This window comes from Labeo rohita, chromosome 7 (assembly GCF_022985175.1).
Source record: "Labeo rohita strain BAU-BD-2019 chromosome 7, IGBB_LRoh.1.0, whole genome shotgun sequence".
NCBI lineage: Eukaryota > Metazoa > Chordata > Actinopteri > Cypriniformes > Cyprinidae > Labeo > Labeo rohita.
In genome coordinates, this window is record NC_066875.1 from 21620096 (window position 1) to 21732048 (window position 111953).

At 36.1% G+C, this 111953-nt stretch overlaps 3 protein-coding genes across 6 annotated transcripts; all 3 read left to right on the plus strand.

The window, feature by feature from the left end:
* The first annotated feature begins 26843 nt into the window (after nt 1-26843).
* On the plus strand, nt 26844-30449 carry ciao2b (cytosolic iron-sulfur assembly component 2B). 2 transcript variants are annotated; one of them, XM_051113754.1, is made up of 5 exons: nt 26844-27080; nt 27229-27308; nt 27390-27515; nt 27631-27676; nt 29926-30449. In XM_051113754.1, the coding sequence occupies exons 1-5, from the start codon at nt 26954-26956 to the stop codon at nt 30024-30026; spliced, it is 480 nt and encodes a 159-aa protein (XP_050969711.1). In that variant the 5' UTR covers nt 26844-26953; the 3' UTR covers nt 30027-30449. The 2 variants fall into 2 exon arrangements, with proteins under 2 accessions (XP_050969711.1, XP_050969710.1); XM_051113753.1 differs by having other exon boundaries at nt 27229-27515.
* A 1053-nt stretch (nt 30450-31502) lies between these two features.
* Nucleotides 31503-37156, plus strand: rrad (Ras-related associated with diabetes). 2 transcript variants are annotated; one of them, XM_051115551.1, is made up of 5 exons: nt 31503-34740; nt 34871-35235; nt 35360-35433; nt 35734-35938; nt 36155-37156. In XM_051115551.1, coding segments are annotated over exons 1-5 (924 nt in total). In that variant the 5' UTR covers nt 31503-34738; the 3' UTR covers nt 36433-37156. The 2 variants fall into 2 exon arrangements, with proteins under 2 accessions (XP_050971508.1, XP_050971509.1); XM_051115552.1 differs by having other exon boundaries at nt 31504-34740; nt 34867-35235.
* Nucleotides 37157-37314: 158 nt separating this feature from the next.
* On the plus strand, nt 37315-87439 carry cdh16 (cadherin 16, KSP-cadherin). Of its 2 annotated transcripts, none has more exons than XM_051115549.1 (18): nt 37315-37434; nt 39146-39203; nt 39298-39393; nt 44614-44748; nt 46213-46342; nt 48814-48972; nt 53064-53260; nt 59219-59344; nt 62319-62469; nt 62558-62770; nt 63232-63308; nt 67568-67759; nt 74160-74401; nt 75661-75791; nt 80059-80298; nt 84134-84250; nt 86797-86913; nt 87019-87439. In XM_051115549.1, exons 2-18 carry the CDS (start codon nt 39147-39149, stop codon nt 87117-87119), a joined length of 2481 nt encoding a protein of 826 aa, XP_050971506.1. In that variant the 5' UTR covers nt 37315-37434; nt 39146; the 3' UTR covers nt 87120-87439. The 2 variants fall into 2 exon arrangements, with proteins under 2 accessions (XP_050971506.1, XP_050971507.1); XM_051115550.1 differs by lacking the exon at nt 37315-37434 and adding an exon at nt 37820-37900.
* The last annotated feature ends 24514 nt before the right edge of the window (nt 87440-111953 follow it).

Consider the following 111953-nt stretch of genomic DNA (forward strand, 5'->3'; position numbering starts at 1 on the left):
TAACACATCTTCCATCTCATGAGAGATGACAGCTGCACATCTGTTTGCACCTCCTTCACTTTCAAGGAACGGATCAGTCAACAGTCTCAGAACACCACCAGCTGCGCTTTGTAAAACATGGACTGAAAGCGAACAGCTTCCTGACTTGGACTCATGATTGAATTAGTTATCGTTCTACTTATGGTATTGTCAAATTGTTAGCAGATGTTTGAGAACAGCTGGAGTGGAGACTGTTGATCAGTCCGTGAGCATGTGAGCCAATTGTTTATGACTTAAACTGGCTGATCTGCATACTAACCGGGCTCAGTTCTGTATCTGACAAGATGAGTTACTGAAGAGTTGACTGGAACCCTGTTACTATAAACATCACTCCATCAAATATGAATATATTACTCTAGAGAAAACTTTTCAAAGCATTTTTTTTTTTCCTCTTTTCCCCAGAAGTGGCTTGCACTAAACCTAATCATTATATAACAACGTCATAAAAGCTTCATGCAGGCAATATGAGTTTATGAGCTTAGTTGTCAAGCTGTCAGAGGTATTTGGTCTTTTTTTAGATTCTTAAAAGAGAATATATTGCACACGCCATTGACAGAGCAATTTGATCTTCCAGTGGCAGGTTAATGCTGATATGATACTTTAGAATTTATTACCGATCCAGTCGTCCTCTCTTGCTTCCTTCTTTCCTCCACCCTGTCTGGTTTCTCAGCAACTGTCTCTAGTCGCAAATTGTCAGGGGAGCTGTACACCACCCACCTAAGCATTTAATGAGATATTATATTAAGAGGGTATTAATTTGTTTCCATTTTCACATGCTTATTAAAATCCCAGGCTGGCCGCAGGCGCTTAAAAACGGCCTTTTTAATTTCATTTAGACACAGTATACATGTTTTCTGTCTCCATAAAACAGAATTAGGGCTTAGTCTTTAAATGATGAACTGTCGTGCAGGATTTGTGTATGTGTGCACGGGTGTTGTTTTTTCTAAAATTGTAGCAATCAAACATCCCCACCTGAAGTCACTTACATTGTGGAAATCATCCAACTGGGCCCATGAGGAAAACAGCTTAATATAAATAGAGATACGACAGAAACAAAACCATTTTGGGAAAGGACATAAATAACCAAAAAATGAAAAAGAAAAATTGATTAGAGTGATATTTTTATCTAACATATGTGAAATTACAAAACGGTGAGTCTATTATGCTAATATGTGACCTTGGACCACAAAACCATAAGGTCATAAGGGTCAATTTTTTGACATTGAGATTTATACATCATCTGAAAGCTGAATAAATAAGCTTTCCATTAAGGTATGGAAGGATAGGACAATATTTGGCCAAGATACAACTATTTGAAATCTGGAATCTGAGGGTGGAAAAAAAAAAAAAACTAAATATTGAGAAAATCTCTTTTAAAGTAGCCCAAATCAAGTTCTTAGCAATGCATATTACTAATCAAAAATCAAGTTTTGATATATTTACAGTAGGAAATTTACAAAACTGATCTTCATCGATCTTCATCATCCTAATGATTTTTAGCATAAAAGAAAAATCAATCATTTTGACCCATACAATGTATTTTTGGCTATTGCCACAAATATACCCGTGCTACTTAAGATTGGTTTTGTGGTCCAGGGTCACATATGACTTTGAATTTAATTAATAAAAATGTAGTGTGATTCCAAGTTCAAATCAGATAAACTCGGAACAAACAGGGTTCTTAACTTCTTTCTTAAAGGGGTCATTGTATGCCCATTTTCTACAAGTTGATATGATTCTTTAGGGTCTTAATGAAAAGTCTATAATATACTTTGGTTAAAAATTCTCAATGGTTGTGTAAAACAACACCCTTTTTACCTTGCCAAAATCAGCTCTGCAAAAATCATCTCATTCTAGTCGAGGAAGTGATCGCAAAGATCATAAATAACCCTTATACTCACTTCTGCTGTAAGTGAAGCTGGATCACGAAGAATTCGCACAAACATAGATGGATATATGTAGATCAGGAGGCGCATTCCGTTCACAAACAGACGTAATCTACTGCATCTTCAGCGACTCAGATGTCGGGAGTAAATGACGACCACTATGTTCATTATTACATCCAGCAACACAACACCTCAATCGCTCAATCGGAGATATACTTGTCTAACTTACATCCCTGCTCCGGCAACGAAACAAAAGAGGGCGGACTGTTACAGCTGATCTGAGGTAAGACGCTCATGTCAATCAACTGTCTCTGTGGGTGTGACGCCACAACGACAGGCATCTGAGAATGCCTCGATTTGAAAAAGGCAATAATATTTTTACAGATTAATTAAAAACCACTGCATGGATTTTTATCATTATAGGGTAGATTTGTACATACACTGCCAACACACATTAACATGTAAAACCAACATGTAAAAGTGAACTTAGCATCCGATGACCCCTTTAAAATCGTATCTCCACTAGGACCCCAAGCATTCTCATTGGCTCAAAAAACTTTGGTCCCACTTTATATTAGGTGGCCTTAACTACTATGTACTTACATTCACATTAATCATTTGATACAATGCACTTATTGTGTACATATATTTTAATACAGATGTACCACCCTTAAACCTACCTATGCCACCAAACCTGTCCCTGACCTTACACATCCCACCTCAATAGCAGCAAAAGTGTTTTACAATACAATATGAACACAAGTACATTGTACTTTTTTTAGTACACAGTAGTTAAGCCCGCTTCTGCCATTGAGTAAAAACATTTAAAAAAAAAAGGTTATTGCAACTTATCTCAAAATTCTGACTTTTTTCCTCAGAATTGCATGATACAAACTTGCAATTCAGACTTTTTTCTCAGAATTGTGAGATATAAACTCGCAATTCTGAAAATAAAGTCAGAATTGTGAGATATAAACTCACAATATAAGATATAAACTGAGAAATAAAGTCACAATTACATATTATAAACTCACAACCATGAGTTATAAAATCAGAATTCCAAGATTCTTGAAGTTCCAGTTCTGATATAAACTTGCAAGTGTGAGTTAAGTCAGAATTGTGAGATATAAACTTAGAATTCTGTGAAAATATCATTTTTTTTTTTTTTTTTTTTCTCCTCAGAACTGGACTTTATGACTCGCGATCGTGAGTTTGTATCTCACAGTTCTGCGGAAAAAAGTCAAAATTGCAAGTTTATATCTTGCAATTCTGACTTTATAACTCGCAATTGTGTGTTTATATCTCACAATTCTGAGAAAAAAAGTCAAAAAAAGTAGCAATTACTTTTTTTATCTTTTATTCAGTGGCAGAAACAGGCTTCCATAGTTATGTCCATCTAACGAAAAGTGGGACCATAACTTTTAATGGATATTCACTTGGCATGTAATTCCTACAAAATCATGTTGTATTTCATTTAAATTATGTTATAAACACTTAATATAAAGCTTAAATACCCGATTAGCCTAAAAAGCTTTGCATTTGCACTTACCCCCAAATACATTCATAACAATCTTCAAGTAATTATGTGTTAAATTAAGAGTTAATTCAGTTAAACAACAATGTAATGAGTTTCACTTGTTGTTGGCGTTGTGCCAATTGAAAGAAATCATATTACATTTAATTAGCAATTATTACTTTGTATAAGTATTAACTGATATAGCATTGAGCGCTGTGTCACATTCAAAATTAATGGACTGCTGCAGTTCCTCCATTCCTCATCAACGCATCTCATGTTTTTTTTTTGTTTTGTGTGAATGGCCCATATGTGGAGAGGGAGAAGTGAGATATTTCTTTCTCAAGAAAGCACGTAAAATCTATTCATATGCTGTATGAATCACCATTCTGTTTTTATGCTAGCTAAAAAGCAGTATAAAATAAAGGTAAAATATTTGAAAAAACAAAGCACGAAGACATGTTGCTTTGCACCCCATAAACACAATCAAGCCTTCGAAAAGATCCATTAGACCACACCTTTAAGTTCTGCCATGAAACTCTAGATGCCGCAGGTTGATGGGTATGTTGATATTCACAGCGTTAAACTACTTGGCACAAACTCATTGGTTTATGTTGCATACGCAACCACTGAGCTTGCTGCTTTACATTTAAATGGCTGGTTAGCATTCACTAGAGCATTTTGCAGCGTGCTTTCAGACCCTCCACCTCTCCATCTCCACCTGTGTAGATCTGCTGCGGGTTATTATATAGCAGTATGTCTTAAATACTCACATATTGGCGTATGTATTGGCAGTAGCAAGTTCCTGTACTTGCTTTGCAGCAGCAGCAGCCATAGTCTACAACAGCAATAAACAGCAGCAGCAGCAATTCAGCAGCGTATCAGATCTGTTCCACCAAGACCAAACACATTAACATTGTCATATCTATTACCATGCTAAAATCTTCAGAGAGTTGTAATGATAGAACTGCATTTTAAATCGAGTGTTGTAATAAAATATAAAAATGCAGAAAGGTTTGTGTAATTATTAGGTTTTGAGAACATTAAATCATTAGCTTAGTGTGAAAACAAAGGAATTTAACCTTCATGATAGAATTATGCGTGTATGCCCTATATGTATTAAGTCTTCTATAAAATAAACATAATATTGGAGGACTTTGAAATATTAATATAAAAGACTCTGACTAAAAGTGTGCCTGCCAGAATATAACTTTTCCTCTCCAATTACTTGAGCATCTTGAAAAGTGCTTTCCGGTAGCAGTAAACAAATGTCATTCATCACAAAAGGATGGATCAAAGAGTCACGCGTGATAAAACAGAATATGTTAGTATAAACAAAGGCACAGCTTAACCAAGTTTATTCAGTCTCAGATGTAGGCTATTACACAACAACCTGTATTAAAACTATCATCTCTGCAGAGGCAAACCAATGTGCCATTTAGTAGTCGCAAGGATCTTCTCTCCCATCTGGCCATTGTAAACTTATCAAACACCACTTCTTCTGCCTACACTTCTCAAGCTGGCTCGTGCCATTTGCTGCTCTATTTAATTGGGAAAATCACCCCAGAGCGCTGGTCCTCTGACAGCCAATCAAAGCTCATCTTTCACTAATACGCTAATAGACACTGAAGTCATGCTAAGCGACGGATTTCTTCAGCAGACTGTGCATGAGGGATGGAGTGTGCTCTGTCTGCTGCATGCACAGTGCACTAATGATAGAACTGCTTTAATTTAAGACTGCTGTCTCAGGCTGCTCTGGGTAAGTGATATTTCAGTGGGTTATTTCTCATCATTAGGGCACAGTGTGTGCAGCTGCACAGGCACGAAGAGCATGAGGTGCACAGCCTTTGATGGCATCTTATCTGGTCTCTGTGCTGTAACAGGGATTGAGGCGGCATTAGTGCGACTGTAGCTATCGTATATTGCACATTCCCAAGTCCATAATTGGTCTGTCAGTCCTGCAAGGAAAAGCCCTCCAAGGACTTCACAGCAGTCATTGATTTTACGATGGCAGAAATTTCCGGTCGTTAAAAAGCCTTTTCTTTCCCAAGTCTTGCATCAGGCACAAGAGCTTAATTCTCATTTCAGCTGTTCTGTCTGGCTGAAAATAAAAGCCAGAGAAGTGTTGCATATAACAACATATACATTTTCACAAACCTGCAATGGGACACATAAAGTTTTTACCAACAAGCAAGCAATAAAAAAAATATAACATCGTAAGGTATATTTTACAGCTATGGACAAGTCTAATATGCAACATTGAATTAGAGTGCAGCAGAGCCACAGGCAACTTTCAACAAATATGCAAAATGCGAACAGGAGAACGTCCCCGATGGACATGTTCCGTTGCAAAGGTTCAGGAGGTCTTGTGCCAGTCATTTCGAGTGAAATTGCTGTCTACTTTAAATCATATCCTGCCCCCAGGACTGCTCAATGAGACGAAATGAGGAAAATGGCCTTACCTCAACCCCAGATCAACAAAGACAATGGCTGTCGCCGAACGGATGGTAAATTCTTGCCTTCATTACAAACGGAGCACTGAGATACATATCTATATGTGCGATTTCCCAGCAAAGCAATGATTTAAAAAATAAAGGGACTTATTAATACAGCTTATTCTATTTTCAGTCATACTAGACCACTTCAAGTATCAAAGTAGTGTATTTGTTTCTAGAGTTAGGGTAATCCGACTCAGACTTGGACTTCGGGCTGCAATTGACCCTTTGCAAAAACCCGCCCCCCCTTCGTTACTGTTGCAATGTCCTTCTCACAACACACATCCCTGCTGGGGAAAAAAAAAAAAAAGAAACCATCACAGAAATTCTAATGCTTTCCACTACAAATACCATTACAAATATTACAAACCATCAACTTTTACCTATTAAAAGTTTTAAAAATGGTTTCCTATAGTGTATTTTGGGCCACATTCCAAGGACTTAGCTGTTGTAAAGAGGTCATCAGATGCCCAAGTTAATTTAATTATTCAGGGTCTTAATGAAAAGTCTATAACATACTTTGGTTAAAATTTCTCAATGGTAGTGTAAAACAACATAATTTTTAACAGCTCTGTTCACAGCGTCCCGTTTCGGTGCATGTCTCTTTAAACGCTAATGAGCTATGCTCATCTCGCCCCTCTCTTTCATGGGGTGACGAGCAGTTTTTTGAGACTGTACATTTTAGCTGCATTTAGCCATGGAACTTGCTAACTTGCACATTATTAGAAAAGGCAATTTGCAAAGATTCATTAAAAAACATATACTCACTTTGTAATGCCACGCCAGCAGAGGGTGGACTGACTGTTACTGCTCCCTCTGCTGCTTCATTGGTTACTTCCTGATAGGTCCCGCGAAGTATTGTTTTGCTGTGCGGACTCTACTAAGCGTTTTCTCTTGTTTCATTGCCTTGTTTTTGTCACGGTTTTGTTTCATGTCATAGTTTTGCCTTGTTTTGCCATTGTTTAGTTCTGTTTCTGTGCCATAGTTTTGCCTAGTTTCATTGCCTTGTTTTGCTACTTTGGACTGCTCACCCAGTATTTGGATTCTGCCTGTTTATTTGGATTTTGCCATTGTTTTGCCCTGGATATTACTGTTTGCTGGTGTCTGACCCTGCCTGTCTTAACTACGATCTGTGTAATAAAGCTTGCACTTGGATCTATCACGCTTCCCTGGAGTCTCCGTTACACACTTCTTCTATAAGTAAAGCTGGATCATGAATGATTCGCACAAACATAAACGTATTTAGGCAGATCTGGGGGGGCGCATTCCCTTCAAAAAAAAAAAAAAAAAAAGCAATCCAACGCGACTTAGGCAGCTCAGACGTTGGGAGTAAATGATGACCGCTATGTTTAATATTACATGCAACAACAGAACACTTTAATCAGGAAACATTCTTGCCTACTCCTGATTTATAAGGACGAAAAAAAAAAACACTGGATTTTTATTATTATAGGGTGGTTGTGTACACACTGCCAACACACATTTATGCTCAAACAACATGTAAAAGTGAATTTTGCATCCAAAAAGACACCAATAGAAGGACATCAATTACCAGTAGAGACCAACAGTGTCCATTACATTAAAACCAATACAATTCCTATTATATCCAGGAAAACCATTACAAATTATGTGATGGTTTCTATGTTTTTTTTGTTTTTTTTCAGCCGAGATGTTCTCACGCAATGAAAAATAGCCTACATCGTGGAGTAAAGAGGACAATCACAACATGCCAACAGACAAGACAGAACAGGTTACTTTTGCTATAAAACACAGTCTCAGCTTTCAAATTTGATCTTTTTTTAAGAAATTCAAACAATAAATTAAATGTCATGACAGATCGATGTAGCGTCTGCGTTCAAGCGGCATGTGAACAGATGATATTACATGAATGAACATCAGAGGGCATCTTGTTTCAACCGTGGAAAGCCTTCAGTACACAACATTTTTCAAGTTCAAGTTCACCAACGTTATTCTGTCTGGTTTGTTTGTCAGACAAAAATGGCAGATTCTGCGTTATGATTGGTCAGATCGCCTGTCAATCAAATTTCCTGCAAAGGGTCAATTATGAATGAACACAGACTCGTATCTATGCGGGTGGATCTGTACTCAGGCTTAACACAAACTCAGACATTATGGACTGCTTTGAGTACAGTCAAATCCATGTCATGTGTAAAAATTAAAATAAAATAAAATAAAATAACAAGACATTAATAACTGCCTCAAACTCAACTGGTTAAAGGGATGGTTAAGATATTAAGATATTTTTGATGAAATCCGAGAGGACTCTGATCCTCCATAGACAGCAAGGGTCCTACCACATCTTCTCGGATTTCATCAAAAATATCTTAATTCATGTTCTGAAGACAAACTAAGGTTCTGTGGGTTTGGAATGACATGAGGGTGAGTAATTAATGACAGAATTGTCATTTTTGGGTGAACTATCCCTTTAAGGACTTGGACTTGACCCGTACTGATCACGAATACACCTCTTATTTAGTGGAACACATTGCTATGTTTCACAGACACGAAACAAGTTGTAAACTAATTAAAAAACACATTTACTATCCAATTTGACATCGTTCTGTGGTAGGTGTGTGAACAGAAGTGCTTCATTATTTAAGATCCCCTCTGGTTGTTACATATCCTTTCTGCTGAATACTTTTATGCATTGTGATTTTAAAACTGATCTAAAATGAATCTAAAATATCTAATACAATAAAATATAAAAGATCAAAACATTTTATCTTATTTAGAATTCCCTTTTTTCTCATGTGAATAACTTTTTTTCACTGAAGTACGTAAACCACCCAGCATGCACAGAGACCACAGTGAAAAGAGCAGTAATCCTATTTTTCCCTCTGTCTCCACTCCTTAGCAGTCTGAAGTCCTAATCCTTTTACATCCTTTTATCAACCTGATCTGTTCTCCAAGGCTAGGAAGCACCCTGATGAACAGCCATCAGCTGGCTAATAGATTCACTCGGAAAGAGCTCAAAGTCTCTGCCAGGACAACTGGTAGACGAAATAAAGTATTGCAGCAGTTTATGATTATACTTAAAACAATAAAATCGACCCTGAACCTGCCAAAACACTGTAATGTTTAAAGTATTTATAAATAAAAAGTATTTTAATGTGATGTAATTAATAATTGAATAATGTATTGTAATAAAATATTTATCACATTGATCACATTAAATAAAAATGTTCCAGAAACTGAGATATGCTTGATTTTGAAAATTAATAAATTTTTTAAGGCTCAAATGATACAGGGACTTGTTGAAAAAAAAAAAAAAAAAGTATTATTAAACAAATAATGAACAGAAAAATTGCATGTGTACACAATAACAATGAACAGGAGTGATGTTAACATTAAAATTTACAAGAAGTAAGGGATGCTTGAGGCACTTTTACATAAACACATAAATACACACATTCATACATAAATTCCTATGTACATAAATACATGCATAAAACCAGGCAGGAATTAATGGAAAGATGAGAACCTTATCTTGTGAATTTATTGTATCCACCTTTTTTATTTTTTTTTTAATGCGTAAGCTGTTAGACTCCCTGTTCATTAGCTGCTGTAACTAGAGGAATAAAAAAATGGGTAACGCTTTAGATTACAACCCGCAAAGAACTACGTAAGTAAACTGAATTTACGGTGTATGTTTCTGTAATTATAGTGTACCTATAAAGAACGTACATGTAGGTATAAGGGAACAAAATGTTATATTTGGGTAATAAGGGGATAACAAACCAGATATTCAACCTGCAAAGAACTACATAAGTATACTGAATTTGCGGTGTACGTTTCTGTAATTATAGTGCACCTATTAAAGAACGTACATGTAGGTATAAGAGAACAATATGTTACGTTTTGGTAATAGAGAGTAACAACCAGATATACAACCTGCAAAGAACTGCGTAAGTAAACTAAAGTTACGGTGAATTTTTCGTATTTATATTGTACCTACGTGTAAGTATAAGGGAACAATAGGTTATGTTTGGGTAATAAGGGGGTAGCAAACAGATATGCAAATAATTTATAATGGATTAATTTAAAAAACTTAACAGGTACCTTTTCTATTAAATCGTAAGTTTGGTGTATCTATACGTAAGCTTTTTAAAATTACTGGGAAATTATACTCTTGTTCCATGTAGTTACAGGGTAAGTGTGCCCTCTGCGGGCTGTAAATTAAAGTGGCGACTGTTCCCCTCTTGTTCAACGAAGTTACAGGGTACAATACATATAACAACGCGACGTAAAATGTGGTTCTACAAAATGTACATTTATTTACATTTTTACAAACATTAAATGTACAATACTGACATATTTACATCATCTAAACATTTAACGTTTACTTAATATGAAATTATAACATTTAACTCTGTTCTGTGTGATTTCTGTTGCCAGCTCGTTTCCAAGAATAGGTCTACATAATGTTATCATGACTACACGGTAAACCCTTAAAATAAATAATATTTCTGCAATCGTTTAATCATTCATGTAATATTAACTTCGTTTGCCGTGGTGGAACACAAAGGCGTTTTCTCTAACATGCTGTGACTAACAATAGAACCATAAAATACACCGAACACGCATCATAATTACAAATTAAACCATTTTATTTGTGTGCTGTAACCCAGATCTTCAGAATCCATACGATTTGCGAGGACCAGAACCAAATTCAAGGCTTTGTCCGGCGATCTTCATCTCCATCTCTAGCAGCGAGTCCAGCAGCAACAGCCATAAACCCGTGCTAAAGTGCATTTTGCGACAGGAAAATCGGACGTTCATTGGCTCTCGCCTGCATTCGTCACAGATTACGACATGCCGTGTTTCTGGTGAGATGTGTTGGAATGACGCGCGGGCGCCTTCGAGGAGTGGATCAAGACAATAATCTGGATAATATTTTCAGCGATTAACAATTTAAATTCTGCTCTCATCCTACTGCACCTCAAACCTACTGTATTCCGCCAGAGAGGACTGCGGCTGCAAACGCATCGTTATTTGGATTACTTTTTGTATGGCTGTTGACATTTTTGCAATAAATAAATGATTGTGATTGCACTTTCCTGTTTTTTTATATTTTTATAACTGTTCAGTCATAGTTAACTTTAGGTTTAGAGGTAGAAGTGGGATTAGCGACTATAAAAAATATTTTTAGATATATTTTCAGATTGTGTGTTTATGTATTGAACCTACCCTGTAACTTCCTTGAACAAGAGGGGAACAATCGCCACTTTAATTTACAACCCGCAGAGGGCACAATTACCCTGTAACTACATGGAACAAGAGTATAATTTCCCAGTAATTTTAAAAAGCTTACGTATAGATACACCAAACTTACGATTTAATAGAACAGGTACATGTTAAGTTTTTTTAAATTAATCCATTATAAATTATTTGTATATCTGTTTTCTACCCCGTTATTACCCAAACGTAACATATTGTTCCCTTATACTTACACGTAGGTACAATATAAATACGAAACATACACTGTAACTTCAGTTTACTAGCGCAGTTCTTTGCAGGTTGTATATCTGGTTGTTACCCCCGAATTACCAAAACGTAACATAGCCTATTGTTCTCTTATACCTACACATACGTACTAATAGGTACACTATAGTTACAGAAACGTACACCGCAAATTCAGTATACTTATGTAGTTCTTTGCAGGTTAAATATCTGGTTTGTTATCCCCTTATTACCCAAATATAACATATTGGTCCCTTATACCTACATGTACGTTCTTTATAGGTACACTATAATTACAGAAACATACACCGTAAATTCAGTTTACTTACGTAGTTCTTTGCGGGTTGTAATCTAAAGCGTTACCAAAAAATGCAGTAGCATGTTTATGATTACAATAATAAATTAAAACATTATGATAACAAATATCAGTTTGGAACATCAAACACCATAATTAACTTTTTTTTAACTATTAAAATAACTGGTAGCAACTGACATTGGAAACCTTGCATATTAAAATAAAAAAATGACCATATTCACTATTGCATTAAAAGATGGATATGCATACTGAATCAACATTCTTGTTGCAATATCATTTTAAAATGTATTTAATATACATTATTGCTTGCAGGTATTTTACACTCAAAGACTTAAAGAGATAGGCCACAGCACAGCACATGAATAGTGATAATGAAACACTCATCTGCCAGACAGGGATTGATGGCTTCATAAGGGATGAAGTGTAAAAAAAGTGTAAATGATAGCAGAAGCAATACTTCCAATAAACAGCATTGTTACCTCACCACTCAAGGATAATACTGTACTTTGTAAATGACGCTCTTATTTATTTTTTATTTTTTCAGTGCATCCATATTCATTCTCATGCCTTTGACACGTTCATTAGATGATTTTGTACTCAATGTTCCTTCATTATAATTCCATGAAAGACGGTGTAAGAGTTATCCATCTCATCAATATTGCAAATATTAATAACCATTTCAAATATGCATAATCATATAGAGTTGAATAGATTTTGGAGGGCACTAGTTGAACTACAGCATATCAGAAAAGCATTACGCATCTTTCATTCTTGCATGCAGTGAAATAAGAACTTACAGGGCATTGCATCAAGGAGAAGAAGAAAGAAGGACAGCAAAGATGGCAAAATACTTTTAATTTGATCTCAGTGAAAAGACACGCCTCCACTTTCTTTCCCACCTGACTTTGGAGCTGAATCATTTCCATCGCCTCCCTAAAGTGGCCCTCTGAAAATTCATTTAGCCTTCACTATTAGATTGATCTAATCAGCTCGCTCCAATTTTCGTCATGCATTTAACAGCGGCAGAGGGAAATCAGGCCCGTAGTCTGGGGGGTTTGAAAGCCCTTTGCTACTAATGATGGCTTTGTTCCATAAAAAGTGATTTCCTGGCTGAAGAAACATTGTGTTTTGTCCCCTGTTGTGCGGTATGCAGTTTTCTCCATATGCTTCTCATACCAACTAATATACCCTTGATGCACCCGATGGTCCACCCAACAATTACTCACTCTCATACTTTCATTGCTTGGGACCAACTGGCCCATTTTCATTTTATTTTTTCTTATTATCTTATTCGTGACTAGATCAGATGTGTAGATGCTTAGCTGGAATTTCAGTTGTCAGTGTTTGGTTAAGGGAATGTGGCGGGTTGCTTGCCGCCCTGTGTAATTTAATCAACATTACCTGAGCCGTACACAGTGCACAGGTTCTCAGAGAGCTGCAGGACAGATGGTCTGCACATGAGCAAATAATGGCAAGCATAGAGTAGCACATTAGTTCATGTTGGTTGTTGCATTCTGCACACGCACCAGTGCTGTAATCTCTGCTGTTGTCTGAGATACATTTCAATTGCCAGCAAGTTGCAACACTTTGCAAGAAGAGGACCTGTTATTGCTATTTCTCAAAGCAACATCAAAAGAGAAAATGAACACAAACGCACTTAAGGTGAACATTTTCCGATGAGAGAAAATTGATTCAGATGTTTGAAAAGAATAGTTAATGTGTGATTTTTTTCTCCTTTCAACCATTTTGAAAGCGATGGCAAAAAGACACTGAAGTTTTATTACCTTCCCATGTGAATCTAGGTTTGTCATTAGCTGAACCACCCTTTCATTATTCATCATTAACATCAGAAACTTTTTTCTATTTGTTTCATTTTTTTTGTAGCACAGTGGTTTCACTCTGAGTTGACAACTGCCCTTGTGTAATTTTTCTGCTAATGAGGTCACCGCTCGTTTTTCCTTTGAAAGGTGAAATTCAATTAAATAAATGAGAACTGTAGGACATTCTTTGATAGGCCAGTTTCTGCACTTTTCAAGGTTACTAACCTTTTTCTGCTTGTGTATAAAATTGAGGCTGTAAAGCCATTTCGGTAAGTGCACTGAAATTAAATGCTTAAAGGAAACCTTTTGTCGTGTCTAATGATGTTTTCATTTTCCATCAATATTATCACTATGATTTTACTTACAATTATCACCACTGTCAGTATCATCTTCCTCACAATCAGTCGTGCACAGCCCAAAAGCATGATGACCAACACTGCATATGGGGTGAATTAAGGGTGATTGGGACATAAGGTAAAATGGGACAGTATAACTATACAGAATTTATTTTCTCACATAATGAGGGAAAATTAAAATCTTTTTTTGCTGATCCCTAGGTGTAAGACCACATAATTAAAATGGGATGCCCTCATTGGTGTGACATCTTGTAGGTGGGTGGGGCATCCATCAAACAGGAAGTTGACCATGAAAAGCATGAATGGAGGAAAATGACATAGGCTTTTGCTAGTTTTCATAATAAGGCCCTAAAATTGTCATAGCTGCTATATTATACACAATTTTGATGGAAACATAAATATGATGCACTGCTTCTATAAAATCAGTAAAAAATTGTTAATATCATATTTTATTTTCTGAATTACATTGTTTTTATTTTGTCCCAACCACCCAAACACAATTTGGATGGATGGGACAGCATAATTTGGGGTGATTGGGACAGTGTTTAAAGGCATTGCTAATTAAGAAAATGGTTGACCTTGTAATAGAGAACCACTGTATATGCTATTTATGCCCTAAATCAGTGGTTTCCATCCTTTTTCTTTGTGCAAGCCCTAATCAACCACAAAAATATTAATGAACTAGCTAGATTTAGTTAGTAATAGTTTGTAATATGCATCTGTACTTTTACTCAAGTACTTGATTTGTGTACTGTGTCCACCACTGCTATGAAAAAACATAATTTGAAGTAAGGCAATAATGGAGTGACCAAAAATGTTTACCAAATCAAAACTTCTTCGTAGTATCCACCAGTGTTAGGGAAAGTTACTTTTTTTGCGTTCATTTTGCGTTACTTCCTGAAAAAGTAACTAATTCCGTTACTTAGTTACTTTTTATGAAAAATTAATGTGTTACGTTAGTTTTGTGTTACTTTAAATCTGGGCAGGGCTTGCTTCTTTGTTTTTAATATAAAGCAATTCTAAAAGCCATTTTACACCATAAGTGAAATGAATTCACCTCAGGCTGAAAGAAAAGTACATTTATGCAGGAGATCACTGTTCAGCTATATAAAAAAAATGAAGCACAAATGTTAGTTTATCTAAAGTCATTTTTGGTTATTAGTATGGTTGAATTGCATCATCGAAGGTCAGCAGCAAAGACACTGGTTAATAAAATGGGATTAAACACCTGAAGGGTATTTGTTTTATTTAACATGTTTATTTATTGCAGGTTGTGTCATATTTTGAGTTTGCATTTCACTGTTTTTATTCATTTTGAGGAATACTGAATCTGTTTTTTGCGAGTGAGATGAATTAATGCATGTTCACATTTATTCTAGAATACAGTGACATCATGTTTACTCCCAAGGAGACCTGTCAATCAGTAAATGGGGAAAAAGTAACTGGCGTTGCTTATTTGAAAAAATAACTCAGATATTTTCTTAGAAATTCAAATGTAATGCGTTACTTTACTAGTTACTTGAAAAAAGTAATATTATTACATACCCCCAACACTGCTATCCACTGTACATACCGAGTACCTTTTTTGTTCATCCTCATAAGGATGAACCATTTTATTCTGGGTACATCATTTCTGCACTTGAGAAGAGGAAATGTGTGCATTTATCTATAGACAATGCAAACGTAAGATGCTATTACACGCATATTCTTTAACAAATTTGTTCTAGTTTTTTAGTCAATGAATTCTAATAACGGACCATAAAAAGTACATTTGAAAAAAACAGACTTTTTTCTGTTTTTATTCTTTCTGGACTGTTATTCTGTTTAAACTATATCAATAATGTAGTTGGAGTAGCTAATGTTAGAATATTATCATGAAGACTGAGCAGTTGCATCCAAACATTTGTCTGTTAGTGTAAATAAAACACTGTTTCAGAGCTGCAATGTCCACAGATACAAATTCAGTCATCTGAGAAGTGAACATTCTGCAGAAATTACATAATCATTTTCAGTTTGTGCAAAACTGAGATTAAAACAAGCTACTCTTTACTTTTCGGCTTTCCATTTATAAAATAACATGAAATTTCAATAGGGAAAGTCATTAACTTTTCATTCTTTTTTACCTCAAAAATGTGTGTGGGTAAGTGAAAATGAAAAGTCTAGTCAGCTCAGCCAAAAGAAAAATGCCTCCTGACAGTCTGTTTATACACAAAAGCAGACTGGCACAAATGCACTGTCATCTCTGTGTGTCCATTTGACCAAATATGTCTTATAACCTATAAAGAGCAAAAGAAAAAAGACAGACTCTGGGGAAAGGCAAAGAGATTCTCTGAATCCAGCTGAGATCAAGGCAATCAATGACAGAGCGGTAAAAGAAATTTAAACAAGTCAAGAAAAATTGTTGGGGCGTATAAATAATATATTTGGGAGTTTGTGGAAAATGCTGGATCTGGGAAATGAAGAGAGTGAAGAGGCACTTAAAAGATGAACAGACTCCGAGTCTGTTTATAACCTCCTCATACCAAATGGGCAAATTTGTTTTAGATTAGTTTGACATTTGGCAACAGTTTCAAAATTCTCAATGTTTTATACACAACTCATATTTTTTGCTATTTTTCAGTCAGTTTAGGAATGAGAAACGGCAGCAGAGGATACACCTCTGACACTGGGTGACAAATATATTATGAAATGTGCTAAAATATTTGCCAGTATTTATTTATTTATGTATTTATTTATTTTCATACAACAGTTTTGAGTGAAAATATCCTGTTTACTGAACTTTTGCAGTGTTGTTTAATACAGTATCAGTATTACACTCATTGCATGTTAATAATAACAGTGTGAACATAATGACATATTAAATAGATATCTTACTTGCTCATGTAAGCTATGAAGTCCAATTAAGATAGTAGAAATGCATTATTTTAATTACATTCATAATTATATGTATACTTATCAGTTTAGTATTTATTCTGATAAACCTCTTAGTTAAATTTCATGCACATAAGACCAAATTCCATGTGTTGCACAAATCATGTCCCTCTGCAGTGTATTGTATTTACTGCAATTAAATTTTATTTTATAACTATATAAATTACCTCTTTCAGCACTGAGAAGAATAAATAGCCTAGGTTGGTCCCTGGTGCTGTGCTGGTTTTGTGTTAATGTTGTGATTACTGTAAAAAGTTTCTAGCAGGGCACATGAGGGCAGTTCTCACTCAATATGCTCAAGCGGCGGAGCTTTCTGAGTCTTTCTAATTAAAACTGTGCATAATAGTCCACACATCTGCATGCATACAAAGCATAATGTGCTTACAATCATTTTGAAGTTATGAAAATGTTTTCCATGTTTGTGTTTATCCAGCATGATTCCCTAAGGTAGAATAACCTTCATTCAGCAGAAAACATCTTAAAAGGAATGCACCTAACATACTTCTAGTGTTTCACGATATTTATGGAAGTTAATGCAAAAAAAAAAAAAATCCCACTTTATATTAAGTGGCCTTAACTACTATGTACTTACTTTGAAATTAATCATTTAATACAATGTACTTATTGTGTACACACATGTATTTACATTGTACTTAGATTTTAAAAATACCTGCATGTAGTTACACTGTTGACCCATCCCTTGCACCTTAACCAACCTGTAAACCTATCCATACCACCAAACCTCTCCCTAACCTTACCCATATTCCACCTCAATAGCAGCAAAAGTGTTTTGCAATGCAATATGAACACATTAAGTACAATGTACTTATTTTTTGATGCAAGTACATAGTAGTTAAGGCCACTTAATATAAAGTGGGACCCCTACGGCCAAAAAAAGGCTTTTAAAAAGCATTTAAATATTCAAATCATAGATGTTTACGAAGTTCCTTCTATTATCTGTTGAAACTCATAATAATATTTAAAATATTAGTAAGCTTAATATATATAAAAGCATCGTTTAGTGGGTACTTTCAATTGGGAGGTGGCTGTCCCAAACCCTAACCCCTAAATTTCAACTTATGTATTTTTACAATGTTGTTTTCCATTTTCTTTGTAAATTAGGAAACTTTATGTAAAAAAAAGTGTCCCACATTTTTCATGTCACTACTGAAACACTGTATGGTTTAGTCCATTGGCTGAAACCTTTCAATTTTAACTACACCCCTGCATTTAAAATCAGGAAATATTCCTGTGTTCCTCTCTCTTATAGCTACAAGGTGTGAGTAGATGGGTCCCATCATTTTGAGGTAAATGTGTTCAAACGTATGAAAAAAATTTTTTTGGAAGTTTTTGCCAAACACCTTTTTTTCTGCAATGAAGCACACTTTTTTGGGAGTTATTCCATAACATTTAGGTTTTATATGTGTACCACTGTTCAAAACTGTGCTAGCTCACTATGTTCTGATTAGCATCTTTAAACTAGGTTTAAAAGTATCTACAACAGTCACTAGCGAAACATTTGGTGGAGTTTTGGTAGTGACATCTTTGTTTTTTGGGGGGTGATATCCCATTAAATTTTCACTGCCGTAACAGTCACAACCAAATTGTTCCGGTAGTGACAAAAGGGAACACATAATCCTCATATTTGGGGGAAATTAAAAAAATTTTAGTACAGTTATGCAGATGTTTTTGTATTTTAGTATTTTTTTGTAGTATTTTAATTTATAGGTTAAAATGCTGTAATGTGATGTGGTCAAAGCATTACTGTCACTACTGAAAATGTGTAGTCACTACTGAAACATGGGATGTTTTGTCCAAAATAAAATATAGTGAATTATCAGATAAGATGTTCTAATATTTTTTGGTTCAATGTATATTTAATCTAATGAATCATTAACACTGAAATCAGTATGATCAACTTTTTGCCTTTTACAAAGAAAAATTGGATTCAAAATCCAATAAAATAGCTAGCTTTTTATATATATATATATATATATATATATTATATATGTAGACACGCAATGTAGATGTAAGCAAAATCATAATAGGTTAATATAATTCTTCAAATGAAATTATTATTACTGTGTTTCAGTACTGACAAATTTGGGGAGAGGACAAATGTGACCCTGGACCACAAAACCAGTCATAAGGGTATTTTTTTTTTTTTTTTTTTTTATATTGAGTTTTATACATTATCTGAAAGCTGAATAAACAAGTTTTCCATTGATGTATGGTTTGTTAGGATAGGACCATATTTGGCCGGGATATGACTATTTGAATATATGAAATGTGAGAGTGCAAAAAAAAAAAACAAAATATTGAAAAAATCACCTTTAAAGTTGTCCAAATGAAGTTCTTACTCATGCATATTACTAATCAAAAATTAAGTTTTGCTATATTTACAGTGGGATTTTTACAAAATATCTTCATGAAACAAATCATTTCCTAATGATTTTTGGCATAAAAGAATCAATCAATCAATAATTTTGACCCATACAGTGTATTTTTGGCAAATATACCCCAGCGACTTAAAGACTGGTTTTGTGGTCCAGGGTCACAAATATTCCAAAACTTTCTGAAAATACAATATGAGAATTAACTGCACAATTACCTTGGACATTAATTTTTTGGGGGAAATACACATTTTATTTAAGATGTTTCCAACTCTGACTTTGGACCAATTCTGTAGAATGGCCCATATATCATTATTCCTACCACTATTTATTACGGCTATATCTACCTCTTCCATATGTAGAACTACAGAAGACCACAATACATAATTTCCTACCTTTAAATTTTTGCCCATTAAACATTAAATGTGTTACATATATTCATCATAAGGTACGTGCAAGAAATTCACCTTTTTATGCCACTTTCAGTGGTTATGATAACATAGCAAATAAATCAGTAGCAGTGACAGCGAATATTTCAGTTTGGTCTGACTCTGAAAATTCGAAAAACAAGACAAAATGAAAGCAGCGACTCGCTCTCCTTACCCCTCTGTGCCCAGTCAGCTGAACTGCTGAAGAAACTGGCTGCAGCTGCTTCAACCCAGTGATTCAGGCTGTCAACCCCGCAAGAGAAAGAACCAAAAACACAGTGACATCCCCAATGCCAACACCCTCAGCATTTTCCCTGTCCCTGAGAACCCGCACATCAAACACCTCTCAGTCCAAAGTCTGCAAGGCAGTCAGCATATTTTGCACGTAATTGTTAAAAAGTGCACAATTCAAGTTTTAAGTATACAAGTATTTATAGCTATATATAAGTATATATGTATATAAATGGCTTATCTCTCATATCACTCCACAGAATCATTCTCCCTTGTTTAAAACAAACATAAATGAAACATAAAAAAAATAAATTAAAAAAAAAGACCAGCTTATAAAAAAAGATCTGTGACCAGCTCAGAACCAGCTTAAACCAGCTGCAATGCTTCAAAACATTCCTAACCATTATATGCTGTTTTTTTTTTTCAACGGAAAATCCCCTGGAATTTTTATTTTATGTGTTTATTTTTTGATAATGACCAGCCACATTATCTGGTACTTAAACAGTTTATTTGTAGTTATTATTGTGTTCTTTTTTCAGCGTCATTACCTCTTCAAGTAGAATAGATATAAATGTATCAGATAGGCCTAGTGTGCTCCAAAGAGTGTGTATGGAGTTGGCACTCCACCAGCCATCTGAGTCTTTAATCAGCAGTATGGCTGAAATCCAGAGTAAACAAATGAATCTACTGCAAGACTGAATATCTGTAATACCCTCTGCAAAAACCTGTGGTTAACCCTGGCACTCTGAGATAGCATGGCCCGCCAAATATTGTCTAAAATCTCTGTCAAAGTCATTTGCAAAAACATACACCAGACAAAACTGTGAACTTGTCAACAGCTGTGACTTGGGTTAAGAGGTATTTGACTTTCTGACTAAATGTGAAGGGATGCAGAGAAGAGTCGTGATGTTCGTAGTTACGGCAGCGTTCAGCTAAATAGGTCAGTACTGTTGGGTTAGTATCTGTGTGGCACACATTTCTCCACTAATATACCTCCCCCTCATGCTCACCAACCCTGACAATGATATTGTAATCCATGACTTGATTCCTACCTAGTTATGCCCTCATTTTAAAATTGTATGTGTCCCCCACTTACTCTGTGTCAGCTATTGTGCCTCATACCTGTTATATCTCGCTTGTTCATTCTTTATTTATCACAACCAAAAAAGCTTTTTGCAGGATTTTCAGCTCTCTCCCTGTAAACTTTTGAAAAACTTCTCCTATTATAACAGAATGACAGACCAACTTGCACTTAAAATGTCAAAAGCACTCAACAGGAACAAGACAGGCCCAGATTCAAGTTTTATTCCTGGCCCTCATACAAGGGTCGTGACTCTCGATGGGGCACAGTCAGATGACCTTCAAGAAGGTCCTGATGTGTCAAGTTAAGACAAGTCACCTTTATTTATAGCGCTTTATACAATACAGAGTGTCTCAAAGCAGGTTCATGGTGTTAAACAAACAAGATACAGAATTAATGATGCAAACTTCATCCAAATTCTAAAGACAACAGTGTCAGTCAGTTCCGTGTTAAGTCAGTTAGTTAATTAGTGTAGAAGTCATCAAGTTTCATTCTACAGAATGTCCACTTTTGGTATATATGGCAAGATGTCTTAAAATGTTTTTCTTTTTTTAACATTTAAACTTAGACCACACTTAGATTACCTTTTGACTTTATTAATACATATAAATGACAGCTTAATGTTTTTTGTTTTTGTTTTTATCTTTTTTGTACAATTATTTAAAGATCACATGTACAATTTTTTGTTACTGGTGTTACCTTTTTGGCAATATTAATGGCTTTTATGAAATATTATTTCTCATTTTTTTAGCACATGTCGTCAGAATTACAGAAAAATAATGAAAATGCAAGAAATAAGGAGATTATGTTTTATTTATTTAATGTGACAAAAAAAACACACACACAGTAACACCAGTGACACAATGAATCAGCAGTGACATAAGACCTGATAACACCAGTGACAATTTTCATGAAAAATGCATTTTACAAAATGGCTGATGCAAGGTACCAAACCACATATTGTCAATCATGGTATACTTACTAAATTAAGTAGTTTAATCCATTTGTATTCTAGTTTTTGCAGTTCCCTAACAATAAAGTAGGTCATACCAGTGACTTCAATTAAAAGGTTTATGAAATCATGACATAAATGAGAACATTTCTGATAACTGAAAGAGACAGTGGACTTAACATGGGCCTTTTTTCATAGATCTTTAGGAAATAAGACGAGGAAGTCAAGCGATATCATCAGTGTGATATTTATTTAAAAATAAACTTTTTTTTTTTTTTCAGGGGGCCGCTACTTTTATAATATATTAAATAATATTTATTCAGCAGTTAGTATTTTATGCCATTTACATCATATGTTTGATAGTTATGAATACATTATTATATTTTAAATGGTAGAAAAACATGTTTTCGATCTCAAAATAAAGCACCCTCTGTGGGGACGAGCGGTCTGTGGTGCTTGTAATTCTATATAATTAATTTAAAAACAAATATTGCCATTTTAGGTGTAACTGTTCAAATAACATATTGTTTCATTTTAAAACATCAAGAAAAAGTAATATTTCTGTAAAGGCTAGGGACAGAAAAATGGACATTTCCATAGAATGAGTTATATTCAGTTATATATATATTATAATTATTAAGCAATAAGAAGCTCAGCTGAAAACAGTAGTATGGTTACCCTGTTGAAAAAAACTGCATATGCTGGTTAGGTATGTTTTGAAGCATGGCAGCTGGTTATGAGCTGGTTTAAGCTGGTCATGTGCTTGTCCTACATAAACTGGTCCTAAGCAACTAGCTACTGACCAGCTCATAAACATCTTATAACAGCTCAGGACTATCTTAAACCAGCTCAAACCAGCTGCCATGCCATGCCATGCACACCTAACCAGCATATGCTGTTTTTTTAAAAGGGTATTCATTTCGATCAGCTCAGTGTTAATTCAATACATTTCAAAAACAGTGTTGATTTTGTAAAAAGCAGCTTTCCAGAAGACAGTAAAGCAGCTGTTATTTTTCAATTCAATTCAGTTCAAGCTTTGTTTTTATTTGATAGTGTTAGTCCCGTCAAATCAATAACACTGAGTGTCTTTTAAACCCCAATTTAGCAAGCTAAAGGCAACAGGAACACGTGGTCACATGTTTGTTGGTTAAATTAAGTGGTATTGAGAAGTATGTCTACATTCTGTTTAAAAGGAATATTTAGAGTCATCAGCACCTCTAGATTTCTTTAACAATACTAATCTCGATACTAAAAGAGTATGATTTTTCCAACAGTGGATCTGATTCTGGTATTGTAGGAAGAAATTGAGTCTGTTTTCACAGCACCTTAAATAATCCTCTTATTTGTGTTCAACCAATGAGGGAAGAATGAAAGAACGATGTCAGAGATTATCTGCTTTTTCCTATCAGCTGGCATTAAACTCAGTGCAGATTGCTGCAGTCCTTGTCACGATGAATAAATGGCAGCTGTTGTCATGTGGCAAGACTGTCCCCTTGTGGCGTCAGAAGCATTTCTGCTGCCGCGTTGCCCTCACATAAACCGAGACGCTAAGACACAATTTAAATCACCTCAAAAAGACTCTTTTTTTCACACCCTCACTCAGATATCTTTGAGAATCGGGACATTTCTGAGAGCGGCTGCTGGGTTAAACTGTGGAGAAAAATAGTCATTTGCTATCTGGAGACATGCCAAAGTTCTCCAAACATTGCCTACTAGTAGACCTTAAACTCTTGAACCTCTTCATGTGTATTAGCATGTAGAGCTTATTGTGCTTCATCTCACCCCTCCCCTGCTCTAGCCATCAAACCGCTTGTCACTAGTCAGAGTTTTCCACTTGACATGAGACTATCCTCTCTCTGAAAATTATACCAGGCAGAAGGTGTGTTCTCGAGAGTTACATCAAATAGCAGAGAAAGCAGAGCACTGTGGGATCATCTCAGAGAGGCATAAGTCATTATTTTTTTCAATTTCTCAACTTTTTATTTTGTAATATTTATTAAGTCAAGTCCTGAAAACCTGATCAAAGCATTTATAAATAATGATGAGAGTTTTAATTTTGATGTCAGATTTTTGAAATAGTGGTGGGAATGATGGAAATAAGTGCAGTTTTATTGAAAATAACACTAAATGTGCATATCATGCAAATATGTGGGAAAGCATATTTGCAAGCAACATTTCACCCAGCAGGCATCGCTCAATACCAGCACCTCAGTGAGTTTAGAAAGGGAAAGAGAATGGGGTTGTGGTGCATAAATAAATTCCTCTGTTAATTATCACCCTATACCGTTAACCTTTGACCTTCTCCGAAACACACAGAAGCTGTCAGTGGATTGAATGGCAATCTCTTAACAGGCCAATGCAGAGCAATGGTGCCAGATTTATAGTCTCGCTGGTTGGAAAAGAGCCTGAAATGAAAGCACTTGTCCATTAAATATAACATGTGACTCTCTTGATAATCTCTTTGTCTATAAATCATTTGTGTGGTTGATTCAGCATCTCAGTAAGAGACTCATTATGAACTGAAGCAGTGGCCAAATTTGTGCCATAGTGAGCTATAATTTAATAATGCACACACTGCATTCTCAAAATGCCAGGGCTTCTAAGAACAAGGAAAATGTTATGAAAGCTATGAAACGGAAAACTCATATCAAGAAGCTGTAACTCGTAAGAAACAGCAAATGTGCTCTCTATGGTAGCTAATGAAGTTGTTTTAATCTCAGAATGCCATAACGCTACTGTATAATAAGACACAATTCAAATGAGCACAGTACATTTAATAAGGAGTTTGTAAGCAAACAAAACAGTATTGGTTTTTCAATAGATTGCGTTGTTCTTTAATATATATACTATATATAGGCATGGTTCTTTAATATATATACTGGCGTACAAATCTTTAAATATATATAAAAAACATACTTCATATTTTATGCACAATATCTAAATGTACTTATTGTTGTGCAAGGAAATATGTGACCCTGGACCACAAAACCAGTCTTAAGACGCTGGGGTTTATTTGTAGCAATAGCCAAAAATACATTGTATGGGTCAAAATTATTGTTTTTTCTTTTATGTCAAAAATCATTAGGAAATTAAGTAAAGATCATGTTCCATTGATATTTTGTAAAATTCCTACTGTAAATGTATGAAAACTTAATTTTTGATTAGTCATATACAATGTTAAGAACTTTATTTGAAGAACTTTAAAGGCGATTTTCTCAATATTTCGATTTTTTTTTGCACCCTCAGATTCCTGATTTTTAAACAGCTGTATCTCGGCCAAATATTGTCCTACCCTAACAAAATATACATCAATGAAAAGCTTATTTATCCAGCTTTCATATGATGTATAAATCTCAATTTTGAAAAAAATGACCCTTACGACTGATTTTGTGATCCAGGGTCACATATACAAGTAAATGCTGGCTGTCTCACAAAGAAGAAAATTTATATTAAACTCTTTCACTGTAATTGTATTGGTTTAGGATTGCTAGGCCTTGTGTGCTGTTTTTTTTTTACCCGAAGATTTATGCATACATGCTGGTCTGATGCTGATTGGTAAAAGAACGAAAGCAGGTCTCTGTTGGGTTAAACAGGTTAAAAAGCTCTTTCTAACTGGAATAAGCATTGACTGGCTCACCAGTAGCCTGACCTCACTATTTAATCAAGGTGATGAACACTGCTTAAAAATGTAATATTTCCAGAATTAAAGATTGATGGTATTGCAATACATTCTTCCTCTTGTAATAATAAAAATATTAGACACATTTTTCAATCAAAACATAAAATCTCACCTAGAGGTAAATTCTTTAGGAATGCAAAAATTTCTGATATTAATTGGAAAACACCCTTGTCAAATCCTTATAAATTCTGTATTTTGAATAAAGTTAAAGAGGTGCATTTCAAAATACTTCACAAACTTTACCCATGTAAATGAGCTCTTTCTAAATTCATGGACATTGACAGTACTTGTAGTTTCTGTAATGCAAATGAGGAAGATTTGTGTCATTTGTTTTATGATTGTGATTTGTCTCTTAGATTTTGGTCTGATGTTAGTGCCTTTCTATTTCTGCAAAGAAATGTCAACTATATGCTTTCTTCAAAAGATGTGATTTGTTCTTATTCACACAAAAGTAAAATGACTGAGTATGTTGTTAACTTTTATATTTTACAAGGTAAATATTATATTCATAAACAGAAATTTGCGAAATGCATACCAAAGTGTAATTTATTTTTATCTGAAATGGAGATTTTGAAAAAGTCTCTAATGCAAATTAATAATAAAAAGAATGTCATATTGTTAGATTTCATGGAGAAATTCTTTTCTGATATAGCTCACCCGCTGCAACTATATATATATATATATATATATATATATTATTTGTTTATTTTATTTTATTTTATCTTTTATTTACTTTTTTAATAAATTTGTTTCTCTCCCTTTAGAACTCTGTTTTACTGTATAAGATTGCTTTAATATTTTGTATTTTATATCTCGATTTACTTGTTAATATTTTTGTAATGTTCATTCTTTTTTCTTGAATACAAAAAAAACTGCTTTAAAATGTAAGCGATTAACCTAAAAATGTAACAATTTTAAGAGAAGACAGAGTTTTGCTTTCTCCTGTTAGTTACGTTATGCTGTATAAATTTACTCTCAACCCTCTTAGTTAAAGACATTATTTTTTTTTTTTTTTTTATTTATACATTATTTTTTTAAATTTATTTATTTTTTATTTTTTTTGCAGATAAACTGTTAAATAAATCGTTCATATTTATATCATTAAGTATTTTGGCACCAAGGAGCTAAAACCCCTGTGTTATTATCACTATTAGTAGTAGTAGTAATATTTGTGCCGTTAAATTGAACATTGTATATGACTTTTATAAATAAAACTTTTATTTTGAAAAGAGTGTATGCTGTTTCCGGTTTTATCGTGAGTTCCGGCTAGCTTGTTTGCAACTTAGGAGAGTTGACTACGTTATCTAGCAATACAGTTAGTTGTATTATAATTTCTCGCTGAGGAGGTAATAATGTCAGGGGGAACTCGACTAGAAAACGCCAATCCTCTGATATTTCAGCGATCGGGGGAAAGACTCCTCACTGCCACTGATGAAGATGAGGATGTAGCGGATCCCATCGATGACAGGGAGATCTTCGATATCCTTTGAAAGCACGACATTTAGCTTCAGCCACACAACTGTGTTGACATGTCAGCACTGCCATGATGATAGTTACACTTAGAAACTGCGTTAAATCAGAAACCCCATTCAGTGCATTTTGAATCAGACCTTAACTCGTTTAATACATCTGATCAGATCTATCAGTGACCCTGAGCATCCACTGTCCCTCGAAGAGCTGAATGTCGTGGAACAAATGCGCGTCAATGTGAGTCTGAAATGCGAGCATCTATACAATCTATCTATCTGTTTTTCTATCTATCGTTTTACTGTTTTTCTCCCTGAGCAGGTGAAGGATGAGGAGAGCACGGTGTCTGTGGAGTTCACACCGACCATCCCACACTGCAGTATGGCCACACTCATTGGCCTGTCCATCAAAGTCAAGCTCCTGCGCTCCCTTCCTGACAGATTTAAGGTAAGTTTACTGAGCAGCCAAACACATTTACGCTTACATTAGGCTTTGCATTTCCCATCAAAGTAATTTGTGTTTTTTTGTTTGTTTGTTTGTTTGTTTTCCATTTTGTTGTTAGATTGATGTTCACATCACGCCTGGCACACATGCCTCAGAGGATGCAGGTAAGTTCCTGTACAAGGCAGAACATGTTTAAAGAGTTATTTTACCCATATGAAAATTAACCATGGTTTCATTATATTAAAAGTGTAGTTACCATGTTTTTTAGTGTATCAATTACCATTTGTATAACCACAGATTTACTACAAATACCATGGGTAAGCTATAGTTAGTGTAGCAAAGCCATTGTTGATTTGTGGTTACCATAATATAACTATAGCATGTTTTTTTTTTTTTTTTTGGTTCATTTGTAGTAAAACCATGGTTAATTTTTATAAGGGGACTCAAAAATGACAATTCTGTCATGATTAAATAAATACATACAAAGTATGCAAATTCAAGTCTGAAAATGGAATAGTTTAATGTACCTTTAGACAAAAGGTACAAAAAATAAAGATTTGCAAATGTGTTTTAGTCATGGGCGGTGTTGGGGAGTAACTAGTTACATGTAAGGGAATTACGCAATTTAATTACAAAATAAATGTAATTGTAATTAGTTACAGTTACTGAGAAAAATGTGTAATTAAATTACAGTTACTTTTGAAAATATTAATCATTACAAAGGGGGTTACTTCTTAATTTTTTCACATATACACACTTATAAATTGCATTGACTGCTCTAAAAAGAGACGCCAGTGCTTCAGGAGTTTAGGACAGAATAAACACATGCTTATTCAATATGTTTTATTTCCTATTTGGGTTTATGCATATACTTTAGTTTTTAAGATTAATTGTTTTTTTCCAAGGCATTGTTAGATGCCATTGTTTCCTGTCATAACTATCCAAACATTTGATTTTAAAACCAGTGTCATAGCTATTAAACTATTTCTTATTTCTTATGATTTTAAATCAGTACTTAACAAAGTGTTACGTCTGAATTTGTGGTGGCTTTGCTTTAAATTAAATTATTACACGTCTCTGTGGAACACTTGATTCTGATTGGTCAGTCATGACATTTCAAGGTATGTTATTCCCTGATAACAACTGGTAAAAGCTAATAACACAGACTCATCCGGGCAACTTAAGTCAGTGCTGTATGCTTGATAGTTTTTCCTTGATGGAAGCTTCGCGTTTGGTTAGCTAATACATTTTTAAATCTCAATTCAGTGTTATGTGTACAATTTCTTAATTCTGTCAATTTACCGCTTGCTGGCAACTGATTTCTTCATGGAAGTTTTGCGTTCAAATATTTCAACTCAGATCAGTGTTTTGTGTCTAATTATTTACTTTTGTGGCAAGCAGCTGTGTAATAAGTGGGATAATGTACATCCATCCAGTTGTTATCGCAAAATATAGAAGTATATTATCCCTTACTTATTGTAATCTTAATTCAAGTCATGAAGGATTTTGAAAGTCTGACAGTAATCAGTGTTGAGTGCTGCTATAAGGTTAACTCTGCCTGGTTTAAATGTTTTAAAATGATTAAGAGTTGAAAATATTAGAAATTTAGAAAAATAATTAAAAAGTAATCAAATGTAATAAGTTACATTACTTTAATAAAGCAACTGTTATTGTCATGGGCCACTTTTTATAACGCGTTAATTCGTCCCCTGCGCTTTTTTTGGGCGAGTATGTTCACATAGAGGTTTTCAAGGGCTGGTGTGAATTCATCTAGATTTAAATTTAAGAAAACAGGATAGTCTGTATGACCTGATGTTTTATTCGTATCCAGAATGCGGTGATGTGAACATCACAGAGTGCTCAACACTCTCATGCAGTGTATGTTTCATTTATACTAGGAGCCGGTGGGCTCTAGCGCAGAAAATGTCTTGGAAAAACTTAATATAGACGTATGCTCTTGGTTTTTAATGTTTTTATGATATTTGATACATCAGGCTTTTATGGCTCATGTAGTATCATTTAGTGATGAAATGGAGCTTACACGCTTTAGGAAGAAAGACAGATAAAAAAAAAAGATTTAGTGGTAAATATTTAAAATTTTCTTTCTCCATGTCACCTGCTCATAAATTTGCTGGCTTCCTCAGCACATCACTTTAAAAATGAATGTGTAAACACTTCCGTGTTTACGTCATTATGGCAGTACGTAACATGCCTTATTGTTATTGTTTTTTTGCGGGTGAGAATCAGTTCAGGATCGTTTGACTTGTTCACACTTTAGTCTGATGTTGCATAGTGATTTGATAGTGTCAAATATTATTCTGGAGGCTTTATAGGGTTGGGTTAACGTAATTATTCCTTTAGCACCCTGTTTTCATTTTAAAATAAAAATTCACTTTTGTTTTTCCTCCTCCAGTCAATAAGCAGCTTGCAGACAAAGAGAGAGTGGCAGCAGCTCTGGAGAACTCTCAGCTGCTGGAGGTGGTCAACCAGTGTCTGTCCACCAGAACCGTGTGATCCCAAGAATCCTGCCGCTGTTGTTTGGTCCTTTGACACATCAGGATTGAACTCTTACAGGCAAGCCAGAGTTGAGTGATAATAACAGCACAGCATTTTTATTTTTAACTTCTTTTTTTCTAGTGTTGTATTCAACAAACAGCACCAGTTCAGATGGACTTGTTAGTATGTAAGTGAGAAATGCATCATAATTGATTTTAAAAATGTGTCAGGAAAAGAAACAATGTTTGGCAGTACGTGGATACAGAAAGAAATGTCATTCTGAAATTGTCATATATTTGTGAATATGTAAAAAATGACTTTACTTTTAGAAATTTGTGGATTTTTCAAAGAAATTTCTTATTGGTCAGAATGTTTTAATTTGCACTGCTTTGTTTTGTACATCTTTTTTTGCCAGTAAAAATACATATATATTATGTGAAATCAGTTTTGTTTTTTTAATAAAAAAAGTTCAGTCACTTAGCCATAAAAAAACAGTATTTTTCTATGGACAGTTGTAGAGCAGAGGAGTGCATTTAAGTCACAGCTGCTTATTTAATGCCATTTTTCTTAAGTTGTGCATAAGTGAATAAAGGAGAAGTCCACTTCCAGAACAAAAATTTACAGATAATGTACTCACCCTCTTGTCATCCAAGATGTTCGTGTCTTTCTTTCTTCAGCCGTAAAGAAATTGTTTTTTGAGGGAAAACATTACAGGATTTTTCTCCATATAATGGACTGATATGGTGCCCCGATTTTGAACTTCCAAAATGCAGTTTAAATGTAGCTTCAAACCATCCCAAATGCAGTTGTAAACGATCCCAAACGAGGAAGAAGGGTCTTATCTAGCGAAACAATCTGCTATTTTCATTTAAAAAATACAATTAAAATACTTTTTATTCTCAAACGCTCGTCTTACCTTGCAGTCCTTTAACTCTGTGTACTCTGGCTCAAGACAGTTAGGGTATGTCGAAAAACTCCAATCGTTTTTTTCTCCCTCAACTTCAAAAATCATTTCAAAATTATCCTACATCACTGCAAAAGTTGTGACCTAGTCTTTGCAAAGTAAACATGCCAAAAAGATCAAACACCCTTAACAAAAAATGTAAAACAGCGATATAAGACAATTTTGAAGTTGAGGGAGAACATGAGATGGGAATTTTTTGACATACCCTAACTGTCATGAACCTGCCTGAACATATAGTCCAGGCAGAGTAAGACAAGACGAGCATTTGACATTAAAAAGTATATAAATTGTATTGTTTTTATGAAAATAACCAATCGCTTCCCTAGATAAGACCCTTCTTCCGCAGCTGGGATCATTTACAACCGCATTTGGGATCGTTTGAAGCTACATTTAAACTGCATTTTGGAAGTTCAAAATCGGGGCACCATATCAGTCCATTGTATGGAGAAAAAATCCTGAAATGTTTCCCTCAAAAAACATAGTGTCTTTACGGCTGATAAAAGAAAGACATGAACATCTTGGATGACAAGGAGTGAGTACATTATCTGTCAATTTTTGTTCTGAAAGTGGACTTCTCCTTTAAGAGGTAACAGTTTTGAAAAACTGGAAAGAACAAAAAAATACAGGCTATTTCTATGCTGTCTTATAAAATTTTAATTTCTACAGATATATCAAATACGTGGCTTTACTGGTATATGGATATATCATTATACATCATTACCTTTACACTAGATGCTTTATAATATAGACAGAGTAACTTCTGTAGAATTAGCTACACTCTAAAAAAAAAATGCTGGGTTAAATACAACACAGCTTGGAAAATTTGGTTGGGTTAAATGTTGTCTTATTTAAGTCAACTATTGTTTAAAAATAATTTTATTGCTGGCTTAAAATGGCTTAAAAAAAAGGCTGGAAATTAAAAATCACACACAATATTATAGAGGCAACAGAAATAATCAAAAAATGAACATTTGTTATTAAGCAAGAACACCCATGGACAAAAATATGAGACGTCCTTGTATGTTGCATAATTAACAGCACAGTAAAGACTTTATAAATGAAATAAAATGCATACAAACCTTTATTTCGCTGAAGAAGTGCACCCAATTGGCTGCGCAGAGAACCGCTCTCGCCTGTAGAGGACGCAAAAAGCCTGCGCTCTGACTGTAACTCAGCAGCTGGGTTGTTTCGTTGGAGACAGGCTCAACCCAGTGGCTGAGCAGAAAAAAATAACCCAATATTTAATAACCCGTTTAAAATGACCCAGCAGTTTGGTTACAAAAAAACTACCCAGCACCGAGTTAAACATATTAAAAAAATAACCCAATAAAATGACCCAACTAACTGAAATTGCATTTGGGTAAATTTTTTTTTTTTAAGAGTGCAGAAAAACTAATATTAAAAGCAACCAATAAAACGACCCAACAGGCTGAACCCTATTATTTTTTTTTTTAATAACCCAGCATTTTTTTAGAGTCTACCGTCATCACAATGTACTTTTAGTACACTCTATATTGCATTTTGAGAGACAAAAAGTGCTGATACTCATCAAACTAGGAATGACAAGATTCACATGATTTCTTTATGAAAATGGTAATCTTTAATACATGAGCTGTGTTGTAAAGTTATGATTAAAACTTGTTTGTCTTCCGAAGTCTGAAGGGTAATAGTCTGTCTAAGCTCAAGGCAGAAGACAGTGATGATACACAGATACTATATTAAGCACAGTAGTTTGCAGATTCTGTTTAAATTACACTTGCTTGGCTTTCAAGTCACAAAAGTGCTTTCACTAGCATACATTAAAAATGCATGATAGATACTATTTCACATAATAGAACTCTTTTTCAATAGTTTTGTTTTTTATAAATTACCAGACTAGCTAACGCTGCAAGTCTTTTTTGGTCCGGTCATGAAAATTAATACCAAACTTTAAATATAAATTCATTAAGTCATGATTATTTATTTGAAATTTCCGTGCAGCTGTAGAAAGTAGAAAGGACATGTCGGGAGACATCAGCACAAAAAATAAAGCACATTTTGTCTAAATAAAACGGTACATTTTGTACATGTGTGTATGCATGTTTACCATATCTTGTTTTATAGTGTAAAAAAAATGTGAGAAAAATGGACATGAATTTTAGCAGCTAGAGAAGATTATAGAAATCCCATAACTTTGGCAAATTGTCACAATACATCAACCTCCTCGACAGAAGTCTGAAATTACCTTAGCATGGATTAAATATTTATGCATGATACCTCAAAATCATTTCGAGTTGTTTCACAGAAACGATCTGTACATGTGAGTGTACAAAAAAAAAAAATCAGATCTGACAAAACACGAAGAATTTGTCATGTGCAATATGCAGTATTATACAATCAGCTGTTAAATGACTGTCAAAAATGTGGACATTTATTTCTTATCACTAGGGAATAATAAGGAAGAACTGTATTGGCCAGACACAGGTTAGTTGATACACCTGCTGGTAAGTGCCTGTACCTGACAATACCTATCAAATACCACTAGATGGCAACATTGAACTACCTACAATAATGAAAGGGAAATTTTGCCCTTGAAAATTATAGGATGGTGTTTTTAGCATGCAACGAATATAATAAATCATAATCTGACACTGAATACTAATTGTGATTCTAATCAGAAAATCTCTTCAAGTGATACCTTTTGAATACTGAGCAAAAACAGCCTTGAGTAAATTGCAGGTCCTGGATAATTCTGTCATTCAGTGAATTTTATAGAAATGCAAAATGATGATATTTCAAAAATGATGTGATGACATTTAGGTGACTTCATATAATGTTAATGTTAACCAACCTGTCTTAGCCAATAAATCATGTTACTGTACAGCACAATCAAAAGCCACATGTTTTCAAATCTGACCTTTCCAGCAGCTCAGATAAACCAATAATCACACTACAGAGCACAATTAACCACACAAACAAAGAAAAAAACACGACTGTGAAATAATGTTGTAACATACAATAAACACCCCAGTGTACAACATATTTATTAAAATCCAAACAAATGTTTGGTCAAGGAATTTTGGGAATCCCCCTCTATATATGGGGGAATTCCTGCTTTTTACTTCTAAATAAATTGACATTAAAATTATATATAATGTCCACTGAAATTCCATAATTTACCATATATGGTTAGGTATTGTATCTTACAGTTCACCAGCATTTTCACATTGTTTTGCCTTTTAAATAATAATAATAAAAAAATAGCTGAGCCCAGGCTGAAAGACCAGCTCAAACCAGTTAAAACTAGCAAGATGTCTGTTTCGGCAGGAGAGAAAAATAATAATAATAAATAAATAAATAAAAATATTTATACCCTGATTTTGTTTATCCACGAAGCCTTTGTTATGTTCGGACGATACGCCTTTGCTTTACCTACATACAATGAAAAACGCATTTCATGGCTGTAGTAAAAGCGGAACATGATTCAGCCCGTCGTCCGTGCGTTACGCGCGCAGGGGAGGGAAGACCCTCTCTGCCGGACGCCCTCGCAGAATTGTGAATCACACGCACTGGATTCTTTCCCTCCCTCAAAATGATGTTACTACTATAAGAAAGACGCGTGATTCTCCAAGGCAAGCCCTCCCTCGGCCTGACGTCACTCACTCGCATAAATAAGGGATCCGTCTCATCAGAGTTCATAAGCGAAACCCTCAGCGGACGAAAAACGGAGTAAAACGGAATAACTGGAATTTTGGCATTAAACGGAAGACGCTATAGCCGCAATCACATGTAAGTATCATGTTTTCGTATCTTTTCAACTCCTCTTGGTATTATTGTTATTATTCTAGGTATAGTTTATACTAAAGTGCCATTATACAGTAGCCCTACAGTTGTTACAATATTAGTTTTACACAGACAGGTTTGGAGTCATGACTTTGAACAAAGGAGACAAGTTGAGGAACATGGATAAGAGAAGAGGTAGCATGCCGTTTCCCCTCCACCTGCAGAACTTGCACAGAAGAAGCATGCCGGTGGACGACCGAGAGCTGCGCTCGATGCCCGAAACTCAACCCACCGAGCTGTCCAGCCTCATGCGCTTCAGTCAGGTAGAGGAGCACAGGAACAGCTGCGTGTCCGACTCCTCCGACTCGGTCATCTCGTCCGGCAGCGATTCAGACGGCCAGGTCTACAAGGTGGTCCTCCTGGGCGAGCACGGCGTTGGGAAGTCGAGTTTGGCGAGAATATTTGGAGGTGTTGAAGACAGTAACGACTGCGAGGAAACAGGTAAATGCCGTGATTTATTACAGACTAATCATTTCTGGAAGGTCTAGGTGATGTGGTGCTTTTTTGATTGTCAGGCTTGTGTAACGTTACAGATGTGTAATTATGTATTCTACCTTCGTTTCAGGAAACACATATGACAGATCTCTTGTGGTTGATGATGAGGAGACGTCAATCCTTCTCTATGACATATGGGAGCAGGTAAGCAATGGGCATTATTTTTGTTTTAAATGAACTAAGCATAAATCTATATTACAATAAAAATATTACAGTTTAAAATGTTTAAAAATATTTAAATTATTAACTTTAATATAAATGTTAAAATATTTTAACTACATTAAATAAATATTAAAATAAATAAAAGCATTAAAATGTTTAAAATAAATTAAATTAACTTGATTTTATATATATATATATATATATATATATAACAAAATGATTATGTTTAGTTATGATCAGCATTAACTTTGCAATGCATAACCGTTCATTTTATTCCTACAGGATAACAGCCAGTGGCTGAAAGATCAGTGCATGCGTATGGGAGACGCTTATATCATCGTGTACTCTGTGACAGACAAGTCTAGCTTTGAGAAAGCTTCAGAGCTGCGAATCCAGCTGCGTAGAGCTCGCCAGTCGGAAAACATCCCTATCATCCTGGTTGGAAACAAGAGTGACTTGGTGCGTTCCCGGGAAGTTTCTGTGGATGGTAAGATTTCACCCTCCTTCTGCTTTATTTTAAAAATGGCAGATAGAAACTTACTTTGCAGACTGTGTTTAGAGATGTTTTGGATAAAGTACTTCTGTCTCCTGAGCTTTGAGGAACAGCCAGGAGGCATAGCAATAATGACACGTAGCTTTCATCCCTCTGGTAATGGAGTTAATGCTCACCTGCACGTGCGTCTCTGTTTCCCCGTCTCTCTAGAGGGCAGTGCCTGTGCCGTTGTGTTTGACTGCAAGTTCATTGAGACGTCAGCCTCCCTGCATCACAATGTGCGTGACCTCTTCGAGGGCATCGTCCGGCAAATCCGCCTGCGCAAGGACAGCAAGGAAGAAAACGCCCGGCGCATGGCCAACTGCAAGCGCCGTGAGAGCATCAGCAAAAAGGCCAAACGTTTCCTGGGCCGCATGGTGGCCCGGAAAAACAAGAAAATGGCCTTCAGACAGAAGTCCAAATCCTGTCACGACCTGTCAGTGCTATGAAAAACTGGACTTATGTGCCCTCTGATACCCACGACCAGAAGCTGTGTGTTTTTCATGCTAATATAAGGACTATCTAGCTGTACAGACAAATATGAACTTGTTTTGTAAACTGAGAAGAGATTATATATATGAAACAAAACTGACTAAATCATGTTGATTATGTTGACCGGCATGAGGCTTTTTATTGTTCTGTTACTTTTTCTCTGTGTTTTGCTGCCTTAATATGTATAGTTGTCAAATTCTGCGCATGTAAATAGGAGGTAAATCCACAAATCACAATGTTCCCTTAAGGGAGCTGTGGGTGTGTTTGCACAAAGGCAAAAGAAATTGGTTCTTTTTCTTATGTGGACTTTAGCTGTATCAGATGTCTAAGGGATGAGCACAAGTCATTTTTCTTGCTGAAATAACATATGGAATCAAATGTTACTTGAAACTGAGTGCGCAGGTTCGTAACTCAGCCAAGACACTCAACTAGGAAGTTTGTGGTTTTTTGGGGGGTGGGTGGGGTATAGGGCAAGAGGCAATATAAATGGGATGTTTCAATTTAAAAAGTCTGATATGGTTATTCTGACATCTATGCTCCGTGTGCAAACGACATAGAAGCAATAAATTATGTGTTGTGAGCTGTTTTTAAAAACGTTTGATTTGCACTTAATGCCATTTAATATTATTGAGTTGTTAATTTTGTTACATGTTTACAATTTGTTTTATAATAAAATAATAAAAAAAAAAATACAATGTTAATTTGCATGGTGTTCTATTTACTTCAAACACAAAATGCACATTCAGACTTGAGACTATTATACCATGTAATTTATTCCTCCATACATATGCAAGCCAGGGACTTGCTAGTCAGTTGTGTAATTGGAGGAAACACGGTAGTTAAACGTTTTCTCAGCCTAATTAAGAAAGCTAATCATTAATCAGATACAAAGCAGATGCAATGTTCTTCTAACACTTAAAGCCATTCGCAATTTCGCTCACGGGAAGTGTGGACTGAAGGTAAGAGCTGCTTTTATTAAACGATGTGTGATAAGATCAATAGAACTATTAAGATTTTCTGTCAAAGTCCACTCATTTGTTGTCGTTTTAAATGATTTGCGTCGTTATAGCCTTATCCAGCATTAAAACAACTGCATCACTGATTGCAGTAAGGGACTTTATTGAGTTTCTTTAATAGTTAGACTAACGCTAGGCCTATTTAGTTCTGTCTAAGGCGTGTAGATAGTTTGTTCATTTATTTTTCTTTCTTTACCGACGTAATCGCAGAGAAGCCAATAGACTTTTGTTTGTTTTCTTTTATGTGATCTCTGGGTGCACAGCACGCACAGTATTTATGTCATGTTTTGTAAAACGGGTACCTGACGGATATGCTTGTTTTATGGTCACGTTTTGTACTGGAGAAGAAGAAGAAGAAAACTTTATCTGAAATCCTGTAGCTATTCCCGAAAAAGCGTAGGCTAAAAAAGTAAGTCGACACCTGACGTGATGTTACATTAATGAGGTGTACTCGAGTTTAACATTAACTGGAAGGAAAAGTTGTCTGATGGCACGCTTGATTCTTTCTCTAAGACTATTTCGTTCTCTCTTAAAGGTGCATTCAGGAATTATTTTACCAAAGTGATATATTATATATAATATACCATAAATAGTAAGAGGGATCATACAAAATGCATGTTGTTTTTTATTTAGTACTGACCTGAATGAGATATTTCACATAACAGACATTTACATATAGTCCACAAGAGAAAATATGTTGAATTTATAAAAATAACCCTGTTCAAAAGTTCACATACACTTGATTATTAATATTGTGTTGCTGTGCTGTTACCTGAATGGTATCCCTTCTTTAGAAAAATCCTTCCGGTCCCACAAATTCTTTGGATTTTCAGCATTTTTGTGCATTTGAACCCTTTCCAACAATGACTGTATGATTTTGAGATCCATTTTTTCTCAGAAGGTTCAAACGCTCACTGATGCTCCAGAAGGAAAAATGATGAATTAAGAGCCAGGGGTGGAAACTTTTGAACAATGAAGATGTGTACATTTTTCTTATTCTACCTAAATATCAAATCCTTGCATGTTTCCCAGAATACAAAATATGTTAAATTTACCCCGATCTTCAAATTCAAAAAGTTTTCACCCCCCGGCTCTTAATCCCCGTTTTTTTTGTTTGTTTGTTTGTTTTGTTTTGTTTTTTTTTTTTTTTGTGTAATAGTTGCATATGAGTCCCTCAGTTGTCCTCAGTGTGAAAAGATGAATCTCAAAATTGTTCAGTCATTGTTAGAAAGGGTTCAAATACACAAAAATGCTAAAAAGAACAAAGAATTTGTGGGACACGAAAGATTTTTCTGAAGAACAGAGGGCAGATTAACTGTTCGGGACATCATGAAAAAAAAAAAACTCAGCTGTGGGTCATTCCGGTAACAACACAGTATTAAGAATTAAATGTATGTAAATTTTTTTGTTATAAATTCAACTATTATTTTCTTTTGTGGACTATGTATAAACATGTTTTATGTGAAATATTTTATTCAGGTCTAAATAAAAAAAATAACATGCATTTTGTATGATCCCTCTTACTTTGGTAAAAAGTAAGAAAATCCCTTAGTCAGTTTTTGTCTCATATAGTAACTTAGATTTATCTATAGATTTAACTTTTCAAGCAGGGCATTTTCATGCTAAAATGATGTTGTTGTTTTTTTATGTTAAGCATGAAGGCTGCTGTTGTCTCGATGGAATCTCTGAGTGCTTGGTTTATTGCATTGAATGTAAGTTCTCTTAGTTTGCCTTTTTGTGTGGACTACATAAATGTTTATCACTCAACATGATTTGCCTTCTACAATTAATTGCTTTCCATTTTAGGTGCTGTCTCAGAACATTTTGCTTTCTGAGACTGCTCATCTTAAAATTGGTGTTCCAGAAAACTATGATGGTATTTTCCCATGGTACCTCACCAAGGTGAGTTCTTCCTGTAAGGAGGACAATATGACTTTGGAAAGTTTACAGAAGCTTTAACCTGGCTTATATTGGGTATATTTGTCCATAGTAAAAAAAAAATAATAATAATAATTTCTAATTTCAAAAATTGAAAAATAACATCAACAATAATTATTATATTATATTATATTATATTATATTATATTATATTATATTATATTATATTATATTATATTATTACAGGCTCAGTTTAAGCAGGTAATCAAGTAACTGAGGTCAGACAGATGAAAAGGGGAAGGGCTCTGAAGAGCTGTGAAGGTTAAGAGGAGTGTTTTGCACTTACTGTAATACAAGATGATATAGGCTGCCATTTTGTCTAGCATTGTTTGTGTTGACTAGACTGATGAAAAGGGCATTTCAGTAATCAAGACAGGAAATGTTGAATGTGTGTAGAATCTTTCATATTACATATAGTGTGGAAGTGTACCATTGTTCAGTCTAGACCGAAGAACTGATGTAATTTTTTAAAAGCGAACGGATGTGACACCATGGTTCTGTACATTTCAGTAGGCTAAGAATTTCAGTAAGCAGCTCTGACTATATTGTCAGCTCTGGTGGCTAAAATACCACTGAGTGCAAGAAACTGTTGTGTGTGTTATTTATACACTGAATTTAGTTGGTTAAAATGGACCGTCCTTGTGTCGTGTTGAGAATGACTAAAGAGTTCTGAGAATGTATTAATGACTGCTTCTAAGAGCAACACAGAGAAAAGACTGAAAAAGCAAAGCATTGAACATACCATTCAATAAACCCTACATCCCACTTCCCAGAGCACTCAGAACTCAAGGTGTAATTATGAGCAGGCATTCACGTACAAACCAGTCGTCACCAGACTAAATATGGAGCTCCTGTACAATGCCTTACTTCAAACCCTGTGTCAGACATCTTTAGCAGATGTCGTTTAGTAATAGCCCGGTTGCTCTCCAAAAAGCTTTTCACTTTGACACTGTAATTGGCAGCATTTCTGAAGGACTGTTTGGGTCCTAGTGCTTCTCGCTCGTCATTTTCGGTATTTGACGCCATGCTATGAAAACAGTCTCTGTGCAGTGTCCAAATCAAGTATAATGGCCTACATGTGAGTGGGTGGATAATTACCCGTGCCCTGTGTGATCACTGACAAAAACACAATGATGGCTGCGTAATATTTGTTTAGGCTTACAAAAATAAGTGACAGATGAGGTCTGATGCATTTTTTTTTAGCTCTCAGGCAGAACTGATCAATTTTCGCTACCACAGTCAATCAAAACAACCAAGCATGGGTTTAAAAGACTCTGGATATCCTGTGCAGGCGTGTAGGCAGATTGAACGAGGGGAAAGGCAAGCTACAAAGTGTCACGTGACTCATGCTGTGCGCAATTACCACTTCAATCAATCTTTACCTGTTCTAATAAACACTCACTGGCATGCTATTCTAAATATGCTAGGCAAGCATGGAAAAAAATATTCTGAGATACATTCCAGGAAGCAAACAAAGAATTAACATTCACTGGCCAGGCAGATGGGAATTTTTTTGGCATGACACTGACCGTTTAGGTTTGTGTGCTATTTAAGATGTGACTGCACGCACACTGTACCCTGCACTGGATGTGCCAGTACTGAACACAGAGAATTTAGAGCCTCATGCCCTGCTTAATTCTAAATCTCTATCTGCATTGGTGTCAACCACTGTGACACATAACTGCTGTCAACAGCAGCAGCCATGCTCATTCACAGACATCTAGAGAACAGTCAGCCAAACATCATTACCGTCTCACTGACCACTTCTACTACACAACCAGTGTTTATAGTAACAGCCATTAATGTGCTCTTCAGGTGCTTTTTTTGGAAATGGCATAATTACGAGTTCCGAGCACACAAATGACCAAGCCAAGTCATATATTTACAAGTGGGAAATTCTAGATGGTACACAAGGTGCCGAGTTGTGACACTGATCTATCCACTTTTTTTTTTTTTTTTTAGAGTGGGCGTGGCCATTTGTAAATTTTATGGTTCCGGCTTCCGGTCTCATCTGCTTCCAGCTATTTTTATCTGTACAAAACACCTCATTTTGCTACTTAATATTGCAAATTAGTGTGTCTTACCATGTTATATTAATGTATTATCTTAATTATGAACACACTGGTTTGTAGTGCAAACAGTTTTATCGTTAACTCACCCATAGGCTTACTTTCGCGTTGAAGAAAAAGGTGGATGAAATGGATTAAATATTTATAATCTATATAGATTATAATTATATGGTGTTAATTATTCATCTTTCACAGTTTGCTTTACATATAGGCCTAGTTGTGTTACCTTATATATAGTAAGTGACAGAAATGTCTATATATCATTTTGAATTTATTGTAGGTTTATTGTTCACAATATAATTCATTTGTTTTGTTTAGGGAACATCCATGTTATGTTTCCAAATTCAACATTCATAAAGAGTGCCGGTCCCACTTTATATTCAGTGGCCTTAAAGGCATAATATGTAAGGGGTCATCGGATGCCCATTTTCCACAAGTTGATATGATTCTTTAGGGTCTTAATAAAAAGTCTATAATATACTTTGGTTAAAAATGTTCAATGGTTGTGTAAAACAACACCCTTTTTACCTTGCCAAAATCAGCTCTGCAAAAATCATCTCATTCTGGTCGAGGCTGCTTTAAATGCAAATGAGCTCTGCTCGCCCCGCCCCTCTCTTCTCTCTGTGGAAAGATGAGCCTGTTTACTTTAGCTGCGTTTAGCCGCTAAACTTTTATTAGGAAAGGCGATCGCAAAGATTCATAAAAAAACCCTTATACTCACTTCTGCTGTAAGTGAAGCTGAATCATGAATGATTCGCGTGAACATAGACGGATATATGTATATATGCGGGAGGCGCATTCCCTTCACAAACAAACGTAATCTACTGCATTTTAAGATGCTCAGATGATGGGAGTAAATGACGACCACTATGTTCATTATTACATCCAGCAACAAAACACCTCAATCGCTCAATCAGAGATATACTTGGCAGACTGTTACAGCTGATCTGAGGTAAGACGCTCATGTCAGTCAAGTATTTGGGAGCGGCCTCTGTCGGTGTGACACCACAACAACAGGCATCCGAGAACGGCTCAATCTGAAAAAGGGGATATTATTTTTACAGATTAATTAAAAACCACTGCATGGATTTTTATCATTATAGGGTAGATTTGTACATACACTGCCAACACACATTAATGTTCAAACAACATGTAAAAGTGAACTTAGCATCCGATGACCTCTTTAAAGAAAACACTTTGTTATGCAAATATGTTATGCATTTTATTAGACAGGTGACGAACGTACAGAGTAGCATTACAACAAAACTTTCAACACGCTCAGATGTACCTAGTATGATAAAATAGCACTGCATTTTCCTACATACACATGGCATAATAAAGGCTACGCTGCTTTCAAGCTGTGTATCGCGCTCATCCTTCATTAGCAATCACTCCAGTATCCTCATTTTGCTTCCACGACTTTCAAGGCCACCCTGCTTCATACTACAGTGACCTTAAAAAGTCTTTAATACATTAGCTCATTCAAGGACATGATTTCTGCCCAAGTCCCGACATTTGCATCGGCTGTGGGGATAAAGACAACAACTCCCATGATTCCACACTCAATCACAGGGTCATAAAACTACACTTTTGTTTCTTTGTTTGTTTTAAATATGCACCCTGTAGCGGCGAAAACGTACATATTGTGCTTTTAACTACTATGTACTTACATTTAAATGAATCATTTGGTACAATGCACATATTTTGTACATACATGCTTTTACATTAGACTGCATGTAGTTACAATTGTATTTAATTTGTGTAGTTACATTTATAATAACACTGTTGACCCATCCCTTAGACCTGAACCCACCCTTAAACCTACCCATACCACCAAACCTGTCCTAAATCTTACCCGTATCCCATCTGAATTGCAGCTGAAGTGTTTTGCAATACAATATGAACACAATAAGTACACTGTACTATGTAAGTACGTAGTAGTTAAGGCCACCTAATATAAAATGGGGCCAGAATGCCTGACTCTGTTTCACAGTATGTGCGCTTGAAGGCAGCAAAATATGTTCACCATGATTTAATCAAGTAGCTCGTAAAATTAGCCAGTTAGTAGCTTGTTTAATTTGTCCCCATAAAGTAGCTTTTGTATCTAGATAACTAATTAAATTACGTAATTAATAAAAAAAAAATATATGATTATGATTACGGCTCTTGCAATTACATAACTGTAAAGTGTCAGATAAACCCGCATTCTGCTTAAATGTAGCACCACTGTGGCAAATGTTATTTTCAACAATGTGCTATTTTGAAGCATGAAACATTATAACCAAACACAAAGCAAAAGGACACAATGGCCAATCAGATACATTTGAATGTCACCTGCTTAGTTTTGATTAGTGGAGACACTTTTATTGTTACCAACGAAGTACAGACACAATGTAAATATATACCTTAAAGATATACCTTATGTAGTGCAGACAGCTTCATTGACTGTTAATGGGTTTTTTTGTTTTGTTTTGTTTTTTGCAAGAGTGCAGAGCTGAAGTGATTCACAGCTTCACTGATTATAAAGGGAACTTTTTTGTGTGTTCTGTGTATATTCACTGTTTGAAAAGATTTTTGAAAAGGTTTTCCATGCTGATAAAAAGGCATTGGCGACTGCAAAATGAAGAGGTTGATAACCGCAGAAAAAAGCCTTGAGCAAAAAGCCTCAATGCAAAGCAGTCATTCTTTAAAAAAATAATTTAGGTGGCTAAGCGTACCAGACCTGGTAAAGCCGGATTTTGGTGTAATAGGTAGGGTTTGTGTGATTTCTTTTTCTTTTTTTTTATGTAGATATGATGACTGTATCATTAAGTAATCAATCACAAACTGCGTCTCCAACTTTCTCAATATAACAAGCAGTTCACGAAAGCTTTTAAACTTTTGTTTTTTTCAACGTGTTTACAACATCCAGATATAGAGATTGCATTGATGCCAAGTGTAAACTGAGCCAGCGCCCACAAGAGCCATTTCTCATACATAATGCTGTCTGTTAAACAAATGAATAAAGCAATAGATGTTAGATGTTTATCTTTTGACAACTACACATAACAAGATTTCACTTTATGGATATTTATAGTTTGTGTTTTTATATACTTACCATATTTTGTTTTCACAGTTGCCAGATCTCCCCCTGACCTATTCTGATCTGAGTGTAAGTGGAGACGATGAAGGGATTTTTGGGGTGGAGTCAGGCTTCCTGTACGCCCTTAAACCTCTGGACAGAGAGAAGCAGCCGTCTTACTCTTTGCAGGTGCAGAATTGTCTTAGACCTATATTTAATGTAATATTTCAAAATACATTAAAGATACACTACCAGTCATAAGTTTTTGAACCGTAAGATTTGTAATGTTTTTTAAAGAATTCTCTTCTTCTCACCAAGCCTGCATTTATCTGATCCAACATACAGCAAGAGCAGTAAAATTGTGAAATATTTTTACTATTTAAAATATCTGCTTTCTATTTGAATATATTTTAAAATGTAATTTATTCCTGTGTTCAAAGCTAAATTTTCTGCATCATTACTCCAGCCTTCAGTGTCACGTGATCCTTCAGAAATCATTCTAATATTCTGATTTGATGTTCAAGAATGGTTTATTATTGTCAGTATTTAAAACAGTTGAGTATAGTTTTTTCAGGATCCTTTGATGAATAGAAAGATCAACATTTATCTGAAATAAAAATTACGGTAATACTTTAGAATAGGGAACACTTATTCACTAGTAACTATGATTTTTCCCTCAATAAATTCCTAATTTGCTGCTTATTAATAGTTAGTAAGGTAGTTGTTAAGTTTAGGTATTGGGTAGGATTAGGGATGTAGAATAAGGTCATGTAGAATAAGGCATTAATATGTGCTTTATTAGTACTAATAAATGGCTAATATTCTAGTAATATGCATGCTAATAAGCAACTAATTAAGAAACCGTAAAATAAACATTTTGTAACATTATACACTATATGACTGGAAAAACTTGGAGTCAGTAACTTTTGTTGTTGTTGTTTTGTGGGGTGCAAAATTATATATTATATTATTATAATTATGTTATAATTAATACTTTTGTTTAGCAAGGATGCTTTAAATTGATCAAAAGTGATGATAAAGACATTTGTAATGTTACGAAAGATTTCTATTTCAGATAAATGCTGTTCTTCTGAACTTTCTATTCATCAAAGGAACCTGAAAAAAAATCTACTCAGCTGTTTTCAACATTATAATAATAAATACATTACATTATAGGAATAAATTAATTTTTAAAATATATTCAAATATAAAAGCTATTTTAAATAGCAAAAATATTTCAAAATGTTACTGTTTTTGCTGTACTTCGGATCAAATAAATACAGTCTTGGTGAGCAGAAGAGACTTCTTTAAAATCATTAAAAATCTTGCTGTTCAAAAACTTTTGACTGGTAGTGTACACTTACATATGTACCAATTATATTTACTTTTTGTCATTCATTCTTTTAAAATACGTCTAAATTCATTCTTGACTGCTACAGCACATGGCTTCTTGAGTCTCTTTCTTTAGTTCAAATGAAACCTACGCCACTCAGTTCGTTTTTCAGCATGTAAAACTTCACGTCCAGTACATCCGGTGGCAGCCTCAAAATAACAAATGATGAAAATTGCCTGCCAATGGAACGTGAAGCAAAAATGTATGAGCTCTAATAAGACATGCTGCTTGAGTGCTTTGACCTGAGTATTTTTTCCCAGGTGTCCTTCACAAAGTCCATGCACACTCAGAGCTTTACCGTCGAGGTGTGCGTCATCGATAAGAACGACAACGTGCCGGTGTTCTTGGAAGAGAGCATGAGAGGCAGCGTGCAGCTGGGGCTTCTCAAAGGTGGGTGGGGAGGCGCTCAGCAGGCCTGCGCCAGAGAACTTCCTCTGCTTGATGCTTATCCTAATTGCCTTGACTTTTTCTTAAATTCTGCAGGCGTGCATTACTCAATGAGATAAACTGTTAGTCTGAATGTCACATATTTCTTACACCACACCATAAATTAGAGTACGATAGTGGCACGGTTAGAAATAGCTTAGTGTGGCGTAATTGAATGGATTTTTTTTCCTTTTTTCTTTCCATAATGAGACACATGAAGAGCTTTTAGATATAAGGACAAAATGTTTTACCTGTACATCATCACTGTGATGACAGATGAAATGTCCTTGAAATGCTAACACTCATGTTCTTCAGGTTCTTGAATATTTTCTCAGAAACGCTAACGGAGGCTGGAGTGAATAACAATCGAAATGAAAAATGATTTTGCTCATTAATGTTCAGATATTACTCATCACTTATTTTAAGAACATCACAATAAAAAGACTCATGTACTCTGACCTCAAAGGCTTCATACTAAGGAAGAAAATGAACATGCTTAAAAAATAATGGTTCTGATTCAACATCACTGTCAGCACAGTGTCATCCTCTTATGTTGAATACACATTGGCAATTATTTGAATATAGCACATCAATAATGACAAGTGTTGAATGTCAGGCTAGTTGTGAGATTGTAAGCTGTTTTGCAATCACTTGATTGCAATCAAACATTAAAAATGGGGCAATTAAAGAAAGTAGAATGCATTCAGGTTTGAACAAAATTAAAAGAGAAGTTCACTTCCAGAACAAATATTTACAGATAATTCACCCAAGATTTTAATGTCTTTCTTTCTTAAGTTTGAAATTATGTTTTTTGAGGGAAAAAAAATCAGGATTTCTCTCCATACAGTGGACTTCTATGGTGCCCCCGAGTTTGAACTTCCAAAATGTAGTTTAAATGCACCTTCTAAGGCCTCGATCCCAGCTGAGGGAGAAGGGTCTTATCTAGCGAAACAATCGGTTATTTTCTAAAAAAACAATGACAATTTGTATATTTTCTTGTCTAGCTCTACGTGTACTCTGTGCATTCCGGGTTAGTACCGTTAGGCTAGGTTGTAAACACTCCCATCTCTTTTTCTTCTCCAACTTTAAAATCGTCCTACATCGCTGTTTTACACTGTTTTTTTTTTTTTATCTTCACACGTTCACTTTGTGAATACTGGATCGGTACTTCTGCAGCAATGTAGTACGATTTTTGAAGTTGGAGGAGAAAATGAGATGGGAGTTTTTCGACATAACCTAACTATCTTGAACCAGAATACATAGAGTCATAGGCGTAATTTACGGGTGGGACAGGTGGGACATGTCCCCACCACTTTTTGCCATGGTCGATATGGTCTCCATCACTTTTTTGAAACATCTCGCGGCAAGGTCGAATCTATTGTTTTTTTTTAAAAATCATGAATGTTCACTGCAGTGTTTTAGTGACAGAACGTTCTCTTGTGGCTCGTGCACAGTCTCACGCAGCGCTTCAATCCATCGCTTAAATGTTGCGGAGACTATCTATTATATATATTATATTATCTATCTATCCGGTTAAATCACAAAACAAAACTGTGTCCCTGCTCTGCATATACAATTACTGATGAACATCTCTGATTTTATTAAGTGGGAAAAAGAAATTAACATGGTAGATTAGAACCCAAAACCTCCTATAGGCCTAACGCAAATTCTACCACTAGACTGTTTAGGAGCGCAAATGTTTATTGCATATCTGTGCATTTATTCATTGACGTTTATTCACAGGCCTATAATAATGAAGGCAAAAACGCATTAAAAAAAAGTGTCCCACCCACTTTTTAAAACAAAGTTACGTCACTGCACAGAGTGCACACAGAGCTAGACAGGACGAGCATTTGAGGTTAAAAAGTATATACATTTTTATTTTTATTTAGAAAATGATTGATCGTTTTACTAGACAAGACCCTTCTTCCTCAGCTGAGATTTTTTAGAGCCTTTTGAAGCTGCGTTTAAACTGCATTTTGGACGTTCAAACTCGTAGGCACCATAGAAATCCGCTATATGGAGAGAAATCCTGAAATGTTTTCCTCAAAAAAACATAATTTCTTTACGACTGAAGAAATAAAGACATAGGTGACAATCAGGTGTGTAAATTATCTGTAGATTTTTGTTCTAGAAGTGGACTTCTCCTTTAAGCTTTATAGCCAGCTGTCGACTCATGCCAGTAATTACAAATTTATTTATTGTGCAGTATAGCCAGTCTCATTCCTCCCTCTTTTTGCTGTCGTTTCCTGTCTCCTTTCACACTGTATATTAATAAAATGATATAACTGTAAGAAAAAAGCTATTTTTGAAATTCAGTTCTGTTAATATGCAAATAACCACCATTTGCTCCTCAATCTAAATGTGTCAGTTCAGTCGGTTTATGTAGAGTGTGATAAATAATTCTGATATATGTGTGTGTGTCATTGTCACAGGAATCCCGTTCATGCAGGTGGAAGCGCTGGACCGAGACGACCGAAACACCGCCCACGCGGACCTGCGTTTCAGTCTTCTCGACCAGATACCACGCATCCCTGCCAGCCACATGTTCTCCATCGATTCCATCACTGGAGAAGTGTCTCTTACAGAGGATGGTAATAAACTGCTCCTGCTTGTGTGTGACTAATATTAGGATGAATTAAATAAATACATTTGGCATAATATGATAAGCATTACATAAGTCAGTGTCTCTTAAACACCATGCCATCGATCAGTCAAATCCTGAAAAGGCATAGTATAATACCTCTTTTCTTGTGAATGAGCGCCCTCATGCTTTTAGCGTCTTGGTTTAAATTGAAAGACAGTATCCCTTTTTCGTTTCTCTTCCTTATCTGTCATTTTTCTCAGCCTAATTCCACCATGAAATCAGCTAATAACTCTCTTTCTCTCTTTCACTCAGCCAGTCCAATACGCTCTGCTTATTGCATTGTTAACTCAGCTGTTAACAACATTGCCCTTTGGTTTTTTTTAAACATGGCCGCTAAATTAAAATGATTTTGAGCCAGTGCCAAACCTTACAGAGCCAGAGAAGAAAGACGGTTAATTTGAATGAGTCATCGAGAGCCTGAGCCACCAGGTCAGCTCAGAGGATTTTGGTTCAAATATAACCAGAACAGCCTGGCATTAGCTCAGAGAGAGAGAGAGAGATAAAAACAGAGGCTTAATACGCTCAGAGAGTGTTTGTACACTGTTTTCATGTGGCAGTGCAGACAATAGATATACCTTTTGTTAAACAACCTTTTTGTTAAACAAACTTTACAGTAAGGTTCATTTGTTAACATGTGCAGTTAATGCACTGTGAACTAACATGAGCTAACAATGAGCAACTGTATTTTTTTTTAATAAATACAGTAATAAAAGTATTTTTCATTGTTTGTTCATGTTAATTAATACATTAACTAATGTAAACAAATGACACCTTATTGTAAAGTTTTTTTTTTTGTTTTGTTTTGTTTTTGAAAGAAAAAGATTTTGATCATTTTATATGCAACTTTATATCAAAATTGACAGTAAAGAAATTTGCATTGTTAAAAATCTATTTCCGTCTGCGTCAATAGCCTCGTGTGCAGCGTGATGACATATGTGACCCTGGACAACAAAACCAGTCTTAAGTTGCTGGGGTATATTTGTAGCAATAGCCAAAAATACATTGTATGGGTCAAAATTATCGATTTATCTTTTATGCCAAAAATCATTAGGAAATTAAGTAAAGATCATGTTTCATTAAGATATTTAGTAACATTCCTACTGTAAATATATCAAAACTTAGTTTTTGATTAGTAATATGCATTACTAAGAGCTTCATTTGGACAACTTTAAAGGTGATTTTCTCAATATTTTGATTTTTTTGCACCCTCAGATTCCATATATTCAAATAGTCGTATCTCGGCCAAATATTGTCCCATCCTAACAAACCATACATCAGTGGAAAGCTTGTTTATTCAACTTTCAGATGGTGTATAAAGCTCAGTTTCGAAAAATTTACCCTTATGACTGGTTTTGTGGTCCAGGGTCACATATAGCGGCGTTGCGCTTTGTCCCAAGTTCGAATCCTAGCTCACGGACCTTTCCTGATCCTGTTGTTTCGTCGGAGGAAGGGGAGGGGTGTATAGTTTCAGCAGTCAGTGAGATTGACCCAGCCACTAACCCAACAGCTGGGTTACACAAAAACTTCCCAACACTAGAAAAATAACCCAACATAATGACCCAACGGGCATAACCCAGCGGTCGGGTTAAAAAAACAAACCAGCGTTTCTTCGAGTATATGTACTTAATAATTAAATAATAAATTGTTAGGTGCAATGTACCTATCATGTTTATGTTGAATAGCAAAACACTTTTTCTGCTAATGAGGGGACATACAAGTAAGTTTATGGGCAGTTTTTGGTGGTATGGTTAGGTTTAGTGGGTAGAGGTAGGGGTCAACAGTTTAATTATAGATGTAACTACTACATCTGTAATTAACTTCTTTAATGTTTTCAAATGTAAGTACAATGTAAAAACATGTATTTACACAATCTAATCAAATTGTATTAATTGTGTCAAATGGTTAATTTAACTACATAGTACATAGTAGTTAAAGACACTGTTAGATTATGTCTTAATGCAAGAAATAACAAACTCAGCCCCAGACGCCAAATCCTGTCAGAAAATATCTGTTTTGTCTGGTACCCTAAACTGAATCAACAGTTTTCTATCAGCCAAGAAGTTGACTGAGTAAAGCCAGTGAAGTGTAGAAGCAGGAGATGAAGTGATGATGATAAAAAAGGAGCAGAGTTTATTGAATAGTTTTAGTTGTGTATGTCTCAGTGCTCAGACTTCGTCTGACTAACACAAATCTAACATGTAGTGTTAGATTACAACAGCATCCCATAAACCTTGAGTTTCCATAAACATTCTCACTTATCTCTTATTCATGAAGACATACAGCCCTTGAAACACAGCCATAAAACTAAACAACAATGGAAAATAATAATATAAACAACTATAATGGGCCCCACTTTATATTAGGTGGCCTTAACCACTATGTACTTACATTTAAATGAATCATTTGATACATTGCACTTATTGTATACATGTGTGACACAGCTAAATATGATTGATATTCAAACTATATTCATTAAGATGTGAATGATTTTATTTAAGTACATGTTTTTAAAATTATTTTGATTCTATTTACTTTCTGCATTGTTCTCTTAGGATCTCCTGCCTTCTGGTGGATCCCTGTTAATTCTCTCTATATATTTCCGTGCCCTCTCTCTTCCACTAATTTCTCTCCCTCAGTTCTGTTTTCGGTTTCAGAAACAAAGTATCATACTTATTTTCATGACAGTTTATAACAGTACAAGTTTTCTGAAAAAACATCAGAAAATGTGACACTGGATCACAAAACCAGTCATAAGGGTCAATTTTTCAATTAATAAGCTTTCCATTGTTGTATGGTTTGTTAGGATAGGACAATATTTAGTCGAGATACACCTATTTTAAAACTTGGAATCTGAGGTTGCAAATAAATCAAAATATTGAGAAAATTGCATTTAAAGTTGTCCAAATAAAGTTCTTAACAATGTATATTACTAATCAAAAATTAAGTTTTCATATATTTACAGTAGGAATTTTACAAAATATCTTCATGGAACATGATCTTTACTTAATTTCCTAATGATTTTTCATTAGGAAAATCAATAATTTTGACCCATAATGTATTTTTGGCTATTGCTACAAATATACCCGTGCTACTTAAGACTGGTTTTGTGGTCCAGGGTCACAAATAGTTTAATGTAATTATTACATTTAAGAACACTGAAAATGATCAAAAAATAATAAAAAGGAGTTAAACAAATCTTATTTAATTATTTAAAATGCTTCTTAAAGAGACCTTGTCCTATGGTGTGACAGTACAGGCATCATACTGGAGGACATTATCTGTCACACCATAGGACTTTTTGTGTCGATTAATGACCTTGCTATTCCATAGTAACCTTTTGTTACTTTTCAAATTTCTTAGCAAGTATTATTTAGAAATATAATTTAGGGGTGTCACACCAAAAGTGTGAGACAAAAATTGACCATGTGCACATGTCATGGACTTGACAGGGGTCTTCAATAACATGATCATGAATGGGGTCCTTCAAGTAATTAAAGTTTTTTTTGGAATTGGCCGATTTAAAATCAGGATATAGTGTCACACCAAACGACATGTTTTTCAGAGACCAAATGTATCAAGTTCCTACACTTTCAGAAATATATGGATGAATAAAAGTATTGCCATTTACTAAAATAAACACTTGTATAATTATGCTGGAGCTGTTTATTAACATTTTTATCCTTTTCTTTTTAATTTATAAAAGTTGGGTTAGGAAGTTGGGAATTTATTGAACCATGCTTGAGACAGTCACACCATAGGACAATTTTGACATTTGGCTCAAAAATTTAAAAAATCAAATACCACTGCAGCTTTTATAACAACAGGTCCATGTAGGACAAAGAAAAGTTTAACTGCATTTTAAATAACGACAATATTAATTGTATTCATTTTTATCTTGTGGGACAGTGAAAATGCCATGTCACGTCAACAACCCACACATATATGCATCATTACTAAATCTTTTCCCTTTTCAGCCATTTTTGGTGTATTGTTGATCTGATTGTGTCTTTTTTTTCTTTATTGTGTCTATCTGTCCAGGTGCCTCAACTCTAGATCCAGAGATGTGTGGCCGCTACAAGCTGTCTGTAATGGTGCAGGACATGGCTGGCAAAGCCAACGCATTCTTCTCCACTGGAACTGTCTTAGTGGAGGTGACTGGGAACGCATGGGCCTCACCTGACCCTGTGAGACTGCAGGAGAATCTGCCTGGACCATATCCCATCCCGATCTCACAGGTATGACAAAAGCAGAGGACTCTAGGTGCACTGACGGCATGAAATTGATATCCTGTGTGTGCGTGTGTGTGTGATATATATATATATATATATATATATATTAACATGAGTCTGTTTTATATTGCCTCCATCCTCTTCAAAGGCGAGTGTGGCAGCATCCCACAATTGCACATGGCTTTCATCATGACATGACCTTTTGCTTGATGTTCAGATTTTATATTAGTCACAACTCACTGCCATTTTAACATACAGACACTGTCTATGAAACACCTGATGTCATGATAGATGTGAGAGATCTACTTTCTAGTTTTTAGAACTTATGTTTAGTTCATCTTAAATCTACTGTATTTCCACAGCAAAAGTGAAATCTGTTGTAGAAAGAAATGCCGTGTGAAAGAAAGTGTGTATGATGTGTGTTTGCAGAATAATGTTTTATAGTCATCCGTGGGTTTGTAGCAAAAGATCCTCCTCTGTCTTTTCGTGGGTGCCTCCTACACACAATAGCGCCTTTCCACCCACTAAAATTCCTGGATCAAACACACACAAAAAAAATGTTTTCCTTTCCAAACTAGGTATATGTACTCAAGCAGGGTGGAAGATTTCAATGTTGCTTTTTAAACCTAACACATAAGATTTCAACTTTAAAATATTAGAATTAAGAAATAATCATGATGTCATCATTTTTTAGGAGTCTTTTAAAAAAAGAAAACAAAGTAATGTGTTTAATGTGTGCAAGAATGTATTTATTTTTCAATTGTTTATTTAACCATATTAATAGTTTTTTTTTTTTTGCTAATATAATAGAGTTAAAAGAAATGTCTTATTGTTGAGCCTTTGGGTGTCCGCGGGTCCTTAAAAAGTCTTAAAATATCTTAAATAAAGTTTTCCTAATAAAAGGACTTAAAAAGTCTTAAAATGTCCTAAATTCAGATTCGATGGGTCTCAAATATTTTTGTCACATTACCGCTAAAATATCTTAAGTCTGACGGACATAACGATTGTTTACAACCATTGGACAGACCGAAGTTTTTTTAGTCGAGCTAAACCAGCCTTTTAGGTAGTTTAAAATGTTTTTTATGTTTTTTACTTGCCCGACCGGACAAACTTGATTAAAACTTAAGTGAAAAAAAAAAACAGCAAGACTGATTGTTCTGAGAGGCTTCAAAACAAATAAGCGTAACAGCACAAAAAAAAAAAAACTCTGAAGAAACTCACTCAGTTTATTTATACCATGATATAGTTCAGTAACATACCAAGGGAGCTATTTTGATGAATGTTCTCACGATTGCAAATGTTACACTGATTTTAGTTCCGTAAACTAGTTAGTCAAGTAAAGTTACTTACATTTTATACATAATACTGTTTTGTTCTTTTTCACCAACGAAAATATTTCCAAACAAGTTTCACAGCAGAAGTATAGCACATTCTCCAAGCAACACTGGGCGGTGTTTTGTTACTGAATGATTCAGCGTTTTGAAGGAATCAGCTGAATCAAAGCTGAATGAATCAATGACTCACTCATTAAGAGACTTACCGCCACCTACTGGTAGTTTAGTAGGTTTAAAAGTATGCATTTTCTTCAACTGAAGAAAGAAAGACATGAACATCCTGGATGACAAGGGGGTGAGTACATTATATGTGAATCTTTGTTTTGGAAGTGGACTTCTCCTTTAATCTGACTGCTAACAGCCCTATAGAATTTGTTGATAAATTGTAATAATTTGACATGAAAGGTGATGCATACATTTCAAAAGTTTAAAAAATAGGCCTTTTTAAAGGTAAATAAAAATATGCAGATTTAGGTATGTAAAAGCTGATAGAACACTGATGAAACTATTGCTTCAGAATAAATTGTTTACACCACAAAAAAATCTCAGTGATGTGGTACTTTTGTGGGGATATTTTGTGTGGAATATTGTCTGCTAATATGAGAAGTTCACTGTATATCGTAGTAATAAATATAATTTATGACAGCGGTGGAATTTAGTTTTCTTTTTACATTAAACACAGGTCCTAAATTTCACATAAGGTGGTACTAAAAGGTCTTAAAAAGTCTGCAGAAACCCTGTGTACAGTTCTTTATTATAGTACTGGTTTTGATATATGCAACTGAATTTCAAATCAATATATAATTTGATCTTAATGTAAAAAAATAAAAATAAATAAAAAATAAATAAATAAAACCTTTAATCTTAAAATAAAATATAAGCAATATTATCCTAGAACAAAATATGCTGTAATGGAACACCAGATTGGTATTGCATTGCATTATATTTAATTTCTGTCAAAGAACTATTGATGTGAGGGAGTCAGATAAGGAACAATAATACGTGTGCTGTGTGTGTGCTCACTTTTTTTTTATGGGAAAAGCCTTTTTCCCTCCCACTCGTGTGTGCTGTGATGAGCATGTGGGTGGCTGGAGTTACACTGGTTATGAAACAGATTAGTGGTCATGAAGGACTCAGAGTCTGCGAGTCGTGCATTTCTCTCTGTCTCTCATAGCAACACTGAAGAACGGCATCGGCTACGCTCTCCTCATTTCATCCTTCTCTGTTTTTCTATTTTTAAAACAGCATAGAAATAAACCTAAAAAAGTTGATCTCAATCCTCTTAACTCTGTGTGTTCGTACAAAACACTTTTGGTATTTCAGATAAAGAGCTTTATTTGATCATAATGCTTAGTGGATGACTTGAGCTTGGGATGTCAGCTTTGTTTGTTTGCTCTCACTCAAATCCGCCAAATACAGGGGCGACACAATTCAGCAGAGCAGCTAAACTGAGCGGCTACCCATTCTTCATCCCTATTTCATCCATACTGTGTTTAGCTGATGCCACAATAGTGCAATCAAATTTTTCTCTCCATTTTTTTTCCGTTCAAATCGACCCTACTTGATGAATCAAAGCTCAAGAGACACAATTTGCTGTTTGTGACTGAGTATGTATAGGAGATAGATAGGCTGACAACAGAAGCGTTTTTGAATTGCCATGTTTAAATCAAGTCTGTGGAGGATGTCGTGAAGCTTCAGGCTAAAAAAATGGCATTGTTCCAGTAAATCTGTGATCCGTGATACTCTAGTTTATTTTGTAAGATGCTGGTGTGCTTTAAAATGTCTTGCTTAAACAGGAAACGCTCTTCAGGGAGCTTGGGTTTCACTGTGCTGCATTTTAATGAAGTTCTAAACATAAGTTCAGGAGAAGACTGATCGCTCTGTCCTTCACACAAGTGTCTTTAAGGAACCACCTAATTGTCTCCAGTTTAGGGGGGTTATTGCCAGAGTCACCACTTTAAATGCTGAAGCTATTTAAAGTTCGGTGGATTCTGACTGACTAGCTTATAAGATGGACCAAAAACAAAAATAAATAAATAATAATAATTCTGAATGTGATTCCAATTATATTGTTCCTAAGCTTGTTTCTGCCTTGAGATAAAATAAAATAACATAAAATAACATAAAATAAAAAATAAAATAAAATAAAGCTAACTCTGACTTTATATCTCACAATTCTGTCATTTTTTCTCAGGATACTGAGTGTATATCTCACAATTGCAATTTTGATATAAACTGAAATATAAACTCAAAATTGTGAGATATAAGCTTATTACTTATATTATTATAAAAAATAATAATTCTGAAAGTGATTTCAATGATATTGTTCCTATAAAAGCTTGTTTCTGCTTTTGGATTAAATTAAATAAAATTAAATTAAATTTCTGCCTTGGGATAAAATAAAATAAAATCTAAAATTAAATTAAATTAAATTAAATTAAATTAAGCTAACTCTGACTATATCTTAACATTTTGTCATTTTTTTTCCTCACAATTCTGAGTGTATATCTCACAATTGCAGTTTTAATATAAACTAAAATATAAACTCAAAATTGTGAGATATAAACTCAAAAAAAAAAAAAACTAAAAAAAACTAAAAGCGATTCCAATTGTATTGTTTATATGGAAGCTTGTTTCTGCCTTGGGATAAAATAAAAAAATAAAATAAAATAAAATATAATAATAAATAAATTTTATTATTTTATTATTTTATTTTAAAATAAATAAAATAAAATAACATACTGAGTGTATATCTCACAATTGCAATTTTAATACAAACTGAAATATGAATTTGTTTCTGCCTTGGGATAAAAAAATAAAATTAAATTAAATAAAATAACATACTGAGTGTATATCTCACAATTGCAATTTTAATACAAACTGAAATATAAATTTGATTCTGCCTTGGGATAAAATAAATAAATAAATAAATAAAATATATAAATTGCTAGATATAAACTCCAATTCTGAGTAATAAGGTTGGAACTGCAAGAAAAGATCGAGAGATAGAAAAGTTGCAAGAGAATCACAATTTTTTGTCTCGAATAGAGATCACAATTATCCCACGATTCTGAACTAGACAAAAATGTGTGACAAAATATTGATTGCATTCTATTTAAAGGGATTTAATTAATTTGAATGAATTATTAAACATTTTAATATATAATATATGTATTTTAAAACAATATATTTAATACACCATTTTTAATATTAAAATTATGAAAAAGTGGTTTGAAGGAATTCAGTGACTTACACATAAATACTTCACTTGTTTCAGGATGAATCAGCATTTTTGAACGAATCTCTTGAATCAATGATTCAATGACAAATACATTTTAACAGTTACTTGTTGCCATAACGAAACAATGCAGTTGACACAAACGTTATTTGAAACGCCAATTACATTTAAAAAATGACTTGCATAATTTTAATCACTACCATAGGCATCAGTGTTATGTTCCAGTAAGACTTTTTCAGAGGTTTAATAGATAAGAGGAATCATTGTCATATAGAAATGAGATCGCGTGGGTGTTTGAATTGATATCGTGATCTTTTAACGATTATTCGTGCAGTTCTAATCTTGTGATGCATGAGCATTTTTTACTTTTTACTTTGAACCTCCTTTGATCCTCCTATAACTCAGTGATGGAGCATTTCCAATTCAGTATTAGTAACACTTGAGGAGGAGGAGGAGCAGGAGACTACTTTGTCATGATAGACACAACAGTGACTGAGAACATGTGATTAAATAAATTGTCAGCCAGCTCAAGTGTCTGGGACACCTGCATGATTATAGAATGATATTTGGCAGATGTGATTAAATCATAAGAAAACAAAACAGAACGAAAATAACAATGGCCTCCTAGTTCTCCTCACTGTGCATGGATGGACTCCTTATCAAAAGAATATATTTTCAACATCCAACTGTTAACACTCTCTCTTGTCAGTCCACAGCACTAAACATCAAAGGCATGAACTGTCTCGTCCTAAGAGGATTCTATCACTTCTATCAAAAACAGGCCTTGGAAACTAAATAGATGACATCACCCTAGTTGGTGCTCACCATTTTTAGAACAGCAGGGGACACACATTAATCTCTTCAAAGCTCTGCTCTTGACGGTTCGAAACAGTGTGGGCAGGTCATCTTTAGAGAGGCCCGCTGATGTATACAAAGTGCTTAAGTTTGGAGAGCCATCTCCATAACAAACGGCTGGAGGGCAAGGCATTGAGGAGATACACATGCCTCCCCTCTACAGGGTCGTCTCCTTCTTCGGTGCGTTTCCACACCCTTTCCAGGGCCGTTTGCATCATTTGTCGGAGAGCAGTGGAAAATCCTTCCATCGCGAGGGCAGCTGGTTTGTTTTGGCAGGTGCCTGCCTCACCGCACTTATCAGCTAACTCTCAGCGGTGCCTAAACATGCAGGGTTTTCCTCAAACACTGTATCTCATCGTTGTTTATATCAGATGTCCAAGCCATTTGGATGGTTCCCACATTGTATAAAGAATCTGCTATCTTGATTTTAACATCAGCCTTTGGGTATACACATTCATTCAAGTTAACTACTGTTAATGTCTTCAGTGATATTGATTGGCTATGTTGTGTTTTGTGTGTGTGTGTGTGTGTTTGCAGGTGAAGTGGAGTGGCAGTCCCGTTGAGTATAGTCTTGAGGGAGAGTTTCCAGAAATGCTCTTTACTATCAACAGGGAAGGAATCATTTACCTGAATGCCCCTCTGGACAGAGAAACACAGGACCAGGTAAAACATAAAAACTTCTCTCAAACTTTACAGTAATGAATGTGCTAAACCCTATCTGAATGTTATAGGATGACTACAGAAACTCTAATGTGCAATAGTTAATCTCTAATGTGATTTAGTTGTTTTGCTTTTGAATATTTAAAGGAAAAGAGAACAAGATTGAGAGCTGTGAAACTTGAGTCTAGTGTTGCTCCAACCCCATTTTTACACTCCAGTATTATTTATTGATGCTGATTTTTTATGCAATTATATTTATTTCTCTAATCAAGTAGTCCAGCGGGGACGTTAATGCTTGAGCCGAGTCCTGCACACTAGCATGTTTTATGCAGCACACCAAATCCTGTGTCATGCTTGAGGATTATGTGAACTAGTAAATAAATACTGCGCCTAAATATACCGTTCTAAATCCCTATCGTTTGATACTAATCGCACAGTGTTGTTACATGACTTCACTCCTCCAGCTATGGAACTCCCTCTACTGCCACGTTCACCCAGCAGCAGAATAAGGTTGCCAGTCTTGTGTTTGAGTCATTAATACGGTTGCGTTCACACAAATTTCTTTTGTTTACAAGAGTGACAGCTGCATTCTACAACCGAATTGCACCAGTAAATTTTCCGGACTCATAACCAATTATCTGTCATGTTATACAGTGCGAGAGAGCCTCTCTGCAACTTGTTGTGAGTTGCGTGTTAGGTTTCGGTGATATTCAAAGATGCAGCTACGAGCTTTGTGTCATTTGAAGGTTTAGATCCAGCCCACTGTCCAGGGCTACTCTAGACAGTTTCTTTGGTCTGCACCTGACTCAAACCCTCCATACTGAGGTATAAACCTTCTGTTGATTAATTAAAAGGGATAGTTCACCCAAAAATGAAAGTTCTGTCATTAATTACTCACCCTCATGTTGTTCCAAACCCGTAAGACTTTCTTCATCTTTGGTACACAGATTAAGACATTCTGATGAAATCTGAGAGCTTTCTGACTGCTTTGACTTCAACACAACTGCCATGTGCAAGGCCCAGAAAGGTAGTAAGGACATCAATAAAATAGTCCATGTGACATCAGTGGTTCAACTGCAGTTTTATGAAGCTACAAGAATACTTTTTTGTGCACAAAGAAAACAAAAATAACAACTAGTCAACAATTTCTTTCATGTCAGCGTGTTCATGAAAGTATCATCACGTATGCGTCTGCATCCTCTGCAGCCTCAGTGCATCCGGGTTCTATGTCAGAATGCCAACTCCTGTAAGTCATTACTTTTGTTTTCTTTGCGCACAAAAAGTATTCTCGTAGCTTCATAACATTACGGTTGAACAACTGATGTCACATGGGCTATTTTAATAATGTCCTTTCTACCTTTCTGGGCCATTTGAACATTTCAGTAGCATTGCTGTATATGTAGGGTCAGAAAATATCTTAATTTGTGTTCCAAATATGAACAAAGGCCTTACAGTTTGGAACGACATGAGTAATTAATGACAGAATTTTCATTTTTGGGTGAACTAACCCTTTAACATTGTTAAGCTTTGTTCTTCTTCGGAACACAAATTAAGATATTTCTGATGAAATCTGAGAGCTTTCGGACCCTGCATAGACAACTAAAACAGTCCCAGGCCCAGAGAGGTAATAAGGACATTGTTAAAATAGTCCATGTGAAATAAGTAGTTCAACTGTAATATTAAGAAGCTTGAGTACTTTTTGTGCACAAAGAAAACAAAAATGACAACTTTACTGACTTTATTCAACAATTTCTTCTTCTCTTTTGTGTCAGTCTCTGCCGCCATTTATGAGTAGCCTACGCAATGCATACATGTGGTGCTGCTGATGCTGATGCTGACATAGAACCCGGATCCACTGCACTTTGTTTACAAGCAAAAGAAGATGCACACTCTACATAAAAAAAAAGTCTTCGTAAACATGTCTGAAGATTTCGACAGAAGATGACTTGCAATTTTTTGCCCAGCCTTTATTTGAACAAGAATACACAGATGATGAACTAAGAGATATAGACGTTCTACGTCAAAACATCAGCTCCATCAGCAGCACGTGCGTCGAAGACTGACATGGGAGAGAAGAAATTGTTGAATAAAGTCATTATTTTTGTTTTCTTTGCATGCAAAAAATATTCTAGTAGCTTACGGTTACGGTTAAACCCCTGATGGACTATTTTAACGATGTCCTTACTACCTTTCTGGGCCTTCAACGTGGTAGTTACATTGCTGTCTATACAGGGTCAGAAAGCTCTTGGTTTTCATCAAAAATATCTTAATTTGTGTTCCGAAGATGAACAAAGGTCTTACGGGTTTAGAATGACATGAGGGTGAGGAATTAATGACAGAATTTTAATTTTTGGGTGAACGTATATGAAATAACCCCCATATATAACATACAAGAAATCAACTTGTAGCAGATCTATACAGGTGGAGCTGGGGATGGTGGGTTTCTGAAGGACGCAGCAACTGCTACAGCAAGCACTAGCCAAATATTTTAATGTTGAGCAACAAGCTCATTGGCTGCTGATATACGAAAAAAACAGTCAGCTGTGCCATGTGATAATGATGTCATTATGTCAGATTGAGTTAGATCATACTGCACCATCTAGAGGTTCATGACAGAACTTTGGATTTGTCAATCCCAAACAATGACAGTGTGAATTTAGCCTAATTATCTAATGATGTTCCAGTGTAAATATGTCTGCTTATGGCCATCAGATAATTAGCCACTTTTACATCTTCAAATTTATAAGGAACCCTTTGAATTTCAACCAACAGGTGTTTTAGACACAGAGAAACAAACATATTTTCCATAGCTCTTGTTTTGTTTTTTAATCATTTTTATATTGACTATGTGGGATTTCAATGAGCACAATTTCTTTTCATCATGTACTCCAGGCCACAGATGACTATAATACATCGGCAGATGACATACCGATTTCTTTGCAAATGAGAAATCACAACAATCCCTTTTCCCTTTTAGTTCCATATTGACATAGTGGTGGAGAGGCCAGATGGCAGGGAGATTGCTAAGCCCGTGGAGCTGCGAGTGATGGTGGGGGATGCCAATGACAATAGACCCACGTTCCCACAGATGCAGTACCACACTGTGGTCAAGGAGCTTGCGACTAAAGGTTACACACACACACACTCACTATATAAATGCTATTTACATACTAAAACAAAACAGGTTTAGCTAGTGGTATGATCTTCTGCTTGCAGGTACAGAGATTCTCACAGTCCAAGCAGCCGACAACGACGATCCGAAAACTGATAACGTGCGGATATTTTATCGCCTGGTGGGACAGATGCCTGAGACTCCCCGGAATTTGTTCCGTGTCGACCGGGACTCGGGAGTGATCACGGTGCAGGCAGACAGCATGGAGGGCACCGCTCCACAGTACACACTCACCATCACGGCAGAGGACGCTAAAGGTCGACGCATCCCATACACTGATCAATGCTAAATTAGTCTAGTAGAATGGCACCACGTAATTAAACCAGTGTCATTTTGTGCAATTTTCTCTGATTGGTTTGTGTGATTAGAGACACCTTTTTCAGATTTCACGTTGTGATGTTCAGACATAATTTCATGTAACACTTGAGGTAGTCACTGTAGTTATGCAGCATGATGGAGTTGCTATAATTGATCTCTGTGATTTCATGGACCCAACTAATGGCTCTCAAAATGTCACTTCTTTCCACACACACAGCGTGACTAGTATGTCAGCTGACATAAATAATATGCCATGTAGAATCTGATATGCTGTCAGACGGCAACATGAGATTGTGCAAGATTTTATGTCACTTGAAATTAATGGCAGTCAACAGAACTAACTAATGGTGCAATACTGTTATAAATAGATAATCAATATGTTCTCTGACTTGTTTCTCAGGGCTGAACAGCTCCTGCACGGTCATAGTCAAAGTTCTGGATGAAAACAACAACCCACCCATCTTTTCTCATCATGAGGTATGAGCTGTGCATGATGGGGACTGATATGTCTCTGTTATATATTATTTTCAGTTTTGTGAATGAGACACATCTGATGTTTTTGCTGTCTTCTCAGCTTTTCTCTCTCGCTTTATTTCTCTTTTTCTCTTAGTGTGTGTGTTTTTACAAGACCTGTGTTCTAGAAAATGTGATTTACAGGGACAGATGAGATAAAGAGCTCTCAGAGGGAATCCATGCTTTAATCTCAGGCTTATTGACATGTAATAATTTAGCTGGCAGTGTTTCTTTTTTTAGTTTTGAGCACTACAAATGGACACTGTCCACAGCTATAATTGGTTACACCAATTACGCTAATTCAAATGAATTCTGCATTTTACCAGTAATGATCTTAGTTCTATGATTGCTTGCTTGCGAGTCTTTTTCATTCACTTTTATTATGCACATTTGAAAAGCAAGTATTGTTTCTTATTACAGAGTTATGGTTAAATTCAAAGTACCAGATCTAAACCCGAAAATATATTACATTTAGGAATGAATGATGCATACCATATTAATTATTAACCAACTTTATATTATATATTTTAAATTTATTGGTATCAGTTGCTATTGGATATACTTTCTTGATTTTTATATTTAGATGAAAGAGTTAATAGTTCACCCAAAAAATTACAATTCTTTCTCACCCTCATTTCAACCTGTATGCATTTCTTTCTTCTGCAGAGCACAAAAGAAGATATTTTGAAGAATGTTGGTAACAATTTTGGTTCCCATTGACTTCTAATGTTTATTTTGTATATACAAGACTCTTTGGTTACCACCTTTTTTTTTTTATCAAAGTTAAACCATAATTTTTAGCAAATCTCAAATCAATATAATTTTTTTTTATTGCACTTTTTTTTTTTTTTAAGTTTTACATTTTTAGACAAAAGGGTGTCGAATTTTAATATAAATTTTATAGAATATAGAATATAAATTATAGAATTTGAATTTTTTGGTTATCAGCCAGAACAATAAAATCATTTTCATCACATCTATATCGGCAAGAATGTTAATATCAGTACATAAATACATTGAGCAAACAAATGAAATATAATGTACTGTGCTGTGATGTGATAAAATATTTGCATTACGTATCTGATTCTCCTATTTTTGGTAAAATTTCTTACCCTGAGGTGATTTCTAAAAATGGCCACTTACTAATTTGTAGCGCTATTTATTGGTACATGAGCGCATTCACTTATGCATAAGAGCCGTAAGTGCCTTTCTTATGTCATCATCTTTGTTCACTGATGCAGCCAAGTTGAATAATAAACAGGGAGATGATCACTCACTACAGTGACGGAAAGGGATGAGCAAAAGTAGAGATGGAGAGCAGATGCAGGATGGAGGCAGGCAGTGGTCCCTGATTTCTGGAAAATACCCTGCGTGTTTACGCCTACGTGTTGTGAATAATACAGGAGATGTACGTGGGTGCAGACAGAGTGCTGGTGCGAAGATGGAGGGCAGCAGCAGTGGAAGGGTAAAAAAGCAGCGCTGGCTTGAGTTCAGCAGGTATATTTAGATCCGCTTTGAAAGAAGAGGAAGACATGCTCTGTTCTGCATTCTGGGAACATCCATAAAGCTCACCTCGCTGGCTGTGTGCCTTTCATTTTCATTATGTATCCCCTAATTTAGTTGACAGTGAATTTTAGTCACTATGATGCAGCCAAAAGATGAATGATGTTTGGGGGAACGCTGTTGTGTTTAAATTAATAAACAGTGTTGTTTGCGGAAATACACAAACACACTCATACATCTTCTGCTCTCCTGCTAGACACTTTGACATGCCACATTAAGCTATAATTTTGTTTTCGTTTCTTTCTCTGTTTAGTTATTTTTACTTCACTCTATCTAGAAGTATGAACATTTTTAGAAGGACATGTCTGTGTGTCAGGAGGTTAGTTGTGAAGTGCAGGGGGTGTGTTGACAATCCTTTGTTGGGCAGACCAGTGAACTATAGCAAGTGGTCAAGGTTGTCTACTTAGCATGGTTTTGTTAGCTCCTGCTGGTAGATGTTGTAACTGCACCATCTGAATTCAGAAAGCACCTTTCTCCATTGACAGCCATTCAGGGGAAGAGTGGGACTGACTACAGGAGGCCCAGATCTACTGGGGGGCCCACAACATTTTGTATTGTTATCAGTGTTGAAAACAGCTGTGCGGCATAATTTTTTTTTTTTTTTTTTTTTTTTTTTTTTTTTTTCAGAACTCTCTGATGAAAAGAAAGCACCAAAGAACAGAATTTATTTGAAATTGATTTTTTTTGTAACAATATAAATGTCTTTGCTGTCACTTTTGGTGGAATAGTTCAGCAAAAAATGAAAATTCTGTCATTATTTACTCACCTTCATGTTCTGTATCTCTGAAATAGAGGTCACTCAAAAATTACACATTTAATGCACACATTTGTTCATTCATGAATCACAAGCAGAACTAATTTTTGTGTAAATCGTTCGTATAGCCGTTCTGCCTTTCGAATTCATGAAAATGTTTGTATTTTCAAAATGTTAGAAAGACATGCTGCTCACACTACATATCAATGGTGCATAAAACATTCTGTATTCTTTTTGGCAAACTGATGACACTGAATTTTGATGAGCTGCCATAATATTTTACAAGTTCATTTGCCCTTGTTTTTTTTTTTTTTTTGTGGGTGACAGTTCAACCCAAACTTTGGGTAAAACGCAGCGCTCGTCACTGTCACTTTTTACCCAGCCGTCCAATCAATGGAGAAGGGGCGGGACAAATACACTATCAGTCAAAAGTTTTTGAACAGTACAAATTTTAATGCTTTTTTTTTTTTTTTCTCACCGATCCTGCTTTTATTTCATCCAAAGTACAGCAAAAACAGTACAATTTTGAAATATTTTTACTATTTACAATAACTTGTTTTCTATTTGAATATATTTTAAAATGTAATTTATTCCTGTGATTTTCAAGCTGAATTTTTATCATCATTACTCCAGTCACATGATCCTTCAGAAATCATTCTAATATTCTGATTTGCTGCTAAAAACATTTATTATTATTATTTTGAAAACAACTGAATATTTTTTTTTTTTTTTTTAGGTCATTACATTATAAATGCCTTTATTATCTCTTTTGATCAAATTAAAGCATCCTTGCTAAATAAAAGTATTAATTTCTATAATTCCCCATAATTTCACATATATATACACTGACTCCAAGCTTTTGTATGGTATAGTGTACAATGTTACAAAAGCTTTTTATTTCAGATAAATGCTGATCTTTGGATCTTTCTATTCATCATAGAATCCTCAAAATCTGCTCAACTGTTTTAAATATTATTAATAATAATAATGTTTATTGAACAGCAAATCAGCATATTAGAATGATTTCTGAAGGATCATGTGACACTAAAGACTGGAGTAATGATGTTAAAAATTTAGTTTTGGTCACAGGACTACGTTATATTTTAAAATATATTCAAAACATTTATTTTAAATAGTAAAAATATTTTTTACTATTAAAAACCGTTTTACTGTTTTTGCTGTACTTTGGATTTTCAAAGAAATACAGTCTTGGTGAGCAGAAGAGATTTCTTTTGAAAAAAACATTAAAAACCTTGCTGTCCAAAAACTTTTGACTGGTAGTGTACTACACCGACCAACCATCCTACTTGTACAACTAGCCACTGGCTGTTGTCAGAAGAGCGCCTGCCATTTTTTCAGCTGGCTAAAAACGCTTTGGTGGACTTACGTTAATTTCATATTTATTGTTAGGCATATGGCCTATTAGTCTTTTCGCATTTATGCAATACACTGGAGCCAAACCTGAGAAGGGAATCCAGAATATTCCACTGCGTTCCTGGACACATCATTTACACAACTTGTAATTCATAGGTGGGGATTATGCTAATTGTGAATGAGTGTGCACGGCGCCCTATTTACAAATGATTGGAATTCAAATCTATTGTCAAATCTAATGTTTACAAAGGGTTTGTGAATCCGGAGGCGAGTTTTCAGTAAGGTTTGTTTTACGCACTAATTGCTCTGAATTTACTCATACTTACTCATATTTATGCAGGTTGAATAAATGAGGCCCAATGTGTTTTGCCTTAGACACATAAATGTGATTTATTTAAAGTCTCTGACCATGAAGTTGTCACAAATATTGTGGTTTCCAATCACACACTTTTTAATGATTCCTTAATTGTCTATTTTGATCACAATTACATACACTATCTTAGCAATTTTTCATTTATTTCTGTCTCTCTAGTATGGACCCTTCCACCTGGCTGAGGATTCCTCAGTGGGCACCACAGTCACTGTAGTGTCAGCATGGGATGCAGACGAGTGGGGTGGAGACAGCTGGCAGGTGGACTACAGACTTGAATCTGGGAATGAGGAGGAGGTTTTTACGCTAGTCACTGACAGACAGACTAATGAAGCCGCCCTCATCCTCGATAAGGTATCATCTCTGCCTGAATAGATAAATGCCTTTTAAAACATGTTTTTAAAGCACAAACACCTTTCATTTTTTTAAAAAAGCAATAACTTTCAGTGGTCTGTTCTTTTTCACTGAATTAGGAAAAAAAATGTTAAATTATCACCCTGACATAATGTGATTGTTCTTTGTTTATACAACTTATAATCTGTGGTATGAAACTGATGTACTGTCGGAAACTTCTGAACACATCCAAGTGAGCCACATGCAGTTTTGTGAAGTGCTTACAGAATGGGACTGACACTGCAGATGCTCATCGTCAAATCGTCAAAATGTATGATCGTTCATACTCTTGAGTTACTATAATTATCTCTGTGTTTACCTTTGCTGAACAGTTTTATTTATACAAGCTGGTATTTTTATAGGTAACATTAAGTACATGATGAGGTTTAAGTGTTAAGTTGTTCACCGCTCAGCCCCCAAAACTTCAAACACTACTTTTCAAGCTAAATATTGCCCAAAAAGAAATTTTTGAGTTTTAAATAGTTTATACATTCATCAAGAATTGACGCCGGTGTGAACCAAAAATGTCTTTGCCCGGTTAGTTAAAAATGGGTCATGTAAATGACTAAAAAAATGTTTGATTTAACACAGTGAACTTTATACATATTAAGTGGGGCTTAGATTTTTAAATGCTTTTTATGGTCATTGTGTAAAAACAAAGTTAACTCATTATTTAGCAGACCATTGAACCAGGGCTCAAGGCCTAATCCACACCGTGACCTACATTCCCTTCAGGTGATGCAGTTGTTCCACTGATTAGTGTCACCGATTCCCTTGATCTTGGACTCTGTCCACCCCATATGTTATATACAACCAGTCTGCTCTATTTCTGACATCTTGTATTCATGTTTTGTCAGATTGCAAACTGGGAGTTGATGACATTTCAACAAAGGGTTTCTGAGCCAGTTGTTTTACCTTGTGTATTCTCGTCAACTCTGCCCATTCTCTCTGTTGTTGTTCTGTGGCTCAGTAATTAAGTAATTGTATTGTATACTAAATTAGCAGGCACTGATTACAGTACGTCATGTTTGCAGCATGGGCAAACGAGACCACATGTATTTTGTGTTTCTCAGTAAAAGAACTGTTTTTGGGTAAACAACAGTAATCAATGGAATTTGCTGTTGCCTTGAAGCATTTTAGACCAATGTTTTTACAGTTGACAGGAGCTAGTATGAATATGTGTGTGTGTGTGTGTGTGTGTGTGTGTGTGTGTGTGTTTGGTTTTATGCAGGGATTGGCTGAGGATTTGAGAACAGCTAATTTCTTGTCCATGGTGACAGGTGTGCTGAACACACTTGTGGAGCAAAAGGATAGAGCCTTGTGTAACATTTTTAGAAATTCTTTGTTGTAAAAAGTCAAAGGGTCAAAATAACATGACAAGAAGTGTTTGATTTTTCCTAATGTCATAAAGTAGAACCTGCAAGGTTGTCTGGTTGTGCAGAAGTGGCCAATGATGTCTTAAAATGATAGTTCACCCAAAAATGAAAATTCTGTAATTAATTATACATCCCCATGTCGTCCCAAACTCGTAAGAGCCTCGTTTATCTTCAGAACTCAAATTAAGATGAAAGATTTTTGATGAAATCCAAGAGCTTTCTGACCCTGTGTAGACAGCAACATAACTATCATGTTCAAGGCCCAGAAAGGTGAGTAAATAATGACAGAATTTTCATTTTTGGGTAAACTATCCCGTTAACTGTTCACCAAAAAAAGTACTGCCAGGATTCTGGTTGCCGTTTGATTTGTAGATCCTAGTTGTACAGCACACTGATGTTGTGATTGACTGGGATCACAACCAGTGTTGACAGATAGGATGGATGATTTCCAGCCCAAAAGCTTATAAAAACCCGCCCACTCCAACAAAAAAACGCCCAAAGATTTAACTGTCAAAATAATGTGACAGAATGTTGTTACAATGTCAATCAAGGTTAAGGACCATTTTTAACTTCTTAAAACTAATTAATGATGACAAAATGACATAAATATAGATACATTTCCCAGGTAAACAGATCAAATCAGGGCATGTACATTAGAGAGAATTACCAAATATGATTAAAATAGTCTATGCAAGCAGACACTGTCAAAACGGCAACCAGGAAATTGGTGTCACATTTTAACTTCAAACAGAACTAGAGGAAGTCTTTTCTGAAGTTGATTGAAGAACGTAATACAGAACTTTGCACAGACAAAACTAATCCAGCAGCTTTCAAGGATATAGTACCAATCTGGACCTTTTAGAAGATAAAAGATTTTGATTAAATTATTAAACTGTGCCCTGATTTTGGAGTTGCAGTGATATTATAACCTTGTTGTGTAATTCACGTTTTCAGAGTTGAGTCACTCTCACACTCTTTACAGGCACTGTGATCACTTGAATATCACGCTAAAAAATGGTCACTCATGAATCATCATGTCTGTCTGCTGATCTCTAGTGACTGGCTATAAGTGTGGCTGTCGACATCAACATCAGCACCAGTCATCTTTGCAGTGTGCGTGTGTGTTTAGTAACGTTGTAATGACTGAATGGATGCAGTGCTTGCAGTCTTGTGTTTGCTTGTTAACCAATTAGCCTATACACTTCAGATGTTTGAAAACCGCCAAACTGACCCAAAACCAGCCCAAATTTTGTTCACCCACCCAAGCCAATTTTGACCCGCACAATCAAATTCAAAATCGCCCAATTGGATGGGAACCCACCCAATCTGGTGTAGGGGATCTACAGAAGTCAATTTTGCTCAAAGGGAATCATTTAAGATTGAACAGAATCTCCGTATACAGCGGATCAATGAATCGGTCAGTGATTCATTGAGCGAGCCGTATAACATCAACACTGTACTGGATACTAATATCCAAAATATAGTGAAAACACTATTTCTTAGCACGGTAACAAGGTCGGCAGTTTAAGACATTAATTTATAAGCACAAAACACAAGATACTTCTCTTTTCAATATGAATAGGAATTTATTGGAAAAACCTAAGACATATAAACTAATCTAACACATAGACGCGCATTCACACATTCATACAAGTTGCAGAAAGAGAGAGAGATGAGGAAAGAATGAGTTTAGAAGAGTGAAAATGTGAAATCCCAAGTTTATAGCATACGTATATGCAATTGCTTAGACCTGAACAACCATCAATCATTTAATTAACCCTCGCGTTGAGTTTCTTAGTGAGGTTATTAAACGCTATATTAATGCACCAGTTCAGCTAGAATCTGGAGGTTGTACTTGCGTTGCCTTTGTGTTAAGGGGTTTCCTTTGATGACGTCGTTGCAGAAAGGGGTTCCCCAAGGTTGCTGATTGGTTGGAAGTCCGTGGTCGTTGGAGGTGATGTCTTGGGCGTTGGCTGGATGATGGAGTCGTGTACGCTGGTTGAAGTTTTGAGGCAGGCACGAAGTCTGAGACACGGCTTAGCGGCAAAACTTAACTTAGAACACGAAACTCTCAACGGAAAGAAAAGATTAAAGTAAAAGAAAGAAATGTGACGGTCTCCTCATGTTTTCGTTAGAGGAGTGGCTGGCGTGCAAGCCAGGAAGCGTTCAAAGAACGCAAAAAGCAGCGGCAAATTATGGCAAAAAGCATGGCTAAAAGAGATGGCACGAAGCACAAACTAAAAGCACAAGCTAAGAGCCTGACTAAAAGCAATGGTTAAACCAATAGCTAAAAGCTAAAGCTAAAAGCTAAAAGCATGGCTAGGAGCGATGGAAATAGCTAAAAGCAAAATTTGATGGTGTCCTGTGGTTTTAAACTCAGCTTTGGACACATCCCAAAATGGTGTCTTGACCAATTAGATGTTGTCTTAACTCAGGATATTGCTATGTTTCTCCTCCCAAAACATAAATCAGCATGTTATCTTATCAGTCACATGGTCAGAATTTTCCCGCTCTTGCAGAGTATAATTTGGCCATGATTCCTATAACATGAATACAACACATTTGACAATGAATTGATTGGTGGAAACATTCAAAGCATGAATTTTCAAACTCATACATACCAAACATGAATATAAACCCTTAAGCTATTCAATAGTTATTAAAAAGGACATACACAACGAGTGATTAGAACATAATAGACAAATGTGTGGGTGGCATACATAGCAGGGAGTTATGCAATGGTCTGATGTTCATTCATATGTCCTTTTAAGCATCGTTTTGGTGCATATTTAGGTAAAATGGACAGTCTCTGCCATTCTGTGAACTAAGGGCATGTTCCAAGGAACAAAGGAATTTAGAAGAAACTTGGTCTGGTTCTTGTCTTGGGTGGGGGAGCACCACCCAACAAAGTTTCCTCATGTGATGGTCCTGATGGGCTGCATCTTTGACCATTAATCTCGGGTTTCTCGCCCCAATATTGATAATCTCCTTCCTGAGATGGGATTATCAATAATTGTGTTCTTTTGTTTTAATGTTGCAAGTTGTTCAAAGCTGTGAAAGTTAGTTGGTTAGGCTTACTTCAGGCTGGCTGGCGCCAGGGTATCCTGGACAGATTTATGACGTGGTTCTGGGCCCCTTTGTGGAATTTGGCTCTTTGGTTTCAACCAAATGTTCTGATCGAATCTTCCATTTGTCTGATTCGCTCTGATACCCTACACTGGTAACACTGATGACAACTGGAATAAGAGCAAAGACTGACAGAACATCAGGGTCTGGTCAGAACACTGTCTGCTCTTTAAAATACAAGTGAATTAATAAATTAAATTAAGTGAAGTTTGAATGTGATATTACTAGTAGATAAAACGGTAATGCTGTTCACTTCCAGTCAGTAGCATTAGTCTTTTTCTCTCTGTCTCTTTTTTTTTTTTCATTTTCTCCTTTCTGGAAACATAAACACACTATCACTGACATCATCATTTGTTCTTAATTATAATAAGACTGATTTTAGTTGTTGTTGACTTTTCAACAAACAAGTTTTAAAGGAGAAGTTCACTTCCAGAACAAAAATTTACAGATAATGTACTCACCCTCTTGTCATCCAAGATGTTCGTGTCTTTCTTTCTTCAGTCGTAAAAAAATTATGTTTTTTGAGGAAAACATTTCAGCATTTTTCTCCATATAATGGACTGATATGGTGCCCGATTTTGAACTTCCAAAATGCAGTTTAAATGCAGCTTCAAACGTTCCCAGATGTGGTTGTAAACAATCCCAGCCAAGGAAGAAAGGTCTTACCTAGCGAAACGATCGGTTATGTTCATTAAAAAAATACAATTTAAATACTTCTAAATCTCAAATGCTAATCTTGTCTCGCTCTCCCTGAACTCTGTATTCTGGCTCAAGACAGTTAGGGTATGTTGAAAAACTCCAACCGTATTTTCTCCCTCAACTTCAAAAATCATTTCACAATCATCCTACATCACTGCAGAAGTACAGACCCAGTCTATGCAAAGTGAACATGCAAAGAAGATCAAACACCCTTAACAAAAAAGGTAAAACAGCGATATAGGATGATTTTGAAGTTGAGGGAGAACATGAGATGGGAGTTTTTCGACATACTCTAACTGTCATGAACCGAAAAAAAAGGGCAGAGTAAGACAAGTTTGACATTAAGAAGTATATAAATTGTATTTTTTTATGAAAATAACTGATCGTTATGCTAGATAAGACCCTTCTTTCTCGGCTGGGATCGTTTACAACCGCATTTGGGATCGTTTGAAGACGCGTTTAAACTGCATTTTGGAAGTTCAAAATCGGGGCACCATACCAGTCCATTATATGGAGAAAAATGCTGAAATGCTTTCCTCAAAAAATATAATTTCATCTTGAACATCCTGGATGACAAGGGGGTGAGTACATTAAATGTGAATCTTTGTTTTGGAAATGGACTTCTCCTTTAAAGGTGAAGCCCTGAGAATTAAGTTAAATGAGAAATGAAAAGATGACAATTGCAGGTGTAGACAAGCAAAAGTGTTTTGACTGTCATTACCACCCACTCTCACATCGACATTTATCTGCATTCTGTTACCTTTTGTATCACAGCCTTGTTTTCCTGGAAGACAGCCCAGCATATGCTGTACTGTCAGAGTGATGTCAGCAGGTTGTGCGCATCCACAGAAATATCTGACCTTCAATCTGATGATGACATCAGAGCATACAATGGGTCATTCAGAACCTGATTTGAACACATTTTACCTTCAGAAATGCAGTTTGACACATTGTGATGACTATTGAGACACTCTCAGATTGTGTGATTTTGTCCTAGTCTACAGTGTGCTGGTACAGATTATTAAGAGAACTGCCTGTGAAAATCATAGCACTACTTTTTTGTTCTTTTATGTTCATAATTACAGAGTGGCATTATTTTCTATTGAAGCCATCCTCCAAGCATCACAAAAAGTAATGTAGAGTGTGTTCATTGTGTGCAGGTGCTGGACTTTGAGCGGGAGAATGAATACATACTGGTACTGAGCGCTCAGAACCCAGTTGCGCTGGTCCGAGGCAGATACGGACCCGCATCCACAGCAACTGTCACCATTTTTATTGACGACATCAATGAAGGCCCCGTTTTATCTCAAAGCCATTATGAAGTCACTGTCAGAGAAGGGGAGGAGCCAGGACGTGTCATTGCCACAATCAGAGGTTATGACCCCGACTCGCATCCAATCAGGTAAGGTGGTATTTCACTTATTTAAATTAGTAAAACTGCCAATCACAATACAGATTTGTATATATACACATTGATTTCCACCCTGCAAACAACTTCAAGCTGTCCCTTTCATTTGTGAAATTTAATTTCATTCCCGAAATTAAAGGGACAGTTCACCCAAAAATGAAAATTTTGTCATTAAGTACTCACCCTCATGTCAGTTCAAACCCGTAAGACGTCTGTTCATCTTCAGAACACAGATTAAGATATTTTTGATGAAATCCAAAAGCTTTCTACCCCTGCATTGAGAGCAACGCAACTGAAATGTTCAAGGCCCAAAAAGGTAGTAAGGACACTGTTAAAAAAAGTCCATGTCAGTGGTTTAACTTAATTTTTTTGAAGTTTTTTGAAGCTACAAAGGTACTTTTTTTGTGCTTTTTAAGCAGAAAGCTACTGGATTTCATCAAAAATATCTTTGGAATTTGTGTTCCAAAGATGAACAAACGTCTTACAGGTTTGGAACAACATGAGTAATTAATGACAGATTCTCATTTTTCGGTGAACTGAGTCTTTAATAAATCTCAGTTGACATGAATATCACATTCTCGGGAATCTAAAACACCCACAGGAAATTCACTATTTGCTTAACACCTAAAAAAGGCTCTTAATCCAGAAGTGTACATCTAATTGTAGATGTGCGGAAGCATAATTTAATTTTTCGTATGTGTCTGTGTCTATAAGTATTGCCATTGTCAATTACTGTGTGTGTTCAGGTTGTGGATTGAACACGATGTACAAGCAGGTGTTATCCTGCCGTTCAGATGTTGCCATATAATTTCATGTACCTGACATGACTGATTCTGGTTCCTTGGCTAAACAGCAGAGGAAGTAGTGCAAAAAATTACAGGCATCTGGTGTGATCTAAGACTACTGCCTCAAGAATAGTTACTTGTTCATATAGATTTCAATCTTACATTTTCCATTGCAAGATGGAAAAATCTGAATTTTGATCTAACATGAAAAGCAGTAATATTAATAAAACAGTAATAACTGGTTCTTTTGTAATATATTTTAAAATGTAGTTTATTCCTGTGATGGTAAAGCTGAATTTTCAGCATCCATTATTCCAGTCTTCAGTGTTACATGATCCTTCAGAAATTCTTCTAATATGCTGAAAACATTTTCTTTGTAGATGAGCATTAACATTTCTGGAACATATCGTTCTCTTTCATTAGGAGAGAGATGATATGTGATTCAAACTCTGGCTGTTCTTTCTTCAGGTATTCGCTGAGAGGAGACACAAAGAAATATTTCTCCATTGGGAAGTACTCAGGAGAGCTCAAGACGGTCCAGGCTTTGGACAGAGAGGAGAACAGCACATACACCATGGAAGTAGTGGCTGAAGATGGCCGTAAGAGAAATTTTACCCCCTCCTTATGCTGTGCATTCACTGTGGAGGGCTGTCAATTCATGTTGTTTGTTTGAATAAACATGTCCATCAAACTGAAGTTATTATACAGAGCAAGTACAAGAAGAAGATGCTATCAATGCGAGACATCTGGGGAAAATCAACATCCCCCGGCTTTCTCTTTTTCAAAATCATCAGTGCTGCCGAGACACTTGACATTTCAAAACGCTGTGACAGGCTCTATTCACTATCAAATCTCATTGAAAATTCTAGGCCACATCCACACGCTGTGAGAGAAATCTCAGACATTGTAACTAGGAGCGAATGAGTCACCAGCTGAGATGTTGTGGCGTATGAACGATGTGTGTGTGTGGTATAGAATTCCACATCATCCCTCCTCACATGAACGTAGGGCACAAATCAAAGATTTGAGGTGTGAAGGTCACACAGTTCACCCTCCAATTACATTCTGCCCCCATCAGCGCTCTCAGATGAGAAATCAGTCCGGTCCAGAATGCTCAGTCACAAATGTTTACGGGGGAGAAAAAAAAGGAGAGAGATGAGATGAGAACAAGAGATGTGACTCACAACTGCCTGTCTTGCGTGGTCTTGAGTGTTGAAGCAGGATCGAAAGTGAGAGGGAGGGCATAAGAGAAAGAAGAAACTATAGATGATAGACAAAAATAATACACATACTTTAGTATCTGAGAGCTTCTGACCTTCACGGAATTGTATTTTACACTGGGCTGCAGAAAGAGGAGCATAAAGATTTACAGAAAGGATTACAAAGCTGTATGAAGGAAATTATGCCACATGCTTTTCAGATACTTTTTTATGTAGGAACATTTTATATATAAAACTATATATATATATATATATATATATATATATATATATAAAATTGAGGTCAAAAGTTTACATGCACTGTGCAGAATCTGCAAAATGTTAATTGTTTTGTCAAAATAAGAGGGATATAAAATGCATGCTATTTTTCTTGCTATTTAGTACTGACCTATAGTAATAAGATGCTTACCTTTAGTAATAAAATATTTTACATAAAGGATGTTTACATATAGTCCACAATAGTAAATAGCAATGAATTTATAAAAATGACCCCGTTCAAAAGTTTACGTACACTTGATTCTTAATACTGTGTTGTAACCTGAATGATCTGCAGCTATGTTTTTTTGTTTAGTGATAGTTGCTTATGAGTCCTCCTGAACAGTTAAACTGCCTGCTGTTCTTCAGAAAAATCCTTCAGGTCCCACAAATTCTTTGGTTTTTCAGCATTTTTGAATATTTGAACCCTTTCCGAAAATGACTGTATGATTTTGAGATCTGTCTTTTCATATGGATGACAACTGAGGGACTCATATGCAGCTATTACAGAAGGTTCAAACACTCACTGATGCTTCAGAAGGAAACACAATGCATTAAGAGCCAGGGGTGAAAACTTTGGAACAGAATGGAGATGTGCACATTTTTTTATGTTGTCTAAATACCACAATACTGCCCTTCAGAAGCTACAGAAAATACTTACATGTTTCCCAAAAGACAAAATAAGTTAAATTGACCCTGATCTTCAAATTCAAGATGTTTTCACACCCCAATTCTTAATGCATTGTGTTTCCTTTTGAAGCATCAGTGAGCGTTTGAACCTTCTGTAATAGTTGCATATGAGTCCCTCAGTTGTCGTCAGTGTGAAAAGATGGATCTTAAAATAATACAGTCAGTGCTGGAAAGGGTTCAAATACACAAAAAAAGCTGAAAAATTAAAGAATTTGTGGGACAAGAAAAAAAATCTGCAGGACAGCGGCCAGTTTAACTGTTCAGAACTAACAAGGGGACGCATGAATAACTATTCCTAAAAATAAACAAAAAATAAAAAAATAAAAAAACAGCTGTGTATCATTCAGGTAACAACACAGAATTAAGAATCAAGTGTATGTAAACTTCTGAACTGGGTCAACTTTATAAATTCAACAATTATTTTATCTCGTGGACTATATGTAAACATCTTTTATGTGAAATATCTTATTCACGTCAGTACTAAATCAAAAATAGGATCCCTCTTATTTTGGTAAAATAACACATTTTATTAATTGATTTAGCAGATTCTGACCTCAACTGTATATATAAAATATTCTTCAATGAAACCTAAATATTCCATTTAATTCCTACATCTTGTAAAAGCACTGCCAGTGTTAACCGTAGTTTAACCCAGATATCTATCTCTACATATTTTGGCAAATCTTCGCATTTTGACTTGCAATTCTATAACCAAATCTGAATTTTTTTTCCCATGTAATGCGTCAGCCATGGTTCCATACCGGCTAAACACCCTCTGGCTCTGCCTGCAACAATAGCTGCACCCCAATCTCTTGCTTTAGGTTTGGCTGAAAAAAGACTGACGAATCAGTCTTACGGCGAGCAGCCGTAAATGTTTTGATGGTGCCTGGAGGTTCAGTGTTTACACTTTTGATAAACCCATGAATTACATACAGCAATCAATAAACAATAAGCTGGATTAAAAGAATGAAATTTGACATAAAAAAAAACCTTAAAGAAGAAGTCCACTTCCAGAACAAAAATGTACAGATAATGTACTCACGCCCTTGTCATCCAAGATGTTCGTGTCTTTCTTTCTTCAGTCATAAAGAAATTATGTTTTTTGAGGAAAACATTTAAGGATATTTCTACATATAGTGGACTTCTATGGTGCCCCCGAGTTTGAACTTGTTTAAATGCAGCTTCAAAGGGCTAAAAACAACCCCAGCCGAGGAAGAAGGGTCTTATCTAGTGAAATGATCTGTTATTTTCTAAAATAAACTGGCAATTTATATAGTTTTTTTAACCTCAAATGCTCGTCTTGTCTAGCTCTGCGTGAACTCTGTGTATTCCCGATCAAGACATTTAGGGTAGGTCGAAAAACTCCCATCTCATTTTCTCCTCCAACTTCAAAATCGTCGTACATCGCTGCAGAAGTACCGACCCAGTGTTTACAAACTGAACATGCACAGACGATCAAACACGCTTTACAAATAAGGTAAAACAGTGATGTAGGACGATTTTGAAGTTGGAGAAGAAAATGAGACGGGAGTTTTTCCTAACTGTCATGAACCAGAATACAAGCAGAGCTAGACAAGACGAGCATTTGAGGTTAAAAAGTATATAATTTTTTTTTTTTTTAGAAAATAACCAATCATTTTGCTAGATAAAACTCTTCTTCCTCGGCTGGGATCGTTTAGAGGCCTTTGAAGCTGCATTTAAACTACGTTTTGAAAGTTCAAACTCACAGGCACCATAGAAGTCTACTATATGGAGAGAAATCCTGGAATGTTTTCCTCAAATAACAAAATTTCTTTACAACTGAAGAAAGAAAGACGTCGAGGATGACAATGGGGTGAGTACTTATCTGTACATTTTTGTTCTGGAAGTGGACTTCTCCTTTAAGTTCTCCTTTAAAGTAGTGAGTCATTTATGAGTCATTTATGAGTCATTCATTAGTGAAGGGGTCTTCAACAGGGATCCATGAGCCCTAGAATGTCCATAGTGGTACCACAGGTCTGCCAATTATTGTTTAATCTATTTTGAATGAAATATTAAAAATCTATTTAAAAAATCTTCTTATTCTAAAATTGTGTAGTCTATGGACTATGGACTTTATTTAATGTCGTTCCGGCAGTAAGAGCTGTTCTTTGCAGGAAAAATATATGATTGTGAAGTTGGATATTCATTTTCAAATCAGTTTTTATTGTTTTATAATAATAGCTCTCTCTTGGTTAAACATAGACTGATGCCATTGAGCTTTGTAGCACTAATCTCAATCCACACAACCTTTAAAGCAGCTCCTGACCAATATTTAGCATTATGTCAATGCCTGCTTTAAAACATATCCTGCAGTGAAGAAACAGCACAAGCAGCAGCAGCTTATTTATACCAACAGTTTAAATCCACTGAGTTATTGCTGTAGTTGCATCTCTCTTTATATACATTGTATTAATAATGCATGGCTTAATCCACTGTATAATAAAGCTTTTGTGGCATGGATTTTCAGTGAAGCTGCTAACTGTCATAAAAGCATACTTTACTCAGAAACTGTCATCATTTACTCACCAACATGTTATTCCAAACCTGTATGACTTACTTTCATCTCTGGAACAGAAAAGAAGATATTTCAAAAAGACTCAAGTCAATGGTTACCAATGTTTTTCAAAATATCTTCATTTTTGATTGAGCTATTGATAACCATACCTCTTCTCTCCTTCAGGTAATTCCTCTTTGTCGGCTTCCACACTGGTGACAGTGCACATTCTGGATGTAAATGACAACAGCCCAGTTCTGGTGGGCGATTACTCCTGGAAGTACTTGTGCACACCTCGCTGGGAGGATCAGGCTCTGGTTCTGGCCTCTCGGGACAGCGATGGGCCCCAGCATGGAGGAAGGCTCAACTTCTCCCTCCGCAGCGACGCCACAGTCCGCCGCAACTGGAAGCTCACTCCCATCAATGGTTTGTCTATTCCTTTACCCACTTCCAGCCGTATTGATTAATACTTGGGCTGAATGTGAAGTGACAAATCTTCCCTGTTGCCCAAGAACTACGTGACCCGTCATTAAACATCTATTTGTCTGTCAGTCAATTCAAAAATACATGTCAGACGATCTTCACTCGTCCCATTTGTGCCCAAACCTTCTATAATCACAGTAACGCTGACATGCTCGGTTACGTTGACCTCCTCTAGCAATGACGTCAATGTGGATAAAATTAGAGATTTGAAAAGAAAGAAACTGCTGTTCTGTGGCTGTAACATCCGTGCAGTCAAATTGAGACGTCATCTGAACTGGGTGAAATGCGTTCCACCTGCTGAATCACACACACACCGCAGGTCTGGGGAAAAGAGCGTACTGTCAAAGAAGGAAATTGCCCTCCATGTCTATCTAGTGTCTTCAGACGAATCTGTGTTGGATGTAATAAGCGTAATGGCTCTCTTCCTGATAGCTTTAGGCATCATTAATGTGCCAAGCTCATGCCGGTGAGCAGGTTGCGCGTCTGAGTCACAGAGCAGAATCAAATAGATTTTGATTCTGTTGTTCACTCCTTTTCTTTCACGCTCAATTTTTGCGTCTCTGTCTCAGTATTTCTCAAGGTTTTTTTCTCCTTGTTTTTAATGGATAAAAAGGCCCCCTCTAGTGACATGGGGTAATTATGTTGCCGTTAATTTATATGATCGCACAGCTGGGGCCGGTTGGTTGAGAGGCTAAAAGTGTACTTCCATTGACTTTTCATCTAATTGATCTTTAGACATCCAACAGTGAGTTGCTTTTTTTCCACACTCACCTCTCTCTCTGCCTTTTTTACTCGTCCAGCTTTACATGCTCTATCATGAAAGCGTGTCGAGAATGATGGTGAGGGATGACGTAGTCTGGCGTCTGTAGGTCTCAATTCATATTTCACCCTGAACACGTGTCTTTTCTTGTGCGACTGTGTCCACTCATGACACGAGCACATTCTCTTTAATGTCTGATGGAGTTCAGTTCCTGAATTTGAACTGAATTTAATCAGTTTCAAAATTACAAATAAGGAAATCATCTGTTTGCCTGTATTTAGTAAGCATCAACAATAAGGTGTACGTTGAATTTGATCTTTTAAAATCATAGTCTGCGTTAAGCAAGTGTTTTTCACATTGAGAGTTTTAGGATGTCCAGCTGTTTTTAGTGATTGAAATACTGGCAGGTGGTGTGTATAGATTACAAGTGCCCAAAACATTTCTTCTTTTGAGAGATCTAAAGATTCTTGGCTTGCAAGAGATGGAAAATTGACACACTTGTGCTGCAGTTTTCCTGGTCTCCATGCCAGTCACAATCTTAAAAATAAAGGTGCTTTAAAAGGTTCTTCACAGCGATGCCATAGAAGAACCATTTTTGGTTCTACAAAGAACCATTCAGTCAAAGGTTCTTTAAAGAACCATCTTTTTTTTTACCTTTTTATAATCTGAAGAACCTTCTTTCGCCACAAAGAACCTTGTGTGAAACAGATGTTAAAGGTTCTTTATGAAACCATTTAGACAAAAGAGGTTCTTCTATGGCATCGTGAAGCACCTTTATTTTTAAGAGTGCACCTGAGTGAAAACTATATAGGTCTGATAGATAGTTGTATTGTGTAGAATTAATTATACATTTCTTTAAGTGGTTCCACCAGAAAGATTTTGATGTGGACGCCATGGACAACATATTGGTCACCTCTGACAAGAGAGATACCTTAAAATAATCCTGCACTAGTTTAGTACTGGTGAGGTGACCCCTTTAGTCCCTTGTTGACTAGCACATTAAAGGACTCTAGTGTCAAAGGACACTAGTGGGGCTTCTTGGACCACTGATAAAAGTGAGCAGAGACTGATAACAGCCTCTTGTTTACTGGACTAAGTTCTTGCTTTTGCGTCACACGACCAAATCCTGATTGGGCCCAGTGAGGAGTTTTTCCATAAGATTTACTCAGCAGCAGTACTCAACTGCTTGACTTGATGTTGTGTCACGTTTTAATGTCAACGGTAAATATTACAAGTTACCCTATTAAAAATGGACAAACTTTGATGCTGGCTTGACAAAGCCATATCTAAGAGTTTAAAATAGAGTTTAAAATTTGATGGTTATATACACTGATTTTATTTTAGTAACATTACTTGAATAGAATGTTAGATTATAACATTACTAGAATGTTAAAGCACATTGTTAAGCTGTTTTAATACATTGTTAGTATTTTAACATGTTGTAACTTGTTGCTTTCATGTTTTAGCACATTATTAGCATGTGGCTAACACGTTTTAGCGCACTGCCAGTGTTGGGAAGGTTACTTTGGAAATGTAATAGGTTACAGATTACAAGTTGCCCTATTTAAAATACCATAAGTAGTGCAACTACACTACCAGTTAAAAGTTTTTGAACAGTAAGATTTTTTAATTTTTTAAAGAAGTCTCTTCTGCTCACTAAGCCTGCATTTATTTGATCCAAAGTACAGCAAAAACAGTAACATTGTGAAATATTTTTACTATTTAAAATAACTGCTTTATATTTGAATATATATAAATGTATATATAAAATATAATTTATTCCTGTGATCAAAGCTACATTTTCAACATCATTACTCGTCTTTAGTGTCACATGATCATTCATAAATCATTTTAATATGCTGATCTGCTCTTTAAGAAACATTTAAACTAGCTATTTAAAATAGTTGAGTAAATTTTTTTTTTCAGGATTCTATGATGAACAGAAAGATCCAATGATCAGCATTTGTATAAAATAAAAAGCTTTTGTAGCATTATACATTATACTAAGAAAAATTATAAATGTAAAAAAAAATATATATGTGTATAAGGAGGAGGACTGATTTCTGAAGGAATAATGATTCTAAAAATTCAGTTTTGAAATCATAGGAATAAATTTAATTTTTAAATATTTTCAGATAGAAAACAGTTATTTTAAATAGTACAAATATTTCTGAATTTTTGCTGTAATTTGGATCAAATAAATGCAGGCTTGATGAGCAGAAGAGACTTCTTTAAAAACATTCAAGAACATCTTACTGTTCAAAAACTTTTGACTGGTAGTGTATTTCAATTAAGTTATTAAAGTAATGTGACTGATTACATTTGATTACTTTTCTAAATTTCAATCGTTAAACATTTCCAAACATTTAAACCAGGCAGAGTTAACCTTACATTAGTACTCGACACTGATTTCTTTTAGAATTTCAGAATCCTTCATCACTTGAATTAAGATTATAACAATTGAATTTAAAAGCGCAGTCACCACAAATCCAGACTTTAGCACCTCTTTTTACTTTGAAATCATTCTAAGGTTAAATACTGATTTCAAGTCATAACCGGATATAGTTTAATAGCTGTGATAGTGTTTTTGAAATCAAATCTTTGCATAGCTATGACAGAAAACACTGACATCTAACAATGCTTTAGAAAAAAAAAATAATCTTAAAAAATAAAGCATAAACCCAACTAAGAATTAAAATTAATCTGTCAATTAACTAATCTCAATCAAATCTGTGTGTGAAAATATTCAGATGTGACCCCCTTTGTAATTGTTAACATTTTCATAAGTAACTGTAATTTAATTACATTTTTTCTCAGTAGCTCTAACAGATTACAGTTACATTTATTTTGAATGTAACTGTAACGGAATTACATTATATATAACTAGTTGCTCCTCAACACTGTGCATTGCTAATATTGTCAAGCTAACATTAAAACTGGCAAGAGCAATAACACTGTTCTTTCTGACCAATATTTCATAGAAATGTAAGATTGGAGGTCATTTTTTTTTCTCCACAGACACTCACACCAACCTGTCTTTGAATGTCCCGTACCTGCCTCCAGAGGTTTACATCGTGCCCTTTACCATCTCAGACAGCAGCTCTCCACCCAGAAGCACGTTCATCAATCTGCCAGGTAGCGCACATGGACTAACACAGAACTGAATGAATGAAAACAGAGCATGTTTATGTAAAGAAGGAAAGCATGTACGTCATTCGATTACATTCATACATTGCATTCACTAGCTGTCTGAACACAATGTTTAATGGGCTCGCTGTAGACTGTAATGTTCGCTGTAGGTCACGAACAACATTTTTAAATTTAGAACTCTCACAATGTTCCCCAGACACATAAAACACACAATTAAGCCACATTTCCATGATAAAACAAGCAGTCACGTCATTCACGTTATTAAAACTGTACAAATAAACTTAATGACTGCTCAGTCAGAGGATATTTGTAAAACAATTTAGCACTAATGTAGTCAGTATTTGTCTTGTTTTCTGACAAAGCTTACTGATGTGAGGTGAGTATATTTTCATATTAATTCAATGTTTATTTATATTTTGCCTTCTTTTATATATTGTCTGAAAGTGAATTCATGCAGTTGCAGGTACAAGCACATCTCAAGGGGGCACAGGAAGACTTAAAATTTATATAACAAATGTAAAACTTAATTGAAATGCTAAAATACCAAAAACAAGGTATACTGTGAAATAATTTACTGTATAATGAACCATTTTTTTATATCAACACTACTAGTTTACAGGTGCATCTCAATAAATTAGAATGTCGTGGAAAAGTTCATTTATTTCAGTAATTCAACTCAAATTGTGAAACTCGTGTATTAAATAAATTCAACGCACACAGACTGAAGTATTGAAGTCTTTGGTTCTTTTAATTGTGATGATTTTGGCTCACATTTAACAAAAACCCACCAATTCTCAACAAATTAGAATATGGTGACAAGCCAATCAGCTAATCAACTCAAAACACCTGCAAAGGTTTCCTGAGCCTTCAAAATGGTCTCTCAGGTTGGTTCACTAGGCTACACAATCATGGGGAAGACTGCTGATCTGACAGTTGTCCAGAAGACAATCATTGACACCCTTCACAAGGAGGGTAAGCCACAAACATTCATTGCCAGTGAAGCTGGCTGTTCACAGAGTGCTGTATCCAAGCATGTTAACAGAAAGTTGAGTGGAAGGAAAAAGTGTGGAAGAAAAAGATGCACAACCAACTGAGAACCGCAGCCTCGAGATGCTTGTCAAGCAAAATCGATTCAAGAATTTGGGTGAACTTTACAAGGAATGGACTGAGGCTGGGGTCAAGGCATCAAGAGCCACCACACACAGACGTGTCAAGGAATTTGACTACAGTTGTCGTATTCCTCTTGTTAAGCCACTCCTGAACCAAAGAAAACATCAGAGGCGTCTTACCTGAGCTAAGGTCCAAAGTCCTCCTTTCAGATGAGAGCGAGTTTTGTATTTCATTTGGAAACCAAGGTCCTAGAGTCTGGAGGAAGGGTGGAGAAGCTCATAGTCCAAGTTGCTTGAAGTCCAGTGTTAAGTTTCCACAGTCTGTGATGATTTGGGGTGCAGTGTCATCTGGTGTTGGTCCACTGTATTTTTTGAAAACCAAAGTCACTGCACCCGTTTACCAAGAAATTTTAGAGCACTTCATGCTTCGTTCTGCTGACCAGCTTTTTAAAGATGCTGATTTCATTTTCCAGCAGGATTTGGCAACTGCCCACACTGCCAAAAGCACCAAAAGTTGGTTAAATGACCATGGTGTTGGTGTGCTTGACTGGCCAGCAAACTCACCAGACCTGAACCCCACAGAGAATCTATGGGGTATTGTCAAAAGGAAAATGAGGAACAAGAAACCAAAAAATGCAGATGAGCTAAACGCCACTGTCAAAGAAACCTGGGCTTCCACACCACCTCAGCAGTGCCACAGACTGATCACCTCCATGCCACGCCGAATTGAGGCAGTAATTAAAGCAAAAGCAGCCCCTACCAAGTATTGAGTACATATACAGTAAATGAACATACTTTCCAGAAGGCCAACAATTCACTAAAAATGTTTTTTTTATTGGTCTTATGAAGTATTCTAATTTGTTGAGATAGTGAATTGGTGGGTTTTTGTTAAATGTGAGCCAAAATCATCACAATTAAAAGAACCAAAGACTTAAACTACTTCGTTCTGTGTGCACTGCATTTATTTAATACACGAGTTTCACAATTTGAGTTGAATTACTGAAATAAATGAACTTTTCCACGACATTCTAATTTACTGAGATGCGCCTGTATGTTAATAAAAACATTTAAAAACAAGAAGTGTCATAATATATTAGAGGAAGTATCCTCTTCGAGAACCAATGTTGTGTGTTCTTGCGTCTGCTTGGTCACGCATTCACGTCTATTGGTTTAATAGATTCTCTCTTGAAACATCCTGTTCACACAATCTCCAGTGATGCATGGCATGGCCACAGGTGCGTGGCACCTCTCTCTCTTTCCCTGTCACGGTCTCATCTTATCTGACTCTGCTAGTTTCCCACGAGACCTCACCGATGCAATCACCCTCACCTAGTGCTCTATAAATATGTCCTATTTTCCTGTGCCATCATTGCCCCTCTAATGCATTTAAAAAGAGCTCAGTGGTCATTGTCTTTCTCACAGTGACGGTTTGCCCATGCAACGTGAGGGGGAACTGCAGAACAGCACCAAAACAGCTTCAGGGCATGCCCACTATTCAGTCAACAGTGGGCATCCTGCTCGGGACTCTGGGAGTTATAGGTGAGATGTCCACAGCTCATTCAGAACATCCTGAAATGATTGGAAACGGAAGAGGATAACACAATTTGCAGTTCCTGCAATCACATTTTATGTTCTTGTTTACAGGCGTTATACTGATTGTTATATTTGTGAGACTGTCCTACCAGAATTCAACACCCCCGAACAAAGGCTGCCAGGAACGAGTGCCACTTAAAGTCTCTCTCTAACTTTGAAGCATTCTAGGTCACTACTGCTTTGAAGGATTTTTCTGTTTAAAGTCCAGTTTGCCTACTTTTGATACAATATGTTTTTGGTTTTAGTGAAAAGTAACATATTAGATGATATATAGAGATTAGTAGCACTGTGAAGAATTCAGACTTTTCTCTACATGTGATATTTCTATGTTATTTATTTGTTTTTAAGCTATGTAGTAATCTTTAATGCAATCATAGTTTATAATAATTAGTGGTGATTAAAAAATGGGATTGATAAATAAATTAGTTAATTTTCTTTCCTCTCTGAGTTGTGTGATTAATGAACTGAAATAAAGAAAACAACCCCTTTGCTTACATTGTCAGCATCAAGTTTTGTTTGTGTTCCTTTTCTTGTTTTCTCTGTTTCCTTTCAGTTCTCTTCTAATTACTAGCTGGTTTGGTTACTAAGTAATCCCACATATGCCCCAACCCTAATAGTCCTACCGTGTTCGGAAAGGGAAAATTATTGTGTACTAAGGAACTCCTAAAGGGAATAAATGTGAGATGGAAGGGGGAAATATAGGCTATTTCAAAGCTTTCTCTAGCAATTATATCGTTGGGTAATTATACTGTATATCAGGGTGCAATTTGTGAAAATAAAGCAGGGGGGGCGTGTAGGGGGTGCTTTTTAAAACTTTTTTTCTCCATAGGCGGAGGTTGACCTGACTCCAGTAAGGTTAGCACTTAGTGTAATCTGTTAACAACGCACATTATAAACCCGTCTTTTTAGGCAAGTACCCAGCAAACATGCCCGCGTGGGCCCACTGTGGGTTTACTGTGGGACAGAGCAAGCCCACACTAAACCCGCTGTGGGACCCCTATGGGCTAGCTAATTATACACTCACAATGTGATATAATACAACCAAAAAATTATAATCTTACTCTTTAACTCCATACCAAAATCCCAGATAGCCATACAATTAAGATATAAATATAAATAAATAAATATAATAATTATTTGTGTTTGGGACGCTGTGAGCAGGGAGTCTGAAGTGTACACTGTAAATTTGAAAACGTTTAACTTGACTAGTGAAATGAGTTGTGGTTTGGACCCGAAAACAGCGTTCCTTGGTGCTTTCAATGGACGCATTACCTCATCACTTAACAAGCCCATATAAGCACCTTGCTGTATATAAATTACAGATGCCAAGCTCGCATACTTCCACTTTCAAGATTCTTGATCATGTACTCTGTGTAACGTTATATTTCGGAGGGGCAGGATCTTACCACACATTTTACAAGATCAGATGTTTGTCAGTGGTGGTCAGGATCTGCAAATCATTCACCATTATCCTATCAGTCATCTCCTTATTTATGTGGCAAGTGAAATTTTTACTGTAAAGTAAGAGGTTACCGCTAGCAAGCTGCTAACCATATCTCTTTGGCTCGGTGGAACGCATTATTCGTTTTCCGGGCCTTCCGCACTACCTGTTTCTAGTTTAGTTCTCTGTGTGTAAGTGCTCCCAGTTTTGTTCATTCCTTTGTCGGTTCTCGTTGTGGTTTGACATTTTTATGATAGTTTTCTGACAGTATTCTGATAGTTGGCTATTGAAGTGTTTCTTTGTGCTCATTGCATTATGCGTCTTATATACGGCACTTGTGTCATGGTTCGGTCAGTTACCCGGATGCAAGGCCATATTGAAGATACTCGGATGTAAACAACATCACTGATTGCACGTTTAATGTACTACTGAATATGTTCTGCTAATTTATGCTGTGTAAACCATGGTAAAAATGTGTGGAAGCTGCTAAATCATATAGAGAAGGAAAGGGCGCAAATATTTTGACAAACATAAGTTAATAGGTGGTAAAGATGTGTATGAGCAGTATTAAGATAGTAGCCTAATATTTCACCTACCTAACAGGAAATGATAAGAACATGATAAGATTCTTGCCCTGGAAATCCACTGGTTCAGATTGGCCAACCACAAATGCCTTTTGTTCCTCAGACAGTTTTTTGCACTCTTCCTCTTAATTTGTAATAACTTTTGGCAGTCTATAGTACTCCAAATGTTTTTCCCAGTCCTACTGATTAGTACAGCCCAAACATGACAATAATTAACCATTTTCAGCAGCAATAATCAGCAAAAGTTGCAACTACTGTTCAGTTCAGTAGCATCTACATTCAGTGCCGCCAATATGGCAGAATGATGACGCGTTGTGAAAACACTAGTAGCACCATGATTTTCCTGACATACACTGAGAAAAGAGATTTAAGTTAATGAAATTAAAGGGATAGTTCACCCAAAAATTCTGTCATTAATTGCTCACCCTCATGTCGTTCCAAACCCGAAGTCTAAAACTAAAGTAACAACAACAACGACAAAAGTTTTCAACAATTTCCTTTCTTCTGCACCGGTGTTTATGAGAGTACAACAACGTATGTGTCGAGGTCTTGTGGAGAGACTGACACAGAAGAGAAGAAATTGTTGAATAAAGTAGTTATTTTTGTTTTCTTTGTGCACAAAAAGTATTTTTGTAGCTTCATAACATTACGGTTGAACCACTGATGTCACATGGACTGTTTTAACAATGTCCTTACTACCTTTCTGAACCATTTGAACTTTAATTTGCGTGGCTGTCTATGCAGGGTCAGAATTCTCTCAGATTTCATCAAAAATATCCTAATTTGTGTTCTGAAGATAAATGAAGGTCTTATGCATTTGGAACAACGTGAGGATGAGTAATTAATTTTCTTTATGAGGTATTTGTTATTTGTTTGAACGCAATCTACTGTAATTAGAATGTCCTGTTTGCAATCATATTTCATACATAGTGGCAATTAAAACATTTGCAACAGTAATTAAATCTGAGGCATATATTGACTTAGTTCAAATGTAATAAACAATCTGTGTTTGGTCATTCATATAAATAGAGAAGAAAATAGACTGACATTGAGAAAGCAAGAGAGAGCTTAACCTCATTTATGTTTTTTCAGGCCAAGCTGTTTTAAAGATGGAGAAAAATAATCCCATCCCCCAGGATAATAACAAGGCTGAAACAGTTTCACATTTAGTGAGACAGGAAAGATTACCCACAATCCCTTTTAGCCAGCCATCTCCTGTTTATGTTGAGATGACACTGGCGAACGTGACCCAGATGACCTTACAAGCATGCTATATATAGCCATCCAGTGTGCCAAAAATAGTCACACTGCTGAGTGACGCCAAACAGCAGCCTTCCCGCTATGACTGTAAATGAAGCCTATTTGGCATCGAATGTATAGCACACTATTGCGTTCTGCTCGTGTTCCCAGCCTCAGGTGCTCTTTTAAAATATCGGTAAGCGTGTCACATTGCCTCATGCTCTTCCTGTCAGGTTTCTGCTAAATCTTGCCATGAGGAGCTCATTCACAAGCAACAGATGAACAGTGTAATCTCCTAGGATCTCTTTCATGAGTATTATGCTGTTAAAGCATAGCATCACTATATCACATCCAGTGTTGCTCATTCTGCTGGGGTGTAAGGAAAGAATTGTAATGTCCAAAAAATACATGCTGATTATTTACCTTCAAGCAGAGTTCCCGATACAGACTTTTTCAGGATGTTCCCCAATGTAATCTTAAAATACATCATGTACGCAAATATTACAAAATATGAATTGGTTTTGGAACTGTCAACACATTATTTTGCTACGAACAACCCCATGAGGGTTATGAATGGCTACGGTTGCGTATTTTTGAAGGGCAGCAGCCCAAAAGAATGTTTACAAAAAGACCCAGTCATTCGTAGGTCAAGCCTAATAATACTGTGAAAGGCAGGGTCTATATTTAGATTCTCTGGCCTTGTTTTAGTTCTCTTAGGATCAGATTGGTACAGCTGGCTAACAGGCCAGATTAAATATCAACCAGCTGTAACTATGAGCTTTAGCTTTTAACCTTTGTCAGTAGTTATGTAAAAATATATATATATATGATCGCAGGGTAAAACAGATTAATATTTTTCGTTTGGTTCCTATAGAACAATATTTTAACAATATAGAACAATACTATGTTATGACCTGAAAACAGTTATATCATAGTGCATAATTGGTAATTGATTAAGCCAATTTATTGATCTTCTATTTAAACTGCTTCTTCTTCTGAGTCAAAATTTAAAAATGTATCTCATCCTAGAGCTTTCAAACTACAACCACCAAACTCATTAATTTGATGTTTGCAAGACATATTTTTTAGAGTGCTCATTTGCAATATGTCCAAATGTCAAAAAGACATTTGTAAAGTGTCTTTAAAGGTGACCCATTATGCCCCATTTTACATTGAGATGTAAAATAAGTCTCTGATGTCCCCAGAGTGTGTTTGTGAAGTTTTAAGCTCAAAATACCAGACAGATTTTTTTTTTTATATAGCTTGTTAAAATTGACACTTTTAGGGTTTGACCTAAAACAAGCTATTTTTGTGTTTGTCCCTTTAAATACAAATGAGTTGATGCTCCTGGCCCCCTTTTCAGAAAAGGGCAGAGCTTTAAGAGTTTATGTTTTGCATATCGGCACAAACAAAATGGGCCAATCACATGCACTTAAAATGTCAGAAACTCTTCAGCCTTGTACGCTTAAACCGGAATCAGTTTAGAAGTCAGTCGTCTGATTGTACTGTGCATAAAAATGCGTGTTTATGAATACACAGACGGGGAGCACAGCGCGATTAAAAATAACGACGTAGCTGGTCTCATGGTGCCATCGTGTGCTATCACAAAGTCCTACTTGTGATTATGAGCTTGTCAAATTCAAGTGATTGACTTTACATTGCTTTCATATGGAATTTTTAACTACCACATTCCTATTTACGATCATTCTGGTAGCATGTGAAGGCAGCATCAGTGAAAACAGGCGACAATGGTAGCTTTAGCAACATTAGCATTACAGAGTGCCAAGAAGCTTCAAAAGGCAATTTGGAAAACAAACGCAATATTGTCTTGAGCTGACTTTCACGCAGGAAACATTGGTATTGACCAATAAACATATAGGGGACTTTTTTTCTGGGACATTTCCTTCAAAATTGAATTTGAACCACAGTGTTGTCAGTGGCTCAGATGGAGAGAGTCTATGGAGACTCTTATGTTTGTGGGTGCATCTCAATACACAACAAATGTAATGCCTCTTTGGTACTGACATTGTATATCTCCATAACAGTAATGGCAGATTGCTGCTCCTTACTCAAGGCTGTGTTAATGGGGCAATAGGGCAGAGATCGTCACAAATGGGCAGGACTTTTTCCCTACAATGACGTGTTCGTAGGAAGAATCTGGAATCACGTGTTCAGAGAGATTGTTTATGATTTATTGGGATTACCATTATACACATATTTATTGGGATTTAACCATTATAGGCTGGTTGTTTTCACACACTGCGACCACACAACTGTGTTCAAACATTATTTGCATAATAGGTCCCCTTTAAGATGTTTATGATTTAGAATGTATGTAAAACATACCATAAGACATCTTGGAGACATCTATCAGAGGTTTGTACAGAGCAGATGCTTTCCAGATTAAGCGATCTTTAACAGACATGCAGACGTACGTGTCTGGGTATCTTATTTTCAACACTTATGTATCTAAATTTCAAACTTCAAGCTTTTACAACTGCTTCAAACTTTCAGACAGGGCTTTTTCAAACCAACTTCAAAGTTTGTTCATGATCTTTACTCATCTGTTGTGTAAATATACACTATATTGCCAAAAGTATTCGCTCACCCATCCAAATAATCGGAATCAGGTGTTCCAATCACTTCCATGGCCACAGGTATATAATCAAGCACCTAGGCATGCAGACTGTTTTTACAAACATTTGTGAAAGAATGGGTCGCTCTCAGGAGCTCAGTGAATTCCAACGTGGAACTGTGATAAGATGCCACCTGTGCAACAAGTCCAGTCGTGAAATTTCCTCACTCCTAAATATTCCAAGGTCAACCAACAGCTGTATTATAAGAACGTGAAAGCGTTTGGGAACAACAGCAACTCAGCCATGAAGTGGTAGGCCACGTAAACTGACGGAGCGGGGTCAGTGGATGCTGAGGCGCATAGTGTGAAGAGGTCGTCAATCGCTACAGACCTCCAAACTTCATGTGGCCTTCAGATTAGCTCAAGAACAGTGCGCAAAGAGCTTCATGGAATGGGTTTCCATGGCCGAGCAGCTGCATCCAAACCATACATCACCAAGGGCAATGCAAAGCGTCGGATGCAGTGGTGTAAAGCACGCCGCCACTGGACTCTAGAGCAGTGGAGACGCGTTCTCTGGTGTGACGAATCGCACTTCTCCATCTGGCAATCTGATGGACGAGTCTGGGTTTGGCTAGTGCCAGGAGAACAGTACTTGTCTGACTGCATTGTGCCAAGTGTAAAGTTTGGTGGAGGGGGGATTATGGTGTGGGGTTGTTTTTCAGGAGCTGGGCTTCTGCATACCAAGACATTTTGGACAATTCCATGCTCCCAACTTTGTGGGAACAGTTTGGAGCTGGCCCCTTCCTCTTCCAACATGACTGTGCACCAGTGCACAAAGCAAGGTCCATAAAGACATGGATGACAGAGTCTGGTGTGGATGAACTTGACTGGGCTGCTCAGAGTCCTGACCTCAACCCGACAGAACAACTTTGGAATGAATTAGAGCGGAGACTGAGAGCCAGGCCTTCTCGTCCAACTTCTGTGTGACCTCACAAATGCGCTTCTGGAAGAATGGTCAAAAATTCCCATAAACACACTCCTAAACCTTGTGGACAGCCTTCCCAGAAGAGTTGAAGCTGTTATAGCTGGAAAGGGTGGACCGACGTCATATTGAACCCTATGGATTAGGAATGGGATGTCACTTAAGTTCATATGCGAGTCAAGGCAGGTGAGCAAATACTTTTGGCAATATAGTGTTGTTTAGCACAGATCCATATATATGACTTTTCTAACAAGCTTGCTCAGTAGCTTACCTGGCATACCATTGCACTTGCAGTGTGTAATGCTTGGGTTTGTGTCCTATGAAACATGACATGGAACAGGACATGAAACAAGACTTTGTATAAGCAAGCTAAACTGGCATGGATGTTGCAGTAAATTTTTACAGATCTCACTATTACTTTTGTTAAGATTATCGGTTAGGTTTAGATTTGGGTTTAGTGTAGGTGGTACATTTTTTCAGACACAGAGCATTAACCTTTTAGGAGTGTTACAAACTGCTTTTAGCTCCACTCACTCGACATTTTTCACTTTAACAGTGTCACTAAACGTGCAAGAAGCAGCACATCATTTTGCAAAAATATCCACAGACGTGTTTTTCCAATGAGCCTGGGTTAAAAAAAATAATAATAATAAATTCTGTATGAGTCCTGTAGTGATTTGCCAAATGTCTCAGTCAGCTGCAAGTCCTGCTTCTATTCTTGGCCAGGAAGAGTGCAACTGTAATGTCTACGTGAGACATATAAACACGTTTCAGGGTGATGAACTACCCATGATGCTACTGGTTTGCGGAAAATGACTGTGGAAAATATTTGTAATTTCCAGAGCTGGACAGTGTCCCCTTTTCGTCCATTTCTCACCACTTTTCCAGAGAGCGTAAAGGTTCACAGCACATCGGCTGCTCTTATCATTTGCTGTTTACACATGTGGAGGCTGAGACTGGTGACCTGAAAGTGATGCCACAGTGAGCAGGCCAGCATGAAGATTGGCCATTCTTGCTCCTGCCAGTTTCAGCAACACCCTTCCACACAGGCCATGTGCTCACATTTGGGCAGGATTCAACATCAGCAGTGCTCCGCATCTTTCTATTTATAGTCCTTTTTAATCTATCCAAAATGAGCCAAGTGTTCGCCTGCCTGATTAATTTAATAGGGCCTCGACCACTTAGCCTCTCTCCACTTCTCCCTGTCGACCCATCTTGTTTACCACAGCTGAGATTGGAAAAGGCGAGTGAAGGTTAGCCGTCTAAATCGGAGAGGCCTCCTTCAAGCAGAAAAACCTGTAATTGTCTTGATCTGATGCATATTTAATCTCGCCACATTGAGTGATGCAATCTCCAGTGGAGCTTTGTGAAGAGGGACAAGCATGAAATCCAATTTAGTCAGTGATACAGATTCAGATCACCCTATTGCACCCTGCAGCACAACCTCATTCATCCACTTGTCCTCTTCAGCATTTACATTTTCATTACCCTATAATAGTGTTATTTTTTGGGGATTTTGTTTTTGGAACTAATTGGTCATAGGCCTCATTGATCTTAGGCACCTCAGTTTTTGAGTGAACACTGACAAAATTATCCACAAATAATGATTTTTTTTTTTTTTTTGGCAGAGAAATTGGTTGTTACACCATGTATGAGCAAAGAAATACGTTTTAGTCTAATGTGAAAACATGAACCTGTTTAATCCCAATTTTTTCCCCAGACATGAAAATATCAAAATTATGTGTCAGTAACCCTTTAAAATAATCAATAATTATTTTTTTTAATTATTTTTGAAAAGTGTGTGAAAAATGGTTTTATGGTCAGTCACAATTGTAACCGGTGGGATAATGTGTGTACTGAATTAACATATTTCTGCAGTCATAAAAAATATATATCTTAGCCCTGCTAATTTAAACTGTTTAATCACACTCTAGGGTTACTATTATGCATAAAAACACTTATGCAAGAGATACAAGACAAAAAAATACAACCATCAACATATTTCAAAATTGTAAATTCTACTGAGCAAAATTTTGTAAAATATAACATCAACATTGTAATTTTTTTTGTAACATTTGATTTTAATTTAGTGCAATATTTTGTCATTGCAACATTTTAGTGTAATTTTAACTATCAACTGCAGTTGCATTTATATTTATATGTATACCTAAGTTCACTGTTATCCCACCGGTCACTATTGTGACCATCAACATGTTTACTCATTCTGTGACCACATTTAACAAAATTGAATATACGTGAATTTATAAAGATAATGTGTACCAAAAATCTTTGTTATATCTTAACATACTTTTCTACCCTTTCATTTTGGAATTTTGATGCAGCCGTCATCTTCAAAAGATGCAAACAGGAAATAAACTGCTGTGGTCATGTGACAATTTGCACTAATCACATATTTAATTGAGAACTTTTTTTTTCAGCGGTCAGTAAAGTTTAAATGGGTTAACTAGCATTTTTATAAAAAACAAAATTCTCATAAAATGACCAAAACACAACATGAGGGTTAACTGCACATACATTCATACATACTGTACATTTCATTGTATGTTTTCATATTTTCACTGTAAAAGTCTAATTAGAGCTAGTTTTCCTAGGGTCACTTGAGATTTAATTTCCGTTTTCCTCATTTATGTTTTTCTAATGGTAGCCTACCTTAACATAGTCTGTGAACAGAACCACATCCTTTGTTCTGCACAGTTAGTTTTGCATCAGTCAGGCACATGAGATATTTACTCTGTGACATGCTGTGAGGCATGTACTTTGGAGTTTCCGTACTGTTAGGCTTTGCAACTACATGAATGCCAGATCTAAATATAACCACTTTACTGGCCAGCACCGATAATACAACTAGTGCTTACTGGCACTGGCACACTGCAGGGGGTTGTACTGGGTCCTAATCATAGACGCAGATCATGACAAAAACACAACATATTCTCCATTCATTTTAACCAATCAAAAAACTGATTGAGATTCAGGAACCTCTCTGATTGGAGCATCTCCTATCGGGTCCCAGCAGGTCACTGAGGAGCTAGTTAATGGAGTGCAATATTTATGATATTGACTGCCGTGATTCCTTGAGTATTCTGTGATGTTTTTAACATTAAATAAAAAGATTAAAAAGAGTGTTTAAGGAAAGGACATGACGTGTGGCCCATACTCAGAATTTGTGCTCTGCATTTAACCCATCCAAGTGCACACACACAGTAGTGAACAAACAGTGTGGCACCCAGGAGCAGTTGGGGGTTTGGTGCCTTGCTCAAGGGACTCACCTCAGTCATGGTATTGAGAGTGGAGAGAGCACTGGTTATTTACTCCCCCCTCCTTCAATCCTTGCCACACCTGGGACTCAAACCCACAACCTTTCAGTTACAAGCCTGGCTCCCTAACCATTAGGCCACGGCTGTTTAGGCAGTTTCATTGTCAGTAGCTCTAGTTTAGGCAATCACATACTGTCTGAAATCACACACTGTCTGAGTAGGTACTACTGGAGATTTGAAGTTGAACCCTTATGTTCTATAGTATGAATTAAATTTGGGCACACCGGATTGGCCATGTTGTTACTGTCACATGACCTATCAGCAACAGTTGCGTCACTTCACTGCCATTCACATTCACAAATTCTCTCCTGTGGCCTCTTGGGATAGTAAAGTGTTCATTGAAAGTACTTTGTAAGAAAATGTACAATATATTTATATTGCACTGTTACCTTGTAGAGTTTCATAGTACATTCTCATGCAAAAGTCAATTCTGTCACTTCTGAACCTGCTATGACCCCAGAACAGAACAAGTAACTTTCTTAATGAGCGAGTCGTTGAATCGTTTACTTAACCGATTCGCTCAGGAACAACACACGGCCGTGGTAATTATTTTCAAAGATTCGGTTGATTTTGTTGTCGATCTGCTTTGAACTGTTTTGTCTCAATAAAAATAGTTTCTAAATGGTAAGCTTATCGACAATAACATCTTTAAACTTTTTATTGTAGAAAACAGTCGTGCATTTGACCTATATAGTGATTGCCTGCATGATTGCTTCAGTGTTGCTATTTGCCAAAGCTCATTCCCAAACTTAAAGGGGTCATTGAATGCCCATTTCCCACAGTTGATATGAATCTTTACGGTCATTATGAAAAGTCTATAACATACTTTGGTTAAAATTTCTCAGTAGTAGTGTAAAAAAACACCCCTTTTCCACCTCAAAATCAGATCTGCAGAAATCAGCCCATTCTGTTGCATGTTCCTTTAAATGCAAATGAGCTCTGCTCACCCCACCCCTCTCTTCTGTGGAGTGAGGAGCTGTGCTCTGTTTACTTTAGCCGCATTTAGCCGCTAAACTTGCTAAGTTGCTAACTAGCACGTTATTAGAAAAGGCAATTCAAAGATTCATTAAAAAAAACATTATACTCACTTCTGCTGTAAGTGAAGCTGGATCACAAATGATTCGCACGAACATAGACGGATATATGTGGATCGGAAGGCACATTCCATTCACAAACAAACGTAATCTACTGCATCTTCAGCGGCTCAGATGTCGGGAGTAAATGACGACCACTATGTTTTTATTACATCCAACAACAGAACACCTCAATCGTTTAGAAGCCATTCTTGTCTATGTTCCTGCTCCGGCATTGAAACATTGGCGATCGGACTGTTGCAGCTCACTCAGTGTGGGGATAAATTAAATTATTTTTACAGATTAAATAAAAACCACTGGATGGATTTTTGTCATTATAGGGTAGATGTGTACACACACTGCCAACACACATTTATATTCAAACAACATGTAAAAGTGAACTTTGCATCTGATGACCCCTTTAAAGTTGTTTAAAGTGTTTTAAAAAGAGCTAGAGCATTTATTCTTGCAAACAGCAAGATATTTATGAATTAATGTGAACTTTTCTGCATAAATGTATGTCAGGCAGATTAATATTGCAGCTATGGGGTGTTGACTAATTTCTGACATGGAATAGAGGTCCTTAGCAGCAGCTATTAATGTACTACAGTTAAAAAGACTAACTTAGAGCCACTTCAACCTTTATTTGTTAGGGTACACATGCAAGTGCTTGAATAGACTGAAGGTTGGAGTGATGCTATAGGACAAGAGCCATGACTGTGAATCTGTGTATTGGTTTGTAATTTCCTTTATCCTATTTTTAAACTAAAATTACATTTTCTTGTCTTGTCGGCCTGATCTTCAGCATGTGCACCTCTATTATTATTTGTGTCATAAGGACACTGCAGACTTTAAAATGATGAGATTGTAGATGGCATTTACTGTGATTTAGGTGGCCGCGTGATTTGCTATTTTCAGAAAGAGGTCCTGTTGCTTAAAAACGCCTGCCAGCTAATAGCCCTAGTTATCTCTCAAAGAAAGCTACAGACTTGGGGCTAATAGAATAGACCTTTCTGTTATTGCATTACGATGTCGGCTAGTTGCTGCTCAGTGAAAATGGTGCCTGGCCATGCTAACTGCATTAAAGTGAGTTTACACTGTGGAGAATGCAACATGCTTTACATATCAGATGGTCTGTCTTTGTCAAGAACTCTAAATGCCAGCATGTTGAACAGAAGGGTTGACTGTACAACATTACCGCCTATGCAGTAACAGTAACTATTTCATAACGTTCATGCAATCTTTGACAGTTGCTGTTTACATTTATTACACAGCTTTTTCAAATACTTGATTTTGTTTGGTCAGTTTGGCATTGAGCAATCAGATATTTCCTGACATTCACTGTTGTCCATGGCAATGCTATATATCAGGCCGCTCATCTAATTAAGTAAAAACTGGCCCTATTTTCATCACACCACAGACTTGCTCTCTCTTGGCTATAAATGTCATTTATAGTGAAATATCATTAATAGTGAAAATGACCTCAGAGGACTTCGGTATTAAAGGGATAGTTGACCCAAAAATGAAAATTCTATCATTAATTACCCACCCTTATGTTGTTTCAAACCCGTAAGACCATTGTTCATCTTTGGAACACAAATTAAGATATTTTTGATGAAGTCTGAGAGCTGCATAGACAGTAACGCAAATGACACTGATTCTCAGTTTCATCAAAAATATCTTTATCAAAAGTAATTTGTTTTTCAAAGATGAACGAAGGACTTGAAATGAGAGTGAGTAATTAATGACAGAATTTATCATTGTTGGGTGAACTATCCCTTCAATAGTACTGTAATATTCTTGCAGTGTTTTAGTTTGTTTATTTAGTTTGAGTTTATGTATCACAATTCTAGCAATTCTTTTTTTCCCTCAGCTTACATCTTTTTTCCCTGAGAATTCTGAGCTTACATCATTTTGTTTTCTTTTAACACAAAATAAAAAAGGTAATTGTGACTTTATATCTCACAATTCTGACTTTATTTCACAAATGTGAGTTTATATTTCATAATTCAGATTTTTCTTCTAAGAATTGCTGGTTTATATCTAGCAATTGCTATAGACAGACTTCAGAGATGTAAACTTGTAGTTCTGAGAAACATCTCATAATTTTGTGTTTATATTTTGTAATTGTGAGAAAGCAAGAATTGCAAGATATAAACTCAGAATTGTGAGAAAAAAGTCAGAAGTGCAAAATGAAAAATAATTGTATTTGTTAGTTTGTTTATCCTGTGGCAGAAACAAGCAAAGTCTTCATGAAATGTTTTCAACAAACTTTGGTTATAATTCCTCACTGGTCATGTAAAACAACACCCTTTTTACCTTGTAAAACAGCGACCAGTTTTGGTGCATGTCTCTTTAAATGCTAATGAGCTATTTTTTGTGTGTGTGTATTCGGTGGCATGGTACCGTCAAAAACAAAACTAATCCACTGCGTCCTTAGTGGCTCTGATGTTGGGAGAAATTGAAGACACTTATATCTACTTTTACATCCACCTACAAAACACTTGCATTGCCTACAAGACATCGTTGTCGCTCGAACACAGAGGAAATGGCGGACAGCGTACAACTGACGCTAAGGGTGTAAATATGCTAAGTCTGTCAGTGGGGCCTGAGTAGGATTGGGAAGTCTACTTCCAAAACAAAGATTCATATATAATGTACTCACCCCCTTATCATCCAAGATGTTCATGTCTTTCTTTCTTCAGTCGTAAAGAAATTATGTTTTTTGAGGAAAATATTTCAGCATTTTTCCCCATATAATGGACTGATATGGTGCCCCGATTTTGAACTTTCAAAATGCAGTTTAAATGCGGCTTCAAACAATCCCAAATGCGGTTGTAAACAATCCCAGCCAAGGAAGAAGGGTCTTATCTAGCGTAACGATCGGTTATTTTAATAAAAATAATACAATTTATATACTTTTTAAAGCCAAACGCTCGTCTTGTCTTACTCTGCCTGCACTGTTTTTGTTCCAGTTCATGACAGTTAGGGTATGAAGTCGCATTTAAATTGCATTTTGGAAGTGCTTTCCAGATCAATAGATCTTGCAGATGTATGTGTGCTATCTTGGTCACGTTTGGTGTTGTGTCCCTTTGTGCTACCCTGCCATGTACACCTACACCAACCCTAAACCTACCCTTACTGTATTAAAAATACAGTGTTGGTAGCATAATCTGAACAACAGAAAGGAAAACATATGGAGCTGTAATCATAACTGTGTTCGAAAACGAAAAAAGTGCTCACTGTTTTACCGCCTCTACTGTTTATTTCTTTTGGAAACTGCAGTGATATGTATTTAATGGTACGTATTTCGCATCTCACGAAAACGTTCCCCCAAGTACGTTTTTGTCATGAGACCAGGTTGGCTAAGACACATTTATGTGCAAGTGAATTTCATATCCGATGTCACCTTTAATTTTACACTAGGCTGGTATGGCAAAGTACATCAGAGCTTTACTCTTTAATGCATAGTCAAAGTGAAAATCATTCACTCAACAAAACGTCTTTGAATTTGTTATTCAGTCTAACTTGTGACGTTCAGCTTTAGTTAAAAGCATACAGTTTATTCTCTTTTTATTAAGACTGATGATTTAAGCGCCAACACTGGTGGTGACATAAGTGCCAAAGCCAGTTGTGATTGGTTTGATTCTAACATAAAGGTGTGATCACACGGCTGGAGAAATAGTTTGGCGTGATTCATAGTCTGGCTGAAAGTGGCGAATCAAAGATATTTGTGAGAGCACAACACTGGCCAAACATAATAGCCTCATTACATGCTGTATTCCACATTAGGAGGCTGACATTAGTTTTGTTTAAACCTTTTTATAGGCAGTGCCACGTAGTGAATACCCCTACTCAAGAGCTGATCTTAATGTTAAAAAAAGCAAAATTATGCTATTCTCTTGTACCTTGAATAGAAGTTTGATTTTTCTGTGGGCACATCCGCTGCATTGTCTCGGTTGTCATAGAAACAGCCCAACTCTGGGGCTTTAATTCAGATTGATTCTCTTTTGAACGGCACGCTATTTTGTGTGTCATTCTCTTTTGTGTTGAAGATATCCTGCTGAGCAAAACTAGCACTTAAATAACTGCGTTTATCCACACCTTTGACAGTGCGCTCGAAAAGTGTCCTTCTGCAAAATGAAAAGCTTCATTCCAGACTGTCTGCCAGACATGAAGAGCTACAGCTCAATTATTATGTGCACCATGTGACACAGAACAGGTCTGAAGTGCTCAGGACAAATACAGCCCTGTCCTCAGATCAATATGTGTATTTTTCTCTTCATAGCTCTTTTTCATCACTCTTTCCTGAGCGAGCCAGATTGTAGAAAGCAACAGCATAGCCACCTACACACGCTGGCCGCTCTGTCTTGTCGGTGGTAGTGAAGCTCTCTGGGCTCAGTCTTACTACAGTCATATGCCCAGTCGCCCACACGAGCCGCCCACTGTCTCAGTCTTTACTAGTTGGCGTGAACGCGGGCCATCACGAGCAGACATATAGCCGCTATGTGTGGGATTACATCCACTACTCTGAACGCATGTGGGCCAAGAGCATTATCATTGTGACATTTTTCGCACTGGTTATTACGTGCCAATAACGCTCTGATTCATTCTTTATTATTCTGTGCGATTTGGCTTTCTAAATGATTCAGGATGGAGCAGCAGTACAAACCTGCCCATTTACAGTTAATTATATCATACTGCATAAATTTGAATATTTTATTGAAAGAATAATGGGATAGTTCACTCCAAAATGAAAACTGAATCATTTATTCACCCTCATGTCAACCCTGTATGTTAAAAGTCAGCGGGGTCCAAATCACCATTGGTCCTTATATTTTTATATAAAGTATTTTCGTAGCTTCATAACATTACGGTTGAACCACTGATGTCACATGGACTATTTTATCAATGTCTTTACTACCTTTCTGGGCCTTGAACGTGTTAATTTGTGTTGCGAAGACAAACAAAGGTCTTACGGGTCTGGAATGATATGAGGGTGAGTAATTAAAGACAGAATTTTCATTTTTGGGTGAACTATCTCTTTAAAAATGACTAGAAATGACTAAAATGTTAACTAAAAAGTAAAGCGAGCAGCATAAAAATAATACTAAAATAACTCTGGTCCAGAACACCATTCAACCTTTGTAATGATCATCTGTCTGTCCCCCATGAGAGGCCTTGAACCTCATGGCTCTTAAATGTGACAAGTAGAGGGCTTCAGCTCAGTTTTTCCATTTGCTCAGGCCTTCCCTTTATAAACAGTTGACCTCTGACCCTTTCATTTACTAGCAGGCAGGCTGAGAGCTCAACTCGAGAGTTTTGTTTTGTCTCCAGCTGTGAGGGAACTATCAGTGGTTTTAATCTTGCTGTGCTCTTCCAAGAACAACAGCCCCGATATGGCTGCATTAAAAGTTTAGACCAGTGGGACAGCTGCTCAGCTTAGATCTCCTGTAAAGCCTGCCTGACCCTGCCTTTCCCTTTCTTCTAAACCCTGGAGACCAGCAGACGTCCTGCTCTCATCTGTATGGTGGCTGCTCATCCACATGGACAGTGGTGAAAATGTCTATATAAGAACAACAGGGACTCTAAGTTCTGAAGCTGCTAAATGATGAATCCATTAACTTCAATTGTAAATGAGTTAATTCCATAAACAGGGTTTCCATGGCTTCTTTGAAAAGTCTTACATTTAGTTCAATCAAATTTAACTAGGCCATACAATTTTTAAATGGTACAAAAAAGTCTTAATTATGATTTCAAGAGGCTGTAAATGTAAAGTCCCCATGAAATCAGAATTGAAGTTTTTAGTATGAATATATTAGCTTTAAGGTTATCTATAAGCTGGTGTTTCAAAAAGCAATATGGATGAGATTGTGTCTGTCATACACTGTCAAATGTGGCTTTAATGAGTCCCGCCCTGTCTTTCTGTTTCAGTAAAAATTAAATCAACATATAGACAATATACAGGGGTTGGACAGTGAAACTGAAACACCTGGGTTTAGACCACAATTAGTATGCCGTTTGGCCTCCTTTTGCAGCCAATACAGCACTATTTCATCTTGGGAATGACAAATACAAGTCCTGCACAGTAGCCAGAAGGATTTTGAGCCATTCCTTTCGCAGAACATGGGCCAGGTCGCTATGTGATGTTGGTGTATGAAAACATTTCCTGACTCGCTCCTCCAAAACACCCCAAAGTGGCTCAATAATATTCAGATCTGGTGACTGTGCAGGCCATGGGAGATGTTTAACTTTACTTTCATGTTCATCAAATCACTCTTGTCACCAGTCTTGCTGTGTGTATTGGTGCATTATAATCCTAATACACGGCACCACCTTCAGGGTACAATGTTTGAGCTATTGGGTGCACAAAGTCAACCTTCACACTCTGCTCTTATTGGTGGAATGTGCGATCAGTAAAGACTGGCCACCAGGCTGCATAAATATAGCCATGAAACCTCCAACACTATATTGGCCAGTGTTTCAGTTTCATTGTCCAACCCCTGTATATATTGTCTGTATTTTATTTTATTTTTTTTTTAATATTTTATTTTTGCTTTTGAACTTTAACATAAAAAAATACAAAACACAAATCTTACACAACTTTTTGCACAAGTCTTAAAAAAAAAAGATGTGAAGCCGACAGTGCACGATAAATAAAGTTACTGTCTATCAAAAAGAAAGAGTCCGCTCACATTTGCCTGAAGGAGTCTTTAGGATTTCGAATCGTTTTCTGTTACGGCCACACGTCACGAAGTAACACATTTGCATAATGTCCGCCCACGTTCTACATCGCGAACAACTTGCCTGCCCACAAACAGTAAAATTTCCATGTGGTTTACATCACAAGCAAATTGCGAGCACTTTCCACGGCAGTCCGTGCTAACTTGTTGATCAGCCACTTCAGCCGTTTCATCGTCAGACTCTGGCTGGAATTGTTATGGTAAAATCGATGCCATCTTTTCTATGTATTGACAAGTGTCCAGGCCTGTCAATCAGTTATGGCAATGGCCGTTTTGTTCTCTGACACGCCGTACGTGGTAGACCAATCATAAAGGACTGCGCCATCTGACAAATCACAGCAGTGAGGGCTCACGGAAAGGAGGGGTTTAGAGAGACCGATTCTTCGAACTGCTTCGCACGAGTCGTTTATGAATCATTTAGTAATGGGGTAAAATTAAATCTATTTTTGGAGAAAACTGAAGTGTTTTTTGACCTTGCATCCATGTAAATCTGTTTTGGGAGTCTATTAAAACAATATTAGCAACATTTGGCATAATAGGGGGCACTTTAATGTTGTTGAACTCTTGTTGTATGGAAAAGAGCCATTTATATTCCACAGAAGGAATAACAGTATTAGAATGACATGAAGGTGATAAAATATAAAGAAAAGGAGGCTTATATTACTTTGTTTGCTAATTAACACATTTACTGGCAAATTATGTCATTATTATAAATGTAATTATTACAGCTTTTTAGTCTCAAAAACATGAATTAAAAGCATTGATTAATGAGAGCTTCTCTAAAAACTGTCCAGTGAATGACCACAGATTGAGTGCCACCTCCTGGTTCAGTAGGAAATCAATTATGAATAAACAGATAATAGAAAAATCACTCAACAAATTGAAAATTCAGGCATCAACTTCATTTTTGTCCTTCCAAATTGTATTTTTAGTGTTTGTTTATTTTTCTTAATTTATTTATTTTATTCTAATTGCAGACTGGTTGTCTTTTTATGCACATTCGTAATTTATTGTTTGACTGATTTATTGATTTCTCAATCCATTCCTTCCATTTCTTAGTTGATTTTATTAGTTTCTCGGTTTAGTTTCATCACTGAGTTGCACAAATGCATTATATTAAATGGTAAACTGCTCCTTGTCCTGCATTAAACCATAGGCTATCTGTCTTAGTTGAGATCAGCTCTTTCTCAAATAATCTTGTACTGTGCCGTTGACTGGCCATCCTGCATCCCATGCATAAGACTGGTTTCAGGTCACCTCTTTATTTCAGCCGTTACCAAGGAAACACTGGCATTGAAATACAGAATAAGAGCCAGGAGTAACCCTACTCACAGGCCTTGATTTCAGCCACGAAAATTGCCATGTGCTCCTGTATCATGTTAGCAGGTGATAAGATGCTGGCCATTTTGTTGAGCACGTTCTCTGGAAACTTAAAAAATGGATAGCATTCACTATACAGTTAAAAGCAGAGCTGGATGGAGATCAGCCAAAATCCATTTTTAGTTTGCAAACAGCTTAGTGTCACTTCGTTTTGGACTCAGGACAAAAATACATTTCATTTCATTTCATTTCATTTCATTTCTTATTTTATTTTATTTTATTTTATTTTATTTTATTTTATTTTATTTTATTTTATTTTATTTTATTTTATTTTATTTTATTATTTTGAAACCACATCAGTTACAATGGTATATCCTGTCACTATTTGTCCAAATAATAGAAAAGTACTTTTGTATTTGAATTGTATTTTTAAGTACTCAGTATTTTTCAATGGAAAGAATGTGAGCAGCTGATTTGCCTATAAGTTAAAAATGGTGCAGTTACGGTTACGACTGTTGGCAAAACACACGTGCGAAGGCTTTTCTCTCAAGGTGGTGCTTTCCAGCAACAAAGCCCTGGCAGACATGTGACCTATTGAATGGTGACTGGAAAGCATGCAAGTGCTACTGTCAACACCAGTGCATAAATAAATCTAAAGATAGGGCCACACCACCAGCACCACCAACCAGCTACGCTTTTTATAGGGATGCTTTGATTTATAAAAGGCAGAGGGGTCTATTTTTTGACTAACCGGTCCTCTGATGGAAACTTCTGATGGACGCATGACTGACCTCCGTGGCCCGAGTGTGGCTGGGGTTTTGGGAGATAGTGTCTGGTGCGGAGTGAGTGACACAGCAGCCAATGTCTTTGTGTACTGGAGGCCGTCCAGAAAGAAATGCTATTGCAGTAATGGACTCCTGTGGTGGAGTTCCTCAAGGAAAACCTCACATTCAAATAAGATGACAGAATGACAGTGACAAGCATGAGATCAATTTCTCCTTCATGGGAAGCAAAACAATGTATATTTAAAGGTACAAATCTTCAGTTGTACAGAATGGCCCTTGTAAGGCAGTGTCATAATATAATGGAAAAACTATTCTAATCCATCCATCTATCTATCTATCTATCTATCTATCTATCTATCTATCTATCTATCTGTCTATCTATCTATCATCTATCTATTTTACATTTTATGTGTACATTTTTGATTCTATTAATTTATTGTGTTTTTTTTTTTTTAATTCATTTAAATATGTCTAAAGCTGTTACTGATTTTTGTTTTCAGTTAAACTAAAAAATGCCTTGGCAATTTGCTGAAATAATTTTATTTTATTTTTTATTTTATTTTATTTTATTTTATATGTAGTGTGTAATTTTTTTGTTTGTTTGTTTGTTTGTTTTATTTATTTATTAATTTATGTATTTCTTATTATGTGTATAGCGTTTACTGATTTTTTTATTTCAGTTTTAGATAGTGTTTTATAAATAAAGGTGTTTTTTTTTTTTTTTTTTTTTTAAGATTTATTTTTGGCGTTTTTATGCCTTTATTTGGATTGGACAGTGTAAATGGACAGGAAGCAAAGTGGGAGAGAGAGAAAAGCGTGTGAATTAATTTAATTTAATTTAATTTAATTAATTTAATTTTACATTTTATGTGTAAATTTTTTATTATTTTATTTTATTTTTTGTTATTTTGTTTTATTTTTAATATATCTATAGCTGTTACAGATTTTTGTTTCAGTTTTAGTTCTAGTTTTGTACATATGGTTAAACAAAATAAAAATGCCTGGGCAATTTGCTGAATTATAATAAGATTGGGTTCATTTAATTTTTTCAGTTTTAATTCTAGTTTTGTGCATAAAGTTAAACAAAATATAAATGCCAGGGCAATTTGCTGAAATAAGATTATGTAAAATAAAATATATTATAAAATAAGATTTGGTTTAATTTAAGTTAAGTTTTGGATTTTTTTTTTTTTTTTTTAGTTTTGGATTGCTAATATGAGATGTAATGCTTATTGATAAAATTGATCAAAAATATTATTATTATTATTAATGTTGTTAATGATTATATTAAAATAATATTTTTTTAAATGTAATTTTTGGCAGATACTTGCAAAGTATGTTTTATTGTATTTGGGAGTTCTAAGATGAGGTGTGAGGCTTATAGATTGTAGACAAAATATCATTAAATATACTGAATAAGTTAAAAATTAATTATTCGATAAATTAATTATTACATTAAACCATTAAAATAAAACACAAGGTGAAACAATATCCTGTGGATTTACACTTAATACATTTATAATAAAATGATAACTATTTAATTACTTGCCATTTATGATTTTTTTTTTTTAATTCTTATTTACAGTACATTGGCAGGCAAATGTAGGTGGCTTACATTGTATTCAAGGTATATATTTTATCAGTTTTTCAGTCTTTCCTGGAAACTGAACACTCGACCTTGTTGTTGCTGTACTGTTTGATCCGGAGGAACCCATTATATATTTCACACACATAAGCTGAACCTCTTAAAGGGGTGCTATTATGCTTTTTTACTTTTTGAACTTTAGTCAGTGTGTGGTGTGTAGAGCAGTGCAGAGCAGTAACAACCTCCATGCATCCTAGGTGTATATGACTTCCTTCTTTCAGACGAATGCAATCAGAGTTATGTTAAAATTTGCCTCACACGGCTCCAGGGGATTAATAAAGGCCTCCTGTATCGAATCAATGCGTTTTTGTAAGAAAAATATCCATATTTAAAATGTAAGAATCACTTTAATCTAGCTTGCACTAAGAGTTGTACACAGAACTTGCTTCTTTGACAAGGGGCGTGGCAGTACTGAAATACAGTCTAAGCTGTTCGCCAATTGCAACACAGTGGGACAGCTAACCAATCACAACACATTTCGTTTTTCGGAAGGCGGAACCCGGAACTAATCGAGTCATTTGTGCCAGGCTGGGAGAAATGTATTGTAATAATGTAAATTATGTTAAAAATAATGCGTTTTTCGAAAAACAAAATTAAGACTCTGTTAAGGAGCATAATAGGACCCCTTTAAGCCGGGCTCACACTACAGGATTTTTAAAATCCTAACCTATAATGAAATCTGGTTGCAGCGCACACATAAGGAAAATCTTTGCAGATTATCTTCCCTGAAATCACACACTACAAGATTTGAAAATTGTGGTGCATCACACACTTCCAGATATAATTAAGATTATTATGCCGGAGGGAGCGCAACAGATCGTCATTTCAGCAACTAATGTTTACATATGTTGAAAATTGAGACCATTGTACAGACAATGTTACTACAAAAACATAAGAAGCAATTTCCTCCATCTCCACTATCCAACGAACCATACAGCAGCAGTTTTGTGGTCACGCATCAGCTGTTGTGAAAGTACTGACATGATCATAGCCGTGATCATCCCGATTTAAAATCCTGAATATCAAACAAGTTTGATATGATCAGGGCGGCCCCGATTTGTGTGAGAGCAGCAAGATTCAATCTGTGAACGTCTCACATTACCAGATAATCCATGCCGAACATCAGGACCGATCGAGGTGCTCAACAAGATTTTTGCTCCAATTCTCGGGAGGGGAAAAACAGGGGCAAAACTGGGCTAAAATCCTGTAGTGTGAGCCCAGTTTAAGTGACCTTTGGAAGATCAGAACATTTAATTAGCAAATGAGAATGTGAGCACAGCGTGTAATAGACAAGTGACCTGTGCGGTGGGAGACTGACCATTCTGACACAGCTGAGTGTTGTTCTTTGGGTGAAAGGTTAATGTGATGGCATGTTCAAGAGGCCAGCTTTTCAACTGACAGAAAGCAGACATGGTGGCCACTTTGTTCTTCCCATCCTTTGGTCGGCCTGAGTGAATTCAACAGTCACAGAAATACAGAAATAAACTATATTCTGTATCTGGGTGTATGGCATGCACACACAACCATTTTTAAATGTGTGGGGGAGAGGAAATCATATATAAATATAGTCGTGAGATGTCACTGCCTGTCGAATGAGATGGGCGGATGGTGAGAAGGCTTTGAATAATTTCTGGTGAGTGCCGGTATTTTAGTATTAAAAGTAATGCACATTTGCATTCTAACGTCTTTCAAAGTACTGTAAGTCCCACTAAGGGTAGGGGAACACCCTAGATGTGTCATTTCCAAAATACTGCATGATTGTCAGGATGATACAGCCTTAAATATCTTTTACGCCTTGCTAGTAATACCTACACCGCTTTGCTGTTTGGTTGCTATGATTCAGATAATTTGACTATGAATCAGCAAATCAATATCATTCGGTCTACGTGCCAACAGAGTCCAGCCAGGATGTGTCACAGTCCTCATCTGGGAAAAACCCCAGACTGCCTCAATCTTATGACCAATGATGGCATCGAGGACTGTAATAAAGTAATTCTCATCAATGAAAACTATGTGTGGGAATCAACAACCCTTTTTAGCGCCTCTGCCAACATTACTGGTGCATACAAGAAACGTGCATTCCTGTGGTTCTGCCGAGATTCTCGCTTCTCAGCAGTGCTATTTTAACAGAACAGGCTTGTACTAACGCCGCCAAGCATGTAACCATATACCCTGCTGGTTACTGACCCAATCAATCATGTCAAAATGGATACGTGGACCATCCCTGACCCCCAACATAGGGACCACTATGATGAGTTATTGATAGCCAGATCAGTAATCATACATGCTTTGTGCGTATATAGCTTCACTGGTGTGAGTAATGGTGACGATCACACTGAACTGTGATTTGACAGAGTATGACTGCTCGAGATCAAGGTTAAGAAGAGAACTCCTTTGGGTTTCATCGAATGAGGAGAATTTCATTGAAATCTCTCTATGACGTGTACCTGGATAAAAATACCTGTGGGACATCGCATTTCACAGAAACGCTGAAGATATTTCAGCATGGTTTTATTTGTTTGATGTACGAAGACAAAAGATTGCTTGTTCAGAGGTATATCGATGTGATGTGTGCAAGATTGTTTGTTTGTAACCATGGCAACACAGCTTGTGACGAGATATGGTGAATTTAACCTGGCCTACATTGACGGCCCCCTGCAGTTTAACACTCAAACTCACCATCTCCTCACTCTAGTCTGCAAGAATAAAACAATAGAATCACTTGTGTGTTACAATCACACTTATACTACGCCCTAGAAGAATGAACTGTTTTTGTGAAGAAAACACATAGTAGACAAGCTTTGGGACATACTACTTTGTCATAATTGCATCTTTAACAGACCACTCTGTCGCATAGTTATGAGCATCCTGTCACTGTTTAAACTGCCCTGTCAATCATCTTGTCATAATTAACATCCTCCACATTTCATTTCATTTAATTTCCTACCACACTGGAGAGAAATGAAGTAGCACATTGTTTTGTCGGTAGTGGGTCTTTCATGTAGAGAACATTTAATGATGCATTTAATAAAAGTTAACGACAAACGTATCTTTATAAAAGTTCACAGTGTTGCAGATCACATATAACATGGATAACATTTTTTTTTTCAGGTTAGATATTGATTGCTAAAGGACCAGTTCACCTCCAGAACAAACATTTACAGATAATGTACTCACCCCCTTGTCATCCAAGATGTTCATGTCTTTCTTTCTTCAGTCGTAAAGAAATTATGTTTTTTGAGGAAAACATTTCAGGAATGTTCT

Coding starts and splice junctions, on each gene's coding strand:
- ciao2b (XM_051113753.1), top strand. CDS start 26,954: ATGTCAGGGGGAACTCGACTAGAAAACGCCAATCCTCTGATATTTCAG. Junction 27,081..27,228: donor CGATGACAGGGAGATCTTCG/ATATCCTTTGAA, acceptor CTCGTTTAATAC/ATCTGATCAGATCTATCAGT. Junction 27,516..27,630: donor CCCTTCCTGACAGATTTAAG/GTAAGTTTACTG, acceptor TTTTGTTGTTAG/ATTGATGTTCACATCACGCC.
- cdh16 (XM_051115549.1), top strand. CDS start 39,147: ATGAAGGCTGCTGTTGTCTCGATGGAATCTCTGAGTGCTTGGTTTATT. Junction 48,973..53,063: donor AGTGTCTCTTACAGAGGATG/GTAATAAACTGC, acceptor CTATCTGTCCAG/GTGCCTCAACTCTAGATCCA. Junction 84,251..86,796: donor CACGTTCATCAATCTGCCAG/GTAGCGCACATG, acceptor TCTTTCTCACAG/TGACGGTTTGCCCATGCAAC.
- rrad (XM_051115551.1), top strand. Junction 35,434..35,733: donor TCTATGACATATGGGAGCAG/GTAAGCAATGGG, acceptor TTATTCCTACAG/GATAACAGCCAGTGGCTGAA. Junction 35,939..36,154: donor CCGGGAAGTTTCTGTGGATG/GTAAGATTTCAC, acceptor CCGTCTCTCTAG/AGGGCAGTGCCTGTGCCGTT.